At 39.6% G+C, this 121,896-nt stretch overlaps 7 protein-coding genes across 15 annotated transcripts; 3 read left to right on the forward strand and 4 right to left on the reverse strand.

Annotated features, from left to right (window-relative positions):
- Positions 1-2,687: 2,687 nt before the first annotated feature.
- LOC137286561 (katanin p60 ATPase-containing subunit A1-like) lies at positions 2,688-18,094 on the reverse strand. 2 transcript variants are annotated; one of them, XM_067818486.1, is made up of 11 exons: positions 17,844-18,094; positions 14,734-14,901; positions 13,113-13,300; positions 12,606-12,783; positions 12,023-12,126; positions 11,815-11,920; positions 9,595-9,753; positions 6,128-6,254; positions 5,533-5,664; positions 4,975-5,101; positions 2,688-4,390 (listed from the first exon to the last, which is right to left on the reverse strand). In XM_067818486.1, exons 2-11 carry the CDS (start codon positions 14,899-14,901, stop codon positions 4,192-4,194), a joined length of 1,488 nt encoding a protein of 495 aa, XP_067674587.1. In that variant the 5' UTR covers positions 17,844-18,094; the 3' UTR covers positions 2,688-4,191. The 2 variants fall into 2 exon arrangements, with proteins under 2 accessions (XP_067674587.1, XP_067674588.1); XM_067818487.1 differs by having other exon boundaries at positions 12,606-12,780; positions 17,844-18,009.
- A 7,987-nt stretch (positions 18,095-26,081) lies between these two features.
- Positions 26,082-34,385, reverse strand: LOC137287372 (nucleoporin Nup43-like). The gene is made up of 8 exons (XM_067819631.1): positions 34,224-34,385; positions 32,861-32,992; positions 31,506-31,583; positions 30,992-31,157; positions 30,434-30,569; positions 29,896-30,047; positions 29,671-29,796; positions 26,082-28,173 (listed from the first exon to the last, which is right to left on the reverse strand). Exons 1-8 carry the CDS (start codon positions 34,341-34,343, stop codon positions 27,971-27,973), a joined length of 1,113 nt encoding a protein of 370 aa, XP_067675732.1. The 5' UTR covers positions 34,344-34,385; the 3' UTR covers positions 26,082-27,970.
- A 3,774-nt stretch (positions 34,386-38,159) lies between these two features.
- LOC137286569 (anoctamin-1-like) lies at positions 38,160-78,731 on the forward strand. Of its 7 annotated transcripts, XM_067818500.1 has the most exons (26): positions 38,168-38,206; positions 42,353-42,481; positions 48,287-48,378; positions 54,213-54,365; positions 54,705-54,800; positions 59,268-59,312; positions 60,067-60,087; positions 62,417-62,565; positions 63,276-63,394; positions 63,501-63,556; positions 65,256-65,359; positions 66,082-66,216; positions 66,814-66,974; positions 67,454-67,536; positions 68,511-68,582; positions 68,858-68,935; positions 69,350-69,559; positions 69,672-69,820; positions 70,588-70,642; positions 70,885-70,985; positions 71,112-71,248; positions 71,829-71,981; positions 72,334-72,386; positions 72,840-73,018; positions 74,488-74,596; positions 74,848-78,731. In XM_067818500.1, exons 2-26 carry the CDS (start codon positions 42,433-42,435, stop codon positions 75,139-75,141), a joined length of 2,853 nt encoding a protein of 950 aa, XP_067674601.1. In that variant the 5' UTR covers positions 38,168-38,206; positions 42,353-42,432; the 3' UTR covers positions 75,142-78,731. The 7 variants fall into 7 exon arrangements, with proteins under 7 accessions (XP_067674602.1, XP_067674601.1, XP_067674603.1 ...); XM_067818501.1 differs by lacking the exon at positions 60,067-60,087 and having other exon boundaries at positions 38,160-38,206; XM_067818498.1 differs by lacking the exons at positions 38,168-38,206; positions 42,353-42,481 and adding an exon at positions 46,256-46,415.
- Positions 78,732-81,462: 2,731 nt separating this feature from the next.
- On the forward strand, positions 81,463-88,985 carry LOC137287220 (lambda-crystallin homolog). Its single transcript, XM_067819408.1, has 6 exons — positions 81,463-81,623; positions 85,262-85,496; positions 85,694-85,855; positions 86,422-86,616; positions 87,379-87,484; positions 88,284-88,985. The coding sequence occupies exons 1-6, from the start codon at positions 81,583-81,585 to the stop codon at positions 88,493-88,495; spliced, it is 951 nt and encodes a 316-aa protein (XP_067675509.1). The 5' UTR covers positions 81,463-81,582; the 3' UTR covers positions 88,496-88,985.
- Positions 88,848-96,906, reverse strand: LOC137287219 (lambda-crystallin-like). The gene is made up of 6 exons (XM_067819406.1): positions 96,580-96,906; positions 94,468-94,702; positions 93,300-93,461; positions 92,884-93,078; positions 90,777-90,882; positions 88,848-90,409 (listed from the first exon to the last, which is right to left on the reverse strand). Exons 1-6 carry the CDS (start codon positions 96,633-96,635, stop codon positions 90,192-90,194), a joined length of 972 nt encoding a protein of 323 aa, XP_067675507.1. The 5' UTR covers positions 96,636-96,906; the 3' UTR covers positions 88,848-90,191.
- Positions 96,907-98,374: 1,468 nt separating this feature from the next.
- Positions 98,375-110,763, reverse strand: LOC137287218 (lambda-crystallin-like). 2 transcript variants are annotated; one of them, XM_067819405.1, is made up of 6 exons: positions 110,365-110,472; positions 103,612-103,846; positions 102,934-103,095; positions 101,951-102,145; positions 101,439-101,544; positions 98,375-100,556 (listed from the first exon to the last, which is right to left on the reverse strand). In XM_067819405.1, the coding sequence occupies exons 1-6, from the start codon at positions 110,427-110,429 to the stop codon at positions 100,336-100,338; spliced, it is 984 nt and encodes a 327-aa protein (XP_067675506.1). In that variant the 5' UTR covers positions 110,430-110,472; the 3' UTR covers positions 98,375-100,335. The 2 variants fall into 2 exon arrangements, with proteins under 2 accessions (XP_067675506.1, XP_067675505.1); XM_067819404.1 differs by lacking the exons at positions 98,375-100,556; positions 101,439-101,544; positions 101,951-102,145; positions 102,934-103,095; positions 103,612-103,846 and adding exons at positions 104,169-105,229; positions 105,736-105,841; positions 106,154-106,348; positions 106,866-107,027; positions 107,141-107,375 and having other exon boundaries at positions 110,365-110,763.
- A 903-nt stretch (positions 110,764-111,666) lies between these two features.
- On the forward strand, positions 111,667-120,373 carry LOC137287221 (pyruvate dehydrogenase E1 component subunit alpha, mitochondrial-like). The gene is made up of 9 exons (XM_067819409.1): positions 111,667-111,836; positions 113,610-113,675; positions 114,024-114,197; positions 114,944-115,070; positions 115,318-115,409; positions 115,758-116,006; positions 116,805-116,941; positions 118,581-118,689; positions 119,211-120,373. The coding sequence occupies exons 1-9, from the start codon at positions 111,786-111,788 to the stop codon at positions 119,373-119,375; spliced, it is 1,170 nt and encodes a 389-aa protein (XP_067675510.1). The 5' UTR covers positions 111,667-111,785; the 3' UTR covers positions 119,376-120,373.
- Positions 120,374-121,896: the final 1,523 nt, after the last annotated feature.

The following is a 121,896-nucleotide window of genomic DNA, read 5'->3' on the forward strand; positions in this document are numbered from 1 at the left end:
CTTCTATGGACAATTTTGTTAGAATTATGGAAAGTACTGATAAAAATGTATTACGTTTGGCAAGTTTTCTATGAGATCAGAAATACATCAAATAAAAATTAGACCTACAAGATGTATGTTTGATAGTTTAGTGTAGTATTTTAGAGGGTTATCACGAGAACTTCCTTGTTTTGTCCAGTGACAAGATACCAAGACCAGCTTGAGTACATACGTCAAAATCCTTATGTAACATGGGCCATGGCCTTAAATACTGAAATAGTGAGTGAGTTTAGTTTTACACCACACTCAGCAATATTCCAGCTATATGGCGGCAGTCTGTAAATAATCGAGTCTGGACCAGACATTCCAGTGATCAACAACATGAGCATCGATCTGCGCAACTGGGAACCGTTGACACGTGCCAACCAAGTCAGCGAGCCTGATCACCCGATACCGTTAGTCGCCTCTTACGACAAGCATAGTCGCCTTTTATGGCAAGCATGGGATGCTGGAGGCCGATTCTACCCCGGTAAGGGTCTAAACACTGAAATTAATTGTCTGTCTGTCACAATGGCATACGATACTTTATGGATAGGAACTCCTGTATTAAATCATGATGCGGCATTTCGGTGTTGATTCTTAGTCACTACGGTACCATATAGGTTCTTATACCGTTTTCAAGCAAGGGTCTACTCCGAAACATACATATACTCACCACCGAAAGAAACGCAAATTTCTTTACTGTTTCCTGTGACGTAAATACATAGTGTTGAAAAGGTTTCTGATATGTATTTGATTCCGCTGATGCTGTTTTTCACGGTAAAAGGAAAAAATACCACATACGCAGCACACATGATGTCACACATCACACGGAAATGTGAATCCAATGGTTTTCATTTCGCCCGAGCAGAGACAGGTCGTGAAATTAGAGTTGCTTTTCTTGCTCTTACGATGCTACTTAAGAATGGATACTGTTTAACGTCTGCTGTCGCATTATGTAACAGGTGCGTGCTACGTTTAAGTGCTAACGAACGTCTGAGAGCAGTAGGGAATATTGAGCCTGGTTGGTGCCACAGGCGCTCGTGTCATTGCGAGCATTAACGATTTTCTTTCGATATGAAATATTTGAGTTAACCCCCAACTTGAAACGCTCCACAGAACAATATATTGCTTCGTAAAGCGTTTTACAAAATTTGCGTATTTAAAAAAAATCTTTAATCCTCGCAGTGACAAGAGCGCCTGTGGTTGGAACATCCAACGTCGCCAGGCATAACGGAACATATCAGTCTGCAATCAGCAGACAAACGGCGTCATTGACCATCCTCGTTGCGGACGTCAGCATGTAACATCATACCAACAAGACTGCTGCATTATGACCTCTCATTTGCGAAACCACTTCATACCAGCTACCACAAGAGCCCGTAACATCATAGGAATCCACAGCAGACCCACCAGCGACAATACTGATCGTCGCCGTCTCTCTTTCGCTGGTTTACGTTGCCGTCGGCCTGAACTGGGCGGTAACCCATCGCAACTGACGCAGTGGACATTGGCATAGCATCGTTTTCTCATGAAAGTCGCTTTTGTATTGATACAGTAGACGGCAGAGTGAGAATGTGGCGTCGTCAAGGTGAAAGATTCTCAGAAAACTGTTTTGGCGAGAGATAGTTGGGGAGGGCCTTCTGTCGTGTCTTTGGCTGCCATTAGCTGGAGACGTCATGTTCAACATGTAATCTTTCAGAACAATGGAAAAAATTGTGGGTTAAAGTTACCCCGAAGAGCCTCTGGCCCTAGATTTTCAAAGTTGTCTTAGCGCTAAGATAGTTGTGAATGCCACACATAAATATTAACTTATGACTATCATAGTGCTTCGAAAATCCTGCTGCTTATGCCAATGAAGGTCACACCCGTTATTGACGTTAATGTTCTAACCCAGATCTTCACGGGTTCAATACCATCAGCACAACCGGAAAAATATCAAACGTTTGGCAAAATGGCGTGATCAAACCCAGACTTCAAATGAAAGGTAACTCCAACCTCCAACAGACTGACATTCATCGAGACTCAGATGGCATTATCCAGAGAGTGATGCATTAATGAACAAAAATAATGGTCTTCTGGTTAAATCGCATTGGTGGCATCTGAAAATGAAAGTTTCAGCATATTTACAAGACTGTTACTTTAACGAAGAGGTACTTGGCATTTATTATATTATATTCAGCACTTTACAACAGTTTATGTGGCCTAGATACAGTGCCAAGTGGAGAGTGGATGATCTGTGGTTCGTTTCCGATCACCATGGCTTTACAGGATGGTACCATTTATTTGAAACTGAACTTGTGTCAAGGCGACACTGACAACAAACAAATAGAAACATGATACTTGTGTGTGTGTGTGTGTGTGTGTGTGTGTGTGTGTGTGTGTGTGTGTGTGTGTAGTAGTAAGACTTGCTGACATGGTTGACAAACATCTTAACATCCCAATTGCGTAGATCAATGTTCATGCTGCTGACCACTAGATTGTCTAGTTCAGTCTTGGTTATTTAAGTCGCCGTCATATAGCTGGAATACTGCTGAGTGCGGCATCAAAAAAAGAACCAAACACTCATTGCAACAGCACCTTGCTCAAAATGCATGTGTAGTGTTGCATGGATTGTTGTCAATTTCGGGACCAGCAACAACTGTAAAACAATGACAAAGGCAACAACATCAAACTTCCTTACTCTGCTTTTTATTTTATCAGGCACAGCAGTATCTTAGTCAAGGACAGTATTTCTCAGGAATCTAGCAAAAATACATTATAATTTACATACAATGCGGCTATTTGGTGCATAATTGGGTAATACTTTCCATATGTACATCACAGCTGTTTTGTCTTCAGAAAGAACATTTGACAATATTTACATCAGGCTTGGTCACAAAACATCTGAATGTGGATAAAGAGTAAATTTACAACAGCTGATGTTTCAATCTCTTTACATGTAATGCGGTTATTTGGTGCATAATTGTTTAACGCTTTCCTAGATCCTAAGATTTACGTGGTTTAAAGTTACCCCTAAGAGCCTCTGGCCCTAGATTTTCAAAGTTGTCTTAGCGCTAAGATAGTTGTGAATGCCATACATTAATATTAAGTTATGACTATCTTTGTCCTCCGAAAATCTTGGCCCAGATGAGTACTAGTATGTAATAACCCAAACTGTTTTACATAGGTTTTAAAGGATCTGGCAGTCATACTTGCAGACCTGCAGTTGCTACATCTTATCCCTGTTGTGTAGACTGACATTCACAATGTCATTCACTGAACTCCCTTGGAATGCCTTGATTGTTTGCCATCATACAGTAGAATATTGCTAAGCAGGGTGTTAAATAACAAACAAAACTGCTTAAAAGATAAATACCCTGGACTTGTTCATCACAAAAGCTTTGTCTCTTTTAACATGTTAACATCTCCAACTATGTTTTCACTAAGAACAGAATTTCCCTCCCACATAATTATCCTTTGCATGTTAAGCATCAGGTCACAGGAAAAAGGACTTAAAAGCAATAAATGCCATGGTCATGCATGATAATTAAATGAACACATTCTGTGTATTTTACACAGACAGACAGACAGACAGACAGAGAGAGAGAGAGAGAGAGACAGGGAGACAGACGCTTTCCCAAAGTCCACCCTTACCAAATCCATTACCAGGAAGTATGGGACATTGAAAAACTAAATGCCTGTGTTAGCTTCAAGCCAATGTTTTACCTGAGACCAATATGACTTGTCTCAATAATAGATTGTCTCTTGAGTGAATATCACTATGAACAGAGTGAATGGATGTTAAGGTATACACATTCAGGGTAAAAGATGAAAGATACAAAAATATCTCACTAAATGTACTTACAATGTATAATTAAACAGGCAAAACTTGAGCACTACAAGTTCATGAAAAGGGATAGGTAATAAGATCGTACCATGACCAAACATATGTCACTGTTTTGCCAGGAATTTGATGTTGACACAAGTGTCAAAAGGCATTTTCATACAGGGTACATTAAATCTTGACTTCAAAAACTACAGAAAAAATGGAATCAAGAGTGTTCTTTGTTACAAGCAAAACCTTTTACCATGAACACAAATATAAACTAACCATGTGTTTCTCCACCTATATCACAACATGGTTTAACTTTGTGTCAGTAAAGGCTACCATCAGAACTGAAGAAAGCTGTTTTAAACAGATCCAAATTCTTTCATCCACTTTTCATATCGCTCTAGATCTTCTTTAGAAACGCTCTTGTTAACTCTCATGATTGCATTCTCAAAGTCTTCCATTGTCGTTGGCTGGATCAACTCATCTTTAGGAATGTTTCGAATCTGTTCTGGTCGAAGTCCATCAATCCTTCTTCTGAATGACATCATTGCTGCATCTCTACATTGACAAAAGTAAGCAATTAGAAAGGATATTGTTCTGTGATGTCAAGGCTGAAGGTTCATCGTACATCACTCAGACTCCCAATTTGAAATCCTGTTTTATCAGCAACTGCTAGAGACCCAGTTTCTCTGGCTTTAACAACAAATAAGTGGGCACAACACACTTTCTATATGGCTCCAAAAACCTATTCTAGGACAGTGGACATCACTCTTACTCTGCATCAAACAACAAATTATCACCACTACCTTTCTATATGCCTCAAACAAAAAGCGACCTGTGAAGGTCCTGGGGTAGAATAGGCCTTCAGCAACCCACGCTTGCCATAAAAGGCGACTGTGCTTGTCATAAAAGGCGACTAACAGGATCGGGTGGTCAGGCTCGCTGACTTGGCTGACACATGTCAATGGTTCCCAATTGCGCACATTGATGCTCATGTTGTTGGTCACTGGATTGTCTGGTCCAGACTCGATTATTTACAGACTGCCGCCAAATAACTGGAATATTGCTGAATGTGGTGTAAAACTAAACTCACTCAAACAAAAAGCCACTAGCCTTTATATACATGCGGTGGACTTACGTACCTGCAAACATTTGTAATGTCAGCCCCAGAGTAGCCCTCCAGCTTGTCCGCAACACTGCTCAAGTTAGCATCCTCAGATACTTCCACCTCTCTCAGGTTAATCTTCAACAGCTCAACACGACCTTCAGCTGCAAGAACCACTTTATATTCAACGCTGATACATCTTGGACACAGAACCACTGAACAATTAGGGTAGCTGATAATCACAGATAATGACATGAAAGAACCTCCTCATTAAGACATTACCTGTGGCTAAAGAAAACCGCCATCAACAAAGGAACGCCAATATCTTACACCATTTATTGTTTATTATATGCTTGATTGGCATTTTACAAGATGCTATATGATGAACATAGAGAAAATTTTCTATGTTCATCATGTATTATAAGTTTCGGTATGTAAAGCCCATTTCTACTGTCCCCTGCCATGACATTGCTTGAACACTGCCAAAAGTGGTGTAAACCCCAACTCACTAACTCACTATAAGCTTCAGAGGACATAGCTGGTCATGGATGTAAGGTGGCTGTAAATGTGCTACTGTGTTGTAGTATGGACTGACCTGTTGGAAGTGGAATGTATATCCTCTTCTCCAATCTTCTCCTCAATGCTTCATCCAGGTCCCAGGGGAAGTTAGTTGCAGCCAGTACCATTACTGTCTTAGAGGGATCCTCTCCACAAACACCACCAACACCTGAGGACAATACAGTTCAGTGAAATGTCATGGCCCTCAGTTAGCATTTCATTTACTTAACAAAAATGTCAGTCTCATGTGCGAGGTAATTATTTTTACCTTACACGTCTCATCACCACTTCTAACCTGTTCCATTTGATTTGCATTCTCACTTGTTTCATATCCAATTTGTCATTATAACCCGTCACAACTCATCAACTTCACCATCCAGTTTAACTTCTATTCTAACCTACCTCACCTTCTTTCTCACCTGCCTCACTATCCACCATAACGTTACTCACCATCCATCTGCACCAACAGTTCTGACTTGACTCTCCGACTGGCATCATGTTCTTTCTCACCTGCCTCATTATCCACCATAACTTTACTGACCATCCATCTACACCCACATTTCTGACTTGACTCTCCGACTGGCTTCATGTTCTTTCTCACCTGCCTCATTATCCACCATAACTTTACTCACCATCCATCTGCACCAATAGTTCTGACTTGACTCTCCGACTGGCTTCATGTTCTGAATCCGAGCCTCGCTTCGAGCAGATCGAATCAATCTCATCAATGAAGATTGTACTTGGAGCATAGAATCGAGCCTGTGACAGAAGAATAGGGATGACTGCTGTGAAGACCTCCATGGTATAAATAAATATATCTCCCCGGGATGTTACTCATTTGGATTGCATCAAGGTTGCAAATATCTAAATGATGCATTGAAAACTTCCACTGACCAGCAGCAAGGCTCCTGATGTCTAAATCAGGAGTCTGTTGTCAATATCATTTTGTTATTTCACTGATGATTTTGACATTCAGGTTATTTTGTCTTATTTGATCTAAGCCCATATATTACTTTTAAAAGCATGTTCACCATGCCATTGCAAGTCCATTAAATTGTTTTGAAATGTGGTCAGTCCAAGGACTGGCAGTCCTAAAAAGTTACCAGTCCTGAACACACACAGCCAGCCCAAAGCACTCAAACGATAAAAAAAATCACCAAATGCTGTTTTGATCATATGAAGAAACCTTGATAAGTTTAATTTTTCAAATATGTCCCCTGACCACAGGACAGCCTTACTTCTTTAATAGACTGTCCTCAAAAATCAACCATCAAGGATGATGGGATGACCATTGCAAGTCACCATTGTTACAATCACAGCATACAGTACTAGGAGTTAGGTATCACTGTCAGGAGCTTGACTTATTACCAACCTTGGTGAGGTGAAATTGGGTTCAAATTCACATGAAAGATTATGTGAGTTTCACAGCATATTTATGTGTGTGCCCTTGTACTGAGGTACTACCATGTCACCATGAATATCCTACAGAAAAAGATCATAATGAGTGAATATAGTTTTGTACAGCTTTTAGCAATATTCCATCAATATCAGATTGGGGGACATCAGAATTGGGCTTCACACAATATACCCATGTGGGGAATCAAACCCGGGTCTTTGGAGTGATGAATGAATGCTTTACCACTATGCTAGCCCACCTCCCTAGAGCATACCGATTCCAAGCTGACCACTCCTTATTTTATCTCCTTGATAATGTGATGTTCCAGGAGGCAGTCATCTTGTTCATGAAGATGTCAAAGCAGATGTGCTGTGTGCAGTACATGATATGCAGAACACTGCTTGACTAGCCTTTATCAATGATAAATTTTGAACAGTTAGGGGGTCACTAGATCAACATACTTCACAAATAATTTGATTGGCACCAGTATCCACTTCAGTTTCTGTTAGTGAAATGCCTGGCTAAAAGCAAAATGATGCCTGCAGAAACTGTATATCATATGTTTCAGTGTAACCTTTGCAACAGGGTACATAAAAAATGTTTACAAAGTCTTAACGAGAAAACTTTTTACCTACAACAGCTGATGCTGTCTCGGTAATGGTTGTCACATTTGGGATTCAAACTCACAGTCAGGGTCTGACATGTAACAGCCAGCTCACAAAGTAATAGCCATCTAACCGCCTCAAACACCAGAGAAAACGTATAATGGTCAAAAAGGTATGTCATGGTTGTTTCAAAGAAAATCATTAAACTGTATAGCCTTTCCATTGCTCAACTAACAAAAAATAGTGTGGACTCTAGGTATGAAGCTGCTTGACTGACCAGGGTGCCACTGTTCAAAGTGATCTTAGCACTATGGTGACTGTAACTCATACCACAACATACATGTAAGGACGTCTTAGTGCTAAGGTTGTTTTGTAAAACGGCACTGAGCTATGTTCAAGGTAATAAGACATATGGCACTGACCACAGGCACACTGCAGCGCAAATGTGGTTGCGCAGTGTAGAGAATATGACCAGTCTTCATATATGCGAGCGAAGCGAGCAAAGGTTGGCAACACACTTCCCTCGCTTCGGTTCAAAACGCTTTTTTCGTTTCAAAATAAAATATCGCCACCATCAAAGGTACACTCCCATTTCCTCACTAGGCTGTGCTCCCCGATTTCCAACCCCATATTTAATAATTACTCGCTTGAAATATGTTTTATTCAACATTTTAAGCGCCACTCTGGGTATTCAGTTTGTTCTTCGCCTCCATTACCCCTGCCAGCTTCCGGCTCAACGGAGTGAAGGAACAAGAATAAGCAGACATTATAAAGATATACCATACTGCCTAATTTTATCATGATTCTGTTGGAATGTATTTGTCTTAAGTGTCTGCGTTGTTGTTAGATATTCTGTAACATTCATTCTACAATAAACACACTTCTGGCGTAGTGGGCGTATGAAGCATGGGAGGTAACTCTTTACGTATTCCATACGGAATAATATCTTGTTCCTTCACTGCTTTGAACTGGAAGCTGGCAGGGGTAATGGAGGCGAAGAACGGTCTGATGTACCACAATTGGCGCTTAAAATGTTGAATAAAACATATTTCACGTGAGTAATTGTTAACTATGGCTTTGGAAATCTGAGATCACAACCTAGTCAGGAATTTGGAGCGTACTTTTGATGGTGGCGATATTTTATTTTGAAACGAAAAATACTTTTTGAACCGAAGCGAGGGAAGTGTGTTGGGAAGGTGAAATGCAGAATTGATAAAATTATTGACTGACATTCCAAGTCAGTTTTGATAGGTGTTTCTCAAGATGTGAAGTTCTAGCAAACACAAATAACTGTAAATCATTTAGCGCAAAAAACATGTGGTGTGGTTCACTCAGATGTTGCATTCACTACTAAAGTTTAAATACTTCATCAACTGAAGTTGGTGAAATATTTCATAGCATTACATGGTAAAAACAATTTTTACCTTTGTGTTTCCAAACTTCACATATCAGGAACAATAATGTGTCTTATGGAGTTTTTCGGTCTTTTGGAAAAAGGTAACAATTTTAGGGATCACTGGATATCAACTTCTCCATTCTGATGGTTCTGGCAGACACTTTCTTCCTCCTGATGGAGGAATAATATACTCCAAAGCATCATGTCAATCACAGTAAGGAAATTGATTACTTAATTAAAATAAAATTGTTTACTTAATGTGTTCTGTTTGCTAATACTCATATAATGATATAACAATTCTGGACACATGATACATATTCCAAGTGAAAATATACTCAGCTAACACTCTAATATTTCCTCTTGAGGACAAAATTCTCATGCAAATGAGCACTCTATGATCTTTGTGCACGCTGAACTCAATCACACAGCATGCGGGAACCTGGCCAGGGGAGGTAACTCAGTGCAATCACACAGTTGTAATACCTACCATTTCGAAAAGTAGTCGCACTAACTTTTCAGACTCTCCATGATACTTGGAGGTAAGACTCGACGACGAAACATTAAAGAATGTAGTCCCACATTCACTGGCCACTGCTTTAGCTAGCATAGTTTTTCCAGTCCCTGGCGGACCAACCATCAGAACACCCTGGCAGCAAGGAGAAAGAAAACGACATGCACAAAAGGTTACATCAGTTTCCTTACCATCTCAAACAGCAGCCTGACTAGCTTCTCTGATTCACCTCGGTACTTTGACGTGAGACTGGAGGTGGATACATTAAAGAAAGTAGTGCCACACTCAGTTGCAACTGCCTTTGCTAACATCGTCTTCCCCGTGCCTGGAGGGCCCACCATTAATACACCCTGTAGATAAGAGTTGATGGGCAACAATTTAGTGGAGATAGTCAATGTTGTCTGTGTTACATGCAGGGTTAATAACATGATCATGCTGTGGAGGATACACCATATACCATATATGCAGCTTTTCATTTGAAGAAAGGAAGTCACATGACCACAGAAACCAATGAATACAATGTATAAATTAACATGTTCATGTACAATTACAAGGCTGTATTCTAATTTTAGAATGAGAAAATTACTGAGGTATTGCTTCAACATATTGGACACAATTTTATATACGGTTTCCATATGAATACACTACCATTAGTGTCTCACAATGTGTATTGATTAACATGAATAAGAAATTCCTTTTCGCATTTTGACATTTACTGTACATTGCAACTAGGATGACATTATGTGACTTTTATTTAATGAATACCAGAACATATAAAGAAACAGGTGTTAATGGTTAGTCATAAATTAGGGCATCCGATACAAAATTAAGTTAAAAGGCCTGAGCATACAAAAATATGAACTGACAAAAGCTGTAACGTTTCCATGATTGAATACATAACAATATTAGGAACAGACTAATTAACCAGCCGAATAAATGAAACACGAACAGCTCGACAGAGAACATTCAGGAACATTTAGTGAGCGAGTTGGGTCTGACACCACTTAGAACAGTATCCCAGTTATATCAAGGCATGGGTTAGCTTCACGCCTTAAATGAGGCAGATCTTAAGTCAGAACACAGATACCCAACTTAAAGAAAGCAGTTTGACAGAGCACACATGTACTTGTTTATCCCCTTTTATGCTAAGTATCAGACAGGCTAATAATAAGTACCATGTCTAAATGTCTGCAAATTCTACACAACCAAAGATAGATGCCATCTTACTTTAGCTTAATAGATTGTCGTTCCCTCCAACTTGTTAATTCTAAAGTATCACACTGTAATTATGATCAAGGATACTTATCACATCACACCCTTTTACTGAACCAGTTGTCATTCTGGAAGTGTAATGATGTTGAAGGGCTGCCATGTGATAGCATCCCCAATTTTGGTGAGATACAGTGAGCATCCCAATGCAAATGATATTCTTTCTTTTCACAGATGATTCACAATCCTGAATCATTTGTTTTTAAAATTCAGAGATCAAATATGAGGTACTGAAGAGCAAAAAGGCCACAAGGCAATTAAAATATTATTCATTTATATTTACAACCAAACAGCAGTGCAGTTTAGTTCTTAAATGCATTATTTTTCGTATGTTTTTTTCACTATTACTTGAAGTGTACTTCATTGCATGTATCATGATACACTCTAAAACAGATCCTCTGTATCATGGGTTAAATATGGGGAAATATTCAGTCAAATTCTTTTGAGTTGAATGATGGCGCCTCGCATGTTATGTTTAAGTCCAAGCAACTCTCGGTCCTGACCATTCCACATTATAGTCATCATTTGTTACACGAAATTGTCTCATAAACACACAATGACTTAAGAAGGAAATTTAGTCCCCCAGAGATTCAAACAACTGCAGTCTTGCATACATAAGCTGAAGTCAGTCAATGAGAAGTTAATTGGCGTAGCTAACTGATCAAATTAACAAACAAGGGTGGTTCACACCTTTCCTACATTGGTGGCTGAGTTCAAAAGGCAGAGTAGTGCCATGTATATATGTCGATTGACTATAGTTTTGTTCACGGATTTTAAGAGGTACATGCTTTTTCGCATTTCATTGTGATAGTACTGAAATGAGTTCATATTTACATGGTATTTGTCTTGATTATCTATGTCTCCTAATGCATTGTTTTACTACATTTTGAGACAATGTGCTGAGTTTTTCAACCCTCATAGGCATATCTTTGTTTGGAATACAAGTTATTACTTGGTCCCTCGCCACTCGACACATCACGATTTGACTGTACTGTACCAATTCTTCAAGAGGAAGTCCCATAACCATGGTAACGACATGGAACAGTATCCTTGGTATGTGAATTTCATGCGACAAAACCATCACATGTACATACTGAAGTGCCACACCATTACCACATGCAGAGTGTATCTCTAACAAATACCTTCCATGGTCTCCGAATACCCTTGAAGAAATCAGGGACAATCAATGGTAAAACAACAGCTTCTTCAAGCAACTTCTTTGCCTCAACCAAATCTGCAATGTCTCCCCTGAAAAGAGAAGAGCAAGAATGATTTTATGCCACATTTAGCAAATTGTCTAGCAATATAAAATGGCATTGTAGAATCTTAAAGCAATGATAAATATATTACCAATGGACATTTGGATTTTTCTGCAGTATATCCCTCTCAAGATGCTCCACCAAATCCTTATCATATCCACTTGAGTCAAAAACCTTCTCAGATTCTTCATCATGCTGAAACACAAAACAGGAACATAAAGATTGCTTGAGTTGATCTCTGGATGTGTGCTGAGAGATTCTATACAAATAATACTTCAAGTAGCTGACAATGAATTGTTTCAATGTGAGAACAGCAATATCTTTCAAATCACAAAATATCTGGATATTCATACAACTTGGATCTTGAAAAAATGTCCATGTGTAGAAACTGATCCATCTTCCATATTGGAGAATGATGCTGCTCCACTAGAATATAAAGGACAATGACAGAAGACAGTGATATATCCAAGCTAACATAACATTCTAACATGTTAAGATCACTTGCATCAACGTACAAAGGGTTTGGAACTTCATCCTCATCAAACAGAGGAAATCATCATTATTTCAACACACATTTAGAAATACAAGCATTTCATAATCATATTTAAAGGACTGATCAATCTCCTATTGAACTAGTCAGTTAAGGGTTTATTTAACTTGAACACCATGGCTACCTTGTTTTTCTTGTCTCTCCCCTTGTCTTTAACTGGCTCCTTCCCCTTGTCAACACCTCCATATGAAGGGCCTTTCCGCCGATCGGAATTTGGCCTGGATGGGGCACCTCGACCACGGCTCGGCTCAGCCCTTCTAGGGGCAGCCTTTTCTCGTCCTCTTATTTGAGGAGTTGGCCTGCTGACACAAAAAACAGGATGAGAACATCCATGAAGCAAAAGTTTAACTCTTCAATTGGAAATGCACTGTTTAAGGTCAGCAGACTGAATGTTTGTTACTGAAAACTATGGGAAAGAACTGACAGACCTAAGTTCTTAGAATAAGTATCATATGTTCAAAACATTTGATTCAGGTACCCTGATATCAGCAGGGAGAAACAATTTGGAAATGATGTCAACTGTCTTTATAACACATGTTACAAGTCAAGTGACGGGAAGGTCAGGTTATGGAAACATAATTTTTAAATGGTACTTTTTGCCTTAAACAAACAAATGCTGATTGATGCTAACCTGTGTTCAACTGGCGTTGGAGGTGGCCACACATCAGGATCACGTGTTGGTTCTTCATGTCTAGGATAGTTATGAGGAGAAAATTCTCCATAATTTGCATTAAAGTTGGAATTTTCAGTCTTAAAGCTTGAAAGCGTACTGCTGATGTCTTTGACTTGTTCATATTCCTGGGCAATCTCCTGTCGAACCTGGTAGTGAAATAGTGAGTGAGTTTGATTTTAGGCCACTATGGCATTATTCCAACATAACCACAACAGTGGACACCAGTAATGAACTCTACACATTGTATCCATGTAGGGAAATAGTGAATGCGTACTCAGTACAAGCACTGCTTGTAATAACAGAGGCTGATAGACAAATCATGCTATCACAGACACACAGAATACAACCAAGTCTACAGCAACCAAACCGGAAGTTTATGGAAGTATTACCATGCAAGTATTTTTCACCAAAGTCACAAACACAAACACTTTGTGGTGTCTTTGAATGTGCCAATGTTTCAGGCTGTAATTATTTTGATACAAATATCCTGGATTTTCCTGGGATATTCATTTCTAAGGTCCACAAGACTCAAAGGCTTTAAATTTTGGGGTTCTTGGTTACACATTGTGGGTACAAAGCCATAGTAAAAGGTTGACAAAAGATGTAAACAGTTATTCAATACTTACTTGTTTGAGTGGCATATTTTAGAAGTGGGAAGTCAAATAGAATAAGTGTACATGGGTGACAACTTCTTTAACACTAGAACACAACGTTTCGATACATGTTCTTATATCGTTTTCAAGTGTAAATGATACAGGGACAGAACAGGTTCTGTGCACCACTGGCTTCTATGTTTATCCCTGTATCCATTGTTACCCCCTTTTTTGTTATCATCACTTGTTACTTAGTTTTCTGTTGTATATATATATCATACATATTCTCTCCCTGTATCATTTACACTTGAAAATGATACAAGAACCTGTATCGAAACATCGTGTTCTAGTATTAAAGAAATCGTCATCCATATACACTTATTCTATTAAATACTTAGATTGTTCATTGATAAGTTACACAGATGATTCATTATAACTTTTACTCATTTTATCACTCAAAGGTGCAATGGATTTTGACCAAGTGAAAAGCTTTTGCAAAGCATTTTTATTTTTGATTTCAAAGTATGAAGCACAAATTTGAGCATTTAGAAAATGATCAATACCTGAAAGTTAAACACAGATATGGAATCTGACAAAGAAACAAACTACAAGTAACAGAACAGAAGAAAATAGTTGAGCCCAAGGCTATTGTATATATGTAAATCCTTCTGTGTCATGGACTCGCTCTGTCTTTCACAGCCCCCGTTTTTTTTAATGTTTACAGAATGAACATGATGAAGGATTACTCCCTACTCATCACTGAATTTCTCTCACTCATGATTCAAAGTGCATTACATTCTAATTATCATGCATGAGTTAGTGTCATATGTATATTCAAATATGTAACCTAGGTTAAGCAAGCCCATGATACACCTACATCTAATATACACAGAAAAACTGATACAGACATGACAAATTCTAAATTTGATACATCATGAAAAGGTGTTTCGAGAAGAGTAAAAAGTTTGCTCTGTGCTGTTCAATACCTGCTGCCATTTCTCCCTCCGCACAGAATCCTTGATAGTTTGCACCAGGCGCTGTATTTGCTGGATCACACCCTGGTAGTACACCAGTGAAGTTTCATAGTTTCCGAGCAACGCACTCTCACGCCCCATCTTGGTGTTTTCACTGATGTCAGATAAACTGGCACTCATCTGAAACATTAAACAGAGCTTTGCATAGGTTGAAATCAACAAAAGAAAAAATGGTTCATGATGGTTAAAATATACAGAATTTAACTACCATCTACCCTTAGGGTACTCTTAAATTCAAATGGAAACAATACTCAAATGATTAATTGATCCAATTTTAAATAACCTGTGTATCATCAGATGCCAATAAGGCCATCGAACTGGGTTTGGCACCAGCAAGGGCGCGCCTTGTTGAAAGCCAGGTGAATCTGGCAACAAAACATTGCATGTACAGTGGACGCTGTTTACTCCGCCACTCATTGGGACTTAAAACATAAGCCAATTTAGACAATGTGCCACACTGTAGAGCTGATGATAAATGTACAAGCCACAGAAGGAACTTGATTTTATGCCAGTGTTGACAACTTGCTGGATTAGAAAGATGCCGTTTTTCACAGTTTCCACTGCATTTGGCCTTTCCACTCAAAAACAATAACAGTGTGTCAGGTTTCATTTTTTTTATTATCCGAGTCTGAGAGGTGTCGGTTCCCTTCGTGCCATGAACATAAGGTGACATTTAAAGGGGCACTGATGCGGAGCGAATAATGTTTCTCGCCAAAGGTCTAATTACGAAACAAAACTGCAAATTGGTCAGTGCCCGCTCCTTCGACCGTGACAGACAAAGGAACTGGGCTCCTGTCCATATTAGCAGAATTTCTTCACCCAAAAGAGTCAGGAGGCCGGATGCCCATCATATGCCATTATTTAAAAATATCCATGGTATTCCTTGTCTGATCGTAACAAAATTTCCCAGCAGTGTAGTTTTTTTCGGATGCTTGGATGGTATAGTTACTCAATTTGATCCTATTTCTGTGTTTTTAACCTCGATATTTAATCATGTTACATGAAAATATGATGTCTACAGGCACGTAGCAAGCCATTTGTTTCACTCTGGAAGATTGCAAAGCTTTATATTTAGGTAATTTTGGGTGTTGGTTCAGCTGTGATAGCAAATATCATACGTAAATTTTGGTAGCTATGGTAGCTACAATGGTTTATTATTTATGATAATAAAAACACACAGCTGATTTATTTGAATTCGTAAACAATAAACGATGACTTTGCCTTTGGTAGAGAAATCTGAAAATTTTCTTACGTTAAAAAAACCCTTATTTCACCTATTTACCCAAGTACACAGCAAATGCCTGTATGTATTCCTTATGTAACGAAATTCCGTTGGTATCCTCAAAACAGTTTCGGCCCATAAGTGTTTTCAGTGCGACACAGAGATTACATCTTCCTTGCTGTAACTCGCGTTTGATGGTGTAAACCTACAAGTGTTATTTGTCATCATTCTCTGGATGGTCAATTAAAGAATTTATAACCGGTATAATTAGTAGTAACACCACTTCGGTTACTCAACAAAGGTTCCCATTTGGCATTTCTCCTGTCTGGAGTAAATACTCAACATTATAAATTAAGGTCTGTAATGGCAAATGTATTGTATGTTATGTAATATGTGCATGTAAGTGATGCAAGAGGGTTTATCAGCTGAGTTACAAAAACTAACATCGATCAAAGGATTAACCGATAACACACTGATTGATTAATTACTTTTGTCAAAAGGCAGTGTGTGTAGATGACTACACCCTGTCGTAAAGTGCGAGTGTAAAAACAACATCCTTCCTTCAAAGAATTAACCACCCTTGCGTTGACTGATTGATTGCTCATTATTGGTTAACTAAATTACTTAGAATAGCGGACATCATACAATAAGTTGCCAGGTGTGCTATCTTGGGTGACCAATGAGAGGTTTATCAGGTTTTCACCAACGAAAGACGTGAAAAGATGTGTTACTTTTTCGCAAATTAGACAGTTGTAAGACACGCGACACAGAGCGGGATTATTTACCAGCTGCAGATGAATGGAATACGATATCTTTTACGTGGATATTGATGGAGACATTCCTGAACAAGTTAGTAGCCTGACATTGTTGCTATAAAATTAGTCTGTTTTACATTCATTATTTGCATTTTGGTTTAATTTATTTGTTGTAGCATTCAGCAGAATCTATATGACAGAAAACACACACTAGATCGCGTATGTGTGTGAAATAGGATCCACATTGGCAATCTATACAATGTATAAATGTTGCTGTTATGTTAGAAATTTACTATGAGTAAAAGCAGACCGTGTGTTCTTTCATCAATTTTCAAAATCATACAAATATGACAATAAACTAATTAGGGTTATGAGACAAAATATAGAGACGTACATTGGCTTCGTTATTTTTCCGTCCTAATAGTTTTTTTACCATTTCTACCACTGGCAGATGATTAACCTTCAAAGTGTTTCATTTGTTTTCATAATACATTTGTAATGAAGTAAAAATGACTCAGTTGATTTGTCTATAATTAAACTATCAGCTGCGCATACGGACTGCAGCAGAGGTCACGAACCAGTCACAATTCTGGGATATCATCCGGTACTCACGGGAGAAAAACAATAACAAAAGTTTACACCAGTCCACGGAAATTGCTCCGCATCAGTGCCCTTTAACTTGGCTAGGGTACACTTCTGTATATAGAAAGGTACCTGGGTTACATTTCTATAGTACCTGGGAAAGACTTCGGCCCTTAACCCCCGTTTTGTTTATAATTCTTTAATAAAGAACAAATGTTTATTTATCAAAAATCCTTAGCACTAACCACTACCTTAACACTAAACCACATTCTTACCCTAACTAGAGATCACACACCCTAACCCTAAGACCCTAAAACGGCATCAGAAATACGGCATTTTGTTAAACCATTTGCACCCTTTTCGCCCAATAACTGTAACTGATTTTGAATGTTTCTGAGAATGTTGTCATAAATGACAGCGTTTAGTTGTTTTCTGGGGTCATGTGCACATCACATCAAGATACATTCTTTTCGTTACTCATTGAGAAATTAAGTCATACATACTTTGTCTTCTACTTGTCGTGTAGATATTCAATAAACTTGAAAATACAGCACAAAAATATCACTAGCCCACACTCAGTACCAACTAACTCTTAAACTATTTGACCAAACTCATGACAACGCGTAACTATTTCACTTTGCTCTAACAGTGAGATCAAATGGAATGAAATATCGATGCGAGGAGCTTAAAGAGCCTACTTTAGTCGTAGCTTCCTGACAACTATTAACATGTGCGGGCACCTGAAATTATATGAACTGGTATCGGTGTTTGTATGCGGGAAGGGTTTATGCGCTATCTCATTGCTAGACGGAAGTCCGGTCAAAACAAGACCCATTCGGGTTTGCAGTGAGGGTTTAAAACTGGAATGAGACGACTGTTGTTACACCAGCAATTTGGTGTCATGGAGGTCCCAAAACCATGATTTTTTAACCCAGGACTCAATGAAATTAACAAAGAGTATACTTTCCTTTCGATAACACGTTTCTGTAAAAATAACATTTCCTTACGACTATTAACATCTGTTAAGAAGGCACGGAATGCTTTAATTTCAGATATTGGAAATATTTTTGACAGACAGATCTATGTCTCATTGAATTTTATAAATGTATTTTTACATTTATGATGCTTTTGTATATTGTGTTTAGTATTTATTTTGACTACTGCAAATGACAGGCTTAATTGTAAATGGTATCTCAAGATAAACTGTTTTGCGCTAAAGCACGAATCAGAAGTCAAATATCAAAGCAAATTAGTCAAATCGTAGGAGAACATGTTACAGAGGAGTCCCATTCAAGTCTAAAGTAAAGTGATTATGAGACTCTTAAGTCACAATGCTCAAGGAAGAGACGTCCTAAGTCAACGCCCGTGTTTTTCTTGGGGGGTTGTTCTGATAGGTTCTCCTGTCGGGTGTTATTTACCTCCATAGACTGTTTGCAGTGAAAACGTACCGATTGATTTCACTTTACACACAAAAAAGTAAAACAAATGAAGTGAAATTACAATTGCGAATCCTCATAATGTTACCTTGAGAATTTAAAATCCAGGTGTCAGAACTAAGGATCAAGGTTGTATGACAAACGATCATAGATTCAGATCATTATTGGTTTGTATTACAAGGGGGTGGGCGCAGGAGTTGAAAGGAGTGAAACAAAACGCACGTAGTACGTGACGAGCGTTGACATAGACCAATCCTACTGGAGTCTCTTTTAATGTGCATACCCTCTTGCAATACAGGTCGCAGTCATTTAGCTGGACATTTGCTGAACATGGGCTTCAAGAACTAAACACCAAACGTTGCACCAGCAGTGAGTGACTATAGTTTTACGCTGCTTTCAGCAATAGATCAGGTATACAATACCACAGACAACAGAAATGGGCTTCACACACTGTACCAATGTGGGGGATCAAACCTAGCTGGGTCTTATTATTCACATTGTACGTGCTACTGCATACATCATCATCACACATACACACCGCCCCGCACTTGGATAAGATTTTCTACATGCCGTCTGATGCTGGTCAACAGACGTCTGATTCTCTGTTGGGGGATCTGTTGCCTCTCTAAATGCAATGTATGGGTCACTACCTGAAGTTACTGAACTTGAGGATCCTTGACTCTCACTCTACATCCCAAAATGTCCCACAAATGTTCAGTAGGATTCATGTCTGGACCTTTGGCTGGCCATGGCAGTGTCTCAATCTTAGCATTGTGTTGGCGATGCTGAACAACAGCTCGACCTCGAGGTGGTCTGGCATTATCGTCCGTGGAGACTGCAGGTGTGGCGAGAGCATGGTTAACACAATGAGACACACCAGCACTGTCCACGACCAAGTTCTGGTACCTCGGTCCACTCAGAAACTGTGATGAGGTCAACTGTACAGTCATAGGAACAACACCCTCCACACCATGACGACACCATGACGGATCCACCCCCAAATGGAACATCAGCTTGGCGGTGCTGATTTGTTAGTGGGCATATGATTGGTCGTCTTGCTCTCAGTCCTGCAGAATGTAGGCGTGACCCGATGGTGCTGATGGGCACTCTGCTATATGGATGTCATCCGTGTCACAGTTGTGTCCAAGACCTTTTTCTTCGTCTAGCTATTGCGCGAGCACACTCTTCCCTGTCATTGTTTTTTTTCGGAAATGTCCTCATCTTGGTGCATCCTTAACTGCCCTTGGGTATACCTACGTATCAGCGTTCTCATGACAGTGTCATATAAGTTCAGTTGTTCTCTAGTGCTATCTAGAAAAATTAGATTCTATCCATCATCAAGGCCCTAGGGTCTGCCTCGGAGCCTTCAAGCACTCCAAAATGTTACTTCAAGTCACCCTCTCAGCCTGGACATTTTAGAACTTCACAACGATCTCTCTGCTGGCCACTGTTACATCGTCCTCTGCTGGCTGCCGGTCATGTCGGCATAGCAGGTAACACAAAGGCCGACGTTGCAGCTAAAGCAGCTCTTGACAAGCCCTTAATTTCACTACTGATCCCGTACATTGACTTCAAACCCACTATCAAAAGGTATACTCGTGACCTCATGCAAGAAAGGTGGGGCATCCAGGTAGGAAGAAATAAACTTCATGAACTTATGCTAACAGGTGGTTATACCTACTTGGGTTGTCAATCAAGAAGTGATGAAGTAGTTTTACAGCGATGTCGTATCGGCCACAGCCGTTTTACTCATGACTATCTGCTGAAAACAGGGTGGTGGACCTCCCGCGTGTGTCGCCTGCAATGAGGTGTTCACTGTCAAGCATCTTTTGGCTGACTGTGGACTTTTCAACTGCAAGGAACTCCCACTATGTTGCGAGAAAACTGAAAGATCTGTTTTCCCGTGTGAAGGGGCACCTGCTCGTAAATTTCTTGAATGCATGTGCAGCTCGGAACAGGGTGTGTTTCTTATATCAATGTCATGTTCACAGATGGTGGAGTATATTAAATGTGCATTTATAGTAAAAAACGAAAAATTGGAAATTTCAGCCATAAATTGCAATTTATATACTTATCCTACATCACGGTAGGTACCTCACTTCCTCTTCTTTGACCCTCTGTGGAAACGTGCTATAGGCGAAGTTGAATCAAACTTTCTGGCCTCTGACACCTGACCTCTGCCCCCACTTCATTGCAGGACTTGTCAATCATCCCAATAAGCGTGCAGATCGCCTAGAGGATCACCTGACAGACAGCCCAGGTCATTCCCTTCTTGGAGCGTTCCGTAATGTGTGATGTGGGGCAGGTCGAGAAGGCATCCATGAGATAGGATAAATATATAAATATACAATGTATGGTTAAAATTCCAAAGTTTTAAACTTATCCTATCTCCTGTATGCATTATCCGACGGCTGGAAGGTGGGCTGCAGATTACCCTCTATCACCTCTACAAACGTAAGGTCACATAACACAAGAAGGCCAAGAGAAAGCATCAATTTCAGATAAACTGACTCCTAACTTGTGATGGGTTGCAGTGCATGGTAACCCCTCAGCTTACACAGCACAAAAACCCTTAGGAGTGGACGCTCCCGATAATGTGATTTTCAGCCGCAACTTTTTGGAAGCAAAACGGACGCAATTTGGCAAGTAGACCCCACCTCCCAATGACTTATCAGATGGTCCCAGTTAATAAAAGTGAAGGACCTTAATCTGGAGAGTCCCTGCTTCGAAACCATTCCCCACAAGCACACACTTTGGAGGCAGTGAAAGAAAGACTCTCCTGGGTGTTCATCTCGTTTTAAGTTCATTACCAACAGACCCCTCTTCCCTCGCCAAACCAAAGGAAATGGACTCTAGAATGGAACGCTTCGAAAATCACGTAGGTAATCGGACATAATTTCTCAGAGAGTAGAGGTCAAATAAGAGGAGCATCAACCACCTCTGCGTGTAGCACAAGACTATGCCTCTCAGGCTATCAAGTCGATCATGGGTGTAACAAAACCGGCATGCCATTGTTCCCTATGTGGGGTGGTCTATGCCCAGATGAAAATAATACTAAGATAAGAATAACATCGATATCTTTATTTAGGTATATGCAGTCGACAACATCTGCTGCTTCCACGTTCATTACAGACAGATTCCACAGATAGTGTCAGGCGAAGATGGTTTTAGATCGCCAAAACATCCCTCCATAATGGTGTGAAGGGAACAGTTCCCGTAGAGCGCCATGGTAGAAGCCAAAGCATGGGTCTCGTGAGGGTTCGTCATCGTAGGTGGAGGAAGGTTTGCATTGGTGTAAGCCCGCAGAATGGTGAATCTCAACCAAACCACCAAACTGGTGTTTGAGACTTCTGAAGTGGATTCAGCAGACACTGGTACAACGAGTCTCTTGCGCAATCTACATCAGTCCTCGGAAGCAGGCAAGTATATCCGTAATGCCTGAATAGGACAAACGGGAAAGATCTTCTGTGTCGTCAGGATCCAATATTGTGGACAGCAGCTGGATCGTGAAAGTGGGTGTGGCTGTCCTTGTAGCTGGTTCTTGATGACAAAGTCCCACCGCAAAGTAAGATAAACTCAATCTTCACCTCTCAAAACCCACCTGAGAGACTTTAATGGCATGTAGTTTGGAGATATGTGCCACAGTAGCCAAGAGAAAGAAGATCTTACAAGTAACCTACTCAAAGGACTTCTCCATGGGCTCGTATTCTGCTGAATTGAGATGGTTAAACAATACAGAAAGGTCCCAAGCTGACGGTCAGAACTTGTGGTCAAAAGTAAGATTGTTATACGATCTCAGGAAAGACTGGGGCTCACATCCAAAGCCTGCACAATGAGTGTATGCGACCAGGTACATGGAAAGTAGAACCCTTCCACTTCGACTTCTTGTACTGTGCAGATGCTTTTTGTAGGTACTTCTGCAAACATCTGTGGCGAAGCCTCAAAATTCTTGTCATCATGGAAGGAGGATTTGCAGGGCTACTTTGTTTGGAAACCCACCAAATCCACCAACAGCACATCTGCAACCTGGACGAACCCCTTCAAACCAACCTTTCCACAGACTCCATCATCAGCCTCACTCAATCCTGTATAACGTATACCTAGTTTACGCAAGGAGACACCATTTTTTAACAGATCTCCTCTCTTCCCAATTCTTACTGAAATCTACCTGATCCTTTTTGAAAAAGAAGCCCTTGCCTCCTTACACATCCATCCTGTCTGCTGGTATAGGAAGATGGATGACACCTTTGTTATCCTCAGGAAAGACCAAGATCCCCCCTCACTACTCCAGCAACTCAACACCCAACATCTTTGAATCAAGTTATGTATGGAGACAGAAAAACAACAAAGTCTCCTTTCTACATGTCCTTGTATCCTGAGACCCCTGGAACAAGAAGATCGAAGGACATCTACAGGAAACCCATCCATGTAGATCAGTACATTCAATTCATCTCTAACCATCCACCTGCCCCACTCAAACCAAGTCTGGTGTCAGAGAAGAACTAGAACAGGAACTCAGCCACTTAGCCACCTAGTCAAGAGGACCATCTCCACCACGCTTCAGGACAAACCCAGATTGACAAAGCACAGTCTAAGTAAACTTATCCTTAGTACTTCTAACAAAACCTTATGGGAGGTTGCGTCAGGTAACCTTTGAGACTGACCAATCAGAACTCAGCTTACCAAATCGCGAAACTGAACATTCCCACATAACTTTTGAACTTCTTATCTCGAAAAGGTTCGTACCTGAACGATTCCGAATGCTATCAGCGTACACTCGTTTCAGGGTGATGCACACAGCGTACGTACAACCATGACAACGGTGAGTAAACAGTCGCTGAAAATAGTGTTTTTGGCAATATTCAAGGATGTTATCTTGCAGAAATATTAGCTAATTGTAACCATGTCAACAGAAACCCAAAAGCGTATATACAGCCAGTCAAATAACTGTGTTATATGCTGATTTTGTTTGTGGAGAGATCTGTTTTGGTGACGTGAATATTTTGAAAGTCCCTCCGATCCCTAAATAGTAGCCGTTGTCTGATTGGTTAAATCTATTTAACCGTCTTGTGTTTGATTGGATGGTCATTGGTCGCTCAAAGGTTAAGTGACGCGACCTTCTACTAGGTTTTGTTAGACTCAGTGGTGGAGTGTAACGAAATACACTGAGACTAAGTTTACTTAGACTGGACAAAGCAAGAAGTCACCGCCATTAGAATAACCCTTCCATATATTGGCAAGACTTCCCATCAAATCAGCAGACTCCTAAAGCGCCAAGCAGGCATCAACACCATCTTCTCTGGCTCTCCAAGTCTCAGGAGCATCCTTCAAGCCAATGGCCGTTACCCACCCTCCAGTAAGCAAACCCCAAGAGGAGTGATTTACTGGATCAACTGTAAAAGTGGTGATTCATATATAGGTGAAACCTCCTGCCCTGTTGACACACACATAAAAGAACATAAAACCCCTACAGCCAAGGTCGACATCAAATCAGCTATCTCAGATCATCAACAAAAATTCCCCACTCATCAAATCAACATCGATGAATTAAAGGTCCTGTATACCCAAAACCTGGTCTTCACAAAAAGGAAAGTGTTGGAAGCCATCAAAATCTGCCACCACAAACCTTTGATCAATGGAGACCAAGGATACAATATACCATCAGCCTATGAAGAACTTATCAAACTATAGGCCATCTAAGCATTGTGTCTATTTGTTGTTACTACTTAATCCCCCTTGTTAATAGCTTTATCACTAGTGCTATTTGTTATTCTTCCAATTATCTATCACTTGTTATTCTATTACAGGCTGTTGTTAATGTTAATGCACTGTTTGTCACAACATACCATGTACAATGGAAGATGTCTCAACCGGCACTCACTGGGACTGAAGAAATAATCCAGATTACACAAAGTGCTGGATTGTAGAGCTGATAATAAATGTACAAGCCATTGATGGGACTGAGAATTTATGCTGGTGTTGATGCTTGCCAGATTGGACAGATGCTGGTTTTGACAGCTACCACTGTACATACAGCTTTTCAGTAGTTGGTTGCATTTACTTTAAGCTTGATAACACTGTAAGAATTTACATCGAAACATCGCTCAATGTAATAAACAAGAAGTTGTAATCCATAAAGTTGTATGATTCATTTTTGACTCAACAACTTCTAGAAGGCCAGTGAGTGTGAGTGATAACCAGTGCACCTGATCTGAGTGGGGACTAACCAGTAGATTGGCGTGATCAGGAAGTGGAACAGACCGTGGAGTGGCATCTGCTGAAGATCTGCAAACCAACTTCTGGCCAGCCAGCAGGGTGTGACTATGAGCACAGTCATCCTCTGTGTCATGCGAAGCTTCAGTAGTATGTGTGGAAGCAGGGCCAGGCAGAAACGTGTACGCATTTAGGTCATCCATGAAAAGGCTAGAGCCTCAAGTCCCCAGGACCGCAGATCTGGAATCAGGGACACAAATGGAGGTTGGTGGTTAAGTGGGTGAAGGACAGATTGACTGTCGGGTTCATCATCGGGAGGCACAAAGTCTATAACACCTACTGATGCAGTTTCCCCTCCGTCTGTGATGAACGAAGCACATGGGACAGGAAATCTGCAATCATGTCCTTCACCTCTGGGATATGGTTGGCCTGACCTGAGATTGAGAGTCCACCAATTCAAAGAACTGCTGTATCCACTGTAGGAGTTGAGGAGACTCTGTAGATCCCATCTGACTCGCATGACACACTGTTGCATTGTCTGACTGAACCATAAGCCTGGTTGACTGTGGAAGGTGTTGCCAATGAGTGACTGCATGAATCACTGCCCTCCAAAATACTGATGTCTGTGAGAGACCAGCGCCCCACCACATGCTAATAGAAGGTGAGCCCCCCTACCTGTGAAAGGACTCGTCTACGCACAGGTGGTCAGTCGGGACAAACTCCACTGCAGACGTTCAGTTCATCCATCCATCACTGGCAGTGGGAATGGAGCACTTGAGGTTGAACGATCAAGGCAAGCAGATCACCTACCCTAATGAGCGGAGCAAGCAATAGCTGAAGAGGTCAAAGTTGGAGTTGACCCCTGTGTGTCAAGGCCTGGGCTGACTTCACAACCACATTATGTGAAGTCAAAATCTTCCGAATGGCACAATCCAAATCAGACAGTTCTCTGTCTTCTACCAAAAAGGGGGAATATACTCTGTGTTTAGATCCCAACTAAGTAATGTCATAATCCACGGGTGGGTACATGATCAACGTTGGAAACCCATGGACATAAGAAGATGCCAGGTAAAAGATCACATATAATCTAGGTTGGTACAAATACATAAATCATTTATTGACATCATTATAAATGAAAATGTGAGAGGTGCCTGCTATGAGATATATGAAATATCCATAACAAGATATCATTTTTGGAAATATGATGAGGCACTGGTTGATACTTTAAAACATTTATTGTAGCAGTTAATCATATACACTGAACATACAACACATCACTAGCTCACATATATATCCCACACATGACAGCGATGAACTGGGACAGTCTGGGGTAGTGTCATGAAACAAGAGTAAGGCTTGAATAGTGGGTCAAGGGTACAGGCAACCTCGTGGGCATAAGGTTGTTGGTTCTGTGAGATAGTGGGGAAAGAGGGGGAAAGAAGGGTTGGCGGTAGGGCCTTGGATGGTGAGATGGAAGCATGGACTTGGGTAGTGAGAAGGGGCAATGGTATGGGGGTAGTGACTTGGGTAGTGAAAAGGGGATATGGACTTGATATTAAGGGTAGTGACTTGGGTAGTGAGATGGGGTAGGGATTTGCGTAGTGAGATGAGGGTAGGGACTTGAGTAGTTAGTTGAGGGTAGGGACTTGGATAGTGAGATGGGTGTAGGTATTTGCAGAGGATGATGAGGGTAGGGACTTGAGTGGTTAGTTGACTGTAGGGACTTGGGTAGTGAGATGGGGGTAGGGATTTGTGGAGGGAGATGAGAGTAAAGACTTGAGTGGTTAGTTGAGGGTAGGGACTTGGATAGTGAGATGGGGGTAGGTATTTGCAGAGGAACATGAGGGTAAGGACTTGAGTGGTTAGTTGACTGTAGGGACTTGGGTAGTGAGATGGGTGTAGGTATTTGCAGAGGGAGATGAGGGTAGGGACTTGAGTGGTTAGTTGACTGTAGGGACTTGGGTAGTGAGATGGGGGTAGGGATTTGTGGAGGGAGATGAGAGTAAGGACTTGAGTGGTTAGTTGAGGGTAGGGACTTGGATAGTGAGATTGGGGTAGGGATTTGCGGAGGGAGATGAGGGTAAGGACTTGAGTGGTTAGTTGACTGTAGGGACTTGGGTAGTGAGATGGGGGTAGGGATTTGTGGAGGGAGATGAGGGTAAGGACTTGAGTGGTTAGTTGACTGTAGGGACTTGGGTAGTGAGATGGGGTAGGGATTTGTGGAGGGAGATGAGGGTAAGGGCTTGAGTGGTTAGTTGAGGGTAGGGACTTGGATAGTGAGATTGGGGTAGGGATTTGCGGAGGGAGATGAGGGTAAGGACTTGAGTGGTTAGTTGACTGTAGGGACTTGGGTAGTGAGATGGGGTAGGGATTTGTGGAGGGAGATGAGGGTAAGGGCTTGAGTGGTTAGTTGAGGGTAGGGACTTGGATAGTGAGATTGGGGTAGGGATTTGCGGAGGGAGATGAGGGTAAGGACTTGAGTGGTTAGTTGACTGTAGGGACTTGGGTAGTGAGATGGGGGTAGGGATTTGTGGAGGGAGATGAGGGTAAGGACTTGAGTGGTTAGTTGAGGGTAGGGACTTGGATAGTGAGATTGGGGTAGGGATTTGCAGAGGGAGATGAGGGTAAAGACTTGAGTGGTTAGTTGAGGGTAGGGACTTGGACAGCGAGATGGAAGTATTTACTAGGGTAGTGAGATTGGGTAGTGAGACTGAAACAGGGACTTGGGTAGTGAGATTTTGGTATGGACATGGGTAGTGAGACTTGGGTATGAACTTAGGTAGTGAGATGAGGGTAGAGACTTGGGTAGTGAGATGGGAGTAGTGAGACTGGAACAGGTACTTGGGTAGTGAGATTTTGGTATGGACTTGGGTAGTGAGACGGGTATGAACTCAAGTAGTTAGATGGGGGTATGGGTAGTGTGATGGAAGAATGAATTTGGATAGTGAGATGGGGATAGGGAATGGTGTAGTGACAGGGCTCTACACTAAGCCTGGCAGTGAGATTGTGTAGAGAGTCTCACTGTCTGTACCACACAGGAGGGTGTCACGGTCAATATCGAGGGAGTTGACTGGCAGTGATCTTGTGGGAAGGAGAGATGTAATTTCGAGCTTCTGTCGTGCGGAGTCTAGGTTCAGCCACGAGCTGACGTGTCCAGTGCTACTGGCGCTCTCTCCTCGTAACCCTGTGAAGAAAAATCATACATTGCATGGACAAAAGATAGAGACACTTTTTCACATTAGGATTTTTTTTAGATAATATACAGCTTCTAAAAATATCTTAATAACAACATACCTGACACAAATGACGTGGTTGTGTTGCCCCTGACTACAACATACCCGACACAAATGACATGGTTGTGTAGCCTCTGACTACAACATACCTGACAGAAATGACGTGGTTGTGTTGCCACTGACTACAACATACCTGACACAAATGACGTGGTTGTGTTGCCACTGACTACAACATACCTGACACAAATGATGTGGTTGTGTTGCCCCTGACTACAACATACCTGACACAAATGACAACACGGTTGTGTTTCCTCTGACTACAACCACTGGCAAACTGTTGCGCATCATAGAGAAAATTACCAGTCCTCTCATGTGCAAGCGAAGCGAGCAAAGGTTGGCAACGTACTTTCCTCGCTTCGGTTCAAAAAATATTTTTCACGTCAAAATAAAATATCACCACTATCAAAAGTATACACCCATTTCTTCACTGGGTTGTGTTCTCACATTTCCAACCCCATGTTGAACAACTACTAACATGAAATATTTACTATTCAACATTTTAAGCGCAACTCATGGTAAATCAGACCAGTTATTCGAATATATTCCCCCTCGCAACCCCATTTGCACTACACTTTGCCTGTGTTACAATATACCTGACACAAACAATGATGTGGTTGTGTTTCCACTGACTACAACATACCTGACACAAACAATGATGTGGTTGTGTTGCCACTGACTACAACATACCTGACACAAACAATGACGTGGTTGTGTTGCCCCTGACTACAACATACCTGACACAATGATGTGGTTGTGTTGCCACTGACTACAACATATCTGACACAAACAATGATGTGGTTGTGTTGCCCCTGACTACAACATACCTGACACAAACAATGATGTGGTTGTGTTGCCACTGACTACAACATACCTGACACAAACAATGATGTGGTTGTGTTGCCCCTGACTACAATATACCTGACACAAATGATGATGAGGTTGTGTTTGCCATAACTACAACATACCTGACACAAATGATGACGTGGTTGTGTTCCCACAGACTACAACATACCTGACACAAACAATGATGTGGTTGTGTTGCCACTGACTACAACATATCTGACACAAACAATGATGTGGTTGTGTTGCCCCTGACTACAACATACCTGACACAAACAATGATGTGGTTGTGTTTCCACGGACTACAACATACCTGACACAAACAATGATGTGGTTGTGTTGCCCCTGACTACAATATACCTAACACAAGTGATGATGTGGTTGTGTTTCCACTGACTACAACATACCTGACACAAACAATGATGTGGTTGTGTTTCCACTAACTACAACATACCTGACACAAACAATGATGTGGTTGTGTTTCCACTAACTACAACATACCTGACACTAACAATGATGTGGTTGTGTTTCCCATGACTACAACATACCTGACACAAATGATGACGTGGTTGTGTTGCCTCTGACTGATGTCCCATCCCAGTGCCAAACTGAGCCATCATCGGAGCAGGTGAACAGATGGTCTGGGTTGTGCGGGTGGAACTTCACCTCCCACACTGTAACAACACATCAGAAACATGTAGTCATAACTTGCACTCCAACATAAGTGACTCCTTAAAATACACTAATACACCTTCTCCTGATGGTCAACTTACTAGTAGCACTGTGAGCCTCCAGTAACGTCATGGGAAACTTGTCCTGACGAAGGTCCCAGATTGTAAGCATGCCATCCTGGCCCCCTGTTGCTACAATGTGAGCCTGACCTGGATGTTTAGCTACACATTGCAGAGAGCTGTGTTCTTCTGTCCTGAAACATAATACAGGTATACAACTTAAACTGTTGGAGAGGCTGGAACACTCAAATAAGTTAGATTGTTGTTTCATTCATCTCTCAGCAACATACCAACCATATAGCAGTGGTCTGTAAATAAATGACCACACAATCCAGTGATCAACAGCATGAGCATCAATCTAAACAAATGGCATACACTTACATAGGAAGGTGGAGGATCAGTCCCATCTACTCATAATATTCTTGATGTCCAGTCAAGGTAAATGAACATTTAATGAACATTGATTTAAAAGTTCACATTTCAAAGAATCTCACAAATTATTTAGAGAAACTAATTTTCAAAAGGTAACTGCAACACAGATTTAACTGAGCTTTTTATTAAGTTTACGCTGAATTCGTACACAGTGTAGGTTCTTGTTGGAACTGTTGTGTTCTGTCGGAAGTCAAATATCTTCAACTGTCCAAAGGAATTGACTGTGATGACCTCGGTTTGTTTTAGAAATGTGATGGCATTTATAGTACAACTGTCAGCAGAATCTGAAAAATATATAAAACAAAGTAAAGAAACAAAGAAGTACCAGCAAACATGAGATTCACTCGAATTACAAACATGCACTAGCCTCTCCAGCTCTCCAGATGTTTACATCACAACAAGATCATTTCTTAAAAAATATTATGGTGACAATAGAACCTTACCAATGACATACATGTGTTTTGTGAGAACGGAGTGGTAGTTCCTTTGATGAGTTAACTGGCTGAGCAAACAAACAGGCGACGCCATAACATAATGGTGGCTACACAACAACCCCTGACGTCAAACTGATTAACATACAAAGGGGAGGTTACTCCCAACTGGAGTGGTTCTGGCACACTCATGTGCTAACACTACACATGAATTCTATACACAGGATACTATCAACTCAAGAATGACTCACATCGATACTGTAACATGAACTCACCAATCACTCTCTCTGGTTGTCTCCGGTTAACATTAAGAACAATAATCCTTCCGTCCTCTCCACCTGATACAACTACATCGTCTCCCTTAGTAGTGAGACACGTGCAGGAACAAGACCCTGCTGCCAGATGATGCACACTGTCCCAGCTGTGGGCCACACTCAAGGTCTGAAAGAGTCAGGTTCACTTTGGAGACGGTCTTTTGCAGACAGTTGCAGGGATTGTGATAATGAACTTTGACAATGGGTCATCTTCAATGAGCCATTTTTTATTCTGATGTGCAAAATAGCCCATGGCCCCTGCATTTCCCAATCCCTACAGTTGGATGTACCTTGTATTATTTATCTGATTACATAAGAAATTTGGTTGGAAAGATTAATATTAAAGGTATTTACGAAACAAAAGTCTATTTCTGCCAAATATACAGACATGGAGATAATCTTTAGATCTGAATTTGATTTGTTGTCATGGATACGAATACAATGAAAGTTTGCCTTGAGAGATTGATGTGTATACCTGTGAGATGAGATGGTGGCGATATACAGATACATCTCCAGTTGATGAAGCCGCTGCTATGTGGTCAGTTGTTATAAACTGAAATATACAATTGTTCTGTGCAGTAATATATATTTTACATTATATACTACAAACACACTTTTTGTCATGTCACAAACTGAAAATGTAACACAAGTTTATGAGTGATAAAATAAAGTGGCACATAAATACTAAACATCTGTGGGATATTGTAGAAGTTATCCCATGTTCTATCACATCATCTCACTGACACCTGAAATGTCAACACTGTGTGACACACCTTAAACACTGTGGTACCTTATATGAACCTTCTGTATTAAAAGACACTGTTCTGAAGAGCTTGTAATGGACTCGGATGTTTTCGGTTTGATAGCATAAACGCATCCGCTTCGTGCCCAGGTCATGGAATTTCATGTTGCACGAGATTTTGTGCAAGGTCCGACTGACTGTGCATCGTTAACAGGGTTAATAATATACTTTGAGCGTAAGGGTGTGAAAGGGTGTTGATGGGTTGCTTTCTCCAAGTATTAGAAATATTAGAAATAGAAACATAGTCAGAGAAATTTACCCATTGACAATTTTACAGTATCTAAATAGACAACAGTTTCATATTCAGTTTAAAGTTCATAATTTATTAGTTTATTTCTCATTTCATTACGAAGAGACTTTGATGTTTAGTTGGTTACAAGGAGATTTCATGTTTAGTTCGTTAATAGGGGATTTCACGTTTATTTGGTTAAAAGGTAATTCAAAATTTATCTTAATATGTTACAGTTTCATTTCCACTGCGCAACAGACACTTTTCTTTTTCTTTGCGTGACAAGACACAATATACATACAAATGATGTCACCCCTCTACATTACATCATACAAATTACAGTATGCTAGGATCTGCGACATGCCCCCTCTCAGGGGTTAAAAAATCCCATCGCCCAAAGCCTGGGACAAGTCATTTTTCATATCGGGCAGTCAAATAATGGTATCTTACTTGTATGTGGGCTACTAGATAATTTCCTCTTACAATTTCAAAACTGCAAATAAACTTGGATTTCATTTCATATCTGCTCAAAGTGTAGTCATTTTCCAGTGATAATAAAGCAGGGTTATCTTTCTTGGTTATTAATCACTTTTCGAGAAATAGTCCAGTAAACATTAACACCAAATACCATGATGATTTATTCTTTCATAATGTCTTCATTATGATTATAACATAAAAATCAGGGCAAGTGGAAAATTAGTCACGACAAGTTACTTTGTTCAAGTCACTTGCCCTTTGGCAAAGTGGCTTTTAAAAAAGGTTTTGAACCCCTGCCTCTATCTTACATCTCACAACTTACACTAAGATCTGTGACGTCACCCCTCTGTGTGACGCTACATAACTCATGTGGCTCACTGTCCAGCACACTGCTCGGCCCCTCCCTGTCATCACGACTGAGTTGCTCCACACTCCACAAGCGGATCTTGTTGTCCTGGTTCAAACAAACATGACAACACCCCATGAAATCTCATACTCATAAATTCAATCAACTCATTAAATATGCATTGATGATATCTATCCAATAAATACTTATAGATCTAAACAAGGAGTGTTTTGTTAAACAACAAATTGTCGGACTAAAAAGGATGTCGGACTAAATAATTGAGACTAACTTATGTTTACTCAATTTGTTACGGACAAAGCATCGGATAAAGCCAGTTGTCGGATTAATGGGGGTCAGATTAAAGAGGCTTGACTGTACATATGACTCCATCCTCTTCTTCATCCTCAATCTGCCTTTGGAATGAATCTGTCTTGAAAAGTGTTTTTCCATTGTATATTCAAGTACGTTCAGATGATTTATGTTCCTCCTATTGTTGATTAAATAAACAAGACAGCGATAACATTTCTTGTTTAGGCATACATATGTATCATATGCATAAAATAGTCCCTGTATCCCATTTAGGAATCACTTCAATCGCAAGTCAATGGGGTCCTCCAGTCAACACATGTGAGACAGTGCCATTGTCCTGACAGTAAGACCCCATTTCAGTCTTTGCCACAAATCACTTCAAAGACATAGGCTTCTAATCTCCAGATGCCCGTTTCACGAAACTCTCGTAAGCCTAAGATCTCGTAACTTTTCTCGTAGCATCCATAGCTCCTGTGTTACAGTATAGGAGGTACAATGGCTACGAGAAAACTTACGAGATCTTAGGCTACGAGCGTTTTGTGAAACGTGCCCCAGGAGTCTTCATCACATCTGTGAGCACAGTTTCGTCAAAGCCACATGTTAGACACTGACAGTGAATCTGTATAGGTGTTCCTCCCGTTGACCCATCCCAAATAATATTTACAAACTAAATTTATAATAAAATTATAAATAAAATCTAGCACAACTCACAAAAATAACTAACAGTCCAAATGTTAATGACAATATATAGGGTCGAAACACGTTGCGTTACCTATGATAACCTGTGGTAATGTTATTAAATAAATGTGGAGGAACGGACTCTTTCCAATCTGTATAAGCTGTATTACAACTAGAAGTTTTTACTTCAGCATCAGGAGGCACAAAGTCTAGAACAGTTGTATTACAAATGGAAGTTTTTATTCTACAATTCCTACTCGTGTGAACTCCACGTTTGATCCCCAACAACCTGTCAACATCCAAAAAGCGAACCTATCAGCACCTGAAAATAATTCAACATCAAATACGATACCTCATCATCCCAGCTCCCCGTGGCAAATACATCTGATTGAATAATGGACTGTGATTGCGTAGGTCGCCATCGAATCTTACTTAATTTCTGTCCAACAAATTTCACATTGAATTCAGCCATTTTCCCGGCAAGTATACTCCACACAGTGTCGGTGGTGTGCGGAGTTATAAATTCATTCGGAAGCTCAACGTTGTTTTCGCTTATCTCCGTCCGGAATGACACGAGTAATTACGAATGACATTTCGTCTTGAAGAAATTTATACAGTTTTAACATATCACTCAGAAATTCATTTGAGGTAAACTAATTTGATACATACATATATGTTTATATTATCTCCCTTGTTATTAGTTAACAATGTTTTGAAACACTGAAGAAAATTATCGTGGTGTTCGAAATCAACTGCTTTCAAGAGTTTATATTCTCTCTTATTGTTTAGGTATTTCCAAACCAATTGATATTACAAGTATTGATCACACACACAGGCGTAAAGCTGTATAGGATGTAGTGCATTTCTCACTTTCGTGATACTGACTGATTTGTAAACACTAGCATTTAAGCAACCTCTCAAAGACCTAAAATAAAAACGTACGTTTCAATGCATAAAACTTCTAAAAATGTACGTCATAAATAAATAAAGAACTAACTTAGATTCGGCATCAGCTGGTGTCCTGATGACGTCAAACAGACGAACAACTCGTAGACAGCTCAAAGAATTCAGCAGTCAAGTGCATTAAAATCTTTGTATTAATAAGAATCAGCTGAAAACGATCATGTTGATTTTTACATGTGATAAAGCACCTATACACAAACTGATGGCCAATGACAACAGGGCTGAAACAGTTGTGGGACGAATAATGTATCACCTACGAAGTATGCATGTTGATGTATGTCGAATGATGTACGTGTCCATGTAACAGGGACGTGTAGCTCAGTGCTGTCACGTCTGTGGTCAGAGGTGGACGCTCAGTGACCATTAGTCAGCTAGTGGTGTTACATAACATAACGTAATGTTAACTACACACGTCAACCTACGTACTACCATCAGTATTAGACAGTGCCGTGATCAGCTGTAGCCCAATTTATCAGTGTGGTATGTAACCCGTTTAGACCTGCTCAGAGGTGTTCCTCCGAAAGTGGAATCAAGTTTTGGTCCACCCGTGGTTTTCAATAAATGTAAGGTTTCTTAAAGGAAATCACCCTCTTTCTCAGTATTCTCTATAGATTCGCATATAGCAGGGAGCCTATGTAGAGTATCCCTGCTTATAGTTACGCGCGGTATTTCCACGTGAAACCTCCTACAGGCAGTATATGACGTGCATAGGGTGCGAATAAGGTGAGTAGGTGAGGTATGTACATTGTCGAATCTGCACAACGATAACCGTGATCGATGTTATGAGCACCAGTCGTTTCTGTCGCTGAGGGCGATACTCAGTCGCAACTTAACAACTGAGCGCTGGGGATACGTTGCACCTAACACAGTCTCGTAGAGAATGTATACAGGACACACTGAATGAGATAAATAATCAATTATTTTCAATAATTATTTATTTTTGCCATCAAGAATGATATCTGAGATTTACCGCGTTAAGTGCCCATGAAAAGACATAACTACATCAGAATGGCCCGTTTTACAAAAAGTGAAAGAAAAACTGATATCCTTTTGGCGATATAGATAATGATGCAGAGATTAATTGTTTCGTTAAAATTATCGGTAATCCCTTTGTTATTCAGAAGAACATATTTTGCTTTCTCGACATAACCTGTTTCGTCAAAATCGAATCTTATGATAGAGTGGAAGGTGTGGAAGCCTAGTGGTTAAAGCGTTCGCTCATGCAAAGACCTGGGTTCGATTCTCCACATGGGTATAATGAGTGAAACCCATTTCTGGTGTAACCTGCATTGCTGGAATATCGCTAAAAGCGACGTAATAGCAAACTCACTCACTCTCTTACTTAAGATATAAGAAGATTCAAGTTCTTGGAGTTCCGATGATCTGAGAAGCTGTTCAAAGGGGTACCCTATGTGGCACGCCAAAGGGTTTCGTCAAAGTGAAATAAGTCTGCGATCGAAAACACGTTTGGCTTTCCTCAAACTCGAAGTTAGCCTTGCTCCAAGGATGTAGTGAAGACCTATGGATGTATTGCAATTCTACCCTTTAAAGGGGCATGTCTCGATAAGATGAAAGTAAGGATACCAGTCTGTTATTTATATTTTTAAGAAATTATATTTAAACTAATAATCATTCGTCAAAGGCTTATCCAAGTCTAACTGGTAACTAACTCGTCATAATGTCCCACCAACAGGGTTAGCCTAAACTCACTCACCCATTACGTCATGCTTAGTCACACCAGGTGTGTTCTTTAATCCCGTTCTTATCAGTCAACCATAACGTTTGCTTGTTGTAGGGCCACAGACGAGCCGGGGACCTGTTTTAACTGACGAAATCCCTGAAATAGCCTGAAGCGTTCGCGGGTGGTACTTTTGTTAGCATTGTGTTTTCAGTGAAACACTAATACCAAAATCCGAAAAAATAAAACATGTTTCTTCAACTTCTGCCACACTTCCAATACATGTGAACAGTGTTATTCTGACCGCGTATAGCAAGTCATTTTTTGTGTAAGCTCCGTAAATAGGTTGCAAATTAAACTTCATATTTAGATATTACTGACGGGTTGCCCAGTCGTTTTAGCAACAGTTGTTTCATATTAGCGTCTACGCCCTGTGATCGTGATCAGCTATGGATAAAGGATTGTTTCCGAGTGTTGGCTATAAGAGGGAACCAGTAGCTGAAAAATATGCTCTCGTTATTTGACCAATAGATGTATACAGAAAGCTAAAGAAACCTTTCACGGTTTGTTTATTTGTTTTTATATTTTTACTGTTATTATGGGATTTTTTAAGATTCCAAGGTGGATAAAGAAATACTAGTATATACTTTGTCTGTTGTTCGGTGTTCAGGGGAATATTGAGATCTTATCAGAGATTATTTACCTCAGATGTGTTGTAAAATGGGAAATATCAGAGCCCATTGTCGGTGATCGGTATCAAAATGGAGTCTCGTAGACTAATTGTCTTTGATACAGATGTGTCACAAACAGAAAGAAATTTAATCAAACAGAACAATTGTGGAATTCTAGACTTGCTTTATCCAGGGAAGTAAGACTTGCGTTAGGAAAGGGACAACAGGGTGGTGGTCGAAAATAACATTTGGCTGTAGGACTGTGAGACAGACTATAGGCCAACTGGCATAGGTCGGCCTCTGCGACACAATGCCAGTGAGCAGGTGAGAATAGAGGACAGGTATATACAGTTGAAATGAAAACGCTGAATAGGCAGTGTGCGAAATAGTTTCCAGCTCTGGCTGAAAGTTACGAGCCCAGAGAATAATTCACTTGTCCGAAATTTGACACGGGTTTCGTAATTAAGTTGCGAGTATGATGAACATTTTTATAAGGTCATAATATTGCATGATTTAAAAGTGTATTATGATAGGTCGGAGTGACACAGTGAAAATTTACTAGCCAAGCGGACCAGTGACTTGCGATTTACTGGCCAGATTGGAGTTTTACTAGCCAGCTAACGGCTCCGTAGCTATATTTCGCTCACTTTAAAGCAACATTTTGATTTGGTCTTCAAAATTTGGGTGAAACATTAATTTTTGGGGTGTGTGGGTGTGTGTGTAGGGTGTGTGTGTTAAACTTACTAGTGGGTTGTTTTTGTTGTTAATATTTACACTTGAACTTGTTTAATATGTCACTGTTGTCCGTACTTCCCATAGATCATACACGCATGATTTCTGTCCATGCCTCAAACGGTACGCACAACGTTAGGAGTAATGCCTACTTACTCCTTTGTCGATGTACTCAAATTTGATTGTCGACAGGTGGCCTTGGTGTGGTGCGAGGGGAGCGCAAGCGCTTGATTGCAAGTTAACCAGTCTAATTATAACTTCAAGTTTCCGGTTGACCATGAACTTCTCTGGGTAAGTGCGGCATCTTCTGTTTCATGTCTGGTGCATCGTGTATTGATTATGTTTCTTTCCAAATCATAGGAAAGCCTCTACTAACGCCACGGAATGCTATAGAACCTGAAACGAGAGCACGGCTCTTCGAGTTTTCTTCACAAGCACCCATGCCGATAGTGCTACGAATTTTATCGTCTGCCTGCTCACGGTCCGCCGGCCCAGTCCAGCCCACTGCAGTAAGCAGTGTCTGCTTGTAGCAATCATCCTCATCCACAGTAATAGCTTGAATAGAAATGTATATATGTGGCGTGAATATGGCACTAGGACATGAGGCTGCCTGGGATTGTTTGCATTCCACACTCAGACCACATAATGGGCACATTCCATATTATTTGTGACAGTGGTCCACACCCAGTCGGGTTCCATAACATGTTGAAATTACAAAGGTGAATGCAGTTTTCTGGTAAACAACGGGGAATACCTCAAATCAGCCATCATTTCTACTCATATTCCTTTCAAAAAGGTAGTATATGCATTGCGTTAACAAATGTTTTTTTCCCCATCTGTATTTCAAGAAATGGGATACTATTTCAAAGGGATGGACATCATCACGAATAGTTTGAAGCCAGTGCGGTCTGCTTCAAAAGACAGGTGTAAACCGTGTAGGTTTCATTCTATGACATGGTGTGCCAGTTTTGCAGGGGAAGTGTTGTTGTCCTAACCAGTCGTGATACCATATACTTGAATATACATTCAGTGTTGGCTCAAGAGAGGGTTTTGGAGTGTTTTGACTCATCAAATTCAGTGAGGACCCCCTCTATTTTACATCTGCCCATCTATTTAACATTGGAGGGGGTCCAGAAACATTATTTTCATCAATTTGGACCCAATCAAAATTTCACCCAAATCTAACACTGTACATTTCTAGAAATTATCCAAAATATCCTACTCCTGTACTTCCGATTCAAGGTTTACTTAAAACGAGATAAAGCATGTTAACTAGTTTTGAAATGGATAAGTTCCATCTCATGTTTAAAGGTTAAGGAGGTCCATATACGGCATGCTTAAAATGTGGTTTGCTAAGGATGTTCCTTGACCCCAATGATTGCTGATCAGGATAAAGTTTGTGTTACATGTGGACACTTTCTCAATTGCATTGTGTTTTAACAGGATAAATATTCACCTGGAGTGAGGGATTCTGGGATATTCATAGGTACCAATGTACAAGCAGGGCGATGACAAAATTTCAAGTGTTAATATGTGTTTGGCCATGAATATTTATAAAGCAGATTGCTGGCACAATGTACATGATGGATATAACATGTTGTTAAGAATATGACGATATACAATGAAAATAAAATAAGATCTCTGTCGCATATTATTTTACATATCTTAATGTCTTAATTACACAAGCAGTAGTTACAAAATCCCATCGCCCGACACCCAAGACAAGCCAGTTTTCATTTTGGGGAATCAGATAATGGTATCTTACATGTTTGTGGGCTGTTGTATAACTTCTGTGTATGGTTTCAAACTGCAAATAAACTTGGATTTCATTTCACATCTGCTTCAAATAGAGCTGTTTAATTTCACAATGATAATAAAGTGGAGTTATCTTTCTTGTTCTTTATCACTTTTCAATAAATAGTAAACAAAACATTGACCATATTGATTTATGCTTTCATAATTACATCATCATGATTATGTCATAAAAATCAGGACAAGTGGAAAATTAGTCAGGACAAGTTACTTTCTTAAAGTCACGTGCCCTGTGGCAAGTGGCTTTTAAAAAGATTTTGAACCCCTGACAGCAATGTATAATAATAGAACCTAGATATACACGAGAAACGAATACAAAAGTACTTAAAATTTTTAGCTTGTTTGTATTATGGTTGCATAAGATTCACTAAAATTTAGAAGCTAGAAGATTTTAATATGATTATTTATGAAGTTAAGAGTGTGATTTGGTTGAAGTAACTAACATATGAAATATACAAGACAGAATTCTCAAAACTTGCATTATCACAACATTCCAGTGGAATCAAACTTAAGAACTCACAGAGGTTGCAACAAATTGTACTCTGTTGCGGTCTCTTTTGAAAATACATTTCTGGTGCCCCCACCCGATATTACTGGAATATTGCTAAGAGAGGCATAAAACAATACTCAGTCACTCTTTTGAAAGGATGGAATATGCCCTCAGCAACCCATACTTGCCATAAAAGGCGACTATGCTTGTTGTAAAAGGTGACTAATGGGATTGGGTGGTCAAGTTCTCTGCCTTGGTTGACACATGTCATCGTTTCTGAATTGTGCAGATTGGTGGTGTTGATCATGGGATTGTCTTGACCAGACTCGATTATTTACAGACCACCTCCATATTGCTGGAATGTTATTGAGTGCAGCATAAAAGTAAACTCACTCACTCACTCTTTTGAAAATGTGTGGTGTTCTTATCATGCCAACTTTTTGGGATTGGAGTATTGTTTGTAATTGATGTGGCTATATCTATTTAAAAAAGCATATATGTGCTGTGCTCTGATGATGATGTCCTTTGGTAGGCATGTTTGCAAGGTTGCACGATTATAATACACATTCTGACTGTAGCTTTTCCCCAACCTGGTATGCAACACTTGGATATGTCAAATTGGCATTGCAGCACCATTGCCACTGTCAGTGTCACAGGTTGATTTGCATATCATGTGTCCAGATTTATTTTGTAAACAAACAGTCTCATTCCAAAATCAGACAACAGGACGTTTCTCATGCATTATGTAGATTTGCTACTACACCTTTGAAATATATATATAGGTGCATGATTTTTTATCTTTACAGCAATGACTTGTCAATACCTTTCCATTTGGCTTTGATGACAGTACATGGAGATGTTCAACCTTGTACAGAAAGGATGAATATGCAAAGGAGAATATTTTATTTTGAATATATTCTCACTGAAAGCGAAATGTGACATTTATCAAAATGTGTAGGTAGATGTGTGAAAAATGAAACCAATGAGTAACAAATGCTTCGTGTTGAATGAACTTTGGAAGGTGTGACTAATTGTCACATATCGCTTGAGTAACGAATAGGAAATTGTGTCCTGATGTTGTGAGATATGCTGTTTGGTTCAGAATATGAGAATAATGATGATACATATACTTGATTTGGGGGACACCTGTCCGGTTAGGTTTGTTAAATATGATATAATTAAATAATCAGCTCTGATAGCCTTTTCCTCAACTTGTGTCTTGTCGTCTTCAAAAAGCTGGTATGAAGAGATATGTTCATGATGTTGATTGATGTTTAATTCTATGTTAACTATTGTAATACTGAGTGACACTGAGTGAAATACAACAGAGGTAAAAATTAACAGACACCAGTGTTCACGAATAGTGTCTGAAACTCTGACAAATCCGGCAGATTTACCAACAGTCAGACAGGATTCCTTAACCATGTTAACCTGCTGGCCCCAGTGTCTGACTGAATATATGACAATGACTTTGTCTGAAGTTGTTATTTGTGGCACATGACACTTGTTCACTGTCTATAAATCTATGTTTATAGCGTTTGTCATCATATAATATTACTAATTTCAATGCCAATTATGAGAAATGTTAAATCTGAAATATGTGTTTAATTTTATTATGTGGGTCCTGTAAATGTTCAGTGGGTCAGACAGACATCTGAAACTTACAGGACCCAATGTCCAGTTACACTGAAACAAAATTCGTGAACACTGAGACACTAATACACTTAATGCAATCAAAAATTATAATCAGCATTCCAATGTTTACTAAAGCTCGACATATTTAATGTCCCATGTTTTTGGTTGATTTAAATCAGAAAAATTTTAAATAACAATAATAATATAAAATAAGTCATCATTTTACACATTTATTTGTTAAAAATGCAGGTGATTGAATTACTTTTATGTTTTTACCGATTGAAATTTCATTTAGTTTGAAGCATAAAGTCACAAGCAGGTTTCTGCTAGTGCTTTTAAAAGTTAGGCTCAAACCCTGATACAACACTTATCATTAATAAGACATGCATTTCAAATTCTCTCTTCTCAATGACCAAATTAAATCCAATATTATGTGTCATTTACTATTCATTTCTGTAAGAAATTCCTCATGTAAGAGCATTTATACCTTCTTTCTGCAGCACCACAGTTGCATGAGGAGCTGGAAACTAACTGTTGTACATAAGAAAGATTAAGTCTTGGAACAAAGTGAGGGGAGCACATGGCATCGAGAGACGAAGAACTGCGACTACACATGCTTGATCAGGACGGTAAGCATGTTTTATAATTGTGTAATGCTTTCCCAAGTTACTTGGATGATTGGTATATCAACTGAAAACCTTCAAGGTGGTGGTACTTGGAAACACACTCTCTTGTCAAGCTTTACCTCTCTGAAAGTAATGTCAGCTTAAAGAATTATTTAATATAACGTCTGCCTCATGAAGGTCAGTTTGTAAAACCTGCAGAAGTTTTAAATGATAGTTCAAATAAATCAAGATAATTCAAGCTATGTTTAGATTGCATTATTTTTTTTATTTTATTCCATTTTCAGTATTACAATGTGTACAATGTAGTGTTTGATTTCACAAAATGGTGATGACACATCTGTTATTCACTGCCAGTTCTTTCACTGAACCAGGGATTTACAGGATCCAAATTCCAGTGCACACTTGGAAATTTATAACCGAATCGCAGAAAAAGTCCAAATACTTTAGTAAAAATTCCGATCAAGTCACAATCAGTTTACACTAAGTTTGCTACTGGCTGGGTTATGCTGCGATTTGCTATCTCATTGCGGTAACACTTGATGTGCTGATCAAGATGCACAATACAATAACAGTAGTAATGATAATATTTAAGTGTCTGGCCCCTCCAGGACACTTGAAATTATAAGCATGAGTTCCCTCAAATATAGCACTCAAGGTAAATCCCTGCTGAGCTATCCAAACGTGAGCTCTAAAAACTGCGAACTATAAGGTTTCAAACAGGTTTTCAATGTCACTTTGACATTGAGTGAATGAATAAAGTGATCAGAGAGTAGGAAAAACATTAACCATGAGTTTTGGTGCACTTTCCAAATCCATGGAACTAGGTATAGGTAAATCAAGTACCGGTATATAAGCATATTGGACTATAAAAACAAGATGCTTTACTTTGAGCGTGTGGAAGCCATTATCAATTTGTTTGACAAACAGGTATTTGGTTGCTATTTATAGATATGCCAATCAGTGATGGGTTAACAAACCATTATTGATATTCTATCTGTGTGACACATTTTAGATCAAGTTGTGTTTAGAATTTTTCAAGATTCTTTCAATTGCAAATATTTAGAGATAAAAAAAAACTTTAAGTTTGTTTCAGTTGGCTTGAATTGATAAAATAGGCAACATGATTTTGATGTATTGCTGTGCTAGCACTTATTTTTCATTTATATTTTAAATTTTCAAATGTGTGTTATATGTATAGTATACGCAGCTTGTGTCAAGGTCTGTATCATTACTGATAGTAAAAAATAAATACTGGTAGTTGTAAATGCCTGCTTACATGAATTTGATAGAAATCATTGATCATGGAAATGTTCACTTGTCTATTTTGCCACAAACAGCAAATTATTATGTTAAACACCATTTTACTTTACCTCATCTCTTGAAAAAGTTGAATAATACTCTGAAATAGACTGAAAATTCAGGTTAGAAGACAACATATGGTATATTTGCAAATATATGCATCACGTTTTCATGTTAAATAACTTGTATTCACATATTCTTTTTCATAGGTCAGCACACTTTTATAAGTTGCTATGATGCAAAACAAAAATAGATTCAAGCCATCAAGGTGTATATTGTTTTCAGAATTAACCTTGTGAACTGTGTCATAGATTGAAAACACTTATGTGCTATGTTTAACACTAAGGAGAAATATGCTGACAGGTTGAGCAGTAGTTACCGTTTCCTTTTGAGATGTGTGATGCTTTCTGTATATTTGTAGCTTTAGTTCTATTATTTGATTTTAAAGTGTACTGTATATTTGTTTTGGTGACTGTTTTCTCTATGTTTACAATATTTTTGATTGTTTAAGTATGTGGTCATATCAGTAACTTGAGTAATTGTTTTACTTGAGAAATAAGATTACGTTTCACCCTTTTCATAACATATATTTAGAGAGTGTAACTTGGGTAGATTTAGCTTGAATTATCATTCAGTTTTGAGAGTTACATGATTTTGATATTTTCTTGTTGTAGTCTGACAATGCCAGATGCCTGTCTGCCAGTACACCATTTTTTTCAAATTTTGAGGGCACTGTTATTCCTGTACTTTATATGATCATTTTGCAAACCATTACTTACATCACGTTACAAGAGAACATTGATGGTACTTGTTTAGTAAAATGTAGACTGATACTGAAATGTGCCGCAAGTAATGCTTGCTTGATTCTGTACTGTGTAAGACTTGTGCATTGTTAATATTGATTTTGAATTGTATCACTGAGCATGACAGATGTCATAGAGTACACCTTTTCATTCAGTCCAGTCTCACGTGATGAAGGCCATATTCAAAATTGTTGTTGTCAGCCCATAATATGAAAATTCAATTTCAGCATAATTTGTTTTATATGTTGCATATGTGGGATATATGAAGTTTAGCTCAAGCTTGCTACACAATAGAGTTCATTCTTATGTACTGCATGTGGGATATCTGTAGTTTATATCCGGCTCTCTAATAGAATAAGGATAAGTATCATTCATGTGGGATGTTATTCGTAAATCCATTGGCTTGAAATGTGTGCATACTTTCAATCTGATAAATACAGTGATCATTGTTGAATTTGCCCTGTAACAACCTTGGTGTGTTGACCCCATTACATCCCTTTCCTTTTATGTAGTGCTGAGACCCTGACAGTACATACCTTGATGGCGCTTTTTTGCATGTGGGATTTCCGTAGTTTTGCTTGGATTCTCTTTATAATAGGGTTCTTTTGTAGTGCATACAAAATATCACCAGCTGCAGCTTCCTAGTTTCAGTATTAAATCACATACCCCTTGATAAAATGGTTGACATTCTCGTCCTGCATTTCCAGAAGTGAAGTTACCTCGAAAAATATATCTCATACCAAATCAGTTTTAGACAAAATATCCTCAATGTATGATACATGGCTGCAATGTTGGTTCTATATTTGTGCATCTAAATAATTCAAAGAGATTATTAAATATAACAAAAGAAGCAATATATTACTGAATATTGATAATAGCAATGAATAAAGAACTGTACTGACCTTTATTATTTGTTATGGATCTGGTTTAAACATAACCTCTTTTGAACTATCAACTGAGATGTAAGATAAAATATCATTTCTCCACTCATAACCCGTTATAGCGACATTAGAACATTTTCGTAATCCAGTTAGGCTTGAAACATTACCCAAGTTAAAAATATGATATTCAAGAAAATTTTGAATGACAAGTCAGTCTGAGCCTGAGTTATGTAGAATAACCCTCCACAGAATAAAGTATGCAGGTGCCTTTTTACTTCAGTTTATGCCTTGAAGCAAAATCATACTTTTTTCTATAACTATGTTATGTGGTTCACACTCTGATTACCACATATTTTTTGTGTTGTCATGTGTGCCAGCATGGCTAATGTGGGCCTTTCCAAGGTTTCTATAAACATTGTCGTCAGTGTTCAAAGTTACCTACATGCCTGGCATTGTTTGCTACTCACTCGCATGGGCCATCAACTCACTGATCTCACCATTCCACCCTATGAATTCACTCCACTACCTGTCACAGTCTGAGATTGGAGCAGTCCACTGGCTAGAAAAGGGGTAATGGCCAGTTGTGAGGTGTGTTCTGGATGACCTAGTTGTGAGTCTGTCAACACTGTAGCATCAACACCGGTCATGCGCAGTGGGCACAGCTTCCTCTACAGGTAACAGTGGATCTGGATTTGAATACAGATGTAAAGTTGATACAAATACGTTGACTGACCACACTAAGTTTATTGTCTTCACGCTTCATGGACCACAGAGGCGAGGATATGATGTAACACAGTGCCAGACACACCACCAAGGAGTGCCACGCCCATCTGACTGCATGGTCAATATAGCGTAGTTTCACTGAAACTACTTGACCATTCACCATGGCCACTGAAGACAACGGTATCCACTTGCAGAACTTCTCACGGCTTAATGAACCTGCTCAGGGGAGATGTGAGTTGTGCTAAGTGATATTACCCGTAGTAATCATGGTAATGACAGAAGGATGTTAAGGCAGTTTGTCCTACTGGTCACTACACTTTGGTGATTGATCAAAACATTAAATAAGTAACTATTGAATAGTTAAATCTTCCTGATGACAAAACTTCAGGATACATTTTCCACATCATCGAGAGACATGATGTGTGGAGGAGGAGGAGGAGGAGGTTGAGATGGTGTGTGCCCTGACACGTAGATTTGTTCATGTTTCCGTGTAAACATTCCTTGCACCCCTCTATTATGGGAAAGTATGTCAGATTTGTATGTACCATTATTGCACTTGCAAAAGCTCCAGAGCTCTACATGTGTGTAAGGCCTTTAAACTGTATGCAATAACTCCTAGAGGTGTTTGTAAGTAGAACCAGAGATTATTCATTTTGTAGGCATTTAATGAAATTTAGTACATGATATTAGAGCACAGTTTCTAAAAGGCAAGAGTCAAGTCTGAACCTAATCAGTATAGTTCTTCTGTATTTAAAATTAGACTTTTAGTTTCTTGTTACTGTGTAAAATTGACAGTTCAGTTTGGTTTGAAAATATTGCTGTTTAATTCAGATAATGTTGCCTCTGAAAATTGGTTACCTTTTGGATATTTTTGTTTTTATCCTGTGTCATCAGTGAGCTGTCTCAAATAAACACCTTTCATCATGGGATCTTTATCAAAATACTTCTGTTACATAACTTTCAAGTTAATATATTTGATTAAAATATAACTTACCCTCTTACTTTCACACTGGCTTGCCACACAAGTTTTCTTTGTGTAATCCCTGTTTTTTATGTCATCTGCGTGCACCACTGTTAAAGCAGTGATATCTTGCAGCTGTGATTATGCTGACTTCCACACTTCTGGACGATTTTGGACACATGTGGAAATGTATGATAGTGCTATCACTTTCTTTCAACAAACATCATAATGGGTGCTGTGTGCTCATGTGTTTATTACCAATTGCTTCTTTATAATACCCGACACATGGAAATGCCTTTGGTATCTAGAATGACATAAAACTTTCCAGAAGTTTCTAATCTCATCAAAATCTGATCTAAGTGTTTGCTAATAATAACAACAGACATCTGAGGACATATTGTTGAAGTCAAGGGCATGATTGGCACAGACATGATAGGTGCCACTATTTGCTGTGCATAGTTTTGTGGGTTTAATCCAAGTTTGCCAAGTGATTATGGCTTCGGCTTGTCGTTCTGAAGAGCTGGATTTGATTCCCCATATGGGCATATTGTGTAAAGCCCATTTCTGTTCTCTGTTGTGATATTGCTGGAATATTGATAAAAGTGGCATAAAACTAAAGCCACTCATTCATTCACCAAGTTTGCCGTTATTGTGTTTGTAGGTTTGTCATAACCATAACCATGCTTGTGGGTTTTCCACAGAGTGAGAAACATCAGGGAACGTAGCACTTCTGGCATTCACCTTTGTGATCATGTAAACAAGACGATGATCGGTTTGATGTTCTGATGTGTGCTTGTTACACTGAATCTGGCCCAGATTTTTTATGTTTTGAATCAAACTAGAAACTAGACACTTTTGGGAGATCAAGTTAGTCATTATTCAGAGACCCAGATAAGCTGCGTATCCGGGTTCCAATTATTTCCAATTATTATTTCCAATTACACATTGCAAAATAAATATTGTGTATCAATTATGCATTTAAAATGTTAAATACACAAAAAGTTTAAAACATATGCATTCAAAATATATTTACAAAAATGAACTAAATCTTACCAGGGACTAATTTTAGTTATGTGTTTAATACCAGTGACTTCATTTGGTTTAATTTGGCAGCATATTGACAAGAAATATTGCATTGCAGTTTCTGCTTTGGGACGAGACGGAATGACACCAGATGATGATGATGATGATGCTGACGGCCAGTCTGTGGATCCAACGCGTCAGAAGCCTAAGGTAGCGCATACTTTTTTACACATTTGCTGGAATAAACCACAAACTTCAAATTTGGGAACTGCCTTTGATCTTTCAAAAAATAAATCTTCCTTTTCTTTTGAAGAAGCAAAAATGTCATCTAAAAATATAAAACTGAAAATGGTTGTGATTCATAGTAACTTGATTCAGGGTTAGTGATCTGTGCTTTTATTGATCATTTCATTGATATTTTACATAATCATGATCTGATCCTGTGATCCAAAATATTTCAATTTCAGAAAGCTTATGATATTTGAGCCTGGATCACATAAACCCCACTGTTTCCTTGTTTTTGGTTGAAGCAAGTCCGAACACTTCCTGTTGTTTTTTCACAACTGTGTTGCCCATGGTTGCATCACTTTATACTGTCCTCCCACATGGGGTTGGCACTCCATGATATGACTGAAATAGTGTTGAATGTGACACTAAGCCTGACTTACTGTTGAGTCATTTGTCATTTCAATTTTCATTGTTGGTTGACACATATTTATTCCTCAAAATAATTTTATGGATGGTTGAAAAATCTAAACTCGCTCAATCACTCACTATATGTAAATCAGTCTGAATAATTTCGTATTTGAATAATTCACTTGACCTCTTCAGTATATTTTCTCATGTTACAAGTACACATGTAACTTCATGTCAGCTGAAGAGATTTGGTTAATGCTTTTAATCATAAAGAAGTTCATATTGGTTCTTGGCAATAAGTATGTCGTTCATTATATCGGGTGCCCATCACTGATCTGGGTTAGAATTGATCTTCAGTAACCGATGCTTGTATTGAGGTGCCTAACAGGATCAGATGGTTGACTTGGCAGGCTTGTTTGGTTGACATGTCATGGTATCAATGCTCATGCTGTTGATCACTGGATTTTCTGGTCCAAACTTGATTATTTAGAGACTTCTGCCATATAGTTGGAATATCACTGAGTGCGGCATTTAAGTAAACTCACTCACTTGCTCTTACTGCTGATTCAGTAAAGCACATGTGTCTTAGGCAGATAACTTCTTGTTTAGACTTGATATATGAATGCGGGTATTTAGTGAAAATTTTGACTGTCCAGTGTTCCAGTGAGGAAAGTCTTCAAACTGATGGCACACATGTAAGAGTTTTGTCCATGCAGGTTAACATTCAAGTCTGATGTTAGACACCAGAAACTAGTAAAATTATGTTTAGTCAGCTCCATTAATAATACTAGATATTATAACACTATATTACATATATGACTGAAAATGATGTGAATAACAGTCTCAAACTTTTTTGGCACAGACAGCTTTTTCAAACTGTTCTTCCCAGATTGAGACCTGTGAAGGTCCAGGGTAGAATAGGCCTTCAGCAACCCATACTTACCACAAAAGGCAACAATGCTTGTAAGAGGCGATTAACTCTCTGATCGGGTCAACACATGTCATCGTTTCCCAACTGCGCAGATCGATGCTCATGCTGTTGATAACTGGATTGTCTGGTCCAGACTCTATTATTTACAGACCGCCACCATATATCTGGAGTATAGCTTAGTGTGGCGTAAAACTAAACTCACTGCCTCCCTCCCTAGATTGAATTTTTAACGTAGGTGTGTAATTAGGCAACTTAGGTTTACCTTAATGAGCAGTAGTCACGTTGCATTATTTTATACACCTAAGGTCAGTGATTTCTGGTTTGCTTTCTTTGCCAATTGAATCACATGGCATATGTAGAGAGAATGATTGCTTGTAGTCTTTGCTTGAATATCCAAACAGTCTGCCAGTCTAGCCATTAGTTTGAAACCCCATTTTAGTACATTTTTTCAGCTTGGCACGAAAGAGACAAAATGATGCATTTCAGTAAATGTTTCTGAGTGTTCATATGATTCATGCACTTTATGACATGTTGAAGTATGATGTCAGTAAAGTGATGCTTTGATACCCTGTCATTGTCTTAGATGAGCCCTTCTGTTTTGTGTCTGAATTAGTATCACCTATTTTTGCTGTTTTCTTTCACAGACATACCTGGAAGTAAGTAGTGTTCTTCCTGGGGATTTGGTCTGTGGCCTGGCGTGCGTGTTTGTCCTCTCGCAATGAGAACAATTTGAATGTAATAAAAAGCATGTACTGTGTGATCAGGACTAATGAGGTGCAACTTGCATTCAGCGCATATCTTTGTTTTCAGGCATAGTGACAGTATCAGTCATTGCACTGTGACTCTGATTATCAGTCCAAGAAATGAATGAGCAATTTAATACACAATTGAGGTCATATACTGGTGACATGTGGGTGAACAAATGTCATATAAGAGAGGTGGCTTCATAGTTCTGAAACTATAGTATGAGTCATATTTAGTAGTACAGTACCTTCTATTAAGAACACCGTCATAACAGTTCAGCAATGATAGGGTCTGAACTTTTCTGCTAACCATCACATGTTTTGAGGACGAGAGTGCTTTTTCCATGTGTTTTGCAGATCAGTTTTCTTTCAAATTGGTATTTGTTAGAGATTGTTCATTGTGATGGCAGCAAGCGACCTTAATTACTTGTTCTGAGCACATATGAAAAATCACTCCTTACTGAAAATGATGTAAGTGATATTAGATATTATTTATAACTACAAACTGTTGAGATCAGATGCTAATGTATTTCCCATGCACTTACAGTTTCACAATTATTAGTTAGTTACCCGGAGCAAAACATCAGTATTTTAACAACTGCCAATCTCATCTCCCACTATTGTGTACACATATATTACAGGGCTAATAGATTAGCTTGGTTAACATCTTTCGTCATTGCTTGCAGCCTGAAACTGTCACTAATGACTGTTTGTCAGTTATCATAAACAGCCTTGGAACATATCAAGAAAGCATCATGGCTAGTAGTTAAAACATTACGAACATGAATGGTCAGTCTTCCCTTAATTGTTCGTAACTCATAGTTGTTACAAGTACTTGTAAAGTATGATTTGAAATGTATATACTGCATCCCAGTGGATGTACAGTAATATTTACTGTACTCAGTTCATGACTGTTCCTGTTATAAATCTTATTTTTGTTGCACTGTTCAATACAGTGTACTATTTCATTACTTCACAGGACCATTGTCCTATGAGGTCCCTTAAAATTAGTAATGGATAAATAGAGGTCCTCTTCATCCCAAGTTTTGTATGGGAAGATAAGACCATCCAGTTGTGTTTATTGACCAAGGACTAAACACATTATGCTTGGGAAAGTGGCTCTCAACATTCCACTAGTCCAGAACCTTTGATAAGCCCACGGGCTAGCAGGCAAGCATGAAGTCTCCTTAATGGATGTTAGGACAATTGGGACTGCTCACTTAGACATAAGGTACTGAATAAATCTTTGGTAGAAAATAGGCTTCTGTTTAGTCATTTCATGTATTGAAGGAGACAGGTTTGCACATTTTGTAATAATTAGCAGATAGAGGGTTTTCAGTATGTAAGACATTTTGTCATGTTCTTATATTTTGCTTCCAAGGCCATGTCACAGCGTATCGCTCAGAGTACAATGCTCAGTGCTGAAAGGAAAATAGAGCTTCATATTTATGTGCCTCCCACATATTCCATGCAGTATATTATCATGTTGATGTGTGGTATAAGTGATATGTATATCTTCAACATACATCAGGTCACAGGTTCCTTACAGATAATTGGCTGATAGTGAATGTACCCTAACTTACATATCCAGTGGTTAGTCAAGTCATTTATCTACCAAAGCACTCAGTTTAATAAATACAACACAAAATCCTATCCAAAAAGAAAACACATATGAAACATGTAAACCTTCCTTCATCTCAACATAATCACATGCCACATATCCTTTCTTCTTCTTTGTTTCTTCTTTTGCAGAGAAGTGGGATGAGGGTGCCAAGAGTATTTCATTCATTTCACATTACAATTGCTGGCGTATGATTCTTGAAAAAATATGACTGCTGAATCTGTAAAACAAGAAATAAAATTAGTCTGGTCTGACTTAGATGTATATTTTCAAGCCGAGAGAACACACCCTGACCCATGTGCTTGTAAGCTGTCGAGTGCAAAGTAAAGAATTGAATGTCACATTAACAGCTTCATAAGTATATGCTCCATATGTTTTATGACATGTAAGTAGATACAGCATCTTTCTCCATATACAGTTATATTTCATAATAAATGGTACGTGATGTTTGGTATGACAAATCTGCTGGAGCCAGGTTGGACTGCACACGTTACATTAGGTGACTGAGGTAACGTTGAGAGTAGAAAGGGAAAATGGCCACAGTGAAACATTAGGTATGTGTTTTATGCAGTGTCTTGTCACATTTCAGATTTAGGAATATACAGCATTGTTCTTTCATGAAACATTTTATTGTGAGATTCATATTTATGAGATTATTTCTGACATTTCCCAGGTCAAGGGCATTGTACACTTGCAATATGGCTGTTTTGAGCAAAGAGAAAATCCAACATCAGTGTTTGAGATAAAGAATTTTGACAAAGGGCCATTTACAGGATTATTAGCCATTTTTTTTTAATTAGAATGGGACACTGCACTTTTATCAATAGTAAGCATCAAAATTTTATGGGTCATTTCTATCCATGACCCAAGGCCACTGCCTTTCCCAGTCCCTGCAACACGTTTCGTGTCATAGGTGATACATTATGTCCTATTATAAACTGAGGTAGACAACTATAACACTACTGTTAAATTTAGCTTTGTAAGCTCCACATGATAAATAAAAGAAAAAAGGACCATGAAACTTGTCTACTGTGTTGTAGGAAATGGTACTGTTACATGTATCCTCTTGTGACATATTTGAGAAACCAAATCATTGTAGTAAAAATATCTGCAAATATAGATTTATGTGAGACTGAAAAGCTATATCAACCTTTCTAATGGTAAGGTATAACAAAAACAATATTGAACAAAACACACCAGTCTGCTACTTAAGTCATTTGTGAGTCTTGTAATAACAGCCTGTTGAGTATGCTCCGGTATTAATAGCGGATGTATATGTTCAACACAAAACAATACAGTTATATATGATGAAAAACTGGGTCTGACATTTAGACTCACAATGTTGTACAGGCTGTGGATGTTGGTCAGAATTAGGATGGGGTTCTGTTTATTCTATATTATTTTTTGTGTGGATAAATAATAAGATGTAACGTTTGGCCATAGTTCCAGAAGAAATTTTATTTTCTTGATGTAGACATTCTACCTAAATTTTGGTACACTTAAAGTTTTTGTATTATGTTTGATGCATTATGTTTTATGCTTTAAAGAATATTTTTGGTATACTGCCAGCTTACAGAATGGACCTGCTTAGTTTTACCATCTATGTTTATGATATAAAAAAAATTAAGCGCCATCAGGTTGATGTTTATTGATTTCACTCCAGTTAGTTTAAAACTTGTCTGCATGATTTGTGTGTTTTGTTTGATACATTTTTCTCACCCTTTGCACATTTTTAACTCTAGAGCATGATCAATTCTTTAGGTTTTGAATTCTTATTTAATTCATAAACTATGTTTCATTTAATTTTGTTTGTTTGACAAGAAAATGCTCAGTAGGTATGTATTTATACATGTAGATGTGGCTATTTAGTTAAAAATCTGTGGTTTGCTATGTGATATTATGACTGTGACAGTCAAGCTACATTGATAGTTGAACTTTGTTCCAAGCTCTGTCATGACACCGTTGTATATGCTCTTGATGAAATATGTGGCATTCCAAGAGGTTGTAGGTACATTTAAATAAAAATGGCAACAATTCTGGATACATTCTGTGGAAATTTTGTCAGGCGTATTGTTTTCCTAATTAATGTTAACATGGTGTTTCAACAATGCAGGTCCGCAACATGTTCTTTCAAGATGGGAACCGTCAAATCGACTTTGTCCTTGCATGGAAGGTCAAGGTTAAGAAACAGCAAGAGGCTGAGGAATCAAGGATGATCTTTGAGAATAACTTGCGTGATGAAGGCCTTGAATTGGAGTATGATAAGGTGAGACAAGCCCCCATCATGTCCATGCTCTGCATGAATGAAATGTTTTATTCATTTATTTATTGTATAGATTTTTGTTGTCTTATGAAATTTAATTCTAATTCAAAAACACATAATTCTGGAAGATCGAAATGATCGTCAGTTCCATAAAAACATTTTACTTGTATATGTGTAATATGTCTGAAGGAATATCTTACCTCTTTAGGGCCTTGTTCCTAGCAATTGTGGTGCCATGATTGTGGTAAGGGTATGTTAAAGTATGAGCGTTACATATATGTATAAGTATCTAGTTTAAAAACCACCATATAGTATGAATTTATACAATTTGTTCAATTGTAGAGGAATGGCGAGACACACTTCGTGAAGATCCACGCTCCTTATAAAGTTTTGGAGAGATATGCTGACATACTCAAGATCCGTATGCCAATGAAGGAGGTATGTGTGAGACTGTAACCCAGGGTGCATTGAGGTTTTGGTAGCTGTTCATGATATAAACCCAGGCATGTGCTAGGAACCCTCATGGGTAGTGGGTAGTGGGTACCGGTAGTTACTGGTTTGGGTCACCCAATGTGAGAACTAACTGGTGATAGGAGATGAAATTCCTTCATGTCAGAAAGAGAGAAATTTGCCTCCCTTAGGTGAAAGGATCCTCTAATTGTGGGGTCTATAGATTTACGTGGTCGATCAGAAATGAAATACTTGTTTGTTTCACTAAAGTGGAAACCATAAACGTTACCCTTCTTTCAACATTGAACAGTCATGCCAAATATGATTGTATAAAATACTGATCTGTCGACTGCCTTTTGCACATATTTACATTATGTAAATGGAAAGATCTTTCCGATTTTTTTTTTTTTTTTCAAGTTTGTATGTAATTGCACATAAGTAGGCATAATGTTGGAAGCATATCCTGGTTATTCATGTGGCAACTCCTCTGTGTGAGTAAAGGTAAGTATTTGGTGCCGAATGACATATTAAGTAGTGAGGAATCAGATGTTGCAATAGCACCCAAGAATACCATTTTTCAGTATCTGTTGTTTGTATGGCTAAAATAGAGTCTATGGTCAACCCCATCCCATTGTAAGTCCAATGTTGTACTCGTTATTGTAATTTTACACCAGGTGGTGACAATGGTTCCTTAAGTTGCTTACACAACATATGGGTAACCATGTGGGACCAACACAGTCACCATGCCCAAAGACAAATTATTTCCCTGCTGCTCCCAAACTATACTGTAAAAATCACTGTGATGTGTATGTGAAATTGTTGACTGTTATATAGTTACCAAATACCTTCACTACTAACTGAAGTATTTTTGTTTATTTCATGAAACGATATGTTCTCTCCATATCCTTATACAGGAATCGAATCTGTATCTGGGTGACAGAAAGATAACAAGTCTTGTATTGGAGGAGGTGATTTGAGCAAGAGTGAACTACCGGCCATCTTTATTACAATGATTACTAAACAATTAGAATGTTTAACATTTTTAATCGGTGTGCTTACTGCCAATAGCTTCAGACTATGTAGCATAACATAAGGAAGCGAGACATGCAGTTGATCTGCCTGCAAGTTGTAGCATAACCATGACAACAGCTGTAGCTAATCTGATCCACAGAGTGGAGCTGTAGGTATGGAGACTCATCTTTATACTCTGGTGTAATTCTATCTCAATACCAAACCAGGCTTTTAGTTTTACAGCAGATAGAGGAATTAATCTGCCTACCAACTGCAGCACTGATGCAGTATGTCAGCCTGATCTGACAACAGATTTTAGTGTTTCAGTGGGTAGTATGTGCACATGGAATCTCATACAGGAGATTAAACAGGTAGCAAAATGTGACGCTGATATGCTGATACACTGTGCCATTAGACTGACCTGCCCACAAACTGTAGTGTTACATACAGGATACTAGACAACCTTCTGTGTAATACCATTTTTATCAAATGAGTTAATGATTTGGTATCAAATGAGCAACAGTGAGTTGGATACTGAATCTTTCACAAGTTTACTGAAAATGGTGTTTTATGGAAACGAGTTTAATACTCTGTATATTGCTCTCCAACATAAATTGATAGAATCTGCAGCGAAATTGCCTACAGTGTGATGATTCTCAGCTTTCTGCGAGTCAAGCAAGGTGTAGTGCCATTGCGACAGTGGCATTAGCATTGTGATGTCATAACTGTGAAGTATTAAGAGGTCATATGTCTAGCGGCATTACACTAGTGTAATATTGCCATTTAAAGATTATACCTTCCACAAGAAATATCGTAGGTTCACACAAATATCAACTACAGACATGAGTAAAGAGTATTTAGAGAAATGAGACAATTTACCACAAACTATAGTACATGTATACCACTCATGGGAAAACATAAGATTCATACCAGATGTCTGAGTCAACATTGGTGCCTTGAAAGAAGTTTTGTGACATGCATTAGGTGACATTATATTGGTTTGCAGGTATGTGGCTTGCTGGAGACATGTGACAATGACATTTGACTATTGACAAGTGGTATGCTGAGTAACAGTGTCCTTATGGGGATAATTAAGTAGACTGACATGTGACAAGCGTTGTTGGGGATAATTTAGATATATGACATGTTTTTGTGTAGAAGAGTTAAGATCATGTATCTTTATTATAATTATTATAGGATATTTATATAGCGCACATAACTTGATGATGAATGAAAGGCCAAAACAATTTATCATATGATTGAGTTTTTATTTCCTTTTTGTGATGACAGCATGTGTACAAGAGAAGCTGGCATAGGAAGGTATTTAAATGTGATATTAGAAGAATGAGCATGTTTTGCATCTTAGTTTGCTACATGTCCAGCTTCTAACTTGCTGCAGAACTGGCTATTATCTTTAACACAGTCAGGTACTGCTGTATTCAACTGTAAAGGACTTTAGTAGAATACTTGATGAATGAAGTTGGCATACATTTATCAACTGGCATAAATAATGAATAATGAAACATTTGACATACACCAAGAAAATGAAGAAAAATGTCTAGTATTACTTTTCTTGCTGATCCGTATTGGCAATAATGTTTTAGTAGTTAATTGGATCACTGATATGCAAAGTGTATATATGTACACACTACTGCTAACTGTAGTGAGTTGTTTACGCTGTCTATCCATTATTTTGTAACACCAGTGAAACCAAGCAACTCTGACTATTTCAACACAAATCTTCAAGAGGAATAAAACAAAACACAATTCATGATCATGCTAAATATCTAGTGCCACATGTCAGTGTCAGTTTTGGGACGCTTTGCTATTGCTCAGTGTGGGATTTATCCATGTTTGTGACATGTTTAAAACAAAAGGTAGATTTCACTTCTTCATCATTTGTTTAACTGTCACAGGACCAACATGCAATGTACATGTTTCATGTCATGATTGAGGTTTAGCAGTCACATCTCCATGACTGGGATTTAACAGGCTCATGTCCATCATTTGGGTTTAGCTGTCAGATGTCTAGAATGGGGTTGAGCCTTCACATGTCAGTCATTGGGGTTTAACAGGCACGTGTCCATCATTGGGTGTTAAGCTGTTATAACCATCATTGGGGTTTGACTGTCACATGTCTCAGATGCAATTTACTTGTCACATGTCCAGCACTTTAAAAAAATGTCACATGCCTAGCAAGGCATATTACTGTCAACTTTTGAAAATGTTCTTCAGCAGTCGCATATCAACAAGGCTCACATGTGTAATCTGTGCAATAACCGTCACATGCTGTCTTTGTGTTATGGGTTTCAAGACGATTATGATCATCCATTGTAAAACAATTGTAAAACATGCTTTTAAAGTTTTAAAGACATCTTTAACTTAAACACAAGCCATAAAAATCCCAGTATTTGCAATGTCAGTGTAAAACAACCAGCCACGTTATAGTGCAAATAAACACTGCCAACTGAAAACATGTGACATCCAAAAACCTATGATCTGACAATGACAGGTAAAATAATTCTGTTTTCATACCCAATAGTGAAAGATGTTACAAGATTATCAGTTTGCAATATTAGCCACTTGTCCAGAGTCCAAGTTGAATAAGATTTCATCCACCAATAAAATCAGCTGAAAATGATGCCAAGAGCCATAGGATTTGTGACATAATCTCACTCTGTATCATCACATCCACTTCACCATCTTCCATTTCACTTGACACCCATTCCAGTTAGGCACACCAGTTCGTTGATTGGTCAGCATGTCTCATTCCAGTTAGGCACACTAGTTTGTTCATTCGCTGGCATGTCTCGTTCCAGTTCTAGTTCTCCAATGTTAGTGTTGGTAGTGACAGTGTTTGACACTTACACTGATGCTCTGGTCAAAAAGAAATATATGAATGAAATAAATACTGGTCTAGTGATGTAATATTTTGGGAACAAAACGAAGATGAATTCAGTTTGCACCACTTTTAAAATTATTAATTGATGAACTTTGGACAGGAAGCAAAATCTGTAACCATGGTAATATAAACAACCCGCAAACAGTGGCTACAATATTAACTGGTTTCTCATTCTAATTACACAAAAAAACTAATAATGCATTTTAGAACTCTTTTTGGTCAGGAACATTAGTTCTTGAGGAAATCCAACATGACCAGTAGATTTTTCCATGTGTTGCTGCTCTGAATGACTGACAAAGTCTGGTCTGTGTCAAACACTGTAGTATTTTACTGTTTCATTGAATCAAACTAACATCTAATGTGTTTTAGCTAACGTGTGTTTGCATTTTTTCTTATTCTTCGCTTTGTGTTTTTTTCTTCCTTCCACTTGTTATTTCCACCCGACTGGGTGTCGTGTGCCACCACTGTGCTGACTTGATCTACCGTGCGCATTGCTGTTGATGCTGTTACTGATGTTGCCATGTGGGCTGCTTGGCTTATAGACGGTGGTCTTACATAACATGGCTGACAAATACGAGGACTTGGAGGTACATACATCTACTTTCATAGTAGCATCTCACAAATTCCAAGCATTTTAATTTAAACACATGATAAGAGATCAATAAATGTATTTTATGTATGCCTGAAAGCCCAAAGATACTGTCACTATTTCATATTTCAGAATATATATATCTTATATATATTGCACATCCTGTTTTCCAAGTTAACTGATTATAAAAAAAAATGCTTTGCCAGATTATTATTAATCTGGGATTGGTAGTCGAAGTGTCCTTGTCTAATCCAGATACAGACTACTCCAAAGAGGTTAGAAAAACACCAGTTAACTATCATGTGGTTATAGTTCATATAATACTGAGGATTAGCTAGGATCATATAAAAGGGAATTGGTGTTTTGTAATTTCTTTGGAGGAGTAAATATGTGTGTATCATATGTGTTAGCTTATGCAGTAAATGGAACATGTGCTATGGTGTTCATCAGGTATTTTTTCATATTTTATTAACATTTTGTGATGTTATGGTTGATGGTAAAGTAACAGTAAATGTTCATCCAAGACACACATTGAACGGTAGATACACTGTATTAAACAGTTTTCCTCTGAAGTACATATATCAGCAAGGAAAGTAAATTGAATTAAGAACATTTTTAAATTGCTGTGTCTTCCTTTTCACCCCTTATTCAGAAAGTCATGATTTTTTTGTGTTTTGGTTAATGGATTCTGCAACAACTGTCTTACTGTCTTATCTGGCTCTGGTTTATATAAACATATTTGTCCCTTTCAGGTTTACAGCGTAATGAATAAAGTGAGATGTATTCCCTGTTCCCTAACTAGTGTTGCCCGTGTCATTGTAATACTTCCCACATTGTCCAACAATTCCACTCTCACAGCACTACAGCCCTGTTTGAGACTACGATGGGACACAGCTAATGTGTCTGACACCACTGTAACTACTAATCAAAAACTCATCTAAATCTTAATGATCATAACTTGGTGACGTATTCGTCACAAGGATACGCATATTCTTATGACTTAATAGATATCTCAGTAAACAAAATAATTGTTACAGTGTATGTATGGGTGTTAAGGAAATGACTGTTTTTAATGTGAAAAGATGAGCCATTCATTGATAGCATTTAAACCAACAAACAGAAAAGTACAATTTCTCAATTCTTACCTTTTTATTGAATGCCACTATTTTTTTGCATCATTGATATTGCCTGCACTTCTTTCCAGTAATGCATATCTTTTCTGGAATTTTATTACTTGTTCATTTAAGATTATCATAAGATGTAATTAAATTTATGTCATTTTCTTTTAGTAAATTCAATAAAGAAGTAGAAACAAGGTTTCAGTTTAATTGTCCTGATCTGTCAATCAAAATAAATAGAAAAAACACCTTGCTGCATTTGTATTTTAATAGAAATTTTGAAGGAAATGTCTGTGGTATTTGGTGTTTGATACCATTGCAAGACCACTAATATTATGAATAATGAATGTGATGCATGCTTAAAAACAGATAAAAGAAAATAAAACTAATACCATCAACAATACTTACATGAGAATATGAATTAAAGACATATGCATTGACATGAACATTAGAACACCTGCTGATAACAAACAATGATTTCTCCATCTACATCTAAACATAGATGTCGTCTTCGTGTTAAAGAAGTTCTCTAGCTGTAGAAACTGTTTTTCATCATCATTTCAGCTTGTAAGTGACAATTAAAGATGCAACATACACTTGAAATGAATTCAACACTAGAGCATGCACTAACATAAAGTGAGTGAGTGTAGTTCTAAGCTGATTTTAGCAATATTCCAGCAATATCATGGCAGTGGACACCAGAAATGGGCTCCACACATTGTACCCATGTGCGGAATCGAACCTGGGTCTTCAGTATGATGAGCCAATGCTTTAACCACAAGACTACCCTGCCACCACACACTTATGTGTTAGTCATATCAACACTGAGACATGCACTAACAACACCAGCAGTGTTGTCAACATTAGAGCATGCACCAACTACACCGCCATTAATACAAATAAAAATTGGGGCATGTCTGTCAATCTGAAAAACATGCATCCATGATAATCTTGTGTATTGTATCTCCAGCAAATGTTAAATATTGTTGACCCATCCACTAACATTGCTTGAGAAGAGATGTATTAATCTTTCTCATGAATCTAATAGTCATGGACAAATATTTCTAAAAATTTTTATTTGAATCAGACTCAGAACAGAATTATGATACTGAACTGTGCAGGGTATTTATCCTACTTGAAAGGAGATGTGACACACTTGATAATCAAGGATGCATACATATTGTGATCTTAATTTGATAACCAAGGAAACTCCCCAGGCCAAACATTTAGCACATTCTCTATGCATAGTGCTGTGACTGTCAGCTACAAACTGTCCAAATGATGTGACAACTTAGTCCCATGCATTCAACAAGAATTAATCAAGACCCCAAATTGTAAACCACATTAAACTGACATATCTGTCAGATTTTTTTCAGTCCTGTATCACATTGGTGTTGGTGATCAGTTATGTCAATGCCTGGTCTTTTCACTCTATTTGTGTTTGGTGACCAGAATGCATGTGTTTCTAACTCTGCCTGTCTGTCTTTCTGTCTGTCTGACTGTATATCTGTGTGGGTTTTGGTAATTAAGGAACCTGCATGTTGACATGCTCGTCAACTAATGGTCCCCCAACCTGGTCTATCATCCATCATCCATCACCTAGAAGCATCCCATCCAAGAGACTTGGATTAATCCAAAACAATGACATTAACACACTACTATGTATTTCTCCTCTAGAGTAATACAGTTATGTCAGTTTGCATCGTGATAGCTGGAGATTTCTCATAGAGCATGTAGAAGCTTCCCTAGTTCTTTACCATTTAGCATTTGACCATTTTGCTGCTTGGATGTCTTAGATGTTTTGTTCATAAACAATACTGTCATATCACTGATATCTTCTTCAGAGTTTTCTAGACATGTTTGAAATTGGACAAGTAAAATAAAAATAATTTCTGTATCAGTGAATTTCTCATTATGTTAAAGTTTTAACTGTTGTACCAAATAGATCTTCATGATCAACATGCCTGAGTCTCATGTGTTTTAGAGTCCCGTGCAGGCTGTGTCAACAAGAATATGGAGCTCGGTTACCGGCTTCTTCAAGCGGTTCCTCTCTCCCTTCCAACTAGACCAAAATGTCATGCCTCCTGTAAGGAGACGCTACACATGCCCCTACAGTCGGAACAAGAAATATTTGTAAGTGTACATACCATATTATGAGTTGCTGTGTCTGTCATTGATTTTCAAGATGTTGTTTCGTTGTCTGATAACCTCTTGTAATGCACAATCTTTACATTGAGCAGCTAACGTCACCTTTATTATAAACCTTCTTTGCTATGAGGTGTTAGGTTCTCAAAGTTTTGTTGATTTTGTACTGAGATTTAATTTGAAACTGATTGTGGTATGATAGACTTTGTAATGTATTTTATTTAGGTTTATTTTGAATGATAAAATTTCACAAAGTGAACTTAATATCTGTTATTCAGATTTACCATGACAGGATTAATCATGACATTTTAGGAGCTAGCAAGCAAAGATATTGGCTGTTTGAGATAATATAAAAGTCATCTTTTAACCAGTATATATATTATAATGTTCTCAGAGCCAGTGCTTCAGGAACAATTTTATGTCCAAGATGTGCTGATATGTATTTGATACATGGTATTTTCGGTGTCTTCTAAGTATTGTATTTTGTCCTGATATGGTTTTTTGATCGAAACACATGACACTGTGATTTGGAATTTCTTATTGAAACATCAAGTGTTTTTTATGTATTTGGAATTACAAAGTTTAAGTAGTGATAAACTCTTTAGGATCCATAGTTACACATTTATACACATTTCAAGAATTCAGGAGGGACAGTGATGTCAGATAAGCTCACCTAATGATATGTTTTGTTTTGCCAGGTTTGAGATGGATGACAACAAGCAACTTAAATTTTCAAATGCTGTAAGAAGCTGGATCGTGGATTACATTTTGAGAAGGAAAGCTTTCAAGAAAGATGAGGGAAAAGCATTTTCATTTGGTATGTTACAGCCAATGATCAAGACTAACTATGCCAAATCCATGACCTCGTTTATTATTGAATAAAGGTACTTCATAGCAGTAAAAATATGTGTATTATTTTGCAGGTTTGAAGAAGATGATGGCTGATGGATTCTATGATGCAGCTTACCCCATGCATGAGGTCAGTCTGTGCTGAGATCAGTGATAGGTCCACAGTAAGAATGTTAAGTAATGCTCTTGTAAAGTAATACACTTGTGTGAGCAAGTGCACATCTTACAATCCTTTGGGCATGGTGGCAGCTCATTACAGTAAGATAGTGGCCTTTTAGGTAGATATGGCAAACATTTAATAAATCACATTTGTTTTTCAGAAGTCCTCCTTGGAATACATATAAGCATGATTATGTCCATTAAAAATGACAGTTGTAACCATATTTTGCAGGAAAATATTTATAAAACAAAAACTTTGTCGGACATACTCCGGGCCGAGGCCCAGTCTTTACTTCACAAGGCTGCCATCAAGGTGGCACTCCACTTATTTCCTGGTTTATAAGTTGGAAGATGGCATTTTTGGTCACTGTCACATCTGGTAGAAAGTCAGGGACATACACACTATGTCTTCGGATCTGGAGCTTTCTGTTTTTCATAAGTATCATTCCTGATTCCTGTCAACCTAAGATCAATATGCTTACCTAAGATTTCATGTGACAGCGCCTGTCGTTCTCCCAGTCTTCACAGTTCCTGCATCCGGTAACACTCCGTAATGCGCATGTGTTGGACATGCTCTCTCATGATGGATAGTGTCTACGATTTGAATGGCCTCCATTCACAAGGGCTTAACTCCCCCAAGGGATGAAAGGCTGACTCAGTTCAAACAGTGCTCAGTTTGGCCAGTCAGTTCTTCGCAGTGGACAGAGTAGTCCCTCTCAAGCTGAGTGAGCTTTATAGATGACTAACTCTGTTTGCACTTAGTTTTGGGTTCTATCCTTCACACTTATATCGGTGGCAGTATCTGGTGGTAGCCCCACTTTAGTCCCACTATGGTGGTCAGTGCCTGGCTTTAACTTTCCATTTTTCGCTGCTTAGCGGTTGTGTGTTATGGGCAAGTTTTCATCTTGGTGAGTAGCTTATATTTACACTCTCCCAAATGTTGGGTTGGGGAATGGGACTTATAGATGGGTGTATTACCAATCAGTGAATCAACAGTAAAGGCTTGACAGTGTAGGTCCTTGCCTTAGTCACCCCTCCTCTCAACCTATGAAGGTCCCGGGGTAGAATAGGTCTTTAGCAACCCATCATAAAAGGTGACTATGCTTGTCGTAAGAGGCGACTAACGAGATTGGGTGGTCAGGCTCGCTGACTTGAGCTGGTGAGGCCCTGTAAGGGTGGTGTCGCAAGACAAAACAAAGTTTTTGTTTGGTAAATATTCTTTTGCAAAATATTTTTGCAAGTGTTGTGGGATTTTTAATGGACATGAAAATACTTATATGTGCCACAAGGACGACTTTCTTCAAAGAATTCATAACCTCTGTAGGATTGTATAAATTTTCAAGTTTGAAAAATAATTCTTTAGATATTTCTGATGTTCAGTAGTGCATCTGTTGTTCTTGAAATGCTGGTTAACTCCCTTGTAGAATGTGATTTGAAGAATGGATAGTTAGCTTTTTGTTTATTGCTGCACACTCCAATATTCATTTATGTGGCATGGTCTGGATAATTGAGACTGGGCCAGACAATCCTGTGATCTATAGCATGAGCATTGTTCTATGCATTTGGGATGCAATGACATGCTCTGTGAATTTTATTGATTCATATCTGCCATGAATGTTGTACTGTAAGGTCCAACAATATCTGACACAAGGAGATCTATGTCATTTCAGGGTCACTGGAAGCCGGGGTCTGCCAACAACCCACGCAAATTGCTCTATGACTACTGGGCAGGATGGAAGAGTTTCCTCAAGTTTCAACCTCATGACTACATCAGGTACACATTCGTAGCTACATTACAACATCAGGGTTGCATACTTCTCATTTTTTGAATGGAATGGAATTCAAAGGAGTACCAGTAGCCTTCTGTTTCGTTTCATGTATGTGCCACAACATCACTATTCTTGTGACAACAGGTAAATAAACAAAATACAATACTTTTTCAGACAAGTATGTCTGTAAATGACCATGCACAATTGCTGTGGTGCATATATCCTACTGTTTCTAAATTATTTCCTGTTGTATGATGCATTTTTTAACCCGTACATATGCTGATACTGCCCTTATCTGGAGCCCCTTAACTGTATACTACATAAAGGGAGGTCAGGGGTACTTAGACTACTTTGCTGGGGTACATTACTATCCTTGTAGTTTTTTTATGTTAGAATGATGGCAAGGACCTTTTCTTTCTTTATTCTTAATCTTTAGGGCGGTGAGGTAACCTGGAGGTTAAAGCGTTAGCCTGTCATGCTGAAGACCCGTGTTCGATTCTCCACATGGACACAATTTAGGAAGTCCACTTCTTGCGTCCCCTGCTGTGATATTGCTGGAATATTGCTTAAAACTGTTTAAAAACACACTCACTCACTCTTTTCTCTTAAGCTGACACAATATGATACAACTGAAATATATTTCAAGTGCTCAACCCAACTCTTTAGTTTTCCTAATTATAGAAATGATATCCATGCATTTGCACATGTATTCTTGTTTGTATTCCAGAAATTACTTTGGTGAGAAGATTGCCATATATTTTGCCTGGCTTGGTTTCTACACAACAATGTTGGTTCCTGCCTCGATAGTTGGTCTGATAGTGTTCATCTATGGCTGTGTTATCATGTACACAAATGACGTGACGTAAGTAAACTACGTACTGTTTATGTGGTCTAGTAAATGGGTGATAGTCAAGATTTTTGGATCACATGGTGAGATTGAACATTCTCAGTGTCACAGAGTATAGATAAGCTGCTAAGATCTCTTCTTGTTCCTGGCTCTTGAAAGTGCTGACCCATGAAAATCCAGTGTTTGATTTATGTCCCGTATTATCCCCTGTTTGTCATAAGAGGCAACTAATTTGATTAGGTGGTCAGGTTCACTGACTTTGTTGACACATGTCATTGTATCCCATTTGTGTAGATCAGTGCTAATGTTGACTACTGGATTGTCTGATCCAGACATAAAACTGGAAAAGTTCTTAGTGATGAAATCTAAATACACTCACACACTTTTGAAAATGCACTTAGTCCATGTATTACACTTTGTGTTATTTGGAAAGATATTTCTCAGCGGAATAATATAAACATCTCCCTCTCACACACTCATGGATCTAATTACATTTTGAGCGTATGAAACTTGACATCAGTCTTACCTTTACTTTGACTTCCTTGATTAATGATATCATTACTATGTGCTAGTCTCCAGTATATGCATGTACTAGTGTTTGTTTCCCTGCAGGGCTGAGCTGTGTGATCCCAACAACAACATCACCATGTGCCCCTTGTGTGACCGCCAGTGTCCCTACTGGAAACTACATGAGGCATGTACTCATGTATCTGTCAGCAGGATATTTGACAATGGTGCTACAGTCTTCTTTGCCATCTTTATGTCACTGTGGGGTAAGGATACCATTTGGTTTATGGCCATGCACTTCACTTTTTATCCACCTTGAGCATCAGGATTTCAGGAAAAGAATTTACATCAAAACATGTTTTTAGTGTATTCATGAAATCTTCACGATAATATGTGTATGTGTTCCATTGTTAGTATAGGTGATCACCTTACCACAGTGTGCACTCCATTTATGGTGCCCTCCACCATGATATTGCTGGAATATTGCTATAAGCGGCATAAAACAAAAGTTCTTTCCTCACTCACTCACTCTTACTACAGATTTGTCAGATGTTGAGGCTTTGCAATATTTACCGGTAAGTAATAACCTCAACAGAACCAGAACTCACTTTCTCAATCATGTCATAGAGATAACTTCAGACACTAAGATAATAATCTATCTTTCCCTTGACTGGTCCCCTGATTTCAACAGTGTTGCATTATTGCTTCAGGAATATATGTGATATTACTTTACAAATAATTTCAGGTACTCTGTTTCTTGAGTTTTGGAAACGTCGAGAGGCCACGATCCAGTACAAGTGGGACCTTACAAACTTTGTTTCTGAGGAGGTATGTTAACAGATTGGCTTACTGTTATTTCTAGTCATCTAAATATCTGTTACTTCATATTTAGGAGCTGAAACATGTCCATTATTTGCATTATAATGGAAAAGGATTTTGTCATGCAGAGCTCCAGATACGCTGCGTATTTGTGTATAATATGCAGCTGAAAAGTTGGCATATGCAAGAAAAAATATATGTCAGCATATGAAAAAACACTAAATATGTACATTTGCTCTAAGTAGAACTAACAATGTGTATTTACCCTGTACGTCAAAATCATGTTGCATGTCATATCAATTCAATCCATTCGAAACAAACCTTAAGCTTTTCCATCTCCAAGTTTTCACAATTAAGAGAATGTTGAATATTTGAAGATGCATTTAAGATGGGCAACACAGATAGAATATCAGTCATGTTTTGTTAACCCTTTGCTGATTGGTCCATCTATAAATAGCTGTATTCTCTCTACATTGTAAACAATGGATAATGCCTAGAGCATGTGATCAAAAGCTTAATCACACTCAAAATGAAACAAAACAGAAAACTATTTCATTAGAAGACTGCTAGATGAATTAATAGGCAAGTGCTGTGTTTCACTATGAGATTCAATTGATGGTGATATCTAACATTAGCTGTTTGTGGCACTAAATGAGATGTAGACTAAGGCACAAAATATTTCTCAGAGCATGAGTGTATAAAGCTATCTTAGCTATCAGCTTTAATTTATCATTATTTGTCATTCATCTTTAACCTGGAGGATCGTATATTATTTCTATTATCGAATGAAAACATGTTGCACCTATAAAACTTCTTATTTGAAATGAATACCAGATTTTAAAAAAGTGGTAGATATCAGAAAGTGTAGGTACCCATTTGAAATTGGAAATACCAACTTAAGTTTCACAAGTATCGGTATCATACCAAAATGGCCAAATGCTTATCTCAAGCTCTTGTCATGAACATAAAGTGTTGTTTTATAGGAACCTCCGAGGCCTGAGTATTTGTCCCAGTTGGAGGGTTGGCACACACTGAAAATCAACCCAGTTACAGGGGTGAGTATCTGTCTGATTGACCCTCTCCCACACACACACCTCACCCCCCACCCCCACAGAAAAAAAAAACAATACGCAACTAACAAAAGATATGGGAACGCCCTAAAATTTGATAGTTAAATGCAACTTATTGCGACATGTTGGAACATGCAGTGAAGAATTTGTTGAGTATGTCTTAAATGGGAATTAAAGCCTCGCTTCACTTCACCTTACTATTGTTCATATATGTATTTTGTTATTTGTTCACTCGTTATCTTGCTTTGCTTCGGTTTCAGATTAAAGAACCCCACCTTCCATTCTGGAGGCGACGTTTCCCAATATTTCTGTGCTCCTATTCAGTCATGATACTACTGGTAGGTTCTGTAAATTGAAATGGATGTTTCCTTTTAGTGCACTTTTTCTCTTCTCTTCAAGAAGTAGTGGGATTGAGTGATCAGGCTTGCTGACTTAGTTAACAGTAACTTGACCCGTCATCTTGTCAAGATTTCATACATCATTGTTCATGCTGTTGATCATGGTATTGTATGATCCTGATTATTTCTAGACCTCTGCCATATACTGAGTGTAAGGAGTTCATAAAAAAAACAACCAATCAAACAAGTGTCCCCTTTAGCAGTTTTTCAGACCTTATCAAATGAAAGACCAATGCAAGGTCATCGACTGATGAACATTTTGTCAATGAAGTGAACATTCTGTTCTATTTGGTAATAAGAGATGTGATGTTGGCAGGCAACCTTATGCCTTTACTTTTGTCAATTGGTTTTCAGGCTCTCATGGCAGTAGGTGCAGTGATTGGAGTGATAGCTTACAGGGTGTCAACATTGGCTGCATTACAACTGATCAGAAAACAGGAAATATTCACTAACAGTAGTGCCGTTACCGCCAAAACTGTCAATCTCATCTACCAGAATGCCAGTCTTTTGACAACAGTGACAGCTGCCTTGATCAACCTGGCTATCATCCTACTGCTGAACTTTGTAAGTACCAGTCCCAAATGTCTGAGTGATCTAATGATAGTTTGTAATGTTTGTGGGATAGACTTCTTCAGTTACATATGGTAAATTCATTGCATTAATTGTTTTTGCACAGGTGTATGGGTACCTGGCTTTCTGGCTGACAGACTGGGAGTGCTTGCGCACACAGAGCGAATATGACAGCAGTATCACTTTGAAATTGTTTGCACTGCAGTTCGTCAACTACTTTTCTTCTATCATCTATATTGCATTTTTCAAGGGAAGGTGAGTAGATCCTTGTAATGTGATTACTACAGAATACTTGATGAGTCATTGTTTGCTAAATTCATATAAACAGGTGAATCAGTGTGAAATTGTAAAATAATGGATTACTTTAAGGATGTGGTATTTCATAAAAATACTGATACATCTATACCCACATGAATATTGAGAAGGCCAGTAATAGACACTGCTACTGTTTCACCACTAAGTTTCTGTTCCTTAGATTATGAGAGTAAACACTAGTCAGAACTTCCATTTTAGAATGTGAATAATCTAAACACCACCATCAGTGTGTCCTTTGTTGTGTTTTTGATCTCATGGTTAACTGAAAAAGGTTTTGAAAAGGAGGGTTGAATCAACAGAACTAATGAGTGATGTTAAGATATAGTACACTGTAAACTCTTCAAACACGTATTCATGAGATGGGGGAAAAGATTGGGTAAGGAGAGGAAATTTCTATAACACAGAAACTAAGGTCACAGTCAGCATTATGGGCATAAACATATCCATCAGAAACAGTTGTGAGGGCCATATGTTTTCCATTTTTGGTTCTGTGATGTATTACTCCACTCTTGCTTGACAACGGGATAAGGATCCATACCGAAACGTCGCATCATATGCAATAAAGAAGTTGTTATCCATAAAGAATCTTACCCTCTTATCACTTACCAGCTTCTAATAATGCCAATCAAACAAATACCCAGGAGATATCGAGGATGGAACTGCCTCAGCAGACATTCAACTGTGTTGTGACATATCTGTGTTCGCAGGTTTGTTGGACGTCCTGGGAAATACAGGACTATTTTTGGAGGACGTCAGGAAGAGGTGAGAACAGATGTGGTTGTCATTCCTGTTGGAAGATATCATCACTTTATGTACAGGGATAAGATTGTTCTGTGGATCTGGTTACATTAATGGTAACTTTTGTTATACATGCTGTTGTAATTTATGTAAGTTCCACATAATTCATAGTCTCACAGCCCCCCAGCATGCTTTCATTGTGACTAAAAAGCCCAGAAATAGTATTGGTATGCAGCTTTGAGCTATGACAAACTTGTATATTTCAGTGTGAGGCTGGAGGCTGTTTAATAGAGCTGTGTCTTCAGTTAGCTATCATCATGATCGGGAAACAGCTCATACAGAACAACTTTGTGGAGATAGTGCTGCCGTAAGTTCTTCTGATGTTATGTTTGAGAAAATGAATGCTATAAGGTGAACAACATCAGCAAAGTAATGCAGGTCTGTTAGTGCAATACAGTTCCAGTTGCTCATGTTACAATGCCTTGTGATGCAGGAAACTTATCAAATTCATCAAAAAGAAATGTGCAAAGGAGACGCGAGAGCAGAAGCTAGCAAAGACGTCATGGGAGAAAGACTATAAGATGACAGCTGCACAGACCACAGTTTTGTTCTATGAGTACTTGGAAATGGGTAAGTTGCATCTGTTGCATCACTTCAATCCTAAACAGGCTAAGGTGAAAGCCATACGAAAAAAGAAATTTTACAACTGGTAGACAACACTAGAGTTGGTGAACATGATTACATTTAATATAGCATTTAAGCAAATTATTGTAAATTATTCTGTGCTTATATAATCCAGATAATGAAATAGTACTAATGATGTCAACTTAGTTTGAACTGAAAAATGTATTTCAATGAGTAGTATTTTTGCCTTTGTATGGGGGCCTACTGTATAAAGATGTTTACAATACATAATCTCAGCCAGATTTCATGTATACTGTCTACATTGATGCCTTATGCTGAATATCACTCAGAAAGATTCAAACAATTTTTACAGACATTCTTTTCAAAACTTTTCATACTGGTAAAGTATATTTTGTGGATGATACAAAATAAATGTTGATGATACAGGTTGTTAGCTCTTTGATGACTATTAAATCAAGTTACAAATGTTAGTCAGTGCCTGCTATCAAAAACAATATAGAACAGTTACATGCTACCTGCTACAGTCATGGAGACATCTTGATGATTGTAAGCCTTTTCCTTTCAGCTCTACAATTTGGGTTCCTGACATTATTTTGTGCTGCCTTTCCACTTGCCCCTATTTTCTGCCTGCTGAACAACATCATTGAGATTCGCTGTGATGCAGCCAAGTTTATAACACAACTTCGCAGACCAGTGGCAGATCGGGCAGCCAATATTGGTGAGATAATTTTTGATAATTCACAGGAAATCAGATCAGTAATTCTACGTATCAGCATTTCAAAATTGGCAGAAGAAGTGTTAAATTAGTCTGCCTTTTTCTTAAAGGAAAGACATATATACAAGTTATCCATGGAATTCCACATTACTGTAAACTCTGGGTACTACTAACTCAAAGGGACCACTAATTTTATTTTTTTAAGTTAATTATGTCTACACATTTCAGCTAAAATATACAGCAAGTGTTAGGTCTTTGTCAGGTCATTATTATAAACATAGATTCCTTAGGTTGCTGCATGACAAAACCGACTTTCTGCTGTTGTATGTAAATATCTCAATTATATGTGTTACAGGTATTTGGTACAGTGTTCTGTATGGCCTCTCAAGGATTGCAATCATCACCAATGTAAGTCTGTTGTGCTAATATAGGGTTTACAAAATTACAAAGCACATAGATGTTGTAATCAAAAGGAAACCTGGACACTGACATTTCTGTCTAAGTGTAATCGTCTCGTGAATGCAAAGTACACACATATTGTATCCCAAAGGAAGCTTGATTTTGACAGTTCTCGCATATCTTAAACCAATTTGAACACCAATATAATTCATTTTACTTTTTGTCATTTTAAGTATGTGTACTTTTATTCCCCTATTGATCTGTTATTGCCATAAATGGTGATGCCAGCTTAGGGTGGAGTAAGTGTTAGTTAGGTTATGACACCAAGGACCATATCCAAAAATCGTTCCTAGCACTATGCCATTCATAATCCTATGATAAAGTATGTTTTAATGTTAGCAGTGCTTTTTCTGGATTAGGGCCCAGATGCATTAACTGACTGTTCCTTAATCTGTTGGCCAGGCATTTGTGATCTCACTCACGTCAGATTTCATCCCTCGACTGGTCTACACTTTGCGCTACAGTGACGATGGAAGTCTCAAAGGTTACGTCAACTACAGCCTTGCATATTTCAACACCAGTGACTTTGAGGAAGACCATCGTCCATCAGACAGCATTATTTTTAATGAAGCAATATGCAGGTCAGTGGTTTCTACTCAGTTTGTCCACATTTGAATCTAGATAAATGACTAATATCAATAAGTCTTGTGGCTAGAATGTACTGGCTACCTGTTAGTTGGTTGTTGTTCGACGCTGCACTGAGCAATATTTCAACTATATATTGTTGTTTCCTTACTAGTACCTGTGAAGGTCCCGGGATAGAATAGGCCTACAGCAACCCATGCTTGCCATAAAAGGTGACTGTGCTTGTCGTAAGAAGCGATTAACAGGATTGGGTGGTCAGACTCACTGACTTGGTTGACACATATCATCAGTTCCCAGTTGTGCAGATCGATGCTCATGTTGTTGTTCACTGGATTGCCTTGTCCAGACTTGATTATTTCCACACCGCCACCATGTAGCTGGAATATTGCTGAGTGCGGTGTAAAACTAAACTCACTCACTCACTCACTCCTTACTAGCGTTGTGTCAGTATTATTCCAACTGTACGGTCTGTAAATAATCAAGTCTGGACCAGACAATCAGTGATCAACAGCATGAACACAATCTATAGCTATCTAGTATAAGAAGATGCTCCTGAAGACCAACACTAACTTGGTAATGTAGGAGATATGCACCACAGCAGTGGTGTACAGTCTTTGAATCATTTATAGATGTATTGGTATGAAATATATTTTGCTGATTTGTAAACAGTGTCCCATGTTTGAATTTTCATGATAGCGACAAATTTGGATTTTCCTTGTCATGTTTTGGGAATCCTGGGTGTTATGGAAACCGTGTACCACAGCAAATCAACTCGGTTAAATTTGATTGATCAAAATTGCACATGTGTATGTGTATGTAAACATGGCGGCACAGAAACAAATTGCAAGTTTCTCTCAGAAATAGGATTTGATTGATGACTTTAAAAGCTTAAAAACACAATTTGTCACACACATTATTGCTTGTCTCAACTCCCTACAGTGGACATCTCCAAGATGTATCGTATCTGTAACATAAATCACTCTCCTAAAGCCCAAATTCAAAAGACTGAGTCCTGGAAAATTGTTTGCTCCTGTAAGCACAGATAATCATAGCCTATTAATAGCAGCAAAATCGACAGAAATTGACACTGATAGCCAACCTTTGGCTACTGACTAATGAAAGAGTTTAGCATAGACCGAGCACCAGAAAAAACAGTCAAGTAGTCACATTGCTGTATAGGTAATGAATGATCTGCTTACTAGTCTTGTAGTAGTCATACTCCATTAAATTCCATTCAGTATTCTAAGTGTACTCTAGAGTCTTTCCAGTACTCATCTCCCCAAAATAAGAAGTATGAACTCCTGACCTTGAACAATGATCAGGAGCCTTGTACTGAAAAGAGGCTGAATTGTCTTGACAACTGAAATGATATTTTTTAGAAGCAAGTGCAGTCAAAGCAAGCATTATATTAAGATCCTTCTATATTTAAGTTATTTTGAATAAAGTAAGTGCTTAATGTTTTCAGGTACAAAGATTTCCGAAACCCACCCTGGCACTATGATAGAGAGTACCGCAGGTCAGAAGTGTTCTGGCATATTCTTGCTGCACAGTTAGCTTTTGTGGTTGTCTTTGAGGTAAGTGGTGTCTTGGATAGGCTAGGACACTGACATGATTAAGTTCTCTATGGCATATATATGATTTACTGAATGCAGTGTTCACAATGAACATGAACACTAAAGAGTGTTGTTTTTGTAACTTAAAGTAAACATTTGGATGATATGTTAATGCTAATAGGAGCCAAACATCAAGCATGATCATATTTCAGTCATATTTCACGATCATATATTAATATATATCATGTTTTACTTGACTTTGTGTGTTGCAGAATGTGGTGGTTGTGGTGACAAGTCTAGTGGCATGGATGATACCTGATGTTCCATCCGAGCTGAAAGAACAGATCCGACGTGAGGCATACGTGACAAATGAGATAGTGTTGAAGACTGAGCTGATGCGAGCTCAGGGCCAAGAAATCACTGCATCAACAGTTGCTCTCGTTACGTCTGATGATGAGTCTGGCCGGTACTCCCCCCGACTCAGCGAGGAGTTCGATGAACCAAAGTTGATCCACAGGGGAGCGAACAACCGTGTTGAATCAGATGACTCAAAGACTTATGTCTAGCAGAAACTGACAGCTGGTCTACTCAGATACAGCATCAGGTCAAGAAGGCTAAAGTCTAGCAGCACCTGACCGCCTGTCAACTCAACAGCATGCAGTAGAGGCGACTATCATCAAGAGGTTTGATTAGTATGTAGACCCAGAACATTAACTATAGTAGGCTTTGAGAGTGTTTTGTGCTGATCATGTAACTGAACATATGAGACCTCTGCCTACTAACATGAACCATATTCCTTCCATAACTATGATTGCAAGACCATCTCCCTCCATTATATTGTCTTCATGTATGATAAAAGGGTTGTTTGATATATTAAGAGTTTTCTTTCGGGTTTTTCTGTGATGTGAAAGGGTGCATGATGGTTGTGATGCAAGACTATTTCATGCATGCATTGTGACAATTGTCAAGTGCCTTTAACTTCCATCAGATCTGATCTGTCTGTGATGTTTCAAATCAGTACTACAGCAGCACTTGTATTGTGTTGTAACTGTAACTTGTATAGTTGGCAATACTTGTATAGAATTAAAATAATTTGGTAGTTACTGTAATATAACATGAAACATAACATTTGTTTCGGTAATGTAACATTGTACCCAGCAGTTCATGAAGGTGATGTATCACTTGCAGTCTGTGTCCAAACTGCTGATCTGCACTTCTCAGCTGACTTGATTTCCACTGTGGGCTTTTTATTAGCACAGCTTACCAACAATCTGTAGAGTGTCTTTTGTAGACACTTCTTTGTTCCGCGTTTCAACCCCAGAAGGGCTACCGCTTGTCCACTTTGTTGATACATGTGATAGTAATGTAGAATGCATTTTCTCTAAGTGTTGCCTCTTGTGCTGTGATCAGTAAGTAATAGGGAGTTGTGAAAGTTCCTTTGGAAATCGAGACAGTGGGATAGCCTGATGGTTGAAGTGTCTGCTTGTCACACTGAAGACTCAAGTTCGATCCCTCTCATATGACCATGTTTGGTCTCCCTCACCACTGGTAAAAGCAGCGTAAAATCATACTCAAATCATAAACACTCCTTTGGAAGTCTTTACAAACACATATATCCATTGAAGAAAGAATTGTGCAGTCTTATAGTCGATTATGTTTTGTGTTGCATAATCAGCTTGGCAGCTTGTGGTAATTTGTTGTTGGTATTGTAAATCCTTGAAACACTTTTGTTGTCAAGGCTATTTAATATTTATGAGCAAATACATTTGGAAATAGACTTCTACAATTATATTTTACATAGCAATATCGTTATCCTCTTTGGTACATACATATGGTGTAGATCATGTCTTTGCTACATATCGCCCAGTTCATTCACTGGGTTTATACATGACACAGTGCATTCTGTTTCCTATGTTTGTATGTACAGTACTCTTTGTTAATGTTGTGTTTTCCAGTATTAATGCTCCGACAGTTGTTAGTCATTTTACTGGTATCATTTCATGTTGTGATGTTTGTGATGCTATTTTCTCGAGCATATTTTAGCGCTTTTTATGAAAGTTTTAGTAACAAGGTAAAATCTGTTTCTTTCTGGTGCTGAGTCTTTGCTAAACTCTTTCATTAGTCAGTAGCCAAAGGTTGGCTATCACCGTCAATTTCTGTAGATTTTGCTGCTATTAGTAGGCTATGATTATCTGTGCGTACTGGAGCAAACATTTTTCCAAGACCCAGTCTTTTGAATTTGGGCTTTAGAAGACTGACCTATGTTACAGATGGGATACATCTTGGGGATGTCCAGTATGGGGAGTTGAGACAAGCAATATTGTGTGTGACAAATTGTGCTTTTACGTTTGGCACTGAAAAGTTACAGACTTAAGCTTTTTATACAAATGCTCATTTTTAAAATTGTTTGTGTATCTGTTACAAGTTACAATCAATTAATGTCGGTTTTTGTTTACAAAGTGGTTACTAGTATGCCAGTATATTCACAAATGTCCAGGACAGTGAGGTCTGTGAATATCACAGAATGGATGATCTGCTTTGTTAAGATGTGGACCTAATTACAGATCTTATATGCATAATACTCAGTAACAAAGATTGTAGGACAGTCTTCTGGGCCTTCATCATACACTTCCTATGTAAATACTCCAGTTATTCAAGTAATTCAGTGCCTTTCAAAAAACAGTGAACGTAACAGATTACTTTTGAGATCTGAAGCATCTTTTACCATTTCTTGAATAACCTATCTCAAAACCTGAATTATCTTTCAGATTTGGTAAATCTTAGAGCTTGGCAAATTACGGGGTAAATGTTTTCATTATTTGCATTGCTTACATACACATATGAATTAGCTGAATGGTTTTGGACTATACATTATTTTCACTTGCAACACTCAGACCTATCCCCTCGAATACAATTAATTAATATAGCTTTTTCAAGAATGAATTAAGAGTTTCTATTAAACCCATTTGCAACCTTAATTATGCAGGTAGGCATGGGTCACAAAATGTGTGTTAATGAAATTTCTCAAATATTAACTGGAAGTTTGTTGGTATGATTAATTAAAAAGGTATAGGTGTCTGAAACTTCAGGTTCATTGATTGTGTAACTGCAACAGTAAAATAGGTGTAAACCTTGCATTTTGCATCATGCAATAACAAAATGGAGAAGTTATTCTGTATTCATGTCTTTGTTAAGTACAGAAGTTGGTTGTATTATACTCAGGGTCTGTGTCTTTCTGTGCTGGTAGTTTAGCCAAATATTTTTTATGTTTTTTATAAGTTGTTGAAAGGGTATGTGCATGAAGCCAAGTGTTCCAGGCTGGAAGTTGAACTGAGCGCTGGGAGAAGGGTGGATATATTTATTTTGCTACAACGAAGCACCATCAAGTACCGTCACTATATTTTTTTCAGTTCACCTGCACAAGAGCTCTGTGTGAGTTTATTTTGTACTGTCTTTGACCATCAACTGCCATCCCTTCCATTACCTTTTGTGACATTCTCAGAAGACATTGTAGATGATTACTGACTGCCAAATATCAATAAAGTAAGGCTGTACTCACAGAATACTTGCTGAAAATGCAGTTATTTCAAGCATTGCATTTTTTATCATGTTCAGAATATATTCACTTATATTAACCATTTTTGGATGTAGACTGAAATGCTGCAAGGTTCAGTTCATCAGAAAGCTCAGTTCTTGTAAAAGTAAAATGTGTTACTGATGACAGTCTGTTAATACAGCACACTGCATTGTTATTTTTTAGTTTTACGCCACACTCAGCAATATTCCATCTATATGGGAATTGTTATTTAGCTGTAACATTGGTATAAAGCATGTCGTACATGACTGGTGTCAGTTGAAATACAGTGTCTGGTGATGTTATTGTGGAACACCAGGGTCATATCTGAATGCATCTTTATGAAACCACAGAATTGTTTATACATTTGCTTGTGCTTTAGCTAGTCTCCCAAATGTCTTGCCCTCCCCATGTATTTTTTATATTGCTACATATCACCACAGGCAACGTGAATGTTAAGGTTATGATGCATGTATTTTATACCAAGGATTTGAAGTGCCCATATCAAAGGGGCACTGTGTTAGTGAGAAATATCCATGCCCATGTTCATATTCACAGAAATAAAGTTTTGCCATACCTTAAGAAGTGTTTGTCGTCCATTTCTGCTGTCCCCCTGCTGTGATATTGCTAGAATATTGCTAAAAGCAGCATAAAACCAAACTGATTCGCTCACTCAGATCGAGGGTGCCATCCCTGCCTCAATGTGTTAGTCATACCACCAAAATATGTGACCAAAGAATGTGTGTGTCATGGTTGTGAACAGACTGAGATTTAAAGGTCACATGCAATGTAAAACACAACTCTGCAGATTCCGCTACCTTTCGGTATGCACTTACCGAAACAAATCATCACAAATACCAATTAAACCTAATAAGTTGAAGAAACGTGATGAAAAAGGCCCGCGAAATCAGAGTTCAAACGATTCACTAAATTTCCCCCAGCGCTGGGGGAAAAGCGGGTTTCAACAATTGTGCTGCGCTGGGCATAATCTTGGTTGTGTACACACAGAAGTAAATAATCTACTTGTTATGTAAAAAGAACTTATTGATTGTGTTAAGCAGCCTCTGTCAAAGAAAAAGCTCAATGTCTGGTTTACTGACACCAGTATGTCTGCCTGCCTGTCTGCTAATGACAATATGCAACACACAGCTTCAATCATTGACCACATGCAATTTGAACTTAACACCTATCAAGCTCAACGCCATAAACAAAACAAACTGATTTATGACTCGTACAGCCGACTCCTGTCTCTGCCACATTATGTAATTAGGCAGGTGTGATACTTGTACACATGACACGTTTTTATGTCTGTGGGTTGCGAACAAACTACATCCATTTTTCTCTGATGTCTGGATCTGACGGAGACTGGTGCAAACTCTTGTCAGTTTCAAGTCCTGGTTTGTACTTGGACGAATGACAGCAACTCAGTAGTTCACCATCTCTACTGAGATGATTTTTTATTGTATCGAACGCAATTTCAGAGAACATATTTGAAAACCCGACATACCTATATACATTCTTTATGGATAACTTCTAGTGAATATGATTTTTTTGACAACGGTATGTGAATCCATACTGAAAAGACGCATCAAGTACAATAAAAGAAGTTGTTATCCATAGAGAGTCTTACTTTCTTGTGACTCGCCATACTTCTAAAATGTCCATCAAGCAGATCATCTTTCTCACATAATGAGCCCTTAGCATATCAGCACATGAACCAGCCAATCGGAAGCCGTCGTTACAGTTGAGTGCACATCTACCCGCTATGACTGGGTTCGGTCTCCCGTAGGCTTCGTTTCGGGGGATGTAAGCCCAAGTACAAAATATTACACATTCGAATCGCGATTGAACGCTTATAATTATGTTTATTTGTTTCTTAACAAGCAGCAATGTATATTATATGTCATGAATAAGTGATAAATGTGCTTTAATTATGTTTGATTTTTGTGGTTGCATGTGACCTTGCATGGATGTCAAGAATGCTCAAAGGCTTTAGGGCTTGATAATAGATTTATCTAGAAAAGAATTTACATCAAGAACTTTGTATACATACATATGAATACTACATCAACATTATAAGTTATCTCATAGTGTCGAGGGAATACAACCTTACTCGGGACTGATAAAACCCCGTATTTCCCACGGTACGATGTCACAACGCATTTATCCAGCCATCGAATCAACTGTGTTTTTATTTATGTGAGATGCCACAGTTCACGTTACCAAATGCAGCGCACCTTACAAATGGCTTGGTGATGCATGCTTTACTTACTTCGCGTGGTCATTGAGGCGTGGTGAGATAATATGATTTTTGTACTCCCTGCTTGTGGATCGTGACTGGGATACATGGTGTTTTATGCCATGTGAACCAATCAAATACTCGACATTCTTACATGAGGCTGGATAATAAATGATACCCAGCTGATACAAAATTGGCTGGCATCCATCAGAAAATCATGTATGTCTCTGAAGACTGTTCCATGTATTTACAACTTTGTGGTGGGGGAGATGGTGGATAGATGGATGGATTACCCCCTTGTAATTCAAACCAATAATAGCGATTTGTATAACTATTAAACAGCTATGAAACTTGATATTTTGTAGCAGCATTTAGAAGTTCCAAGATCTTTTATGGATAAATCTTCTTTTAATCTTTTACACACAACGTTTCGTGGTCATTTCAAATCCCTTCAGGTGAACTGACAGTGATATCACAACCGTGCCATGATGTCACAATGCATGAGACATTACAATAGCAGGGAAGGGTACACTATAAATGTAGAAAACTTACAGCTAGATCCATGCAAATAGTATTCGGACACTTGACGTAGTTTCCATGGACCTACATGTTACTTCAGTGTAGCATAAATAATTTTCATGAAGTGAGTTACGGGTGGTTGTTATTAAAATTTGATTGGAAATCATCTCTGCTCTGCGCACATAATTTCAGTAGAATTTTCCGACCACTATTTAGCTAATGACATCACATTTATCAACTTACGCATGGTTCCAACTTTAATTCCAAGCTGGAAATAATTCGCAGATTTGAATTTTGAAATGGCAAGGAAAAATCATGAGGCCTCATAATCTTAATTTCACTCTGTTTTATGTACTGTTTTGTTTAAAGTGAAATTCCTGGGAACGTTTTAGATCTACCTGCAAACAGACCACATACACGACATAACGGTACATATTTTTCTGTTTCTATTGATCAAGTTAATTCTACTGAGGGTGAGTTCGTTATCAACAGATGTAGGGCAGTACTCCCATGATACGCCGTGGTGCACTTATTTATTTGGAAAAGAGTGCAGGCGAAATGAGGACAAGGCAAGGCCGCCGCGCACGCCACAACCAGGTCGACTGACAAGCTCTGCTTATCTCCTCATAACAGCGGCTTCTGGTCACTTTGACCCAGTGACACGGATTGCCCACAATGGCAGACAGCGACAGCAGAAAGATCGCTATAGTTGGGAGGTAAGTAACGGGGGCAGCTGTAGGTGCTGTGGTTAGATGATATCCCCATAGCGGATACAGGACCAGGCGGATTCAACCGCTGCAGTTAAAGGTGATATTCCACATGCTTTCAACAATGTTGGCCAACATGCCACGCGCGTGAAGAAGAACGGCAACTCTGTTCGCCGAGTCTTTCGCGATCGTCTTTGAACTCTCTCGGTGTCAGAGTTGAGATCGAATCGGGGAGTACGTTATCTTTATTTGTTCATTCTGTTATATGGACATAAATTCTAACATAAAACACTTTTATATTTGTAATTAATATTGATTAAGGGTTTACTCTATGAAATCTCGTTTTTAAAAACAAAACAAAATGAAAAAAAACAACTGATACGACGTTGATACTATACTAAAACTTTAGTTGTAATATTACTTCATAGATGACTTATACAGTACGACTTCCTGTATAGCGTCCCAAACAGATCCCCTGGAACCCTTCACTGCAGGCTTTCTGATAGTGATTCTTTACAGCGAGCGCACCACTGATAGTACGTGATCTCGTTTTTGAGAATAATTGCCGCAAGTGTATAATAATTGTAGTCTGTCCTACAGTGAGTGAGTGAGTTTAGTTTTACGCCGCACTCAGCTATATTCCAGCTATATGGTGGTGGTCTGTAAATAATCGAGTCTGGACCAGACAATCAAGTGATCAGCAACATGAGCATCTATCTGCACAATTGGGAACCGATGACATGTGTCAACCAAGTCAGCGAGCCTGACCACCCGATCCCGTTAGTCACCTCTTACGACAAGCACAGTCGCCTTTTATGGCAAGCATGAGTTGCAGAAGGCCTATTCTACCCCGGACCTTCACGGGTCCTGTCGCACAGACGCTGAAGCAATTATATCTAAGAAACCCCATGCAAGTCTAGAAAATGTGGCAAGTCTAGATTGTCTTATCGCCAGGGCTCCATTTCATTACATTACTTTTTTTTACCACGAACTGTTTTCAGTAAAATATGTTCATTTCAGAGACAAGTTGTTAGTCTATAATAATTGGTGCTCTGAAGCAAAATATGGGTGGTACAGAGTAACTGCTTAGGACTGATGTGAAGCTGAATATCTGTCCCATATCTGTCATTACTTTAACATATTGCTGACGTACTTGTTTGTAGTCATGTGGTTTACTGGCCAGGCTGGTGACGATAAAATCTTATTTGATAATTTATGTAAATACCGGGAACAATATTGACCAAATTATTACAGAATACCGAACATTTGGCTTCACAAAGTACTTTGTCTAATTTCACAGCGTTTCACTCATTCTGTGAAAAGTTCTTGAAAACAAATCAAATTGTACATACTTCGCAGTGGTCGTGATCTGTACACAGCAATGATCGTGATTTGAAGACACTTGCAGGGATAGTGACTGTTAGTACGAACTTAGTAATATAAGTATGAAAGTGTCAAAATTATTGATTAATTGAATTTCAAAAGTGCAATTGTTACCATTTTCAGATCAGGTATCGTGGAATATACCGTAAGATGTGGTCATTGTCCTGTAATGGGCACTTTCAAGCAAACTGCAATATTCATTTCCACAGAAACACCAAAATTAAAAAGTATAACGAAAGTAAAGGCAAATACCACCCTTGTTGACATTAATCTTCCCACCCTGTTTAATATTCATCTTCCCACCCTGTTTAATATTCATCTTCCCACCCTGTTTAATATTCATCTTCCCACCCTGTTTGACATTGTGCCACATAAACTAGAAGAATCTTAATGACATTAAGTATTTGCGATCACTTTTGAAGGGTTCCTTTAGAAACTTCTAGCCCAGTGAAGAAATGGTGAAAACAGGTCATGGCGAGGAGAGACTATTGAAGACATGTTTTAAGCACCACGGGTGAATGTGGTGCAAAGACAGAACATGTTGCCACTGTTCGTCCATTGATTTCACTCGCATCCTCGGTACTTCAAACTGCTTTAAAGGTATTACCAAAAACAATCGCAAGTCTGGACTCAAACCTATGTCTGTGTCTTGTGTGTATAGTATTATTTCTCGTTTTCCATTACCAAGATTTGTTTGATAAGTTTTGATAAGTATGTTTTGTAAATAGATAAATAGCCTTAAATCCCCATGGTCTTTAGGATGGCGATCTACCTTCGGTTGTTGGCAATCTGTAGCCTGCTACATATTGTATTGTCTGTACTGTTAGATTTACAGGGTAGTTTTACTTCTGTATCTGTGGTATTCTGATTGTTTTAATGTCTACAAGTTGTCTTTTATATATTCTCGGTTTATGTGTCGTGTATGTCTAATTTTTTAAAGTCGTGATATGGCTGAAATACTGTCCAAGTGACTAGAGCTCTTAACTCACTCACTCAGTCGTCCTCTTTAGTGGTAGCCCTCCCGTTTGGAAATATAAACATTTTGTTGATGCAAAATTGGTCATACAAGTATAAATACTTCTAGCAGCATCCAAATGTATTCATTAAGGTTTATTTTCACTGAAGGCAGAACAGTTTTTCCACAGCTCGAGGATAACCCACATATTAAAAAAAATGGTTTTACATAAGTCTTAATATGAGATCGAGGTCTATATGCAGAGCAAAATCTTTACTATTTAGGCCAAGGGTTTCATTGGTAACTAAGTTTTTGTGATAAACACGTCTTCCAAGTCCATCACTTAACACTTACTGGTGCAATTATCTAGTCATTCACTATTGAAGGGGTCGTTGTCGGCAAGGATACTAGTTACAGATGTGTATCCCAGGTACGTTTTTGTACTGAAACTTACCCAAGCCTAAGCCAGGGGACAGAAACGTGTTTTTAGACGAGGTCATTCCGCCGTTTTCTTGGCCGGAATGACCCGTGAAAGTCTGGGGTAGAATAGGCCTTCTGCAACCCATGCTTGTAAGGCGACTCAGCTTGTCGCAAGAAGCGACTAACGGGATCGGGTGGTCAGACTCACTGACTTCGTTTGCACATGACATCGGTTCCCAATCGCAAAGATCGATGTTCATGCTGTTGATCACTGGATTGTCTGGTCCAGGCTCGATTATTCACAGACCGCCGCCATTTAGCTGGTATATTGCTGAGTGCGGCGTAAAACTTAACTCACTCACTTACTCACTCACTTGATCGGAGTTGTTATACAGTTGTATTAGCTGCCTTTATGGCGTTATATATGAAAGAACTGTACACTGTGACATTTCACTATGCACAATACCATTCGGAATCTGGCGAACGCGATAAAACTACATATTGTTTCGTGTTTGGATTGAAAAAGATGGACTCGACTCCTGTTTAGGGAATACGGGGTGCGTTTCTGTTTTAGACTTTGTTTACAGTACATTTCTGTATATAGAAACGTACCTTGGGTACATATTTGTAGTTCCTCTGCCGACAGCTATCCCTGCAGGTCCAGAAAGCCATCCGTCTGGTAAGAGGAGCAGATGGCCTGACATGTCTGATGGATATTATTCGTATACCATATGGTCATGGATCTGTGATAGTCATATCACTTGATTGTTTGGTCGAGACTCCATTATTTTCAGACCGCTTCCGCCACCTGGTGCGCATATTCTGGAGTGGGGTGTTAAAATAACTGACCAATAAACAAATAGCAACCAGTTCTTATGACCTCTTACAGTGGCCTCATTGGACGCATCTGGTCCATGATATTCACTGGCGCTGGGTACCGGGTGTCTATATACGACATCAGCCCTGACCAGGTTAAAGGCGCTCTGACCTCCATCCAGGAGTCCTTGGCTCGGTATGAGAAGGAGGGCAGTCTCAGGGGGAAGTTGTCGGCCGCAGAACAAGCCCAGCTGGTGACCGGAAGTAGTGATCTGGCAGAGTGCATGCTGGGTGCCAAACATGTACAGGTACAGGTCATGATTTTGAATTATTGTGGGTAGTTAAGATATGTGTTACATAATTGAGACCACTTTCAACACTCATAATTGAGACCATTTTCAACACTGCAGTGTCCCAGTGTCTATTTCAAAATTGTGAAATGTTTAAAGAACACATTGTTCTTACTCACTCACTCACTCACTCACTCTGTGCAATCTGTGTACAGGAATGTGTGCCTGAAGATGTTAACCTCAAGAGGAAAGTGTTTGAGCAACTGGACCAGCATGCAGAGCCACACATGGTCCTTGCAAGTTCAAGCAGCTGCATTTTGTCCTCTGAGTTTGCAGCAAACCTGAGGCATAGAGAGAATGTACTGATTGCTCATCCGGTGAGGGAATATGACGTGTTGAGTATGCAACTAACTACAGCTAGAGCTCTCAGTGATTGATAAACTGTGTTTCATTACATAATCAAATTCACCAGTTTTTATCTTCTTAGCTTTCGTTTCAAAGAGACGAAATATAAACAATCTCTATGAGATGGCAGAACAATGCAAAAGGTTTTCCATGTGATAAGGGGTTGTAGTATGTCCACTATGGTAATGACTCTTGAAGATCCAGTTAGACATGGCCTTCAGCAACCCATGTGACTAGGGAAATTGGGGGGGGGGGGGGGGGGGGGGGGTCAGACTCGATGACCTGATTGACACATTCATCGTGTCCCCATTGCGTAGTACGATGCTCAAGATGTTGATCACTGGATTGTCTGACCCAGAATCGCTTACTTACAGACCACTGTGGTACGTCTGGAATACTGTAGAACGTGGCCTCAAACAAAAAAAACTCACGTTAGGACTCCTGTGTTTGCAGACAGGGTAGACTAAATGAGCATGCCCAATGCTGACCAATGTAGTAATTAACTAGACTATGCAAATGATCACTCTCACTGCTGCAGGTGAATCCCCCCTACTTTATCCCACTGGTGGAGCTTATCCCAGCCCCCTGGACGTCCCCGGATGTGACGCTGAGGACGCGAGCTCTTATGGAGGAAGTAGGACAGTCACCCGTCACGCTGAACAAGGAGGTCCCAGGATTTGCCCTGAACCGCATCCAATATGCTATCATCAACGAATGCTGGGACATGGTCAAGGTAAGGCATCTAATGTCGTCTGCAACTTTATCTGGCATGCCAAAAGTATAGAATATGGTCAAGGTAAGGCATCTAATGTCGTCTCCAACTTTATCTGGCATGAAAAAGTATAGAATATGGTCAAGGTAAAGCATCTAATGTCGTCTCCAACTTTATCTGGCATGCCAAAAGTATAGGATATGGTCAAGGTAAAGCATCTAATGCCGTCTCCAACTTTATCTGGCATGCCAAAAGTATAGGACATGGTCAAGGTAAGGCATCTAATGTCGTCTCCAACTTTATCTGGCATGCCAAAAGTATAGGACATGGTCAAGGTAAGACGACTGATGCTGTCTCCAAATTTATCTGGTATCCCAGCAGTGTTGGACGTAGTCAGGGAAAGACATCTGATGGCGTCTCCAATTTGATTAAGCACGTCATCAGTATGAACATGTATAGACATAGTCAAAGTCAAAATCAGGGATATTGTGTGATCTCATTTCGTTGAAGTATGCCATATATGGTAAAAGCTAAGAATCTGTATGGAATGATCCAATGGACCTGTGATAGTCCGGGTTTGAATATGGCCTTCAGAAACCCATGCTTGTAAGAGGCGACTAACGGGATCGAGTGGTTCCCAATTGCGCAGATCGATGCTAAAGGTGTTGATCACTGGATTGTCTGGTCCAGACATGATCATTTACAGACCGACACTATATAGCTGGAATATTGCTGAGTGCGGCGTAATTCTTTTTAAGTCACTCAATCACTGTTTCCTTCCAGTCCGGGGTCCTGAGTCCAAGTGACATTGACCGTGTCATGTATGATGGCCTGGGGCCACGCTATGCCTTCATTGGACCCTTGGAGACAATGCACCTCAATGCTGATGGTAAGTACTGGCATGGTGTATTACGAAATAGTAATGATGCTCCCAGTTCACTTCAGAAATTTTCTCCGTCTGTTTCAAACTGTCCTTACAGAACAGTGATGTTGCACTGGACCATGGGAAGATCCACAAGATGTGATAAGGCACGATAACAAGAACTATCTAAAATGTAGGGTGTAGTGGCGGTGGGACATTGTGGTTAAAAGCGTCCGATTATGAAGCTAAGGATTCGGCTTGATTCCCTACATGGACATGTAAGATGCCCATTTCTGGCCACTGCTGTGATATTGCTGGAATATCGCTGAAAGCTGCATGAAACTAAACACGGCCCGTCAGTCTTAAATGTAGTGGAATGCAATCTTTAACTTGACACGCACATGTATCAGTGTATGTTGTTTGACACTGAACTAGAATAACCATGTTATCATGACTGTGTCATGCATAAAATCATAACTAACAACACATTGATACATAGATCAATGTGACTTCAACAGGTCCAGTGTGATGACTTACTCTTGGCATTCGCCTCCTTCGAAAAGCACAGATGGTTTTAGATAGAGCCTTTTCTATTCCAAATAATACCCAGCAAGATTTGTGTTAGTTGCTGGCGATTGTGGTTGCAATTGAAATCATGACGATAGATTTACTACAGTTTACTGAAGAAGTCAACGAGGACAATCTAGATTCATGTCTTCTTCCATGAAAAGTGATGGAATGCTTCTCGCACTTGGTTAATATTTCACACCAACATCTAGTTACCATTTGTGTTAACCTATTGTGTCCGGGGCACCTGTTTTTGCAGGAATCGTAGACTACTGCCATCGCTACGCTAATGGTGCCTACAAGGTGTGTGAGACGTTCAAACCGCCACCGGTGTTGTACGACGTCCCGACTGCCGAGACAGTGCAGCAGGAGCTCAGTCAGACAATTCCACTGGAAGCACTCGCTGACAGACGGAGATGGAGAGACGAACGCCTAGCTTCACTGGCCAAGCTCAAACGTGATCTGAACTAACACACCTGCACCTAATTGTGGGTGTCGAATATCGGTGTCGTTAAACTGGTTTCTTCTTGTCGTCACCTGTCGGTTGTCACCACTCCACGTTAGTCGTTGCGCATAAGGGAATGGAAACTAGTCTACAAGTGATGTGTGCCTGTCGGTGTTGGTAATTGTCAGTGTTGTATGTCTGTTATTTTGCGTGTCTGTCTACAAGACGTTGTCATATACGATATTTCGTATGAACGTTTGGATCACTGTTCCACTGTTTGCCATATGATACGATTACGGATATGCACGAGGCTAGTCTATTCAATGTGTAACGAGGAATACGTGTACAGGTTTAGGCAGCATCTCTATAATAAAGAAATCCACAAGTCAGATATGTTTATACAAGAGGGAGGAGGTGAATTCAGATCCGCGCTAATGTCACATGATTCAAATACATCTGACGTCACAAGATGACAATATTTATTACTCACAAATAAAAATTTGATCACCTTTGAAAGTGTGGCTTCATATTTACAAGACCTCTGGAGCGACACAGCAGTTAAACATACGTCAGGTTGCATACTGGACCAGCTCAGATACAGTTTGTGGTCGAGTGCTTCATTGATCATCATGCCGAACGTCCGAGTTCGACTCTCTATACGGTTCAGTGTGTGGAATCTTCTATTTGTACCCCTGTCATCTATTGGATTCTAATATTGCAGTGATGCTGAATGTGTGTTGATTAAAGGCACACTTTCACACCACGCATCTCTAATAATAAATAATGCATTTCTCTCAATAATAGTATCAGACCTCGGTTCGAATGCATTACTGCAACGTTGCATTAAATCGATTCTCGCGTTCTCTACTGGCAGAACATTATTTCACGCTAACTCCATAGAGTTATATCCCTTGGAATCCCCCATACGAATATCCTGCGCACAATTTGTGATTGAATCCAGTTCGACAAACACCAAGAACACCGCGTGCGATAGTTTACGATGTACGGGGTAACTGTTATTCTTTTTTTGGAAGCTTTTCGTCTCGAAATTTCAATTATCGATTTCAGGCATGTTGTAAAGGATAACAAGTGTTTTATTGCATCAGTTGGAAGCTATAGTCAGTGTATATGCCCTACCGTATATTATATGGTCAAAATATTGTGTGAAATTGTGCCTAAGAATACCATATTCCTTTTAAATAGTTGATCCGTCCTCGCATAACACAGTAACTAAAATCCTGCACAAAAATCAGGGGTTCTTATACTGTTCGTGGAACAAACAATCAGTAGACATGTCTGGATACGTGAGGTATGATAATAACATGTGATATTAGAGCACCGTGTCTTCGGAAGGGTGAGAGAGTAAATATACCGCCTATACAAACTTCCAGATACGGAGGAGTCAAGTCATTTCTCAATTACTATGAAACACATATGATAGTTTCGTCGAATAATAATATAGCATTTGTGTTTGAAAACAAATGAACACTAAACACAAACCTTTGCAATCCTATATAATAAATACAATATTCATTATCTAGAAGTGTTGCACACCACAACGATCTATTGGACATATCCACAAGAAAACAAAACTATGTCCCAAAGCCACATGCCGACAAGAACGTCATGGCGTGACACGCAGGCACTCATAAATGAAACACATTCGTAGTTACACAGTTCCATGCATCTGAAGACAGTATCATGTCGTCCACCATGTTGCTGCTATTTGTCGCTCAAGTCCCTCTTCAGTTTGGCCAAGCCCAGAAGTCTTCTATCCCGCCATTGTCGTCTGCTGTCCAGCTCTGACAGTGGACCCGCCACCTGCTCCATTCCTGACTGCACGCGCTCCATCGTGTCACCGTCCATCACTTCCGGGTCCCCGGCTGACCTTTGAACGCGATAGATCATGTCCCGGTAACGGTCACAGTAGCTCACAAATCCTGAAAGTGAAACAGGCAATATCGGTTGTCATGAGGTGGAGACTGTGAGACTGATAACGATGTTCACATTTAAAGTCACGGTTATGAAAGAACTGGATATTACATATTACAATTTGATGAAAGTATAGCCATGGCATATCAGTATCGCTATGAAACGTACCCACGCACATTATGTTCATTATGCACGCCGCACCTTAAGACAATTATCCAGTGATCAACAGCATGAGCATCGATCTGCGCAACTGGGAACCGCGATGGTGTGTGTCAACCAAGTCAGCAAGTCTCACCATCCAGTTCGCCTCTTACGACAAGCGCGGGCTGCTAAAGAACAACTGAAACCCGCATGTTCACGGGTCCATGTACGTACCATCTGCGTTGAGATACGCCGTCTCAAAAGGTCCAACAAAGGCGTATCTAACGCCAAGACCGGACGTCATGACGCGGTCCAGATCAGCAACGCTTACGATGCCGTCCTGTTGAACAGACAAAAGCATTAACCATAAGAATGTTAGCAATCTGTCCGGTAAGACACACAAAACATTGGCCAATAAATATTCCAACCATTTCATCATCCCGATGACAAAATATAGTACCTATCGTTAAAGAATTAGTGAGAATTAGTCAGCAGTATTCCAGCTATATGGCGGCGATCTGTAAATAATAGAGTCTGAACCATACAATCCAGTGATCAACAGCGCGAGTATCGATCTGCGCCATTGGGAACCGATGACGTGTCAACCAAGTCAGCGAGCCTGACCACCTGCCCCCGTTAGTCTCCTCTTACGATAAGCATAGTCGCCTTTTATGGCAAGCATGGGTTGCTAAAGGTCTATTTTACTTTGGACCTTCACGGGTCCTATCGCTAAGAAATCTCACAATGAACTGCTATAGTGTAAGCAACACATTACCCCATGGCATTGTCACAATGGCCTCCTGTATGATAAACAAACTTTAAGCTACAAAAACGTCACAGCATCATCCTGCTGCAGGCTCGGAACATCATGCTATTGCAAAGGAAATGTAACGATGACCATCCGCAAACATTATCTCATGACATCGTCACCACGGCTTCTGTGTGATAAACAAACCATTAACCTGTATCAACCTCTCCATGCATCTTGTAAAATAGACGGTATTGACTTTCATAATCTCATGCCATTCGTAAGATAGAGACATCGACAAGTTCCGGATAATCTATAAGCGTTAATTCATACATACATCGGAAGTCAATGACAACTACAGTTTTATCAGAAATTCGTGACGTTTGAATGACAGTGTTTCACAGTTTGGAGAAGGTGTGTCACTGATACATCATCATGTTACTGATACATTACATCATTAAGTCAGCGTGTACGTTCAGTATATCCTGGACTAAAAATGACCAACCTATGATGACACAGATTATGTCTGTATGTCCATACATGTATATGTAATTGTACTGCAAGTGCCGCTTGAAACTTGATTTGGACACTCCTTGACTTTTGTTGTCGCAGCGTATCCAACACAACCATTTCGTGTATATAAATAATGTAACATACTGTTTAATGGACGGCCATTTGTTATTCTTGGGGATGCTTCAGTTTTCCATAAATATATCGAATAATTCCAAGGATACACTGGATGTGTTATAAAACAACTGAATATTGTTGAACCCCACATCTCCGCGAAAATCCAACGTTGTATGGCTCATATCAGTGACAGGAAAGGTATTGTGTCAAGAGCAAAACAATGGTGCCGGAGTATGTTTACCCTATTGCTAACATGTGTTTAGGGATAGCTGAATACTTTATTGGTAATATTTTCATTGTGACACATATACGCTATCGTCATATTTTGTGTGTAACGTAACATTTTCACCCTTTCTCCAAAGTTTCTATTCTCACGGATTAACCCCATTGCTAGCATCATATGCTGACCCAATGTGTTTACCCTATTGCTAATTTTACCATGATGACGTCATGTTTTACGTTTTGTTAACATTTAGATGTTGACGCCACGTGTTTCCCTTTTGTTTCCCTTTTGTTAACATGTCCATGTTGACGCCACGTGCACATCATATCGTTAACATTTCCACAGAGGTTTTATTTGTAACGTAACATGTTTACCCATTTTGTGAAAATGTCCATGTTGATGTGGTATGCCCACGGGGAAGAGTTTACCATATTACCAACCTTTCCATAGTTCTGTGTAATATACTCACTCTCATATGTATTCGGGGCAGTAGAGGTAAGGTGGTGGTTAAAGCGTTCGCTCGTCGCACCGAAGACCTGGTTTTGATTCCTCATGGGTGAAGTTTATTTGTGGTGTTCCCGCAGTGATGATGCTGGAATACTGCTAAAAGCGGCGTACACCTGAACTCGCTTACTCACTTACTTACAGTGTCTATCTTGATTGTTACACTTGTATGGTGAAGAACATGTCATCTAATGCTAATAACATAGTAGTATGATGGCGTGCTGACGTCATCTCTTTACCCTGATGAGACGCCAGCCTTCTCCAATGATAGCGTACTGGATTCGGTTGAGAACGAAACCGTCAATCTCCCTGTTAAGAACGATGGGGTCTTGTCCAATGCACTCCATCAACGTCCTCGACGTGGGCACGACGTCTTCGGCAGTCCAAGGGGCGGGGATGAGCTCGACCAGCGGGGCATAGAAAGGTGGGTTGACCTGCAAGGGACAAAATGTTGTAGACAAAGATAAATCCCGACTGATTCTTAAAAAAAAGCTGAAAGATTATTATATGGGCATCGATCTATGCGTTTGGGATACGATGACGCGTCGATCAAGTCATGAATACTTCATCTGGGCAGGTACCATTATTAGCAGGGGTACAGCTTAATTAAGCCTTATGCAACCAACTAATGGAAAGATACGGGTTAATAACATACCGGGTGGACGACGAGGAACCGCGATCTGTTGGTCAGTTTCTCGGAGATCAGTGATGGTAGCAAGGCGCTGGAGGAGCTAGCCAGGATTACATCACCCGACACCAGACCGTCTAACTCTTCCCATACTTTCTGTTTGAGCTCAAGCCGCTCTGGGACACATTCCTGTGACAGTGGAGACACGAGACATATATCAGTTGTCTCCACCCATTTCTTGAAACTTGGTGGCGTAGGGTAATATACTTACCCTGATGTGTGCATAGGGGTAGTCTGGTGGTTAAACCATTCACGCCCAACATCCAGTTTCGATTCCCCACATGGGCACAATGCGTGAACTCTATTTCTGGCGTTCCCCGCCGTGATGTTGCTGGTGTAAAACCACATTCACTCACTCACCTATATCTCGGTATCCATAAACATTCCAGTAGAGGCCATATATCAGTTGACCGTGTCAAGAGTCTCCACAAGGGACCATATACATAAATTATCCGTGAAATTTTTCCTCATATGTTTCAGTTGACATCAACTCTCGTGCAAAAGACAGTAAATAAATAAATAAATAAATAAATAAATAAATAAATAAATAAATAAATAAAAAAATAAATAAAAAAATAAAAAGTAACAATTATTCGATGGTCACGTATTTGAACTACGGGAATCGTAGATATTTTTGTACACTGGATTTGGAGTTTGTCAACGATTCTCAGTCAACCACTGTTTTGATAAACTTCTATCCCTTTTAAAGAAAAACAAATTGCTTTTGTCAATGCTACTTTTCAACTACTTTCTAATCCCCGGCTGTAAGGTGCTCTCAATCAAACCTTCCATGAAGGTTTATATCAGGTAACATTACTTGAATGGCACATCACAACTGTCCTGGTATAGCAGTTTCATAAAGCGATCTTAGCTCTACGACTTGCGCAACTATGAGGTTCTTGAGAGGTATATGGTATTCAAGTATAAGACAAAATATTTATGGATCTTCTCACGAAGGGGCAAACAATAACACAGAAACGTTGTGTATACAATACAGAAAAAATGTCAAACGTAATATTTTGTCTTACGTAGTGACTCTGTGTTAAAAGTATGGGAACGACATAGTTACTATAGTGGGTGCGTTATGATCGCTTGTAGAAACGCGGCTCTGAGCCAGACATCGTCTCCCTTTTACCTGGATGTAGAAGGCGCCCTGAAGACAGTCTTTGACGGAGTCCGCGGGCGAGATGCGCTCCAGCTGCTGCTGGGGACTGAGAGATCCACGGGGAAGTCCCTCCTCCTGAAGCTTCTGCAGCTGGGCCCGGATGTCGTCCAGGGCCCGGGACACCTGTTCTGGGTCCACGTCATACAGGCTCACCTTGTAGCCTGCACAAGCGAACAGCATGCACCAACTCCGTCCAATCAGGCCACTGCGAACGAGTGAGTGAGTGAGTGAGGGTAACATCAATAAGGGTTGTGAACGCGAGACGAACTGACTATACCAAACCCTCAAGGCAGTCATCCTTGATTATTGAGTGGATTCTACTCCATCCTGTTGTTTATTCTCTAAGCAATGTCATCCAAAGACTCACCCATGATTACAAATCACTCAACAACATCAGATATGCCCGTTTAAAAAAACGACACAGATAACGATCACTGGATACTCAGCGAAATCACAGCAATGAGTTGCATATAGTTTAACATATTGTATTCCCAGAATGAAAAGGGTCGGGGGCAAGTTCTTGTAACTTATAAAACCCCTCCACTTGGCTGGAATGAGTAGTATCACCTGCACTTGACATGGAGCATGCGCGCACGGTTGTTGCATTTGGAGACAGATGGCTGCTGATGTCTGTTATGTACATCTTTATCAAAAGAGTCACTAAAGTTCCTGTTTCTATCCTGATGTTCACGAGTTGTAGTATAGTCAGGCTTACAATACCATTTACATGTCATCCATTTCTAACGAATATATAATGAATATTGGTCAGTCTGAATTTGATACCCGCGAAGGTCCGGGTTGGAAGAGGCGACTAACGGGATCAGGTGGTCAGGCTCGCTGACATGATTGACACATGTCATCGGTTCCCAGTTGCACAGATCGACGCTCATGGTGTTGATCACTGGACTGTCGGGTCCAGATTTGCTCATTTACAGACCACCGCCACATAGTTGGAATATTGCTGAGTTTCGCGTAAAACTAAACTCACTCACTCTTGAGTTTGAACGGTACTGTTGATTGTGTACCCTGCTCGAGCGTCCAAGACACAGGACCTTGTTCTCATGCTAATTAACAAGTTCATAACGAAAGCTTGCAAAGTTGCAGTCAGTTCCTCTACGAGAGTTCTGCAAAGGATCGGGAGATCAACTGGTGCTGGGTGACGTGTGTACAGTCGACCACATGCAGTGGAGTACGTCCAGTAGGAGTTATCCCTAGCCAAACCATGACCGACCCCTGCCAAATCGCGATCGGTTTTGCGTGGCCTCAGTTACATCTGTGATCCGCTCTCCATTGCGACGATAAATCCTCTGCCGACCATGATGGAAGGACAAATTGAATCTGCGCACCGAGTTGCACTAATTCAAACCCCGAACCATCCATTCATTCATCCAGATAAGTGTTCAGCATTAAACTTTTAGTAATTCATTCAGTTGTACGTTCACCAATACAACCATCTAACCATTCACTGAATTAATTAGGAGTTTATTAATGCAAATCACACGAAGCGTGAGCGATGATAATGAATAGTAAGCAGCCAAGATGAGATCGTCTGAGGCCGATCTAGGTTATCAGTGTCGGTGTACTCAGAGGACGGACCAAGTAAACACACAACGTGATCTATATATCCATTCGTCCATCCAGATTTCAACGATCTATATAATGCAGTGAAGTGCTCCATCAACAATATCGCCACTGTGGGCGTTTCATACACAACATACGGTCATTAAATCATTGTGTTTCGCTACACATCAAAATAGTATGCATATGAAATGTTAAAGCGGGATTTCTTAATCTGAAATCGTCATCCAAACGCAACCTATGCTGTTTCTAGCGTGCTCTCCACAGAAGTACCAATTATCATAAAAAACCTTTAGGTTGGTGAAACTGTAACGTTAACGTATATTAATTTGTACGCATTTATATTTGTACCCACCCGTCGTATTTTACTGAATACAACTATCCGCATGGTCTTTCAAATGCGTCCCACACCTTTTTGAATAACTGTTCCTAAAATATGTGTGGAGATATATGCAAACTACATCAGGACCATAAAAGAATACCACACACTGCCCCTTCACCTACCTGCCAATCACTGCAACTTTCTCCTCGCGAAGGGGCGTGCTGGCTACGTCGGCCATGATGTGTCGTCTGCTGATGGCAAACTGTGCTTCACCCACTGCGCATCACACTGACGGTCGTGACAGGAATGAGATAAACGTACGGTCCGGTTACAGTTTCGTGATGAGCAATTCAGGTGAGACGGGAAACACCGTAGAACAGAGGGAAAACACCGTAGGTTGCGTTTTAGTGATGATTTCTGTTCCTGGAACAGAATTCTACTCAGACTTCCCCATTTGGACTACATACTATTTGGATGTGTAAACATACGCTAGTCCTTGGTCGCTACTTATCTGGGTCACATTCTGATATGAAGTAACGCGTTATAGTAATGTATAATAGCTTGTATATGAACTTGTATATATGCTTACAGTGCGGTTTTCCTTAGCACGTACACGAAACATCAGGGTATGACAGACTAACAGGTGACATATTTTCAGCACGTTCACCCAGAACACAGACTGAAAAACTATTTAAATGTAATAAATATGGCCTTTCGGTTCAAATATGGGTCGGTGGGGTAGCCCTGGGACTTTCTTGAAGCTATGGAAATCTAGACTTTCCACATTTTCTAGACTTACATGGGCTTTCTTGGATATATATACTTCAGGGTCTGTACGACAGACTAGGTTATCGCTTGAAGCGGCGTAAAACTAAACTCATTCACATATACGGAGTTGATCACCCCAGTCTATATAAACTTAGTCTCAATACTTTCCGTTACACTCCACTACTGAGTCTAACGAAACCTCGTAGGAGATCGCGTCAGGTAACCTTTCAGCAACCTATGACCGTCCAATCAAACGCGAGAAGGCTGATCAGACAACGTCTTCTGTTTAAAGTTTGGCGGGACTAAAAATGGGTAGTCATTGACTCTGATCTCTTAATAAACGTAAAACACCTGTAGCATATATGCTTAGGGCTTTTTTGATGACATTGTTACCATTAGCTAATATTTCCGCGAGATGACATCCTTGAATATAGACAAAAACGCTATTTACGGTGACTGTTTACTCACTGTTGACAGTATTGCAGCGTGGATGTAGCATTCGGAATCGTTCGGGCACAAACCTTTCCGAGGTAAAAGTTCAAAAGGTATGCGCGAATGTCCACTTTAGCGATTTGGTATGCTGTGTTCTGATTGGTCAATGTCAAAGGTTACCTGACGCGACCTCCACCTCAGTGGTGGAGTGTAACGAAAAGTACTGAGACTAAGTTTACTTAGACTGTTGATCACCCAGTACCACATGATGTCATACCACCTAGCAGTTCTCATGTGTTCTCTTTTGACATTCCGTTCTGTAAATTGTAGTAACATAATTTTGCAGACGCGATTAGATCTATACTACAGACACGTAAAGGTAGGCTATCCCTCTCTGTAACAACTGATATTTAATGTCAGGACTCATTCGACATTCATTTAATTCATTAAATCGAAGTCAGTAATGTGAGATGATAGTTAATGGGTACCAGAATGAATACGAACATGTCACCATTCATCCGTGGCTTCAAACCAACACCTTGAACAAAGGGGCGTTACTCTCATGTGCACAAGCAGTCGAGACCCGCTCGTGTTATTCTGGGACAAGCCGAAAAGCGACTAGTGCCCCTCTGGAAGGATATCATACTGGCGAAGGCATTCGTGACCACGCGTGTTATTCTGGGTGAAGCCAAATAGCGACTCGTGCCCCTCAGGAAGGATTTCATATAGGCGCAGGAACATCGAAACTACTGCAAAGAAGAACGATAATTCTATTCCTATTTGATTACAATGGTTTAATACCACCGACGTACTCATACATTGTATTGCTATTATTGTTTTTGCTTATTTATTTTAAAGAATTAAACCTCTTTGATATAACTAAAAGAAGGAGAAAACCATATTTGTGGAAGACATATTCTGACGTATTATTACCAGATGTTCACCATATTTGTCTATTATTTTCTGAAATTTTTAATAATCACAAATGGGATTTGTTTTATTGAATGTGCAAATAAAATTTAATTTTAAAAACCCAGCTACATTAATCCCAAAGCAGAAACTTAAAACATGACCTACATCACTACAAGGTGAAAATTACGTTGGTGTTGCTGGCAAAGGAAGTCCTGGTGCACTTGAAGTGATATCAGCGCTCAGTCTAGCTCACAAACGATTTTTATAAACTGGCCGATTTTTAACAGTTTATGGATGAGTGTATCGTCTTTCGTGAAAATATACAAATATGCCTTGCTCCCTACCCTCACCCGTGTAATACTCGCTCTGTACGCGGTAAGAAGCCCGTTTCTAATGTCAATGCGCCTTGATACTGCTGGAACATTGCTATAAAGCGACGTCAAACCATACTCATTGACTCAAACAAAAATGTCATCTTGTAATGTGCGCGTTGCCCACCAATACCTAATATATAGTTTTTTTTATGTCAGTTGTCCAGCAACGTTTGATCCTCAAGTCTGGACCCAACCACGTCAGCGAGCCTGACAACCCAATCCCGTTAGTCGCCATTTTTACGACAAGTATGGGCTGCTTAACAGCAATTCTAACCTACATACAGATCTTCATGGGTTCGTAAAAACGAGAGAGTGTCAGGGTTATTTTCGTATTGTGCTAACGCAAGCACTGTAACATTTCATATCTTCAGGAAATCTCTTTTAAAAATCCAAAAGGTATTCAGCTTTCACAAAATTCATCCCCGAGTATGCTTGAACGACCCTGAACTTGCCACCCGTCCACGCTCGCCCCTTTCCGTAACCTCCAAGGAGACTCGTTAACTTATCGATGGATGGTATGGGGTACGATAATACTGTCTACTAACAGATTTGTGTTGCTTGATTTGAAGCTATCACCAAGGATAGAGCCATGAACAGTGAAAGATTCAGTTAAACACACGTTCACAAAAAAAAAAAAAAAAAAGGGAAAAAAACCTGACGACGACTAAAAAGCACATTTTCACGGAAGTTAACTATGAATAGCGACGGGTTTATCATTCTCTTCGTGCAGAGTGAGTGAGTTGGGTTTTACGGTGCACTCAAGACAATATTCATTCAGAATAAGATCGTATTGAAGAACAGGTGAGTTTAGAAGTTGTACTGATGTGTTATTGTGCAACTTATCAACTTTAATCTTTTACTCTTTCCTCATATGTATTTATATTCAATTAACTAGGAAAAATACATTCTGACATTTCTAGGGGTCACATATTTGTCAGCGTTTTTATATTACTATTCCATCAGTGGCATGGGAGCAGTTTCAGACAAGTCTTGGACACAGAGCACATTAAATTATGGTATGACCACGAATGTTTCAGTTTGTGAGTTTTGGGAACATATTTAAACCACCTATTCATGGAACATCCCATTTGCGATTCATAAACCGTTTTCAGAAATATGCATTTGGAATAAAGGTGAACACCTAGTAAGGATTTCGTTAGAATTATTGTTTAAAACAGAGTTTAACATTTTTCCAACAGTGCGTGTTACTGTTGGAATTACACAGAAAACGAGTCGCCATTCTCGTTTGAATTAGTTGTATTCATTAGAGAATATGATTTCCTACTAAAGGAATTCCCTTCGTCACTCTTGCACGTTTATTTACCTCAGATGCTTTCAAATATAGATTGTTTACAAACTTGTACACCCACGTCACGATATACAGTGCCATATCTTGCATAAGTAATCAGATTTAAATAATGACTGTGTTAATATCTTTGATGTCCTGCATTTCTATAACTTGACGGCGTCCAAGTCTTCTTTGAATTTTGCAAGCGCCGCCATCTTGGCTTCCCTTCTTCTTCTGGCCTCCCCAAGCTTGTCCAGGGGTACCTCCTTCGCCATCTCCTCTTGTATGTGCTCCGCCAAAGCCCCACCCATCTGCTGAGGGGCACCGAACGACTGCTGCACCCGGAGAATCGTGTCCGCGTACCTCTCGCAGTAGCTTCCAAATCCTCATGACAGAAAAGAGGATGTTATAGTAATGGGTCAAATCCAGATGCTGGTGATCAGTACTTCTTAATACGCATTTCTTCACAAAGATGGCAGACTGATACGCCCTTTTTACAGAGACGACAAACTGATACAGCCTTCTCTACAGAGACGACAAACTGATACAGCCTTCTTTATAGTGATGGCAGACTGATACGCCCTTTTCACAGAGATGGCAGACTGATACGCCCTTGTTTACAGAGATGGCAGACTGATACAGCCTTCTTTACTGAGACGACAAACTGATACAGCCTTCTTTACAGAGATCGCAGACTGATACAGCCTTCTTTATAGAGATGGCAGACTGATACGCCCTTTTTACAGAGATGGCAGACTGATACGCCCTTGTTTACAGAGATGGCAGACTGATACAGCCTTCTTTACTGAGACGACAAACTGATACAGCCTTCTTTACAGAGATCGCAGACTGATACAGCCTTCTTTATAGAGATGGCAGACTGATACGCCCTTCTTTACAGAGATGGCAGACTGATACGCCCTTCTTTACAGAGACGACAAACTGATACGCCCTTCTTTACAGAGATGGCAGACTGATACGCCCTTCTTTACAGAGATGACAAACTGATACAGCCTTCTTTACAAAGACGACAAACTGATACAGCCTTCTTTACAGAGATGACAGACTGATACGCCCTTGTTTACAGAGATGACAGACTGATACACTCTTCATTACATAGATGACAGATTATTACACTCATCTTTAGGGAGATAACACACTGATACGCCCTTCTACGCAGATGACAGATTGATATTCCCGTCTCCTTGGTGACTGAGGTATAAATTAATATCTTCACTGCTATACACAGTGTGATGTACCCACTGACCTTCAGCATTAAGATGTGCAGTTTGGAAAGGCCCGAGGAAGGCATATCGTCTTCCAAGTCCAGCAGACAAAGTCTTATTCACACCGTCAGGGCTGAGAAATCCACCCTGCGTGACATAAAGAGTGAGTGAGTGAGTTTAGTTTTACTCAGCAATATTCCAGCTATATGGCGGCAGTCTGTAAATAATCGAGTCTGGACAAGACAATCCAGTGACCAACAACATGAGCATCGATCTGCGCAATTTGGAACCGATAACATGTGTCAACCAAGTCAGCGAGCCTGACCACCCGATCCCGTTAGTCGCCTCTTACGACAAGCATAGTCGCCTTTCGTGGCAGGCGTGGGTTGCTGAAGACCTATTCTACCCCAGGACCTTTACGGGTCCCTACAGAATGGCGTAAGGAGATGGAGGATAGCTGCACGCACAAATTACAGGTGTCGACGTTCATGTATACAATGTGCTGTTTGTCTGAAGACAATGCTCAGTAAAGGCGAACAGAGCAGCACCGTACCTTTACCAGTCGATAACTTTCCGCCATGATTGCAAATTGCATTCGGTTCAGGATGAATCCTGGGATTTCTTTCTTGAGCGTGATGGGAGACTGTCCGATCGCCTTCATTAGGCTCTGGGCCCGAGTCAGGGTTTCTGCGGCTGTCCAAGGAGCAGGCACCAGCTCTACGACTCTTGAGCACGAGGGAGGGTTTGTCTGCGTGTGAAATACAATGTTAAGCGTGTTTGTTTTTTGTTTAACGCCACACTCAGCACCATTCCAGCTGTATCGGGCTGTAAACAATCGGATATGGACCATTGCATATTGGATATTGCATACCATGACCCCTAACATCTCCATAAGTCGGTCACCTCTCACGGCAAGAAAGGGTTGCCGAAGAACTAATTCTGTGGCGGAGGAACATGCAATGATTATTGTAAATGTTTAAACATGCAAAATGTATCTGTCAGTATTGTGTTTGTCGTGGTTTTCTGACCTACAGGGAATGAACAAACATTCCAGTTATGTTATATCGTGTCACTCAAATGTGATAGAAGAGCCCAAAGCATGGAAACATATTCGGGACGAAAAGGGATTCAAACCATCATAGGTTCGTGCACAAGGGACGCAACTCAGTTCAGCGAGTCCCGCCGCCTTACTGCATTTGGCCACCCATGTTTCATCATGAGGCATCTCACCTTGTATTCCTCTCAGGTTGACATCAGGTAAGAACAATTATCTACTGATTTACTGAGATGTTGTCCTGACAGAACACAAACAATGTGATTGAGCACAAAAGGGCAGGTAGAATGAGGTGAAATGGGTAAATTTAACGTCGTGCTTAAGAATATTTCTCTCATATGAAGATATGCATATGTGGCTGCTTATACTAGCCCCAACCTATTTTAACGTCTTTTCGTATGGCGCGCTGGGAATTGAACCCGCGACCTTCCGCTCTCCGGGCGGACGCTCTAACCACTACACCGCATGTAATGAGAACGTACTGGATGAACAACCAGGAATTTGTCCTTGTGTTTAAGATGTCGCGACAGGTCAGAGGGCAGGATGCTGCTTGTCGAGCTGACAATAATTGTGTCCAGAGAAGAGTGTTGATCGACTTCTTTTAAGACCTGTTTCTTCAATTCCAGATCCTCCGGGACGCACTCCTACAGAAATAGACATAGAATCTTCAATGAGTGAGTGAGTGAGTGAGATGTGATGTCATATTAAACAGGAAGGACTATTTGCCAATATTATTGATTTTTATGAAAAGGATTCGACTACCGCATGTCTTTAGGACCTTTTAATTCACTGAACGTCAATACCTTTTTCCGTAGGTGAAAAACGTGGCAAACGACTTGGCGATCTGAAGTTTGCTTTTATTTGCATTTCTCTAGCTGAATTCAGTTACCATGGAGACATGACGTCAAACACTCCTTTATGATATCATCGGATCCGTGCAATTAAGCTTGTTATCGAGGACAGCATGTATTTCTTAATGGTGCTGACATTTTTTATTTAAAGTTAAGATAGACATTACTTGTTTTGCGGTCACTCTTCGGTGAGGGAAGATGTACTTGAAACCTTTGGCATCATTAACACCATTAACAAACCGATGTCCATGTTGCCAGTGGAGCTGACGCCAAAGATCCAGCGCAATGAACACATCACTTCTGACTCACCTGTACCCAGACAGCGCCGGTGACACATTCCCCTAGATCCTGCATTCCCCGTATCCTTCCAAACTGCTCCTCCACAGCCAAAGTACCCCGGAGAAGGCCATCACGTGACTGGGTGTGTAGCTGATCCAGCAGTAACTCAAGAGTGCGTGTCACGTGGTCAGGGATGATGTCATACAGCGCCACTTGGTAGCCAGCGCTTGCAAACAGTAACGCCCAGCTTCCTCCGATCTGACCACTGCAGAAGCCAAAGACAGATACGAACTAACAAACTGTGCTAACGGTCAAGGAAACTGTAGAGTGAGTAAGTAGGTTTAGGTTGGTGCCACTTTCAGCAGTAGTCCAGTAATATCACGGACACCGGAAATGGGCGTCACACATTGTACCCATGTGGGGGAATCGAACTCGGGTCACTTTGACCACTGGGCTACCTCACCAAACAAAAATTGTAGAGAACCACACATCGTTGAAACACGCTGCAGAACCACGACACAGGTACAAAACAGGATATAGCCTTGGAGGATGAAATCTTGATCCACTTCGAACAAAAACTAAAACAATATTGTTCCCATCTATTTATTGTGCAATTACAACTTGAACAACACTGGTGCATCATTGTGCCTGCCGCATCTTAAAGTTATCGACCTCCAACTATGAGCGCCCGAAACGTATGATACCAGTTGTAAACAATTCCAAGAGGTCACCACATATTAAAACATACTTAGTCTATAAACCTCCATTGACACTCTATTGTTCTCACGAGGCATTATTTTTTGTCATATCACGATGCCCGTCGATGAGGGGACATTACGTCAACATTGCCTCTCTGCCCAGGGATATTACTTCAAAGTAATATCCTCCGAAGTGTGAATTATTACTTGGTTTGAAGACTGATATGACTGTCTTGTCATCTCTGAATATGATCATAAGATATGACGTTATTGACAATTTCCAACATGTATACTACCGACATCCGGTTTCGAACCAGCATCCCATTGCTTCCTAACTTGACGGTTTTATCCACGAGGTTACGAAGTATCGCTGTAAAGAATGTTATTGTTTCTCGGTATGAACCGTGTGTTTCTCGCAAGACGGGAAGTGCGAGCAACGCATGTGCAGAGCACGTTATTAGCCCGTGCAAGGCGAGGCGTCGGCTGCCAGTCTCATCCCAGGTGAATTTCATCATTGAGTACCAAAATGTTTAAATTGTATCTGAAGCATATCTTTGGTCTTGATTTATCCTATTCTTAACTCCGTAATGATAACAGGTTAAATCTGATAACCCTCCACGAATCCCTTCCCAAACAAAATACAAGTAAACTGAAAAATGATAGCTTGCAACCAATCAATATAATCTAATTTGCCGAACTTATGGGGTGAGTCTAGTTGTCCCCGCTAGGTGTCGCCTCTTCTTTGTCCAAGTCTCGGACGAGGCGTGACAACGCTGCTAAGCGTTCATCTCTCCACTGACGTTTTTTCTGGAGTTTGTCCAGAGGACAGAACAGTTCTAATTGCTCGCGCATCCTCTCTGCCGTCGGTCCTTCCATCTTCTCAGGAGCAGCGAATGTTTTTTGTACTCTATAAACAGCCTCCCCATATTTGTTGCACAGATCCAGAAACCCTGGAAAGGACATTTTAGACGTTTTCAACATTTTCAACACCAAGAGGACAACATAGTATCGTGGCGATGCCCTTCACATGTCAGAGGGCAAAACACGCAATCCTCCAGAAATAGAAGGCTAGGTGAGATGAAATGGGGCTTAAAGTCGTACTCAAGATTATTTCGCTCAAATGACGACGTGCATGCGTGTCTGATTGTACTAGCACAGACTTAAGCTGTTTTTTTTTAGTACTAGCTCACTGAGATACCATGCCCCAAGCTGACCAGTCCATGTTGTACTCTTGAATGCCGAGCGTCAAGCAGGGACCAACAAGAACCGTACTTTAACGTCTCTTGGTATGGTATGACGCGGCCGGAGTTCGAACCCGCTACAGTCCGCTCTAACCACTATGTCAAGGAGGCGGTAGTGTATCAGAAACTGAACACATGAAAACACGTCATCTTCACGTGATATGTGCTGGCTGCTGCGTGTTCAAGTGACGCTTGTGATACACGTCTAGACTCACCGTCTGCATTCAGATGTTCCACTTCAAACGGTCCATAAAAGGCGTACCACATCCCCAACCCCTCCGTCATGGCTACCTCAATGGCATCGACGTCGCATATGTCATTCTGGTAAATTGTAAAACATCCATAAGACCACGAGACGTTAAAGTATGTATGTGCACCTGCGTAATGTCTGTGTTTGAATAGTCTATGTGCGTGACTACAAATTTAATGTCTTACTATTATGCACTACTGGTATCCTGACATTCACACACAATATTATTATTTACAGTTAAAGGGGAGAATGAACGACTTTGTAATGATAGTGTCATTAAGATGTATATATACAGTAACTGTGCCATCATGCCATCATATCGTCTACATAACATCTATAGAGTCTGACTCTTTACGTCTTGACTAAATTTGTCAAACATCAACCTTGATTAGATCGTAGGCCACGCTGAGTATGGCAAACTGGATCCTGCCGACAGAAAATCCGTCCACCTCCTTGAAGAAGACAACTGGCACCTGAGCAATGGCGTCCATGATCTCAGAGGTGGTGGTTGTCACGTGATCTGCAGTCCAGGGCGCAGGTACAATCTCCACGACTGGGACATAAAACGGAGGATTGATCTGAAACAGTAAGACGAAACATGTCCACTAAGGAACAACCAGCGCACTGTCATCAGGAATCAAGGTATAAGAGAAGGGTAATAAAAGCATCGCCACATATATGCTCCAAATCGTAAAAAAATCGACGAAATATTATCCCGGTTAATTCAGGTTAATTTTTCATTTCCACCCAATGGATGCGTGAAACAGAATCGGAATGTATTGTTTTTATGAGCTTTTTACTGCCGATTGTGAGCGAGTAGAATACCACAGTTTGGGAAAGAAGAGCTTCAAGCATTTATCCGATATAGAGAATATTCACCTTGACGAACGAACACCTTAACCACTAGGCGGTCCTACAGCCCCTACCATGTATATTCAAGGCGTAACATGCCAATGTCTGAGGTGATCGTGTAGCTGAACAAACGCCGTCCTTCTCCGAGTCAGTGAAGGGGGTTTTCCGACAGTTTTAGTTTATGTTCTCTGCAGATCACCATGAAAAAGCTTCACAGATTATATATATTAGAAGATGTCTTACCGGATGTGCCACTATAAATCGGTCTTTGTTGGTTAGGTGGTCCGACAGAAGGGACGGCATCATAGCGCTGGTGGAACTCGCCAAGATGGCCGTTGACGTCATGGCAGCATCGATCTCAAGCAAGACGGCCCGCTTCAGCTCCTTCCTCTCAGGAACACATTCCTGGCATCGCAAGCATGGCGATCAAGATCAAGCTGATTCATGTGTGAACAGAATTTACAACGTATATGTTACACGTTAAACTCACTCACCAAGCAATACAAGTAAACATTTACCTGTATGTACACTGCGTTGTTGACCGCTTCCAGCAAAGAGGTGCTTGCTTTAATTCTCGAGAACTGGATATCAGCGGACAGGCTTCCTCGACCTAAGCCTCTTTCTGATAACATGGTCAGCTGTTGCTGAATGTTCGTCATGGCGTCCCGTACCTGACGCGAATCGGTGTCAAAGAGCGACACGAGGTATCCACCCGAGGCGAACAGCATCGCCCAACTTCGTCCGATCAACCCACTGAGAATGATACAAAGCCAAACGTCATTTGACGAAGGCGGATGCATTACTTTGTGTTCACTGCATCACACATACCAAGAAATCCTTGCTGTGTTTGTTCACAACCTGACATTTTGATAGTTTTCACCTTGTATCACCTATTTCTCGGTCACACAGATTATACAGTCTATGTTCTATGTGGCATCTTCTGGGTACTGCGTATTCAAAGTTCTCTTCGAAAATATGATATCAAGACAGCAGTTAATACGTTATAGATTTCAAGGGTTCAGATATGATGTAGCATAGTCACTTCGTGTGTCATACACATTTGTACGGTAGCCCCCTTCTGTCCAATTTATGTACCATATAGTCCCCTTCTGTCCCACATACATGGCGTACAATAGTCCCCTTCTGCTTCAAAGGCATGACGTACTATAATCACCACCTTTCACACAGGCATGACGTACCATAGTCCCTTTCTGCTTCACAGGCATGACGTACCATAGTCCCTTTCTTTCACATAGGCGTGGCGTACAGTCACCCCCTTCTGTCTCGCATACATGACGTACAATAATCCCTTCTGTCTTTCATACATGACGTACAATGATCCCGTCTGTCTCACAGGCATGACGTACTATATACCCTTCTGTCTCACACTCATGACGTGGATTAGTCTCTTTTGTCTCACATGCATGGTGTACAATAATCCTCTGTCTGACATACATGACGTACAATAGTCCCCTTCTGTCATACATATATGACGTATAAAAGTTCCCTTCTGTCCCACATACATGACGTTCAATAACTACCTTTTGTTTTCATTACATTACTAGGCCCATGAAGGTCAGGGTAGGACAGGCCTTCAGCAACCCATGCGTGCCATAGAAGGCGACTATGCTTGTCGTAAGAGGCGACTAACGGGATCGGGTGGTCAGGTTCGCTGACTTGGTTGGCACATGTCATCGGCTGCAAATTGCGCAGATCGACGCTCGTGTTGCTGATCGATTATTTACAGACCGCCGCCATTTCATACTGAATACTGAATCATTTTAACATTGTTAATATTTGTTGTTGTTAATGTGTTGATGTTTTAACGGACTTTTGTAAAATCTAGCAGATCAGAATCAATGCGTGCAAAACACGCACGCAAAATTCAGTAATGTTTTAGTGATTTTTGCTGAGAGACACAGGTTTCTGAATTAACAAGAACCCTGTATTCCGTACTATAACCTCATTCTGCGTCACGGGTATATCGTCGTAATCAGTCTCATGACACTCTCGCCTTTTCTGGGTCATTATCAGTTCACATAACAACAGTATATCTGACTTTGCAAATATTTTCCAAATCTTATCATGTGCAAGTCAAGACATGACAAGACAGCCGTTTATTGTACTTTAGGCCTCCGACCCTTATACAAGAGAGTTACATACGGCGTTATGATACATGTTGTAGGGATATACATCAGGACATGATTAATTGTAGGTGCTCGTTACGACGAATAATTGCATACTTAACATAGAGAGCTAGGTGACGATGGGTGGATTCATTATTAGATGTAAATATACTAGTAAAGGCTATCAATGATGGTTTTGATAGATAATATTCTGGGACATACTTGTAACGTAAATCTTCATAAAACGGACAGTGAAGGGTAAAATGTACTTCATTTCATTCTTTCAGATTTTGGGACAGTTTTCTGCCTCTATTTACCATTAAGTTCAACAGGCAAACATGTTTCTATTACAGTTATAAGATAGTTTAGATCACTACAATTCAGGTTGTATTAGAGTTTTTAATGTTCTATATAATTCATAACGAGAGCTACTTTCTAGAGTGAAATGCCATTCCTGAAAAAACATATTTACCGCACAATCACGAAATTCTTTTAAAAACATAAAGACATCCCCAACACCCTGGCTTACCCATACCCATGAGAAAACAGAAGATTTCTTATATGTGATGACCAAGATGTTTTACCCATATTATCTAGATGAACCATCATAGACGACTTTCAGGCATTATCAGAATCTTAAACCAGTATTTAAGGCATCGTTTGTGAATTAATATACATGGCGTGTCTCCCGGATTTACCGTAAACCATACAATTTGGAGTAACGGGTCCGACACATAAAACTTTTTGCAAGCCATTAGATGTGACCTCTGTAAGTAATCGTGTCGTTGAAATCCTCAGACTTCCGATCCATATAATAAAATGGGTTGTACCTGGGTATCAAATAGTTTGAAAAATATATTTGGAGTAAAAATTCCACATTCCTGGGAGATAGACAAAATGGAAATCGTAGCTTTCTTTGGACGTTGAAACAAGTCATGGACACAGCATTTTAAATTCATAGTATGTCACAAAATTATTCCCAGATAGGTATATTGATTGACAACAGCAAGAGGCTTTCCGCGAAAAAATCTCCTTGGATGCTACAGCGCCAACCCTTCTAAGTATGATTATGATAGTTTTGTCTAAATTAACGGATAGTTTCCAGTTTGGAAATTAACTTTCAAGCATATTTAGTTGATTTTGAAAACCGGTAACAGTTTCAGATATCAAAATAACATCGTCTGCAAATAGAAGCATAAACAGCTCTAACATATCTGGAAACAACTGCACACCATGTGTGCCATTTTGCATAACATCGTAATAAAATTCGTTAATGAGAAACGAGAACAAAATCGGACTTACAATGCATCCTTGCCGTAGTCAGAATACAGTCAAAATAATCTGTTACACCAGAGCCACATCGCACACAGGATTTTACGTTTGAATACATTGGCATTGATTACGTTGGCAGTACCACAGTCTCTGTTTATCTACAGAGTCGAAAGTTTTCTTAAAATCGACAAATGCTACATACATTTTGTGTTTTCGACGGGATAAGCATTTCTGAATCAGTGCATACAAAGTAAAGATATAATAAGTTGTGGTGTCGAAACATTGATTTTTCGGATCTTGCCAAACATTGCAAATTTTCATATCAATCGCATATTTTCACTCACCTTCCAATAATAGCTATCTTTTCCTCCTTCAGTTCTGTCGGATTTTCTGATCGTTGTGTCGCCATGTTTATCAAGTCTCACCTGATGCACAATCACGTTTATCAGTCTGTCCGCCCCATATATATGCTGGCTAGCTCCACATGAATATTCATCCATGGAGGTCGGGGGTATAAACAAGTAGATTATAAGCAAAACCAACAACAAAGCAGGTGGCACCTAGGTGTTGCTAAGGAACTGTTTCAGGAACCGATAAAGGTCTCGTTGTTTCGCCGAGTAGTTAGGACAATTTGGTTTACTTATAACGTAAGTAGATGTATGTTAAAACAAAAGATATTTTACGTACAGTAATGTCGGTCTGGACAAATACTCACTCATGCACATTAGATGTGGGTCTGGACTAACAGATACTCATACGTACATTAGACGTCGGTCTGGACAAACAGATTCTCACACGTAAAGTAGATGTCGGTCTGGACAAATGGGTTCTCACATGTACATTAGATGTCGGTCTGGACAAATGGGTTTTCACGCGTACATTACATGTCGGTCTGGACAAACAGATTGTCGTGAACACGTACAGTATATGTCGGTCTGGACAAACAGATTCTCACCCGTACAGTAGATGTCGGTCTGGACAAATGGGTTCACTTGCCTACATTAGATGTCGGTCTGGACAAACAGGTTCTCAAATGTACATTATAGATGTCGGTCTGGACAAACAGTTTCTCACACGTGCAGTAGATGTCGGTCTGGACAAACAGATTCTCAAACGTACAGTAGATGTCGGTCTGTAGAAACAGGTTCTCACACGCACATTAGATGTCGGTCTGGACAAATCCATCTTTACATCCACGTGATTCTCCCCCTACGTCTTTCATGTCATTCAATAGTTCAGGGAGACTATGTAGAGATAGTTGTAGATTATCCATGAATAGAGAGATGCATTGTCTAGTGACAAAATACCATATATCACTGAAATGGGATAATACATAATGTCGGAGTAGCTTTCCGTGTGCCTTGGCTCATACTTAAATCGGTAAGAAAATGCATTTACTGCCAGGTTAAAAAATAATCTTCACCAATGTTTGATGTTTGGTGGCAAAAATAGCAACAATTAAACAGCTGCATGGTAATTTGATGGTGATGCACTTAATACAGGTATCATGGATGTGTTTTGACTAAATATTATTATTTCATTCGTGTAAATATCAACTATTTTCTGTAACATTACTCTTGTGCTCTCTGAATCCATCTAAGGTAAAATTAATATTTTGCAATCTCTATGGAACCATTTCCACTAGTGGTATGTCTTGCGGACATATATTTGAGTTGCGTACCTTCCGACCTTGAAACTCAAAGGGACGCTGTTGTCCATCTGTCTGGTTATATTTCGTCACTATTGCCGGTGATATCTCCAGAAAATGATTGCTTTATCCACCAGACTGGCCAGAGCAGCAGGTGGTTCAAGAAATGTGAGTGTTTAGACTGGGGAAATGTGAGTGTTTAGACTGGGGATTAAATGCGTAGTAGCATACATATTTAGTTCTGCGCCCCCTGTTTTCGCGCACATTATGGGTCACGAATACGATCGCCGTGACATGACATTGACATTCTGCTGACTGGTCACCCCGAAAGTTGTTACATGTTAGTGCCAGTTAGGGCCACTTGACTTCATTCTCATGTACTTGCATGCTATTTTATTGTAGCATAAATTATTTTCATAGGGTGAGTTTAGGACGGATCTTTCAAATCTTTGTCAGTTTTGACAGGCAAATTTGAAATCATCTCTGCTCTACGCATATAATTTCAGTGCGATTTTCCGACCACTGTTTAACTAATGACATCACATTTATCAACTTAGGTACACTTCCACAATGCACAATCCCATTGGCCGCCATGTTATAGGTGTTCACGCCACTGTACATATGTTGATAAAATTGTCGCCATTCGATAAATAAGCAGCAAAAAATTAAACAGAAATTATGTGATTGTAGGTAAGATGACTCCAGAAAATCCAAACCACTTCTGACCGCATCATTTATCTTCTCCCTAAACTGTGCCATATTAAGCCAGTACTGAATGAGCCTCACTGGTTGTCAATCAAAGCCAGTGACCAACACAAGATACTGTGTTTTACCTACAAGCTAAGCATGGTCTTGCTCCCCAGTACTTGTCTAACATGTTATCATCATACTCCAATTCACACAATCTTTGTTACAACAGACAGGACCTGCTCACTGCTCAGCTTTTGACTGAAAACTTTTGGACAGCGTTCTTTCACCTTTGCATCCGGCCTACTGTCTGGAACTCTCTTCCTTTTAACCTCAAAATTATTGACTATTTTGACTTTTTCAAGTCAAAACATAAAACACATTTCTTCCAGCAGTATTTCCCTTAATGTGCTCTGGTACCACTTCCGTACATATGTACATACTTGACTCTGTAGAGCCTTCAAACATGCAACCAGGTTGCGTAATATGCATTATTATATTATTATTATCATTGGGTGAGGGTGCGGGTCCAAATCAGATGGGACACAACCAGAAAAGTACTTTACTAAGAAAGTGAAATCCCAAATATGACATATGTTGTATCATGATTCTTCACAAATGTACAAAAGTTGACTTTGCTCATCATGAAAATTATTTATGCTGCACTGAAATAGCATGTAAGTGTATGGAAATTACGTATTACGTTTGCATTGCAAATTGTCTCAATGTTCTTGTATGTATGTATGTATGTATGTATGTATGTATGTATGTATGTATGTATGTATGTATGTATGTATGTATGTATGTATGTATGCATGCATGCATGCATGCATGCATGCATGCATGCATGCATGCATGCATGTATGTAGAGTGAAAAGTATGGCTAACTATTGAAAACACATGCAAAATCCCAGGATGTGGGGAGCAGCAACAGTTTTATCAATATGAAGTCATCAATGCTATTTTTTTAGGGAAACATTTGATACTTTGGTTTGATGTAAATAAGTATAACCTGTGTCGCTCAAGATTAGTAAAAGAAAAACATTAAATGATATTAAAAGTTTTTCTTTATTAAAAATTACATTTTTGCCTTGCATTGTGGAAAACCCCTGACACCGGGATGTGAATGTAAATGCTTAATGCACCAAAAGACTGACTTGCTGTCAATATTCTTCAATATTCATATGTTCACATAGTCATTTATTTCCTCAGTACTTGATAGAAACAGTGTTTTCATGAACCACTGTGTTTCAGTGGCTGTTTGGTGTTCTTCGAGGCTCCAGTTATGGTACTGCATCTGAGGCCAACTTCCAAGTGGAGGTAAGCAGGCAGCTGCAAATATCCCCTGATGTCAGTAGTGTTAGATACATCATCAAACTCAACAGCTTATATACTAAGTTCAAGTAGATAGATATGTCACATGGCAAATAAAAAAACTTTTATCATGGACAACAGCTCATCATTTGTCTTTCTGTTATTATTCTCTCTCCCCAACAATATCACACTTTCGCTGTTTGAAATGATTAAAAAAAAAACTCAAATGATTCATTCATCTGCAAAAAGCGACAACATGTGTGTTTCTGAAAAACGTTCTGTGTTGAAATGCAATTTGTTGTCATGATAATGTCAAAACAGTCTCACTGTATCTTTACACCCTACTGTCTTCAGTCATACAAGCTGCACAAACTGGAGCAAGGGCCAGCTACATCTGTGACACTTACCCGAGAGGATGGTCTCAAGATGTACCGACAGATGCAGACAATTCGCAGAATGGAGACAGTGGCCGGCAACCTGTACAAATCTAAAATCATTCGAGGGTTTTGTCACCTCTATTCAGGCCAGGTGAGGACAGGTCTTTGGACCTTTGCTTGTGTGTTGATCATGTCATAACAGCAGGGATATCAATAGTTTTAAGTGTTATTTATTGATTACAGGAAGATGCTTGGAGATGTCACACATTTAATAAACAATAAATAGTAAAGGACATTTATAATGCACCTTTTCCACACACTTGTGCAAGCTCAAAGCACTAACACATTATTACTGGGGATATCCCAAGCTATGTGTTAAGTGTTAGAAGGTTATTGATTGCATAACTTGTACCATCGGGTACCCACTTTTCTGCTGGATTAACACAGGCTGTTATTAACAAACTAGCTTGCCTAAGTTGACACCACTTGTGTCACATGTGTTTCATCATGGGGCAGGACAGAAGTCCTAGAAACTCTCAGGAGTCAAGCTGCCAAAAATGGTCTCGCATCAAAGGACTGTCCATACTCAACGCTGCTTAAGTTTAACTGATTTATGACCTGAGCTCTATGCACCTGTCACCATGTCATGTTATCAGTGTTATCTATGAAATACAGGAGGATGTATGAGGATATCAACAGTTATAAGTTTTTTTTATCAATTACAGTATGATGCATAGTGATATCACGTTATCAGTGTTATTTATCAAATGCATGAAAATGCATTGGGATATCAGGTCCAATAATGTATGGGTGTGTTGTGGGTTAGTTTATGGATTGTGGTGTTACCAGGGTTACTGATATTCTATTTCCATCTCTGAAGACTTTGTTCTGTTCCAGGAAGCTGTTTGTGTGGGTATGGAGAATGCCATTACCAGTGATGACTCAGTGATCACAGCCTACAGGGCTCACGGCTGGACCTACGTTAGGGGAGTACCAGTGCAGGGTGTGCTGTCAGAGCTCACAGGTAGGACATGGTACAGTAGTCACTGTTGTGAAATGTACCTCAACAGAGGTTCCCTATATTCATTAGGAATTGTAAATATATAGCATTACTATAAAAACATGCCAGTAGAGTGATCTCCCCTGGCTGTGGTGATAGAAGCAAAGAAGGGAGTATGTTTCACATGTGTTTTGTTACAGTAGTTACATGTAGTTATAATGTGCCTGTTGAAACTATGGTGATAATTTTTAAATATGCATTCATTGTGCAGGTCGAGTGTCAGGTTGTGCCAAGGGCAAGGGCGGTTCCATGCACATGTACGGCCACAACTTCTATGGTGGGAACGGCATTGTAGGAGCTCAGGTATGTTTCATCAGTATTGATATGGAATCAACAGGCAGCAGTAGTTTGAAATGTTCATATAGATACCTGACACTGTCGAAAAAAGCAACCTGGTTGCTTCTTTATGGTCTTTCTGACATTTTCATCAATAGATGTCCTCAGATCTTAGTTTAACCATAGAGATCTTTGTTTAACCTTAGTGATCTTTGTTTAGCTGTAGCAAGCACTGAGAGATATTTGATAAGATTAATGAGATACTGTGTTCTTTTGATGTTTTTTATGGTTAAGAACCTATGGTAGGGACAAGTATGTAAAGTATTTCTACATCTGCACGCCACCATGACCCGGGAGACCCTTTGTAACCTGTAGGTACCTCTTGGGGCTGGTATTGCGTTTGCCTCCAAGTACCGCGGTGAAAACACTGTCTGTGTGGCACTGTATGGAGATGGTGCTGCCAATCAAGGCCAGCTGTTCGAGACCTTCAACATTGCCAAGTTGTGGAATCTGCCCTGCATCTTTGTCTGTGAGAACAATGGCTATGGTATGGGCACCAGCGTGGACAGGGCTTCGGCCAGCACTGCGTACTACACACGTGGAGACTATGTTCCAGGATTATGGGTGAGTTGATGTCACAAAAACATGTCATATTTGTTCGGTACCACCATGGGGTTTTATAGATTATGAATGTTATAAGATTTTAGGAAGTAGAACTGCTCTGTTAAGCAAATGTTTGAGTTCTACAAATAGTTTACAGTTTACAGTTTACAAATTTTTTGTATTTAAATCAACTCATGCTTTTTTCTCAAATTTGAAATTTTGACCTCATTTTGACTTTTGCACCACCATCATACTCCTTATTTCGCACAAAATGCATGTCATCTTTAGCATGTTTAGTGTTAAGATCTTCTAAGATGAAACTTTTCTTGGCTGTACCCACCAATGACTACAACTGAATTTGTCCTTGATGTTCGAACCTCATATTCATTATTGTTATCGCAGCCATTCTAGCTATTACTCATCCATTTCTGTACAAGGGACAGTTGGGTAGCCTAGTAGTTAAAGCATTCAAACATCACACCCAAAACCCAGGTTTGATTCCCCACAGGAGTACAATGGTTTTTTAGTCTATTTCTTGTGTCCGCTGCAGTGATGTTGCAGGAATATTGCTGAAAAGGACATAAAACTAAACTCCCTGACTTATTTGTGTACTAACTACAGTCCTGTTATTATTAGTTCATGTGTAGTTTGTAGTGAGACTCAATGCCTTTATCTTTTGTGAAGACTTTACATTATTTGGACATGCCCTTGAATTCTTTTAATTTTTTTCTATGCTTCTTAAACTTTGCAACACTTGTAGGTAATAGAGATAGATGTAGATCATAGGGTAATCTGATGGTTGTGTAATTCCTCATGCAGATTGATGGTATGGATGTTCTGGCTATGAGAGAAGGAACAAGGTTTGCCAAGAATTATGCACTGAAGAATGGCCCCATCCTGATTGAAGCCGTTACCTACAGATACAGTGGCCACAGTATGAGTGACCCTGGTACCAGGTACAGTCCTGCAATCCTCTGATAGGTTCATACACATTCAGTAGATGTCGGTTCTTTCCGGTTGGGGGGCTGAGCAATCCGTGCTTAAAAATCTGAAATGCTGAGCAGTGCTGAATGTTCTCTGCTGGAGATTATGTCAAGCTGAAATATTATTTATGGAGGTCTATCGTCATCATCGTTTCACTCAGTAAATGCACCCATGCATATCTGAGTGAGATTGATCTTCTCTAACACATGCTTGTCATAAGAGATGGCTAACAGGATCAGGTGGTGACTCGCTGACTTGGTTGATGCATATATTGATGTTCATTCTGTTGATCACTGGATTGTCTGGTCCAAGGTTTTACTTTTCGCTAGAAAGACCTCTCAGGTTTTACTGTTCCTTAGTAAGACCTCTTCCCAGGTTTTACTTTGTGCAGTCATCTTTTGCTAACTGAACATCACCATTCAAATGATATATAAGTGTTTGAAATCAACTGAAAAATACCATTCAAGATTAAGCTCAAAGTGCATATGTTTACCCTAGCAAGATTGCAACTGCAGCTCTCCGATTTATAGACAGAGGCTGTACCACATGGCCATCAGGCCGACAAAGGAAGTTGCATTGAATTACAGGTTGTTTAGCTTGACCTGATCAAGCAAATACTAATGCACTGCATGACTGCGTCACAACTGGTTGGGTCTATTACTGTGAAGGGCTGCACCTTTGTCAGGTGGTTGTTAAATGTCCAAACAACCGAGACAAGGTTCACGTTTGACATCTTAGTGTCGAGAAGTCGTCCACAATGTGCGAATTTTCTTTAAACAATTAGCTGCAGATAGTTTAATGTTTCCTAATCGGGTTTTAAGGCAGCAAACTCCCTTATTTAATGAAGTTAACTCGACCAGCCGTTTGTGCTGTTTGACCTCCTAGGTCATGCATATGTAGAGTAGCTCAGTTCAAGCTGAACAACGTTATAGTTACTGTCATTAAGTTGTTACTGTTTACAGTTACTGTCATTAAATTGATTTTACGGGTGCTTCAGTTATTGTTATGTAGCTACATTAAATGATCATCTACATTGTAATTATCCATCATTGACGGTATGCATGTTAGACTTCTCGGTTTTGGTAGACAATGTAAAACCATCAGGGTTGGGAAATCCCTTCCCCCTCCGGTTTTATTTTGTCTACCAAAACCAGGAATGTGTGTTTTATCGTATACCAATTATTTACAGACTGCATTCATTTAGCTGGAATATGGTGAGTGCAGCGTAAAACTAAGCTCACGCAAGAAATCCTACTAGTTCATTGCAGTGTTGATCAAGTGATTGAGCATGGAACAATGGCATCTGTATCATGCTATTTTGGAGGGTATGGCCAACTCAGTCAACCAATTCTATATGCAGAGTTGCGTCTCTGGGGTACTCAAACAGCTGTATGATTGTCAGTTAAAAGTGTTTTTCAAGGCTTGGTAGCACCTGGGTTTGACCAAAATTGTAAACATTTAATGCCTGCATTTTTGTTTGCTTTAATGCCCCATCAAGTTTTCATGGTGATATTAACTGAATGCTGTTCAAAGTAACAATGAGTTCAACACTATCACTCAGTCTCTGGAACGGTGTAAACTTAAAATGAAATTCTCTCCGTCTCCTTGCAGTTACCGTGACCGCTCGGAGATCCAGGAGGTAAGAGAGAAGAGAGATCCCATCACTAACTTCAGGGAGAGACTGTTATCTTCAGGTCTGGCCACAGAGGAAGAACTCAAGGTAAAGCAGTGTAAAGGGGGAGAGTTCAGTTACTGAGCTAACATTGTTCACCTGCTTATGTGTCATGTGACATATATTACTCAAGGGTAGTTAAAGAACACATAATATTTACATGACTGAATCCGGGATAGAATAGCTCTTCTGCAACCCATGCTTGCCTCAAAAGGCGACTATGCTCGTCGTAAGGCGCTTAACAAGATTGGGTGGTCAGGCTCACTGACTTGGTTGGCACATTTCATCAGTTCCCAGTTGTGCAGATCGATGCTCATGCTGTTGATCACTGGATTGTCTGGTCCAGACTCAATTATTTACAGATTGCTGCCATATAGCTGGTGTAAAACCAAACTCACTGACTTTTCTGTATCAAAACTGGAAACATTATTGAATTGTCATAATACAACAAATTCTGTTAAGATTTACAAATGTATAATTTGACTTACAGACATTTACAGGTTTGTTATAAACTGTCAACTGATAAATAAAAGTAATCGAAGCCAAATTTTGCAATGTTGTCATTGCAGAAAATGGACTCTGAGGTGAGGAAGGAAGTAGAGGCAGCAGCAGAGAAGGCCAAGACAGATCAGGAACTTCCTCTGGAGGAGTTGTACAACAACATCTATGTTAGCCCCATCGAGGGTGTGAAGGTCCGAGGCTGTGACCCCACAATCATGGCCAACACCCGGTAGTAGGAATGTGGCCTTTTATGTCTATAGTGCTCACATGGTGCAGTGAGTCTCTCTCTGTTGGATATTCTGGAATTGTACATTGCCTATATACTTGGCTTAACATCTGACTGAGGGAGTCTCACTCCAAACAAGGTGCCTCACACACCGGGGATATAGGATTGATAGTGTGATCCATGTAGTGACCTTGTGGTACTTGTTGGAGGTCTCACACCTGGGGATATAGGAACTGAGGTTCACTAAATGACCTTGTGTTCGAGGTCTACAAAAGTGCTGCCATGTGAAATTAATACTCACTGGAACCACATCTTCCTGGATAGATGTTTGGACTGTTACCATGGTTACTGTAGTAGATGTGATTCTGTTGGACCATCTGAAGATGTCTGTAGATGTTTGTGTTAGGGAAGTGTGACTTAGACAGAGGCAAGTATCAGATTGTCCTTTGTGGAGGTCTGGATGAGTGGATGGGTTGGTTGTATGGGGATATTGATGGGTTGGGATATTTGGGGATAAAAGTGGTTATGGATGTATCAAAGGGATGGTACATGGGTGTAATTCAAGCAATGACAATGTGACTGGGACATACTGATCTAGAGTATGTTAAGGGATACTGACTAGCACCATTTAATGTACTTTGTAAACAGTATGAATTGTTGTGTCATTGTTTTTGGGTTTGATGCATTAATAGTGCTATTTCTGACATACACAAAAGAACATAAATCTGTATTTCAGAACTAACACCTGTATATTAGAATACTGCTACCCTTTCCTAACACATATGACCAGTGAAGACAGATATTGTGTGTATGTCTATATCTGCAGAGGGTGACAACCGCAGCAAGAAGCCATGCCCTGTCCTGTCATTGTTGATAGGAGTCTTTTGCTCTTGTCTGGAGACCTGTCAGATAACTGCTAGCAACACTAAGTAATGGATTCTGTATAAGGTATTCACCACTGTGTATGTGTTGCAGAAGTTTGAAATAAATATTAATCATGTGTTTCTTCTGGTTTTATCAAGACTTGCTGAGACCTCTTTATTCCATTATCAATACCACATATATGCCATTATGTTACGGACAATAACACCAAATATACACCACCATGTTACAGATCATAGCACCCTACCTATACCACCATTTGCAGACCTTAACACCACATATGGACCACCATGTTACAGATCATAATGCCACATACAGTGGAAGCTTTCTAAACTGGCACACATTGAAGAAATAACCCGGTTTAGACAAAGCGCTGGATTGTAGAGTTGATAAGTGTACAAGCCATGGATGGGACTGAGGTTTTCATGTTGGTGTTGACAACTTACCGGATTGGACAGATGCCGTTTTTTACAGCTTCGACTATACTGAAGAGCAAAAGAAACAAAAATTTCAGAAAAATGAAACCCCAGAAAATTAAGCGTTATAAATGTTCAGGCAACACTTATGATAAAGTGACCTAGTGATCCAAGATGAGATGATGTCATGCAATTTGACGTCCATATGACACATTCACACAACCCCACAGTGTAGTAAAACTATAATTTTAACGTGCATGGGCAGTTACGGATGAAAAGCATGCTTATCACTCTGAGGAATCCTTTATTAAGGGTTGCGTCAAAAACAGCTCAGCAGAGGGGCAAGGCCATTGTATAGTTGTACGTAGGTAGCAGTGCAACTGCTTTAGCTAGACAATTGGGATGTCATCTTACCACCACTGCACGACTTGCTCAACGTCACCAGCAAACCGGGTTGCTGTCGATCGTCCCCGTACCGTACGACCACGAGTGACAAGTAATGTGCGAGGTCGGTTCATCCGGGTCACTGGCCTACTGAACCGAACTCAAACAGCAACACTAACAGCTGCCTTAGTTCATGATTCCAGGGGAGTAGTGTCCAGCGATACGATTAGGCGTCGTCTTCGGGCCTCCGGATTCTAGTCCCGACGACCATATTTGGAGCCAACTTTGAAACGTCAACAACGCAATCGACGTCTACAGCCCTCACGCCGCAAGGGCATCGATGGATTCTATGGTTCATAATAACATTAAGGTTCTTCCATGGTCGTCTCTTTCCACGGATATTCCTCTCATTGCTGGGACGAAACTGGACGTAGGATTACTGCAGGTAGACAGTCACTCACACTTTGGAACAGAGATTGGTTGGAACTGTTGGAACAGAGATTGGTGCTTGAATGGAACGTCTTGCCTCAGGCATTCTTTCAGACTGTTGAAATCAATAAGGCGATGTTACACGGCCTGTGTGCAAGCTCAATGAAGAGACTCAGTTTCATGTTCAGGGGTATCTTCATTTGACGGACTGTGGTCAAATTGAACTTATTGCAATTAAATGTCAACAGCAACTTTCAGCTTTTAAATTCATCGTGTTTTCTATAGAATAAACGATAAGATGTAATTATGTCTGTCTTCTATATAATAAAAGCCAGACGTGCGTTTGTTTTGATGTTCAGTATATATACCACCATGTAACACACCACAACGCGACATACGTACCATCATGTTACGGGC

Source organism: Haliotis asinina, chromosome 6 (genome assembly GCF_037392515.1).
Source record: "Haliotis asinina isolate JCU_RB_2024 chromosome 6, JCU_Hal_asi_v2, whole genome shotgun sequence".
NCBI lineage: Eukaryota > Metazoa > Mollusca > Gastropoda > Lepetellida > Haliotidae > Haliotis > Haliotis asinina.

Bases quoted from the DNA above. Each gene is read 5' to 3' on its own strand.
- LOC137286561 (XM_067818486.1), bottom strand. From the start codon at position 14,901: ATGAGTGCCAGTTTATCTGACATCAGTGAAAACACCAAGATGGGGCGT. The intron at 12,127-12,605 runs GTAGCCATGGTG...TTTGTGTTTCAG, and splicing joins GGAGAGACAAGAAAAACAAG to CATGATGAAGAATCTGAGAA. The intron at 11,921-12,022 runs GTAATATATTTA...TTCTCTTTTCAG, and splicing joins AAAAATCCAAATGTCCATTG to GGGAGACATTGCAGATTTGG.
- LOC137287372 (XM_067819631.1), bottom strand. From the start codon at position 34,343: ATGGCTGAATTCAATGTGAAATTTGTTGGACAGAAATTAAGTAAGATT. The intron at 32,993-34,223 runs GTATCGTATTTG...TGTTTGAACCAG, and splicing joins CGGGGAGCTGGGATGATGAG to GACAACAAGATCCGCTTGTG. The intron at 30,570-30,991 runs GTGAGTTCATGT...TATATTTTTCAG, and splicing joins ACAACCAGAGAGAGTGATTG to ATTCTGCTGACAGTTGTACT.
- LOC137286569 (XM_067818498.1), top strand. From the start codon at position 46,346: ATGGCCACTGAAGACAACGGTATCCACTTGCAGAACTTCTCACGGCTT. The intron at 46,416-48,286 runs GTGAGTTGTGCT...ATTGCATTGCAG, and splicing joins TGAACCTGCTCAGGGGAGAT to TTTCTGCTTTGGGACGAGAC. The intron at 70,986-71,111 runs GTAAGTTCTTCT...CTTGTGATGCAG, and splicing joins TTTGTGGAGATAGTGCTGCC to GAAACTTATCAAATTCATCA.
- LOC137287220 (XM_067819408.1), top strand. From the start codon at position 81,583: ATGGCAGACAGCGACAGCAGAAAGATCGCTATAGTTGGGAG. The intron at 81,624-85,261 runs GTAAGTAACGGG...GACCTCTTACAG, and splicing joins AAGATCGCTATAGTTGGGAG to TGGCCTCATTGGACGCATCT. The intron at 85,497-85,693 runs GTACAGGTCATG...ATCTGTGTACAG, and splicing joins TGGGTGCCAAACATGTACAG to GAATGTGTGCCTGAAGATGT.
- LOC137287219 (XM_067819406.1), bottom strand. From the start codon at position 96,635: ATGGCCGACGTAGCCAGCACGCCCCTTCGCGAGGAGAAAGTTGCAGTG. The intron at 93,462-94,467 runs GTAAAAGGGAGA...CCACTGTCACAG, and splicing joins AGGGCGCCTTCTACATCCAG to GAATGTGTCCCAGAGCGGCT. The intron at 90,883-92,883 runs GTAAAGAGATGA...TCTGTTCAACAG, and splicing joins AAGGCTGGCGTCTCATCAGG to GACGGCATCGTAAGCGTTGC.
- LOC137287218 (XM_067819404.1), bottom strand. From the start codon at position 110,429: ATGGCGACACAACGATCAGAAAATCCGACAGAACTGAAGGAGGAAAAG. The intron at 107,376-110,364 runs GTGAGTGAAAAT...TATCATTCTCAG, and splicing joins AAGATAGCTATTATTGGAAG to TGGGTTGATCGGACGAAGTT. The intron at 106,349-106,865 runs GTAAGACATCTT...TTACTGTTTCAG, and splicing joins GATTTATAGTGGCACATCCG to ATCAATCCTCCGTTTTATGT.
- LOC137287221 (XM_067819409.1), top strand. From the start codon at position 111,786: ATGATTGCTTTATCCACCAGACTGGCCAGAGCAGCAGGTGGTTCAAGA. The intron at 111,837-113,609 runs GTGAGTGTTTAG...ACTGTGTTTCAG, and splicing joins CAGCAGGTGGTTCAAGAAAT to TGGCTGTTTGGTGTTCTTCG. The intron at 116,942-118,580 runs GTACAGTCCTGC...GTCTCCTTGCAG, and splicing joins ATGAGTGACCCTGGTACCAG to TTACCGTGACCGCTCGGAGA.